General features: G+C 39.2%; 2 protein-coding genes across 10 annotated transcripts; one reads left to right on the forward strand and one right to left on the reverse strand.

The window, feature by feature from the left end:
• Positions 1-225: 225 nt before the first annotated feature.
• ARMC8 (armadillo repeat containing 8) lies at positions 226-60,894 on the reverse strand. Of its 7 annotated transcripts, XM_060768059.2 has the most exons (23): positions 60,637-60,894; positions 54,518-54,594; positions 44,310-44,381; positions 32,514-32,656; positions 32,330-32,427; positions 28,695-28,787; positions 25,033-25,092; positions 20,873-20,953; positions 16,071-16,146; positions 15,891-15,981; positions 15,055-15,115; positions 13,464-13,664; positions 12,715-12,810; positions 12,218-12,300; positions 11,084-11,165; positions 8,996-9,082; positions 7,345-7,437; positions 6,809-6,958; positions 6,087-6,182; positions 5,303-5,398; positions 4,824-4,896; positions 4,156-4,249; positions 226-2,250 (listed from the first exon to the last, which is right to left on the reverse strand). In XM_060768059.2, exons 1-23 carry the CDS (start codon positions 60,679-60,681, stop codon positions 2,217-2,219), a joined length of 2,082 nt encoding a protein of 693 aa, XP_060624042.2. In that variant the 5' UTR covers positions 60,682-60,894; the 3' UTR covers positions 226-2,216. The 7 variants fall into 7 exon arrangements, with proteins under 7 accessions (XP_060624042.2, XP_060624044.2, XP_060624043.2 ...); XM_060768061.2 differs by lacking the exon at positions 44,310-44,381; XM_060768060.2 differs by lacking the exon at positions 25,033-25,092.
• Positions 60,895-70,763: 9,869 nt separating this feature from the next.
• On the forward strand, positions 70,764-114,988 carry PPP2R3A (protein phosphatase 2 regulatory subunit B''alpha). Of its 3 annotated transcripts, none has more exons than XM_060768057.2 (14): positions 70,764-70,935; positions 85,390-87,856; positions 92,835-93,095; positions 96,412-96,515; positions 98,264-98,366; positions 98,836-98,910; positions 102,715-102,801; positions 104,487-104,643; positions 106,139-106,187; positions 107,656-107,745; positions 108,049-108,224; positions 108,635-108,753; positions 111,986-112,092; positions 114,503-114,988. In XM_060768057.2, exons 2-14 carry the CDS (start codon positions 85,910-85,912, stop codon positions 114,597-114,599), a joined length of 3,372 nt encoding a protein of 1,123 aa, XP_060624040.2. In that variant the 5' UTR covers positions 70,764-70,935; positions 85,390-85,909; the 3' UTR covers positions 114,600-114,988. The 3 variants fall into 3 exon arrangements, with proteins under 3 accessions (XP_060624040.2, XP_067322009.1, XP_060624041.2); XM_067465908.1 differs by lacking the exon at positions 70,764-70,935 and adding an exon at positions 85,079-85,217; XM_060768058.2 differs by lacking the exons at positions 70,764-70,935; positions 85,390-87,856 and adding an exon at positions 90,673-91,151.
• Positions 114,989-142,799: the final 27,811 nt, after the last annotated feature.

Raw genomic sequence — 142,799 nt, forward strand, 5'->3', positions numbered from 1 at the left:
CAGATTTTGGCAACTCCAAGAGTTTTACAACTGCAATCATCAGAGCATTAAGACATCACAGGAGATAAAGCTAGTCTTCTTTAGAATAAGATGTTGTCTGAGACTATCAAGATATAATCCACAGATCTGAATAATATATTGCCTTCCCAAAACTTCTGAATAGTTATGGTGCAATCACAAAGAAAAAAGTGGAATAAAATATCAATGTGGTCAAGCCGTTTTAAATATGTTCTCCAGTAAAAGGTCTTTTTTATTTACAGTGTTTTCTATTTGTACATATTTATAGCAACATCAAAAAAGTATTCACAATGCTTCACTGAGTGCAAAATGCCACTTCATTATCACCTACCATCCTAATATTTTCCCCAACATTACCCAGATTGTCTTAGCATAGTTAATATCCTTCTTTAACACATAGGGCCACTTTCCTGAAAAGCAACCATTTAAGTGTGAAGGTGAAAATTTGCACATCTCAGCTGTATTTGACACAGTTTTAGGCATATCTATATTTTTAAGAAAATGGATATGCATATGGTTGATGGAGACACGACAACATTGGAAGTGCATGTGTTGAAAAAATCCAGAGTGCAAAAGCAGCAACCAGGCCAAGAAAGCCCTCCCCTCAACCCACCCCTTCTTCTGGGAGCGGATTTGGACAAATCTGACAAGGAAGTGATTTTTCTCAGTATTATTAAGGCTACAATCACTTTGACGACTTGACTAAGGCTTTATTTCTGAGGTACTAAAGTTAGCAGGTGGGCACAGTGTGCAGACCCGCAGAAGCCCAACCCCAAAAGCTTGTAGCAATGACACTGAGAAATGACACCACTTACTACTATCCCTGAATCACTATTACTTGCCTTTCAGAGTAAAACAATACATTAAAACTTTATATAAAATCTCTGGTTTTATTTTGCCGTCTCCCTCCAGCTCACAAACAGTTCCAGCCAAAGGCTCTAACTTTTGCTTTGATGCAATCAATGTAATATGCCTAGGCATGTGAATATCCATTCATTCATTATAAATAAAAGTTTGGGATGAGCTAAAGCTGGTGAGTGAAATGAGACAGTCAACCTCTGACAGGCACCCATCCTTCAATGCAAACATTTATAGAGTCAATCCACAGACAACCTGACTGGTTTAACAACGTTTTGCAGAATTAAAACCACATATTAATCTTGCTCTCTTCTGCTCCAAAGAGATGTTTAGTCCCACTACCATGCACTTCTTAAATTATCTTTTGTTTTCCGAGATAGAATCCGGGGTCTCATTTGCACCCAGACCTTTGATTGGGCGCTCTTCTGACAATTACTCCTACGTGGCTCCTAACAGCAGTGGCCTTTAAAAAAAAACTTCGAACAATCCATCAAAGATTCAAGTCATGTAAGAACAATGCAGAGTTTGAAAGCATGCAGTTTCTCTGAGGCAGCAGTGGCACTGGAACTATACTTCTCTTGCTGGATAAGCACAGCAAGTATGATTCCCACAAGTTCAACCTTGGTATCATATAAAAGTCAATGTAAGAAGGCTCTGCTCCATCTTCGTTCAGCTTCTCCGTCCCAAATCCAGGGAGCTGGCACTAGTAACACGTGGCAGTAGGAGGCCAGCTGAGTCACATCACATGTGCTACCAGTCATATAGGTATCATTTTGTTTCCAAAGAAGTACATGTACATTAAGCTGAGGTTTAACAAATGCATATTCTTTACTGAAAAACATTCATCTGATCAAAATAAATTCCATGGGACAAAACTGTTTTTAAATAACATTTTCAATTCAAATCGTATATAATTCTTTAAAGTTTCCATACAGCAAAGAATGGTTAATCCTTGAAAATCTGTAGAAAAAACACAAAGAAAACAAAAGCTCTGAGGTATCACACCAACCCAGACGCACAGCCTTACACTGGCTGCGGTAGAAGCAGAAAATTGTAGGCCCAAAGGAAAAAGATCACTGATTGTTCTAGTAAAGTTCAGGTAGCTCAGGAAAAACATTATCCCAGAACAGTCCTCTGAGTAACGGAACTACCTCAATAAAGTCCTCAAGTGCATTGGAGACCTGATCGCTTAAACTGCTCCTGCCAAGCAGCTCCCTGCACCTGAGAGAATGCAGCCCAAGGTGCCTTGTGCAAAAGATAAGGAATTAGGTGCGGCTATTTCCTGTTATTCCTTATTATATAGCTTTGAGAGTTGTACGAAAAGTCCAACTTGTCTTTGATCATGCAAGATACTGCTGGAGTGCTGTCTTTGCCCTGTAACAACAACAAAATAATAATAATTGTCAACTACTAAGAAGACATAAGCCAGTGACAGGATACAGACAGAAGACTGAAGTAGTGAAAGCTAAGTATGCAAGCTCTCACATAAAGTTAGGTAACATTTGTCCTAATTTCCCTAACAGACTGTCTGAAAAACTAAATCAGTTGACAGTTTCTACACAAGTCTTATTTTTGAAATAAAAGTCAGGAATAACTGAAGAACCAGCATATTTCCATTTAATTAGTTCTTTCACATTCCTTACTAATTCAAGCAAGGATATACACACAGCTCTAGAATCAGGTTCAGACTTAGGTATAACAGTCTGTGAAAAGCATATGAACATTTAAGTTCAGTATTATCCAGTTGGAATATAACTACGTATACTTGTGTAAAAGCCAACCTCATGTATAAGTCGAGGCCATATTTTGAGGGGGCCCAATTACATTACGTAACAAATTTTGAAATAAAAAATCTGTTCCTGGTTTGAAATTGTTATTTCTTGTTTAATTGTGTGGTGCTTACTTTGAAAGTAGTTATGCCCCAGAAACTTTGTTTTTGTGGCTGCCATTGACTATGCAGAATTGGTTGAGACTCAATGAAATATTCATTGAAAAACTATAGCAAAATGAGCTGCAGGATGTCCGGCAAAAACAAAGTTTTTCCAGTTTAAAAAACATTTTCCATATTTTTATGACAGAACCCATTAGGAAATGACATTTATAACCCAAGAACAAAACATGTGTTACATAATGTTATGGATTTCGGTATGAGCCATGGATAAATTGAGGAAAAGTTTGGGGCTGAGGACAAGGATCCTTGGGTCTCTTCCTCAATGAGATGAAAACATTTGCAACGCTGCTGCCATTTCCCCACCCAGGCATTCAAAAAGACTTTTCATCACTCTATTCAGAGAAGGTGATAGTTCCTTTTTTAATACAAGCTTAGTATTAAGTAAAGGTAAAGGTTTTCCCCTGACATTAAGTCCAGTCGTGTCCGACTCTGGGGGTTGGTGCTCATCTCCATTTCTAAGCCGAAGAGCCAATGGTGTCCGTAGACACCTTCAAGGTCATGTGGCCAGCATGACTGCATGGAGTGCTGTTACCTTCCCGTCGGAGCGGTACCTATTGATCTACTCACATTTGCATGTTTTCTAACTACTAGGTTGGCAGAAGCTGTGGCTGACAGCGGAAGCTCACGCTGCTCCCTGGATTCAAATCTGCGACCTTTTGATCATCAAGTTTAGCAGGTCAGTGGTTTAACCCACTGTGCCACTGGAGGCTCCTTGGGATTATAAGCTTAGTATTATCTCTTATAAAAAGGGAACTATCCCCTTCTCTGACTAGAGTGACAAAAGGGTTTCCACTCTCTTCACCACAACATTGCTTCTGGCATTTTTGAAGGCAGAAATAGAGGGGTGGCTCCTCTTTGGTGGTACCCTACTTTGGCAAGGAGAACAAAGGGTGTTAGTGCCTTTTTTCCAGTAATCTACCCACAAAGACTGGGGATAATTTCAAAATTTTCAGGGAAATTAAAGATATTCATAGTATCAATATATTATACAGCCTAAATCAGTGGTTCTCCAGGTGCTTTGGCCTACAACTCCCAGAAGTCTCAGCCAGTTTACCAGTTGTTAGGATTTCTGGGAGCTGAAGGCCGTAACATCCGAGGACCCACAGGTTGAGAACCACTGGCCAAAATCCAATTTTTAGTCCCAATTAGAGTAGATCCACTAAATCAACAGTACTGACTTACTACATTCCTACTGCTGTTTCAATGGACTTACAATATCAACTAGATCTGGGCCAGTGTTATCCATCTTGAAGCACTACATTCAATGTGCACAGTTCAAAACAGTCCAAGATCATTCAAAATTGATTTTAAAGTCCTTTCATACTTACTTATCACAAAGATTTGGATCTGATGACTGACTTAATTTGTGTAGAATATCTACTATTCCAATATCTCTGAGTTTATCTTGACGATCTTGGGAACCTAGAAGAAGAAAACTGCATATTATAAGTAAGATATTTAATGTAAATTAAGAAGAGTAGCAAAATAACTGAGAGAAATGTGATATAAGACAAGAGACTTTCAACAACCAGACCTCCACAGAGTTAGCACTGCAGTCACACACCCACTTCCTGTGAGGGTGGATTTGTATGCCTTCAAATACCACGGAGCTGCTAGACTCCTGGCTTGTCATGCATTAATAGTATATCACCAAGAACTGATGGAAGACTGATTAGCACAGAAGTAGAACAAAGGTCTTTTCTATGGTGATTGCTTTCTCATGGAATTCTCTATCACTACACTATATGCCCATACCACTGTACCACTTCTTTACCCTATGATCCTTGCCTTCTCTGCCTGGCAAGAGAAGATAACCCAATGAAGGATGTTTCCTTCCTCACATATACAGAATGCACCCCATGTAATAGTCAACAGCCCAACAGGATTTCATTTTACATAGGATTCTTGAGGAGGTTTTGCCACCTTTGAAAATTAAGAATCTCACAAAAACCTCCCTCTAGAAGAGATACTGCATCCAGGTATTTTATCTTCTTACCTTCTTCTTCATTCCATATAAGATTAGATACACAAAACATGGCAGCCAGCTGAAGTTTAGCATTCGAATGACTCTGTATGTGAACAGAAAATCATGTAGAAATATATTTTAAAATATTTTTTTCTTGGCCACTGTATCACAATCCTCCAAGTAATGAGAGGCAAACACCACTGGATAAAGAGACTCCCCTTTCCCCTCAACAAGAGGAAAGATTGGTAGAATTAAGGGAATGAGTGTACTTTGGAAAATTATGTGACAACTGTATATAAAAAAGCAACATTTCCCTCTGTTTTTTAAAGTTTTCTACCCATGGAAGAAAATCCTTCTTTTAAGTGAGCAAATGAGGATACAGACCTACCCCCTCAAACTAGCAAACAGCTAATGAATATGAAACAGTTTTTGTACAATGCTAAGTAATTCATGTGATCCGCCAAGGAGTTACAGGCCCTCCTCAAAAACCCATACATGAAATTACATACCATGTAGTACTTTATTTTTTGCAAGATGTCATCATTTGTCATAATGAGTTCTTTTGCTGTTGTTCCATCTGCTATGTTGGCAAGTATACATAAAGTCTGAGGGTGGAAAAAAGATAACCATATACTACATAGGAAAAAATACTGAAGCTTTATCTGACCCTTTAAGTCTTTAGCTATTATAAGGCCTTGCCTTAAATCTGAGAGGATGAATATTAGACTGAGCCTAGATGAGCCTGAGCCAGAGTCAAGGCCACCCCCTGTTCACACGCATCTCAACTATTTGCCTTTACTCCTAAAACGATGGCAGGGACTTTTGCTAAGATAAAGATAGGAAAGAAATATGTTTCTTCAGTGATCTAACCACCCCAGCTGAGGACTTACATGTCCCCATTCTTTGCTTAGAAGTTTCTTGGAAACTTGAGGGCAACACACACACAGAACCTCAAGCACTTGGGGGATTCTTTGTCCTTTTGGATTTTTGTTTCACTCCTTTTGTAAGTCACTGCTGTAAAGCATCATCGTTCCGGGAGATAAATTCCACAACACTGGAATTCTTTGGTCCTTTTGTGTTGCTGAACTGCAACTCCCAGCAGTATAGACAGTACAACTAATTGTGGCAAATGTTGAGAGTTCCAGCCTAGCAATATCTAGAAGGCCATGTGATTTCCACTCTTTCTAGATAAAGAATATGCATCTGATTAATAAGTTATTTTGCTTTTTCTTTAAAAGCACCACATATACCGTTCGTATAGTCATGTATATATAATATAACACAGCACAATACCTGTTCTTTTACTTCTACATTATGCTCTCCTTCCAGGATGAGCGTCACGGCTTGCATTATTTGTTTCCCATGCGTACTTATTATCTGATCTATATGCTGCAAAAAACACAAACAAACAGTAAACATAAAATAGCAAAGAATCCCTTTAAATATACTATTTCCCAAAGCATAATGAATGCTGTGAAGCCCAAGAAGAGCATAAAATACTGCTATAAATGTGTGTTTATTCACAGAATAGTCACACAAAAAACTTAAGGTTAAAACCAATGTTCAAAATGAGAAAACTGCAGATAATCTGCCACTACGTTTTTATTCAAAATGAAGACATATCCCTTCAACTACTCAAATACCAAATATAATAAGCAAGAAATGACAAGAAAAACGAAGCTGCCTCTCTATGGGTCTCAACTTATTAGGCAAGGCACATAAAAGGATACTGAGAATACTGCAAAGAAAGACGGATCACCGGCCTTTCTTTACATTTGTACAGTACATTCTACAAAAAGCATCTCAAGCAGTGCTGATGAGTGCTGTCGCATTACTCCAGCATCAGAAGCCTTGTATAATCATATAAACTGCAGCAGCTTATAAAAGCTGTCTAATAAAACTAATTTGAACATGCCTACCGAAAAACAGAAGAGAAAATTTATCACTTGGCTACAGAAAATATGAAGTCTAAAAATAAGTTCTACATGTCAAAACTGATTCATTAATATACTTACAGGACGAGTTGATAAAAGGTTTCTAAGTAGTCCCAAAGTCTTCATTAACACATTTACATCAGAATCAGAGAGCAACTGGAACAACTGTTCTGTACTCAAACCTCGTAAAATGTCTGCTTTGATCTTCTGTTCTGCTTGAAATGCCATATTCTAAAGAGATACAAATAATTAATCTCATACTTGCAGTCACTCGAATATTTTTTTAAAACTGACAAAGTTTCATTACCCAAACTGTAATCACCAAGCAACGAAGAAAATAACTTTATTTACATCCCAGCTTCCCTATCCCTCACAAACCAGGGTTCAAGGTAACTATATATACACAGATTTTATATACCATAACTGTAGGATACATGGAATATTTATTTAAGAATTTTATTTTACATCCCTTAAAAACAACTTTGGGCTCCAAACATTTTCAGTCTTTAATTGTACCTTGCAATCTTCATATTTTCAATACTACCATAGGGGCAGCTTAGGAAAAAGGGATAATGCATACAAACACAAAATATGAATTGCACTACATTAATTCTTACCATTAAAGCCCAAACTCCATTCACTCGCAAGGCAAGATTGTCACTCTGGGTTAAACTGCAGAGAAGTTCTATGGCTCCGGATTCTAAAATAGGCTAAAAGGACAAAAATGCCATCAGTTTAGAAATCTGAATAATAGATTGACTAATGTGCACAGCATACACATACATGAATAACAGAATTTAGTTAGATACGTAAGAAGTAACCCTTCGTTTCCATATCCTTTGCTTCTTTGTTGGTTCTGTATCTTTCACAAACTGTAGAGAGCTACTATTTCAGAGCAAAAATACTTGGAAATGATCCAAGATGATCCCATATCTCTATGGGCAAAATATCTATTGACTCAAGAGTCACTCTTAACTTTTCCATCCAATTCAAGTGTAATAGACCACTCTTGAATACTGGATATTTATTGGAATCTTGGATTCTAATAAAAAAGCCCTGCAACTACAATTTGTTCCTGTTACTATTATGTGACTTCAGGACATATGGCTACCCTATCAAGAACTTTCTTGTCAAGATTTTTTCAAAACTGCCATTGTTCCCAGGCTGTGACTTGTCCAATACCCTTGCAGCACAGACATGAGTTGTCTTGCCACTTACTGACTATAATTCTTATTCCAAATGGTGAACAGCCAGCCGAATCTAGATTTCCTTCACTTTAAGACTCATTTCAGTCTATTGGGGATAATGGATCATGACCCGTTAGGATCACTGACCATCACGGTATAGATCATGAACTGTTAGGATCACAATCTAATTGGTTAGCAGAATTTATTTGGTAATAGATGATTGCTGGGCATGCAGATATTTTGTTTTTCTTTAATGCTTTCAACAGACAATGATACAAGCAGGCTTCTTTTAAAGATACCAAGTTTTGTTTGCTAATAACTTCATGTATTTAAAGATACAGGCGCATTTCTTGTCAAGGGTTAAAAATTTCAGTAATGTTTCAGAGGGTTTGTATCTTGAGCTTATAATATTTAACAGTTTCTTCATATACAGCTCTCTCTAATGAGAGTTTACTTTTAAATAAAACACAAGCCTCAACAGTTTCCAACTTCCTAACATGAGCGTCTGCACTCTGACAGACTTCAAGCTCATTCAAGGCATAACACATTTTTCTAAGTCATTCCTCAACCGATATTCCCTGTCATCCTGTTTTAAACCTGAACATTCTAAACTGTCACTGAGTCAATCACGTGACCTGCAGCCCCTCCCATTGTTTTAAGTATATAGAGATAAGGAAATTGCAAATCAAATAAGACATTTACTTCAGGTTACAAAACAACACATTAAAAAAACAGGCAAAGATAATGTAGAGGAGGCTTGAGAAGGTTGGTTCCTCTAACAGAGTTAGAGATCATGGTTTATTTTCTGAGAAAGATGTTTAACTGTGTAGCAAGGCCACCAGAAGCAGGTTGTGAATATTCCCCAGAATGCAAATAAATAGCTGCTGCTGTCACAAAATCTGAGCTGGAAACATGATTTATTGTGTGAATGTGTGCTGCTATTTCCGTTGTGAAATCTTGGGGTTAGGAGGGAAAGGGCTTTCTCTGCATCAGACTGGTACATATTAACTCACACAATAAACATTTCATATTTCAAAATGAGTCATATACATACTTTTCTGTTTAAAAAAGCTCTACCAACCTCTTTGCTTGGAGAAAATTCTAAGAGGAGATTGCATAGAGTGGAAGATGCTACCACTAAGATTTCATCTGGAGCATTCTGTAATACCTAGAAAGAAGAAGAAGAGAATCCTATTGGATTAGAATAATAAAGAAATCTTTACACTGCGTAATGCTGCTGGAGCATAACAGTCAGCCACAGCTGCACAGGGGGACTATAGGAGGGAGGACCATGAAGCCTTCTCAGTGCCCTTGCAAAAACATGACCATTTGAGCTGTGGGGGACAAGGCTGCACCTGGTGTAGTCCAGCTGCCAATGTACAGCCCAAGAAAACCTGTCTTGCTGTCTAATCCAGACCGCACCTGGATGGTTCTTCAAAATTTAAATGGTCAGCATTTGAATGTTGGGAAGGGGCTGTATTTGCCTCCAGTGAATTCCACAGGCATTACACTTCCCAAGAGAAGAAACAGACATCCAGATGTCATCCCTATCTTAGCAAAGCTCAGGAGCGAGAAACAGGAAACAAGCCTCCTCTCCAGCTGCTAAACGAGAGGCCCTCATTCTATGCTAGGAGAAAGCATCTAACCTGGATAGAAGACACAGCCATTGTCACTGTAATGACTCCCTGTAACTATTAGCGAAGGAACATCTGATAAGTTGCTTTCCACAACTTAAAAGGGGAAAACAATTACATGATTCTTCAACTCATTATAGCAAAATTTAAAAATCAAATTAGTAGCAAATTCAACAGTTATGAACAAATAAAATATTATCCCTTGGAACATCTTTCACAGGGCAGAATATGTATATAGTGAGATAGTAAAAAAAAAAACCTTTTTTTATTCAGGAAGGCTTTTAAAGAAAAGGGTTAAGATCAAGCCAGGAGCTGCTGTGGTTTTAGTTTTGAATATGTTTTTATTGATTTTAATTGAATTTTTAAAAATACAAATGATATTGAATTTTGTTTCAATGTTTGTATATTTGTAGATTTTAAACTGTATTGAAATGCTTTTAATGTACCGTATTTATCTGAGTATAAGCCAACCCAAATATAAGCCAAGGCACCTAATTTTACCACAAAAAAATGGGAAAGCTTATTAAGTATAAGCCAAAGGTGGGAAATGCAGCAGTTACTGGTAAATTTCAGTCAACTTGCTAAAGTTGCACAAGACCCTTTGTCTGTATTTACATAAAGCAAAAAAGCATAGTTCTACCACAAATAGGTGACCATATCTTTAGCAAATTGACAAAAAGATAAAGAGTAATGGAGAGAATCCTCAGCTCAGAGATCCTTCTTGTTTAACTACTGACAATTAGAAACATTGCCTGAAGGGGAAGAAACTGAAAGCCATGGGTATCAAAGCTGTGAGGAGCAACATGACTAATGCCCATAAAACCTTATGCAGTTGGAAAATGTTGTTGCTTTTGAGCAGAACTCAGAGGTTTTCTCCCTTTCAGTTTGAGAATAGGCCACCTGCCTACTGTCACCACAAGATGAATAATTTTCATTGATAATTAAGTTACTTTTTTCCTTGTATTGTCGAAGGCTTTCATGGCCGGAATCACTGGTTTGTTGTAGGTTTTTTTGGGCTGTATGGCCATGGTCTAGAGGCATTCTCTCCTGACATTTCGCCTGCACTTTGGCAAGCATCCTCAGAAGTAGTGAGGTCTGTTGGAACTAGGCAAAACCTTTTGCCTAGTCCCAACAGACCTCACTACCTCTGAGGATGCTTGCCAAAGTGCAGGCGAAACGTCAGGAGAGAATGCCTCTAGACCATACTTTTTTCCTTGTTTATTCAGAAGTCATGGGAGGCAAAAGGCTGCTAAAATTGGCTTCAGCATAGAGGGTCTTTGAAAATCTGACTAAGGTATTGTTTTGCTAAGGTGGAAAAGGAAATGATGGGCTGAGACTGTTGGCAGGAAAAAGAGAGGAAGAGAGGAGTTAATGATTGATCCACTCCCATTGAAGCTGCTAAAATAAGCTTCGGCCTCTTAAAGTGGCAGAGGGGCTTTGAAAATATGGCTGAAACATTGTTTTGAGCATAGAGCAAACTGCAGTTTACACTACAATAATTCATCTTAAAGTATATTATATATAAACTTGTTTACCTTCATTAAAGGTTTCCATACAGCATGGTCTTGGAAACTTGTTCGGAGTTGTTGCACAGATCTTGACAAACTATGCAAACACCTGCAAGGAAAAATAAAACATGAGCCAAAAGGTCCTTTCTTGCATTGTCAGAAATATTTTTGAGAAAGCAATATTTACAAATGATATTAAACTAATAATTAAATTACAAAATAAAAACATGAAATTATCATATTTCTAATACACAGAACTAAATCCAACTGCTTGTTGTTACTAGAACAGGCTGCTGAATTTATTGTTGAATGGTACATCATTATGTATGCAAATCTTACTGATTCAAGATGCCTGTCCTTCTTGAGCTTAGCAACTGGATTAAGGTCATAAATATGAAATCAAAATTAAAGAAGGCCAAAAATATTGTAGAATATCTTTTATGTATTATTCCAAAAAATATAAGAAGCACATTCCACTTTTTCGCTTGCTGTTATAAGTCTATTTCTTTATAATAGGAACAGTCCAAATCCACCACTACAAGTAGAGAATGAAGAACACACAGAGAACTTCTAGCAGCGGTAAACAAATTAATATCTAGATCCTACATGTATAGATAGTACTTTAGATAATTCACAAGAATCCACAATGGATCCATACTTTAAAAAAAAATCTATTATAATATCACATTTTGGGAGAAAGGCAGGATATAAATAAATAAAGTAAAAAATAAAGTAAAAGTTCAGTATAATTTAAAGCTAGTACCATAAACATGCATATAATCAGCACTATAATCTCTGCTTCCTACATTCACCTGTTAGTCCTAACAATGAATCACTAGAATTGGCTTATCCTTGATGGGAGCCCCCGGTGGCACAATGGGTTAAACCATTGTGCTGGCAGGACTGCTGACTAAAAGGTCAGCGGTTCAAATCTGAGGAGTGGAATGAGCTCCCGTCTGTCAGCCTCAGTTTAACATGTGGGGACATGAGAGAAGCCTTTTTACCACAGGATGGTAAAACATCTGGGTGTCCTTTGGTCAACATCCTTGCAGACAGCCAGTTCTCTGACACCAGAAGCAACTTGCAGTTTTTCGAATTGCTCCTGACATAAAAAAGCCCTTATCTTTGATATAATGCTGTTCACATTATGTATATTCATACCTGACTGCTGCTAAGCGCACCTTGATGCTAGATTCAGACAAACCATTCACAATCCGATCCATCATATTTTCAGTTTCAATTATCTGAAAGGAAAAGTGTGATGAAATCAAGTAAAGTGTTGGAAGTGTTGTATTTGTACAATAATTCAATGACTATGTGATTTAGCACAATTTGTTCAATAACCTACACTCTACATAAATTATCTAAAAATGTTAACTAGAAAAGTGTCACACTTGTACAAAACACACAAAAAAATCATATAGCTGTGCGATGAATTCAAACAAGGCAGAAAAGAGGAAAATGACTAATTAGTCCTTCGGAGCCCTAAGGCTCTTGGCAAAGATGCACAATTGTGTTTGAGACAATGGGAGAACATTTCCTACTCATTGTACTGCCTCAAGGGGATAGAGTAAGTTCTTATCATAACATATTCCAGAAAGATTTCCCTCTCTCACTGAGGGCTATTGGTACTGGCAAGCACCCCATCACAAACTCACCTTTTTTCGTATATCTTCATCATTTGCTCCAAGTGCAGCATAGAGCTTGAATGCAGCCTGACGGAGTTCATGCGCATGCTTCAAGTCATGATCAAGCTATTTAAAAATACCAAAAGCCAAAAACAATTTTAGTATTTACACCGCGAACTAAGTAATGTAAGAAAGTTAAATCACCTAAGTGGTATATAGAGCATTTAGAGTTTCAGACAAGGCTTTGTTTTTTTTAAATATCCACTTCATTCATATTTTTACTAACAATGACTAATTGAGCATAGTGTTAAAAAAGAAAGAGAAAGATAGGAAAGCATAGTGGATGATCATTTCTTCAACACTAAGATTTGATTATGCCTTGAAAAGTGAACATAGCTCCATATCTGCAGCATAAGAAACCAATCAGAGTTTTCAGCTAACCAGTTTCCCATTTAGTCTAAACTGAGAAATTAGAATTAACAGCTTGAAAGCAAGCAGCCTGTTAAGCCAACTTCAAACCATAGCTTCGCATCCTGGTTTGTTCCAAAGCCATTTCTTCACTTCAGAAAAAAATGGGAAACCTCAGGTGTATGTCTAAAAGACTCATTTATTATCCCAGCCTCGGCTGAAAGTAATCAAAGCTTCTATCTGTTTGCCCAGGTAACAAACAAGGAACTATATACAGTACAGATAGTGGTCTGAGTAATTATATAACACAGATATATACTAGAGTTGCTTTTCAAGGCTTTTAGAAAATTTGGAATTTATTGTGAACTTACTCTTTTTATGTCAGTGATGGCACTCACTGAACTGGGATACTTGAAGTAGTCTGCAAGCATTGCAATAAGGTGGTCAGTAATACTGGCAATTCTTTGCAGCTCAATATCTGCTTCAATCAAATAGGCAAGGGTTTCTGCTCCATCTACTCTCTCTTCCAACAGTCTCTCTTTACTACACATTCTTGCCAAACATGGCAGTGTCTGGAGGGCACAAAAATGACAGATTGTCAAAACTTACATATATGCATCTTGGAATACGTTTCTGTTTGTTTCATTAGTTAGTAATTTGTGTTACTCATTCTTTATAAGAAACTTTGAGTCATTAACCTCAGCCATAACCTCCAGAGTGACTATAACTCTTTACTATATCCATTATTACTAAGGGGCTGGTCTGGCGCTGCATCATGAACCATTCATTGCAGTACTCCCTTCTCTTCCTTTTTTCTTCAACTTCATTTTATAAGCTAGCTGGCACCCCCCCCCCCTCCCATTTAGATGTGCAATGGGAAGTTGCTGCCAATTGCGAGAGAAATAAGGCTGAACACTGAAAGCCACTCTCTGTATGACTATCAGCCTCCTCCCAGCAGACTTAAACCAAGGAAAAGTTTCATGAGAGCCACCACTCTTCTAAATGTTCCTCCAACAACAGCAAGAACATCTCTGTGGGCAGCAAAATCAGGCAATTCCAACTGGATGGCCCTCCATGAGGGACTTCCCTCAGGGGCAAACCAAGAATAGGCAACTTGGAAGTGTCTGAACAGACTCAGAAGTAGAGTTGGCAGATCAAAAGACAACCTGGCAAAATGGCACTATCTAGAAGAATCCTCAACATTGTGTGATTGTGGAGAAGAACAAACAACTCAGCACCTGTATGCTTGCCCACAATGCCCTGCCTTATGCACAGAGGGAAAAACTGTTCAAAGCTACAGACAATGCAGTCGCTGTTGCCCATTTTTGGTCTAAAATTATTTAACTGTTTGTGCTCCCTTTATTTTCTCGGTTTTATACTTATTTATAAAACCAATGCTTTTGACATGAAATATTTTTTAAAAACTCATTTTATATTTTAAAATCAAACTCCAAGACTTGTGGGATCCATGCCTAAATACTGAAAGATTACACGAGCCCCCAAACCCTATTGAAAACATTCATGATGTAATGTCTCTTAGGTTGTTTTAGTATTATAACTCAAAGGCATTCCAGAGCTATAGTGCAATAGGATGTCATACAGAAATTTGTCACTAGCACTTCCCATAGGTTTCAGGAATACTTGCAGCCTTTTAGAAGACAGCCTTGTATCTCATCATAGGGTATTACCTGCTTCCACAATGACCCAATTCCTGCCTTACTCATTTCCAGAATGAGAGTAATCACATACACAAAACAACTCCATAGTGAAACTATTCAAGCCTCATCACTATCACTAGCAAGCGAACAATATTTCTTTCTGATCAATATATTGAGTCAATGTACTCACACGGGGCACCAACCACAAAGTCTAATCCATTTCAAAGGACTGATATTGCTGAAGCCTACACCTTTAACAAAGTCAGGCAAATTTGCATTTGGCTATAAAGTAGGTTCAACTTACCTTTAATATAATACAGGTATCATCAGTGTGGATTGCTCCAGCTCTGCACATATAAGTAAGGCTACAATGAAATATCAGAAAGCTAATTTACTGTCAAGCAAAATGTATTTAGATAATGACAAAATATTGGCAGGATCTCCACGACCCAAAAGATAATTGCCAAAATGAGTATGTCTAAACCATGTGTGATTATATTTGTTATGAATATCCGTATGACACTTACAGGTACATAAACTATATCACAGACTAGCTTTTCATTCGCTATTTAAATACAGCTTTTTAGAACAGTATGAAAAAGAATCTCTTCAACCTGAAAATGTGTAAAACTCAAATTATTTTGTCATGACAACAGGTAAGATTTCACGACGGAGACTGAGAAGGCCATACAACCTAGCCTCTTTTAATAAACTGAACTACAGGTCAATTATCTCTAGCCAATATGGTACTAAGTTGAAGGAAGGCTGGTATTTTTGTTGGTGGAGGAGAACAGCTGAACCCAAGGATAATGTAACAGCTACCTTGCACCAGGTAGCACCGGGGAGACAATTCTCCCTCTCTTGTCTATACTAACTATTAATATTTCTCCAGGGTATGGAATACTTTTAACTGGGGTGTCAAAAGCTGAACCACTGAATTTGAATCATTTCACACAGTGAACACTGGAGCCCATATAAAAGTATTATTTAAGCTAAACATAAGCATCACAACTCTATTTTCAGATTTGGGGGATGTTATTATATGGAATGGTGTATAGTATTTCTCACATATGATATAATGTAATAAGATAATATATAATATGAACAAGGAAATATCTTTTAGATACTAGAGAAGATTACCATTTGGCTGATGTGAGCTGCATTTCAATAGGTTTGTCTCGTTGTAACATCTTCACAAATATTTGTGGTAATAATTCTCCATCAACCATCACTGAAAACAGGAGAAAATATGTTTCAGGAAATAAATAAGTTGAGATTTTCTGTGAATTTGCAGAATGACCACCAATACTTTCTACTTACCATTTACAAGAGTCATAGATACTTGAGGGTTTTCAAAGGCTAAAACTGCAAAGCACTTCAGTGCTTGCATCTGAACCTGTGAAAACAGAGTATTTACATTTATCAAATTCAATTAAAGCTATCATTTGATAAAAAGATCTGGTAGAAATCCAGTGAAAATGAATGTAAACACACATAGGAAGTCCTTAAAAACAATAAGACTGTCACCATTCTGAGAAGGACTAGATAGGAAAACTGAGGTATTTGGGCTTGCTCTGGAGAAGATGGATCATAGGAAGACTGCAGGGGAAACTGTGGGATCAGATTTCCAGAAAGGCATGAATTAAAAAATCACACAATCTTGTAAATCTGTTTGAAACTTGGTTTTGTGCACTTGGGCTTCTGCTTCTGTTCCAGTAAATACCATTGGAGTTTACGTCTGTGTTCTATACTGAATTCCCTCCCATTTAATAATGTGCAGGGTCCTATCCTCACTGCTGACTTTTTCTCCTCATCTTGGCAATATACAGTTGCTTCTTACTTTCTCTGCCCTTAATTTGGGTAACTGCTACTTCAACTCCTTTATCTATTCTAAGAACCATTAGACTAAAGAATAACAGGTTGCTTACTTGTAAATGTGGCTCTTCAAGTGGTCATCTGTGCCTTACACAACTGGGTTTGCACCTGTGCAGACCCACCATTTAGAATATTCCTATCCCACAAGCCTATCTTATTCTCACCTTTCAACCTTTCACGTTTGGTAGTCTGCCATATAACCACAGGGACCAGACTGTGGGGATAAGTGGGCACATTTGTGTGTTGTCAGAGGTGACTGCTTGGTAAGCAATCTGTTTTTCTTTGTGTTTTCTATGGCCCACACAATTGGGTGACTGCATACCATACCTTAGGATGGTGCAATTAATCACTGAAGTGAAGAAAGCACAGCTCATTCAAAGAATACATAATCTCTTGCTTTCACTCCAATCTATAATATTGTACAAAAGCAGGTGATTGTGATCAAATCACATATTTACATACATTTAATATAGAAACTCCTCTCAGTAAAGCCATTGACAAAACCATCCTTTTCACTTTAATACTCTGGCACACACACACATGCTCAAAGGACCGGGCTAAAGTGGACTTATGGTATGGCGAGGGGCTACAGCCAAAGATATCAGCTCTAGAATATTCTGAATGATAACTTTACACAGGCCCAGGCCCAATTGTGTGAAATATAGAGACCATGGAGAAGAATATGACCTTCACATACTGGTATTGAGCTAAAAGCATGAGAAAATTAGGCTCTACGCTGTTGGTTAGTAAAAGGCCAAGTACAAAGCCAACAGGAAACTCCATTGTCAGAGTCAAGGTGTGTTCCAGACAGAGTAAATCTGTGATTAAAATTACAGGAATTTCCACTACTTAGAATGCTATTCAAACAACAACATTTGGAACATTTACAGCATTTCTGTCCAATAAATTATGTAGAAAACATTAACTATGCAAGCTAAAGTAATACATTATAGCAAGTACTCCCTAATGCTTATTTAATTTACAAACAAAATCACAGTTGTTAATGAAGTTTGTATGATCCAGATTTGTCAGATTGAAAAACAGTGATAGGAAGCAAACTTATGTCCCCGTAAGAGTCATCATTGGGGATTCAAAGAGGAGAGCCTACCCATGTCACTCACATCAAATATACAGCTTCTTAATCCTCATGTTTTTTGTTTATTTATCAACAATGAGTGACTGCATCAAGTATCCCTTTTAATGCCCTTCTCTAGGCTAATCCCCTCTCAACTCTTTTGGATTTAAGCTATGGCCTCCTTAACATTCCCTTATCTGTGTGGTTTGGGTGAACTTGTTTAAAATACTCTAGTCTGTTGTCTATGTTAATAGGCCTTAGCTTTCCTTTCCTCTGAGACTGTTGCATAGGTTTCTGCACCTCATTTTCCCATGTTTGATATGGATTCCAGAGCCTTTTTTTCTTTGTTTCCCTGAGAAAGTTACCATCACTAACATTAACCAAGCCGCTCTGCTTTGATCTTTATGTAAGTATAATCATAAAGATCACACATCTCAGTTATGTACCATAAGTAACTAACTGCTGCAGATTCAAAAGAGTTTCTGTGTTGCTCTAATGAAATCATAACATATAGTAACCCTGATCCTGAGGCCCCATTCAGACTATTTGCCTATTCATACCAGTAGAATCATAGAGTTGGAAGAGACCTCGTGGGCCATCCAGTCTAACCCCCTGCCAAGAAGCAGGAAAATTGCATTCAAAGCACCTCAGTATTCTACAACAGCTCTTTTTGGGACTCAGGTAGGTAACTTTTGCCACACCTGATACCCAAAACAATTAGGTCCTACTGGAAGCCACTTGATCCCACATATCTCATCTCTTATTGGGTACATTATCAGGCAGACACCAGGGCGTACAACCATCCATCACAAGCGTCTGATCTGGAATCACTCCAGGCAGCATGGATGGATTTCCAAATATCTAGTACATATTTAAATAATTGTAACTCATGTTCCATAGATTAATAATAGATATGGCTTAAGCGAGATTATAAGTTCAAAACCATACAAGGTCTTATTTGTACTTGCTAAATGATGTCCTGATTGGCAAAAAGAGGTTAATAGCAACACAATTATCACACAAAAAGAAAACTTAAGTTACTTCACACATAAAATTTTAAAAATAAAATTTGGACTTATGAGGTGGCTGCACATGGGAAATATTTTGTGTTGTAAAATCCTCTTGCATATGTAATGGAAAAACTCTAAACCCTTCACCAACTAGTTCATTTGCTAATTAAGATGTGCTGTGCTATTTTTTAAAATGACTACAGGTCACAAATTATTCTTTTAAACATCTGCATTACCTTGATTATATTTATATTAATTATAATTATCCTTGTCCTATATATTTAGTTGATTTATTAAACTTAAATTTCTTCATATAACTTTATATAATTTATATCCATCCCTTCTAGAAAGCATTTTTTCAAAATGAACAACATTCAAACCACAATTATTAACAATTATGTAACAAAATTTAAATGTATATGAAAATAGGTCCACAGCAGCACAGTATTTTAAATACTAAAATCCAATAAACAGAACTTAATGTAATCAAAATTGCATTAGGACTCATACCCATAATCAAATTACATTGAGATAGTTACATCAAGAGTTTGACCCACTTCTTAATTATATGGAAGCACAGCTACAACTAATTATAGTCCACAGGTGATGTCTCATTTCCTTTCCAGTGATACCGTATTTTTTTAATTCTATGATGCCATCAATTGTAAGATGCACACTAATTTCAGTATCACCAACAGAAAAAGCTTTATTTATATCTATTAAAAAGTACTTGTGATTCTAAGGCTCAGTTTTTAGAGATGTTTATATAGAGAAATGTGCATCTTAGAACAGAAAAAAATGTAGAACATTCCAAACTTTGTAATGTGTTCATCAGTTCTCCTTGGTAGTTCCCCTTTGGATATATTCACCACGGGAACTAGAAAGGGTTCTTTACAAAAGAAGTTCTCTTCTCCTACACTTCTCATCTTTTCGTATGAGAGCATGCTGAAACTAGCTATTCTCTGCTACTTCTGTTCACAAAGGTGAGGCATTAAAAGGGGCCTAAAGTGGGGTAGAGTGATTCAATACTTTCTTTCTGCATGGTGTATTAAGAAGTGACAGACTACATCGGTTTCATGCAATCTTTCTAGACACAGTGGTCAGTTAATGCTTTCAGTTTACCAAAATACTGAGCACAAATACTTATTTGCAGATTGCATTAATGTGTTTTTATGCTGTGGTATCAAATACTAACTTTTAGAGCTACAAGTGCTTGCCAATAACAAATATTACATTATGGAAGTGAAGCTGTCTTGAAAGTTACCACTACCTGAGATTTTGTTCTTCCCTTTCTACAACCTACCCTATCTCCTCACCCACTTTTTTCCTGTTTCATCACTGAACACCAGAAAAATCCTTTAAAGCATTAAGTGGAGACCCCGGGGTCCTTTCAATCCCTGCTCTATAGAAAACATTGTTTGAGAAGTTCCTCACATTTGTGTGTGGGTGCACAGTTAACAGTGAAAAATATTTGCAGTCCTTTTCTCATCAAAACAAAAATACCGTATATACTTGAGTATAATCTGAACTGAATATAAGCCAAGACACCTAATTTTACCACAAAAACTGGGAAAACTTATTGACTCCAGTATAAGTTGAGGGTGGGAAATACAGCAGCTACTGGCTTGTTTCAAAATAAAAATAGATACCACTAAAATTACGTTAATTGAGGCATCAGTAGGCTAAACGTTTTTCAATATTTACATAAAACTGTAACGTAAGACTGTGGAACTCTGATTAAATCATTATTCTAACCTTCAATGCAAATGTGCTTACATATCCCTCCGATAATAATTAAATAGAATAAAATAATAAATGTTATAATAATAGAGTAAAATAATGGAAATATAATGATAAATAGGGTAAAATAATAAATGTAATAATAATAGAGTAAAATAAATATAATAACAATAATAAACAATAAAAGTAATAATAATAGAGTAAAATAATAAATGTAAAAATAATAACAGAGTAAAATAATAAATAACCTTGACTTAAGTATAAACCAAGGGGGCTTTTTCAACCTTAAAAAAGGGCTGAAAAACTCAGTTTATACTCGAGTATATATGGTAGTTAATACAACACTTTTACTCCACCCATGATGCTATTTCAAAGAAGTGGAAATATAAGTTATTTTACAGAGGATTATTTTAATGACTTACTTTATAAGATGGAGAAGTTAATAGATGAGCAATATTCTGTACTGCTCCATGGTTAAACAGGACTGTCTGGTGGTCTGGACCCTATTTTAAAAAGATAAGCCAGGGTATTAATATACTGACAAGAGAGAAGAAAGATATTATTTATTGTCTCTTCACACTTAAGTTCAGCATGACTAATTTTTGAAGTTTAAATTCACTGACTTGGAATCAAGATTAAAACTGTCTTTTAACTCTAACTTTATTGGTGTTTGGGAGTAATCCTAAAAGGAAGGTGACATTTCACAAAGTAAGAGTGAAATTATATGTTATATTAAGTACTGTGTTGCATATCTGCTCCTTTAAAACAGTACCCATGAGAGCAGAGAGGTGTAGAGCAAGACAAGTTAATGTTTAGCTTTACCCTAACAAATTTCATTTTCATGAATCAAAATTACAGCTTCTCACACCAACAAAATGTAAATGAAACTTTTATCAGGCACTACAAGTGATTCTCAACAGCATTCCACTTAATATAGATATTACAAAAGAGAAAATAGGAAAAATGTACACACCATAACTTACATGGTATTATATACTAAATTATGATTATTAAGAAATTCTGAGCTTAAAATGTGATATTGCAATTAAAAGAAACTCTGAGCTTCTGTATTATAGAAGACATCAATAGCCTTGAAAGTACAGCTAAAGTGAAGTTAAGGTACTGAGAGCTTAAAGCAGATCCAAAAACAGGGTTCCTTTTACAACATGAAAGCTCCCCATTTGAGCCCCAACTTTGTCCGGAGATGGATCAGGCTCGGCACAGCAAGAGCCAAGAGAAGCCCTTGCTGAGACCAAGACAGCTGTTTGTAGGGAGTGGTTCTGGGTATCCTTTTCTCAGCTGGCATGACTGAGGCTTATGGAGATCAACATCTATGCACTACCTACATCTTCGCTCACTGGGAAATGGGCCCAAGCTCAGCTCTAAATGCTGCAAAACTTTGCACTGAATGTCTGGAAAAACATCCATACTCCTTCTCTCCCCTGGAGCATTCTGCTATTGTCAGCCTCAAAGTATAAGGGGTGTGTGTGTGTGTTCACATCAGCAGCACACAGAGTCCTAGACAATCAAATATATCCTAAGACACACACCAATGTTTTTGGTCCAAATCCATCTGCCTATCTTTACTACCATCTTGAGCATCCATTCTACAGGCCACTCAAATTTGTCATTTGCTGTGATAATCTGAATTTGCTTCTAGAGAGCTCTAATGTGCTTTTCTAAACTGGAGCAGAAAATTCCAAGCAACTCACTGTACTAAAAAAAACAGCAGGATTTTGTAGACTGGAGACAGCATCATTAAAGCAGTATGAAATTTAAATCATTAGAAATCAAAACCATGTGTTGATTTCGTTTCTTTGCATAACACTAAGGTTGCAGAATGGCATTACCAAGTTTTGACCTGAATAGAATTTATCAGTAACTTTGGATCTTCAAGTGGTTATCTGCGAACCTTTTTTTTTTATCTGTATAGAGTCCCATTCAGAACTTTCTAGAGCTGAGTAGCTTTTTGTTATGAATCCTGCCCTCTCTCCCTATAATGCACAGTCCTGTGTACCAAGCTACGCTCCTTCGTTCAGGTGTTGACACATGGAAAATACCTGGCAGATAATATATTAGAGGGAAGGAGAAAGGGTTGTGTGAGTTCACAGATAATCACTCAAAGAACCATAGTCACAGGTAAACAACTTATTCCTCTTCTTTGTGGCCTCTGTGACTCACACAAAATAGAAGACTAGCTAGCTGTTTGTCAGGAACATAGATAGTAATGGGAACACAGCCTGAAAGAGACACCAAAACACTGGTGGATATAATGGCAGGTGTGGAGGTTACTGTGATAGTAATAAGGACAGAATCATATCTCCTGCAGAAGATGTAAATTGCTGACAGGTGCCCAGACAAAGTAGGAGGTGGCTGCAATTGTTTGAAAGAACATGCAGATATCATAGTCAGTGGGACGAGTAGAATGGGCTAACTGCAGATCCTATGAAGGAGAATGTTTCAGAGGTCAGGAGGAGGTTGGAACCCTTTCTTCTCTATTATAGGGATGAGACTATGGATATCAAGACTGGTGTCAGCAATATTACCCATGATAGCTCAGGTAAGAAAAGTATTCATGGTAGTACATATTGAGCAAACTGATGCTGATATAGGTAGGATGCACATGAACAACAGCTTGGAGAGCAGAAGTCCCTACCATAGTTGGAGGGCCACTTCCAACAGTGATCTCTATAGGAGGGAGATTGTGATCTGGATCTCTGAGCACAAAAAGAGCCACCCAGTCACAGTGTTGAGAAAGTCTCAGTAATTGGAAACCCTCCTATTTCACAAATCCAAAGTTATTATGTCCAGAGGGTCTGGAACAAGCTGGGTACTGATCAAAGATCTAAACCTCCAAGCACCATTCTAAACAAAGGACTTCTTCACAGAAAATATGTGTTACAGTTGCAGCCAATCCCATTATGATCAGAACTGGAGGGCAATGAGAGCTTTCCTCAGGAATACGAAGGATAGTAAAGAGGACATGCCTTTTGTGGTGGAGTTGAATCAAACAAGAGGAGGATATGCTGAAACAACTTGTGTTGCAAACAGATTGCCCCTGGAGCTGGAGGCTTACATTGTTTTTCCATTCTTTTGCCCTTCTTAATTCTTCTTCTTAGGCTCTGCCACATCCTCAGCCATACAGTGCTTCATTGAGTTCTTGGAGGAAGAGGGAGGCATGAAGACCAACCACCCTAAAGTCAAAGGAGGACTATAAGAGTGATGGTAGTGAGAGTAATTCCAAGGTAAAGCAAACAATATACTCAGTATTGAAGTTATCTCAAGACAATTTAAGTCAGTGGCCCAAAAGAGAAGCTGGTACCAAAAGAGTTGTCAAACAGACTGCCCAGACATATAAAGACCATATACAAAGAAGGAGTCTAACAAATAGAATAAGAAGTAGCTAGCAAGTGATTCGATATTGCTTGGTTTTCAATCTTCGATAAAGATTTGCATGCATGGAACCGCAGACAAGAAATCCAACTGCAGAATGTCTGCTTCATAAAATCTCTACAAATAGAATAGGCCCGGATCTTGGAAACTTCACAGAAGCAAAAAGGCACAGCTTGTGTCTATCTGGACAATGTTGCCACCACAAGAAATTTGTCTTCTGAATTAAGGCCTCAGCGGCCATACCAAAAAAAAAAAAAATCAGCATAAAAATAGTAAAAGAAGAAAATGAAACAATCACAGTTAAATCATGTAAGCAAAAATAAGATCAAATATAATCAATGAAATAGGACTGTTTGATATACTGATTGATGAAGCAAAAATCCGCAATACTGTTGCTTGCATGATGGATTTAGAACAAACTAAGAAGGATATCTTTACACACAGGGATGTGTTCGATAAAGGACAGGAGTTGAGTTACCATCAAAAAGCTACTCCACTATAGTAGATGCTGAAGAAGACTCTGCACAGGCTTAAAACCCGTTTATGGGAATGACAGAGAATACAAAGAAGCCTCAGAATTATGATAAAAATATCTAAATAGCAATAAAAATGTCAAAAAGTTACTGTTGCCGTTGTTTTGCTTTGTGTATATTTGGAATAGGGGAAGTGTTTCCCCTTAACTAGTTACTGAGTTTCCGCCAAACACACTTCACTTTTAATGCACAATAATCATCAGTAGGAACTTACAAAGGTAGCGAAAAAAACTTTATACTTTTTATCATACATAAAAATCTGATAAACTCTATATATACATAGAGTTGGCAGCTGGATGCTCTTGGACTGGGACTTTTTACCTTTATGATTTTGGACTTATCTGGTGTTTTGATTGTCAAATATATACTACAATAAGAAAGCAAGCCCATCCCATTCCCCACTCAATAATGCTGGTTTTACCATAAATCTGGCAGCTTCAAATCAGAGCAACAGAACATCTATTTTTAAAATGACTGATTTGCTGAATATAATATACATACATCTGAACTCAGTTGTAAATCTGACATTATACTGTGAGCAACCAATATAACAACATCTGACAGGAATTCAGACTTTTAAAAGAGGCTTCAGCTACTATTACTGACAACTTTAAAGTTGAAAATGCAATTAATCATTTTGTAGAAAAAAAACTTACATTGGCACATAGAAGTGGCTGAGGCGAAGATTTAAAGCCGCAGCTATGCCAGTGTCGGAGCTGAAGAACAGACATTAAAAGATAGAATATTAAAGTCAAGCATAATTTTGTATCTTCTTTTAAAATGCTACATTTTTTCATGGGCACTGTGGTATCCATCCCTCTCCATAAGTATTTTCAAATATGATACATTGACTTATAGATGGGAGTTTGAACCCTGTGTATAGGGCCTCCTCGTGCACAGCATGTATTCATTCAATACTGAAAACAATACCACATTCCAATTGAAATATGGTACATACATTTCAAAAAATGCAATGACTTGAAGCTAGCATATTAACTACAACACTGATCTAGGAAACATAAAGCTCTTAATTCAAACCTAACTTCTACCATGAACCCCTTAAGCAAGGCTTGGACAAAATAGATAAACATCAATGGTATTATCTCTGAGGAATCTGTAGTAGTTCACTAAGGATCTCTGACATGACTTGTAAGAACTGTTTTTCTTTCAGTGTCCTTCACTGGTAAAACTGCAAAATAACTGGTTGCCTTTGACAAGATCATGGCTCAACCCTGCTGGCCAGTTTCAGAAATATGTTAGAATTCTTGAATTGCAAGAACTCTCGTGTAGATTCAGGCTTAAACAGAAAACAGTCCAGCTTTAAGAATCAGCATGTCACATCAGCTCTAATTTTGGGTTCAACTCTGCTTCAAGTGACCATTTTTGTACTTGGTTCTCATTAGTGTAGCACACATTTAATAAGAAAAACAAATGGCATGCCTTAGTGGTTCCCAACCTGTGGGTCCTCGGGTATTTTGGCCTGTGATTCCCAGAAATTACAGCCAGTTTACCAGCTGTTAGCATTTCTGGGAGTCAAAGGCCAAAACATCTGGGGACCCACAGGTTGAGAACTACTGCTTTAGCACATCATCTGCAATGTAGATAACATTTACTTATCTACCCTAAATTGTCCTGTTAAGCTTTATTGAGATCAATAACTATGAATTACTTTGAAAATTCTGTCTATACCTTCAAGTTTCCTGTCATCTTATGATGACCTCATGAGTTTCATAGGATTTTCTGAGACAATGAATACTCAGAGGTGGTTTTATTAGTTCCTTCCTCTGAAATACAGCCTACAGAATCTGGTATTCATTGGCAGTCTGCCATCCAAATGCTAACCAAAATTGACTCTGCTGAACCACTAAAGTGCCAGAGGTCAGTGTTAAATAAAGTCAAAGTATACAGTACAATAGCATTTTACTATAAGATACTCTGGCAGCTGCCAGCTGCTTGATCATCTGCCTTCGTGCAATTATTTCCGAAACTGTTCAAGGCAGATTTTTTTAAAAGGAAGGGACAAAATAAGCAGATCTGTTTTAATTGGTTGAACTGTAAAAATGTCTTTCTTCACTTTAGGAATGTTTCAAAAGTCTGTAATCTTTTTAGTTTTTTTATTGTTATAGCGTTTGTTCACTTTTTTGGATTTGTGCTGATGCAGTCTGTATGTTAAAAATAGGAAAGGGTTTGAAATGTAATGTTTAATCATTCTGATTCCCACAGGGTTCAAAATCCTCCACATTCCTGCATGAAATGTTCTGGTTTTTCAATAATTCATTAAAAGAAATATTCATATAAGTATTTTCTGTTCAGTTAATACTGAAGAACATAAACATACAAAGGTTATATTGTAAGATATTCCTGGAAATGACCTTCAGTAAACTGGCAGACAGCATGTGAAAACTATGATCCTCATTCACTGAGGATTAACAACTCAAAAAGGTACATTTCTAAAATGACATCAATTTTGTGACAAAATTATCACATACTACACGTTCAGGTCCAACATCAGCTGCTACAGTTATTTCTGCTCTAGAACATTTTGCATCTGTCTGAGCTATAAATTGTACAAGAATCTGACTGATGGAACATTTTGTATCTGTCAAGGGGGGAGGGCGATACACACATGCAAAATTGCATGCCATAGTAATACCACTTCAGATTGCAGCTGTGAGGTCATTGTGAGGGTTCTGCTTAATTGCCTGCCTTTAAAAAAATAATAGGCTTAAGATTGATTCTTCCAAAGTCATCCTGCTTTTGATGAAAAGGAAACTGTTTTACATTCTGGGATATTTCAATAGTTTATTCCATCTCAACCTCACTGCATTAATACTTATCTTCTCACTGAAGTGAGAAGTTCAAAATAAAAGAAGAAACTTTCAGTCATTTTATATAGGTACCTTGGCAACAATGCTGTTTATTTGCCATATACAGGTAACCAAATACTGGTTATTAGATAAGGTACCATAATGTACTGCAAGAGACTTGCATGCATGTGCTTGGAAGTTGCCTATCTACATACTTATGTAAATGACATCAATAACATAGGATTTTCAATGGTAAGGAATACCCAGAGGTGGTTTACCAATTCCTTCCTCTAAAATGTTATCTACAGCTCCTGGTGGCATCTCATCCAGATATTAATCAGGACTGACCTTGCCTAACTTACAAGATCAGACAGGATCTGGTGCCTTTAGTGCAGTGTTTCTCAACTTGTGTGTCCCCAGATGTGTTGGCCTTTAACTCCCAGAAATCTTAACAGCTGGTAAACTGGTTGGGATTTCTGGGAGTTGTAGGCCAAAACACCTGGGGACCCACAGGTTGAGAACCACTGTGTATTTAGCCCCTGCAAGAAACTGCTTGAGTAGAAATCAATCCAGATGCACTTCTTGTTGTTGATACTGGATTCCAAACTATGGGAATGGACAAGTCAATGGACCATTTACTCAAACACCTTACATGCACACACACATACAAGCAGCTTTGAGCAGCAAAGCAAAACCCGTGTATAAGTGTACACACAAGTATGCACATATTATTTAAAGCCCTAACTACAATGTCATATTTTCCCATCCAAGTTGCCCATAGTGATATTAAAAAGGAAGATCATCTTGCTTTGCAGAATTAAAAAAAAATGGTTCATGTTGCTCTGATTTGAGAGCATCAAATACTTTGACACTTGTCATCCTCTGACAGTCTAACTATCTACATATAGCGTACCACACAGACTCAACTGCAGATTCTGGGGCCAAAATTATGGATTTTTGATATGACCAATGAAAAAGCCAAGGACCATTCGGTAGTGTGGGGAAAGCACAATTTCTGCCTCAGAAGGGCAACCGCCTCTGCAGCTATGTTATTTCTCTGCCCAGACATTCAAAAAGGCCAGAAGCAGTGCCACAATAGAGTCCATATGAGCTTGGTGTTTCTATGAGGTTCACCTGAGATAGACTAATCTCTCACCTTTTGCCATTCTACTCAGAGAAGCTAGTGGTTCACTTTCTAATAACAGGTAATGTACAGTACCAACACTGACCCATGGATAAGTTGACCCACTTTTTAATTGATTTTTTTTTTACTAAAACGTCTAGACTTATACATGAGTATATATGATAATTCCCATTCTTTTATTCTATTGCAGTAAAAACAACACTTCAAAAGGCCTCTAAGTAGAAAGAGCAACTCTACTATATATTTAGCCCTGTACTTCATCTCGAAATAACAAACACTTTAATGAAATAGTATTTTGAAAGCCAAAAGAAAACAGATACTTGGTTTTTAAAGACTCCCAGTAGAGAATATTAATGCTCCTTCTTACTTTGCAGCAATGTGAGAAGATCTGACATATGTATTCTTGAGTATATCGAGACCTACTGAGCAGTGCCATGAGGTGCGGAATAACTGTAGCATCCTAGAAAATCAGGAAAGAAAACTGAACATTAAAACTAAAAAATTAAACACCAGCAAGCAGTTATTGGCTACATCCCAATAGCTCTTTTCTCTTTTCTTCAGGCTTTAGGGAAACAAAAACCTTAACGCCTCACAATTTATACATAACTGCAAAATTATAACCAGAAGATTCTGACACCTATAGAGTTGTAGTTGGTAGGAGAGAATGTACTGACATTCTCATAATATTGGTTATTTCAACTTTGCTTATAAAGGATTTATATATAACCTTCAGCATTTATAAGAATTATTTGGAAACAAGTGACTTGAATCTGCTAGAAGTGTAGATGCTAGCAGAAGCTTGAAAGAGCTTAAAATATTTCTTACAGTGAAAACATATCTACCAAATGGAATTCACTTTTATTGCCTGCACATTCTTGAATTTCCATTTAATATCAATGCTCTTATTTATTATTTATATCTTACTGTCGATATGAAGAATGTTTTACAGATAAACATCATCATAAGACAGCTTCCTGCTTGGAGAAAAAAAATCTCAACATGATTTGATAGTCCAATACTCTATTAGACCTCTCACCCTGTCCCCTCCATGACCTTCTTTAGGTCTGCTAGACTAGGTCAATCATTCAAAAAGAAAGAAAGAAAGACCCAGTTACACATACCAAAGCATGAGAAACCCCCAATGTTTGCTTATTCCCTGGAAATGCCTGATCATGGGGATTGAATGTGCTTAGTATTTAGCTTACTAGGTTAAAAGCTAGACTGGTATGAGCAATTAAAATAAATTACATAACAAGGGAGTCCTCTAACTTTCCTATCTGCAAATTATCCTCACAGTTGGAATGGAAAGAACTTCACAGACACCAAATCCTTAGAACTGAAAGCAGAATTACTTGAAGATTTTTTTCTTCCTTCTTATTTTCAAGACCCCAAAAACAGAGCAGAACAGGTTCCAAATGCAATCAAGAGGCAAGAAACCAGAAATCGTCAGTCACATCAATTGTTCTTATGCTCAAGTTGCTATTTTCAATTCTTTCATGGCTAACAAAGAACACACACAGGACCAGTGCTGGCGATAGTATCAGTGGCTTGCCTATGCCCACCACATCACTGCCTCCTCATTATTTACTTGAGCCTGCGAGAAAAAATGAGGAGGGACATTAGCATTGTATTCTTCTTTGGACATTTGTGGATAGAGACCGTGGTGTGAAGAGGAGGTAATCTTAGTAAGACCACTAATATGGTTCTCCACCTTTTTCTGCACAGCACCCTCAGTAAAGATAATATGCTAACAAACTGAACAAAACCTAGCACAATTTGTTGTGGGAGGACTGGTAACGCCTTAATTTATTTCAGTGTTCATAAAAGCTGCATAAACCTTGGAGGGCCCTGGTGCAGTGGTTCTTAGCCTGTGGGTCCCCAGATATTTTGACCTTCAACTCCCAGAAATCCGAACAGCTGGTAAATTGGCTGGGATTTCTGGGAGTTGTAGGTCAAAATACCTGGGGCCCCAAGGTTGAGAACCACTGCCTAGTGGAGCAAAAGACAATAAATAAATATCTTAAATAAATAGATGGACTTTTCAAATAAGAAGTATTGATTAAAAGGAATGTTAAAATTAAAAGTAGGTTAATTAACCAGGAGATGCCTTGCATTCCTCTTTGGGGAACAGGAAAAATGTAAAATAATTATGCTAATCTGCAGCTGCTGTTATAAAACTCTCTAGAAGAGACAAACACCAGCCTATATCTTATCCAAAGTTTCCACAAAGTGTATATGTTTTCTGCAAAGTGTATATAAAAAACACAAAACGTACTACTTGAATACATAATGGAAGAGATTGGGAACTGATAAATGATGTATGTATAGCATATACTCAAGCTCACTGACTGGGGAAGGAACAATAGCAACTAACACATGGAGCTTCACTAAGAGCACATCTGGTGCTGGTTATGACAGTGAATGGTGCACATGCATATATGCATTCATAAATTGGAGGTGGGGGGGGGGGTCTTAATTTAATCTCGCTTCCCAAGATCCTAAGTAATATCTTTGTGCTGGCTGAGGAGACTAAAGAAATGTGTTTCTAAGACCACACCATCACCCACTATTTTTACAAACAGTTTAAACATACTTCTAACCATTATGATACTTTCCATCATTATGTTCCCTACCCTGGGACCAAAAGTTGACATTATTACCAAATAGCTTCAGTAATTTTTCTGCATCCTTGTTCACACAATTGAATTCTATTAAACTACAATTATACTCATTAAAAGTCAGCTTCTTCATCACTACATTTCTCTAGCTAATGCTAGCATCTCTACGTCCAGACTCAAAGATATGCAATACAACTACTTTTGTCTCCAGGACCAGCAGAAAAATGAGGTGAATACCACTGCTGCTAAAAGTAGAAACAGCAGACATTTTAGAGACTGATGACGCATCTCATATTTGTAAAAATGGATTCTCATACTAAGCAGAAACACATGAAAGTCACGAATTTCTTCAGTTCAGACATTATTTTTTGTTTAAATAAATTACATTAATAAAGGGGCCTAAACTCAAATTGGTTTGTGTGCTTTGTGAACAAATACCAAGCCACCATTGTGACAGGTTGTCCTTAGGATTGCCTTAAGTTGGGAATGACTTTGAAGGCACACAATTATAAATAAATATATATGTGTGTGGGTAGGTGTTGTTGTTGTGTGCCTTCAAAAATTGTTTCCAACTTAGGGTGACCCTAAAGAGGACTTATCATTGTTTTTTCTTGGCAAGATTTATTCAGAGTGGGTTTCCCTTCATCTTCTTTCCGAGGCTGAGAGAATGTGAATTTCCCAAGATCACCCAATGGGTTTTAAGATTAAGCAGGGATTCAAACTCTGGTCTCCAGAATCATAGCCCTGTGCTCAAATTACTACACCACACCGCCTCACTGAATTTTTTTTCTAGTTAATGTAAGAGAGCAGTTAATGTAAGCATATGGTTACAAAATAATCATATATCAAAACTGAATAAAGAAGAAAACCACAAATAGGTTGAAACCACCCTAAAATGTATTTAGCAAAAAATGGATTTCTCATAAAACATCAAGTTTTTATTGATTTCCAGTTTTATTCATTTGTATAGCTGTCATGATTGCTACTCAATATTCCTAATAAGGGAACCAGAGAAAGTCTTACTTTCATGTGTCTCAGCCAACGTCTCAGCAGTATTAGCTTCTGCTTCTTATTACAATACATAATAGTATCCTGAAAGGAAATAGTCCCTGAAGGTGTGTGGTGTGAGTCCACAATAAGCAACAAAGCTTTAGAAATTGCCTTATCACTTCTCATTCCTATGCCCTTAGCATGCAACTTATGTTGTCATATGTATTATTTTAGTGACTATGAATGAGTTATTAAACCTACTAGAATTGCAACATTTCAAAGACTTGTTTCAACAGGTGAAAATTATCTGAGTAATACATACTAAACAAAAGGTACAGTACATGAACTGATTTAGCAGAAGAAAAAATGTATTCACCTGCTGCCTAAAACTTACCGTGTACAATAGTTCTTCAGGAGTTACAGGGCTGGTGAAAATGGTGCGAAGACACCTGAGGCAAGCTTCAATAAATTTAAGATCTGGTGACAGTAACCCTGTAATCAAATATGGAGAATTTTGGGGGGCAGTTCTTACATATTAAGCAGTCAAGAAACAAAAAGAGCAATGAGTATGAGGGTACCCTGTAGTAAGGCTGGTATGATATGGCAGTCCAGTAGAGATTTAACGTTGTTTTCTGTACCCATTGCAAGGCTTCCTAGCACCACTGCACACTCGGTTTTCAGCTCAGTGCTGGAGGTCTCTTGCTGAAGCAAATAGAGCAACCTACACATGGAAAACACAGAGGATCAATTTCATTTAAAGGCATATAATCTGAACAGATAACTTTTATACATAAAATGCAGGATCTACTAACATGCAAGGCATCTAATCAATGCCCCAAGTAGTCCTTTCTTGAACTAAGAATATAGTAAAGGCATGATTCTTCCTTTAACAATCTACATTACATGGACAGATCAAAAAAAAGTGAAGCAGTATCAGGGATGGATATTGAAGAAAATGGTTCTGAGAGCCAAATGAAACCAGGAATATGACCATGCTCAAAAAGGTTAAGAATAAGCATTAAGGAGCACAAAGTGATACTCTTAGGAAAGGGGGAGGAGAAAGACAATCCCTAAGAGATGGGGTGGGGGGTACTTATCCTAAGACACAAGGCAGCATAACAGAAGGCACAGAAAGAAGTCAGTGACTGGAGACAATGGGAAAAAAGAAAGGGAATGGCATTGAGCTAAAAAAAAACTTCAAATATGAACAGAAAAATCTTGAAAGCAGTTTTCATAACTTGGCCAAAATAGAGTAAAACAAGCATATCAAGTTCTAGATTTCCAATAGCAGTAAATGAAGCAACAACAGTGATTTGCAACTTCTTAAATTTTAAAATAGGGACTTGAAAATAAATCAAGAGAAGCTAAGTAAGGAGTGTATGATCTAAGTATCTAATGCAGAGGACAAGACAGAACTAGACAACACAGATACAAAAAATAACAATAACAATAACATGATCGGTGAAAATCACTAAACCATTAGGGATAACTGGGTAGGGTTGGTGATCAGGAAAATACCAAGCAAGCAAACTGGACTTCAACTTATGGTAGAAACAGCATGGACTGTTAGCCTGTCAGAAAGGTAATTTCACACTGTGACCATCACAAAAGATAAAGTGCTGCTCCGTGACAATACTACAACAAAAATCTCTCATGAATCAACTAAACATTAAACAGGGTGCAGAAACCAATCTGCTTCCACATATAACTTAGTTCTAAGATGTTTAGGGCCTTATAAGTTAGGAGAAACAATCTGAAGCTGGGTCAACAGGTCTCATTCTGCCTCTCTCTCAAAAGAGAGCACAGAAAAACTCAAGGAAAAAATCAAGATACATTATTACTGAGTGTAAGAATATCCAGCTCAGTACCAAAGTATGTAATCTGGGTTGTTGTAGGTTTTTCGGGCTGTATGGCCATGTTCTAGAACATGGCCATACAGCCCGAAAAACCTACAACAACCCAATGATTCCAGCCATGAAAGCCTTTGACAGTACAAAGTATGTAATCCTTTTAATCAAAAATGTGACAGTGCTTTGAAACAGAGAAAACATTTTGTGATAATCAGCCATTTCAATTACTCACATAATAGGTAACACATAACAGGTAACTATGTACACTGTTAAGACATGACAATTAATTCATATTTCTACCTATGACACATAAGTGTATCATCAACTGCTTAGCTGATAAATAGAGAGCTAGCCTATGGGATTACTGCCCATTTTTGTAGATTTCCTAGTTCTTATGTTTAAAACAAGTTTGTTCAAGTTCTAGGCTGCCCCCAATAGATAATAAACAAAGGAAGATAATTTCAGAATGACCAGAGATTTCCAGGCAATACTTCAACAGTCATAAGGGAAGGCAGCTTTTGCTTTTTCAGAGAACATCATCACTTCACAACAGGGTTTGAAAAAGGATGAATGAGTTAGTTTGAAGAAAAAAAATAGTTTCCTCCTATCTCCATTATAGTGAGATGGAATACGTGCTGATAAAAATGGTTATAAAATTTAAAAACTATTTGAAAATGTAAATTAGATGTAAATTTTAAACATTATGTATTAGGATCTTAGCAAGACCTTACAAGACAATTTTTGAAGTCTCAATTCTAATATTTTAACTCACAAATTCATAGATAAAAATTAATGCTTGGCATAGTGCACAACAGCCGTTTCAGAAAAGATGCTTTTACTCTCAAAGTGTGCGATCAAACCACAATCATCTCATTTTAGTGCTTCATTTTAAAAATAGCAGCTGGGGAAAGTTACTCTCACCTTAAAACGGTGGCTGATGCAGTGTCACAAATTTTCAGTATTTGAAATGTTATGCTACTATAGAGTAACTCTGTTGGGTTTTGTCCTGATTCAACTCAATTCCATATTAGTATACATGTAGACTGAAACATCTGTACTACATTGTACAGGAAATCCATTTGCCTGCAGGCAGTTATTTTTGTACAGAAAAATAATATGTAAAGGAGCTCTTTAGCAATTGTTTCTATTTGTAAAATGCAAGAAGTATTATTACGTTTTGTTATATTAGTGTTAGTAACAGGAGTAGATTTCTAATTTGTCTCCAGCAATGCACTGAAATGTTGAGCAGAGGACCACAAGAATGATGGCATCCTAATGCTGAATCTAAGTGTATCTTCTATGCGAGATAAATTTGCCTTCCTGAATGCTGATGTTATAGACTTTAGGGAATCAGAATGAGGAAGAGAATATCTTTAAAATGTGGACATCTTTTTCTTGTCCTGCATACACAATGTACTGTGAGATATCTTCAGAGGTAACGTTAGGCAAATTGTCTGCTCATGGCCATTCCTGTCCATGGTTGTGATCTACAAAGCCAAAAGCTGCCTCCACTACTCCTACTTTTTCAGCCTTCTCCAACTCACTTTCACAGCTCACCTGTGGGTAATGTCAGTTGTGGCACTTCTCAATAATTAGAATTATGGTTTCTTCATCATTTCTTGCTTCCAATTCCCTTTATCTTACGTTTCAAACAGTTTTATTTGTGCACAAGCACATACAGACACGTTATCTGATCAGTTATGGCTCCATTTTATCCTCAGCACAATGCCTTTTTCTCAGGAAGGGACACTTGGTGTTGACTTTTCTTCAACAAGGTATTTGAAAAAAAGTAGCATCTTAAAACTGAAAGAAATAATGTACCTACATGCCAAGTGCTATTACAGTCTATGGAACTTGATATTATGAATGTATTCTGTAAGTATTTTAAATCCTGATTTTGACTATGTTTTAATAGACTTGTTTTGAATATTTTTATTGTTAGATAAGCATTCCTAACTGCATAGAATATTTCACTGATCACAGGCAGAATATCATCACTCAATTAACTAGTGGCTCAAACTCATATATATTCAAGGCATTCTTACTTTTTTCAGCTTCCATATGCAATTCCAATTAGGGTCAGTAGTTAAACTTTTGAATACTTCTACTGATTATATAAACAACCCTCTTATTTTACATTCCTAGCAAAGACTGCAGAAAAGAACTTTCCTTAATAGGATCATGAGATTCTACTTATTAATCTTCTTTAGCGTTAAGTCTCAGAGATGCATTCCATATACAGTATTTTCTTTAACATCATATCTACAAAACAATGTGCAAATAATAAATTCCCTTTTCTAAAATATATTGCCAGATCTCTTACTGAATTAAATGAAGTAAAGCTCTCTTAATAATATGTAATCTTTATCTTTAAAGTAATAAAAAAGAATATGTGGTTGAAAACATGCAATGCAAATTAGCCTTACAATAACCAAAACACACCTTGATGCTCAATAGGAACTACCAATTCATAGCTCTTATATGAATCAACCTGTATGAGGCTTGCTTGTCACATTTTATATTATTGTACCCTATATATCAGTCTCTCTCAACCTTTATCCTTGTAGAAGACTTGGAATAATTTTCAGGGCTCAAGGACCCCCTAATAAAAAACATAAGTTCACACTGCATTAGCCTGAACTGTAGATTAATAATCTAATAATATTTGTCATCAGAGCCTCTGGTGGCACAGCAGGTAAACCACTGAGCTGCTGAACTTGCTGACTGAAAGGTTGGTGGTTCAAATCCAGGGAGCGGGGCCCAGCTAGGCCCAACTTCTGACAACCTAGCAGTTCAAAAACATACAATTATATCGCTTTGATGGGAAGGTAATGGCACTCCATGCAGTCATGCTGGCCACATGACCTTGGAGGTGTCTATGGATAATGGCGGCTCTTCGGTTTAGAAATGGAGATGAGCACCAACCCCCAGAATCGGACACGACTAGACTTAATGGCAAGGGGAAACCTTTACCTTTACTAATATTTGTCAATGCTTCTTTGAATAGGGATGTGTTTTCAGAAAGTAATGTATGAGGAGGAATAAAAACCCAGGGAAGACTGAAATGATTCCTGGCCATGAAATGCTAATAAAAGTAAAAAATGGATCAGAGGAGGGGCGGAACCAAACATTGCTGATGAAACCTGCTGACATGAACACTGAACAGAAACATTTCACACTGCAACACTTTTGCAGATTCTACTTGTTTCTGCTTCTCCAGCTGCAATGTGCATAAACCTTGCTTCAACATGATATATTTTTAGAACGTTCTATTCCTTTTTTGGCATACAATTAAAGGTTTTCTGTTAATTAACCATGGTTTCCCATTATATGCAATCCAAGAATTGATGCTCCAAAGCAGATCTGAAACTATAATTAATCAGATTAATCAATTCATGTTCCATAATAATTTCCCCTAACAAAGCTTAACAAAGGAATAAGTGTACATATAAGAATATATGTTTGCCATGTTCTTTATTTTTAGCATCATCAATTTCAATAGTTCTGCTTTAGCCTTCTTCTTTGATTCCTTTTCAGTCTATTCTACAATATTTCCAGAAGATTAGTTTTTCACCCTCCCGTTTCGTCTCCTGTTCCTCGCTCTATTAATTCTTCGCACCCACATTTCCTTCCATGGTTTGTCACTAAATTTTGAAAGGGGCATTATCTGTGGCAACACCCCTAGAGCTTAGGAAATTCACCCGGTTCCTCTCCTGATGTCCCTTTTGAAGACATATTTATTCTGAAGGGGTGTGAATACGATTAGTTTCAGTGTGACTTGCTGTTGCTACTTTTATCTGCTGTTCCAGTCTCTTGCATCCATCAAGAGATTGCTCAGGCCTGGCTGCTTGCCATTAGAAATGTTTATCTGCTGTTCTCTTTTTAACCAATACATCTGTTATTAGAGTTTATTTTAGCTATGCTGTTCTGTGGGGTAAAGGCATTTTATAAACAAACGTATTCTTGCTCTGTGCTTCATCACTCAAAAGTTTATCAAGCAATTTTCTCAATCTGTCTTTTAGGGCACCCTCCCAAAGTGGTCTACAAGATTACAAGGCGTAATACAGTAACAGTTTCAACATAGGCACACATTTTATGTGTCCCCAATATATAGATATATAAATAGGTATAAAATCAAACATGTTCTAATAATAAAGCAGCATTCACAAAGCATGCTAAAAAGTCTTATTTCCCTTTTATGAAGTACAGCTGAAGTATTTTCAGCAGAGTCCACTGTAAATATTGCACATTGTTGCTATTAGACTCATGTAACTAAAACAGCCATTAGGTGGTATTCAGAAACCTTTCACTGTTGCCAACTATTTCACAATCTCACACTGAACTAAGGGGGCCCCATTGGGGATCAGGACCCACAGTTTAAGAAGCAATGATCTTGAGTACAGGAACATTGCTGAGAAAGCAACCTAGGCCACATTCATAATTAACTAAATAAGTAGGGCAAAACAGAGACTCCAATGCAGATTTTAAGTCTTGGGCAGGCTTACAGAGATGAATGCAATTCTAGATGGAGTGATCTCTGCCACTACCATGATCTCAGGGGGAAGCAGAGGAGGAGCTGGCCTTTGCATGCTACTGCACTTTTCCATTCAGATCTTAGATCCCTTGCTTCTTTCTGCATTCCTTGATTTCTGCTTTGGCCAGGCAAAGGAAGTGAGGTACTGGCAGAAAGAGAAATATGCAGTACTCAGGAAGAGGAGGAATCTCCCCCCCCCCCCCAACCCCCACAATGTCATTTACCCTGTTGATCCGGCTCCTTTTCCTCTTCATGCACTCTTTCCCCTAGTACTTCCTTTGCCCAGGTAAAACAGACAATTGCAGCATACAGGAAGATTGCTGCACCCACTTCCTAAACAGTCACACACACCCCCTCCCACAATTACCTCCGGGGAACTGAGCTGCTGTGTGAATGTTTTTCTTCAGAGTCCTGATGAAAGAAAGAAAAAAGAAGAAAGCAGGAGAACTCCATTTACACAAGGCCCCTGTAAAAAGCAGATGTCTTAGATAAGTGGTTCTCAACCTGTGGGTCCCCAGATGATTTGACCTTCAACTCTCAGAAATCCTAACAGCTGGAAAACTGACTGGGATTTCTGGGAGTTGTAGGCCAAAACATCTAAGGACACACAAGTAGAGAACCACTGTCTTAGATGTTTCTATACTTGTTTTTCACCCAGCCAATAGTGACTTAAACACCCTAGAAATGGCCACAGTGACCGCCATCTGCAACAAGCACAAGTACTTCGCTAAAAACAGTAGTTCTCAACCTGTGTGTTTCCAGGTGTTTTGCCCTACAACTGCCAGAAATTCCAGCCAGTTTACTAACTGTTAGGATTTCTGGGAGTTGAAGGCCAAAACATCTGGGGACCCTCAGGTTGAAAACCACTGGCTAAAAAGGTAGAAAGAGTGGTGATAGGGAAACATCTGAGATGCCTGCTTTTTACAGGGGGCTTGAGAAGAGACATGGTAGCCATGTTTAAATATTTTAAAGGAGGGAGAAGGCATGTTTTTTGCTGCCCTGGAGACTCAATGGAGCAACGGGTTCAAATTACAGGAAAGGAGATTCCACCTGAACATTAGGAAGAACTGTAAGAGCTGTTCCAGAAGTGGAGCTCTCTGATGTCAAGTGCGGTGGAGACTCTTTCTTTTAGAGGTTTTAAAACATGGGCTGGATGGCCATCTGTTGGGGGTGCTTTGATTGTGCTTTTCCTGCATGCCAGGGGGTTAGACAGGATGATCCCTGCCCTGCGGTCTCTTCCAACTCTGTGATTCTATGATTCTGTAAGCAGAATCTTTTCCCCCTCCCCTCTCATTTCTTTCGCCTTTCAGGGTTCCTTGAGAAAAAAATTCATCAGGTTCTGGTTATGTGAATAGCCCTCTTTTTTCCCATTCCTTCATTCACTAAGTATATGCAAATACATTTATTCCAAAATTTGAAAAAAAAAATGAAAAATTCATGAAACAACTGGTTCCAAGCATTTCAGATAAGAGAGACCCAATCTATATTTATTGCTGCTTTCCTCCTAAGATCTCAGTTTCTGTAATTTTTGCTCCATCAGCTTCAGTTGTTTGATGGTATACTGTTCTCCAAAATAACTTTTCCCATGTTCTCTTGCAGCTGCTTCGACCTGGAACTACCTCCAAGATTATCTTCATATGCTCACCTGTCTGATCTCTATTAGGTCCCTCCCCCAAACTCACATTCTCCAGGAAGCTACTTAAATAAACTCCTGGTCCTGATATTTTAATGTAATTAAAGTAAGCTAAAATGCATGCTATTGAAGTAATTCTATTTTGTCTCCTTCCCTCCTCCTACTATTGTTGATTTATTTGAGATTGCTACCCTTTCAGAAGGGACAGTATGGTAAAGTGCTATGAGTGATGAACAAGGACTCAGACAAGGGTTCAGGTAACTGCTCAGCCATGGATATCTGCAGGATGGCCTTGGACAAGCCACTCTTGGCCTTCGACAAACTTCCTCTAAAGAAATCTTGCCAAGAAAACCTTAGGATAAGTTGGAGTCTACATGAGAGCGCAAAACAAAGTTCTCCCATCTCATATTACAGCATATTTATACAATAAATCTTCTATTTCCTTTCATTACAATACATAAATATTCTATACTTTCTGTCTCCAAATCTACCACTGAGCTAATCTGAACTGATTTCACTTGGTTTTCTTATCTTTTTCCCCCTCCCTTCCGGTACCTTCTTTTGTCAAGCTTCCCAGTATCCAACTGTGTACACAGAAAGTCCTATTCTCAGAGCAAGTGTCAACCATGACTTTCTGCCATAGACACAGAGTCGAATTTTGATCACTTATAATGCTATTTTCTTGGCCGATATAGTGTATGGCAACATTCTTCAAATCAAATTAGCTTAGTCAATGGATATCACAAGCTTTTCCTTCATCAAAAAAATCTATTATGGATCTGCAATCTGTATTTTAAAGGTCCACAAGAGAACTCTAAAAACAGACCCATTTAGAACAACTGTTTTTACAGAGAGCTGACACCCTCCTAACGCATAAATCACATTCAAACGCTCTGGCTCAGGTAAATATGATATGCAAAGCATTACTCTCAAACTCATAATACTGCACAAAAATATATTACCAGAAATAAAAGATTGAACTCAGTGCTTCCTCCTTGAAACAGAATATTTATCCTTTTAAAAATAATCTTACTACCTGCTACAGGTTCAAACAGATCCAAACATTAAAAACAAGCTTAACCAGATATGCTTAATGGAACGCATTCTTAATTTATCACTATGATCATAGTTTCTCATGCTTAGTGTATCAAGTAGAGTCTTGCATACATTGTTTTAACAGCATTATAGGTTGTGGTCATTGTCATAGGCAGTTAAATGTCCTTAAGACAAAGAATATCACAGCTAAAAACTACCTCCACATCTCTCATTGGATTATTTATTTATGCTGAATCCACAGGTACTCCAATGCTCAGCTCATTTTCATTAGCGTCGTTTCATTTAAGTGTCTGGAGACAGATAACCAGCACTGCAGGATTTCTTCCCCTTACTAATTAAATCAGTGTATTGGGTGGCTAAGGAATATGTAAACAAATCGTATCAGGGAAACAGAATTAGGGATGGACAATTACAACTGACAGGTGACTGATCTCATATTTTGTGCCCTTTCCTTATTTGTCCTTGTCTTTTCTTTTGAATGGCATATAATATGCCAGGAATATGAGGCAGAGTTTTAAGAGGCTATTAGCCTTTGCAATGACTAATACAACATCTTTTTAATAGCAGTCCATGCATATTCTCCAAAATAACTCTCTTCTTCTGCTAGGAAAGTGAGCAGTATCAACATCAACTTCTTCTCTCCCTCAAATTCAGTTTATGAGATGGAGGTGAAACTGCAGGTACAATTTCTATGGTAATAGGTGTCACTGTAATTGCTGACCTAACCAGTCTTTTTTTCTTACACCACATTTTGATACTAATTATCTCATGTTTCCATTTAATGGAAATCATTAACTATTTTAAACACTGTAAATGAATTCGACATTCACTTCTACTTAATATGCAGTCCTCATTCTTTTAAGTGTCCACATAGCAGAACCATCATGTTTAGCAGTATCTTATAATCTAAAGCAAGGTGTCAATAACATATGTTACTGCATATTACTAATATCTATCCATTTTTTCTTGTACATTTAAAGTAGTCAAGCAAGTGCAAGATGACACAGCTAAACACGCCCTGATTCAACAGTATACTTCTGATTAAACCGTTTCTGTCAGCAGAACAGGAAACAACTCAAAACATACCTCTAAATTTGACATTTCTTTTTTGTACGTTTGAGGAATGGTTTCTAAAGTCATGGTAGCTCCTCTAGCCCATCCAAAAACAACATGTTATAAGACATTGTATTTTCTGAGTTGTACAGGGATCCATTAATAAATTGACCCGGACTTGGATTTTAATTGGTGTGTTTTTAACAACTGTTTATTTAATGTCCTGTTTTTAATGAATTTGTTTATTGTTTTTATGACTGTGATGGCACCGAATGGTGCTTACTGTGAGGCCGCCCTGAGTCCCCCCTCGGGGGTGAGAAGGGCAGGGTACAAATAGAGGAAACAAACAAACAAATAAATAATTATGTGGGGAAAGGTCTACTAGTTGTCCATTACAGTTAGCCACCCACATTCATGATTCTTCTTACATCAATTTCAATACAGGCAATCCCCAAGTTATTAAAAAGATAGGTTCTGTAAGTTTGTTCTTAAGCTGAATTTTTATGTAAGTCAGAACAGGTACATTTTTAAGTGTAACTCCAGCCATATACATACACACACATACACACTTTGGATAGCATAGGGAAGAATTCACTGTGGTGGTTTTTTTTTTTTTTGCTGTCTGTGCCAAAGTGTAAAAGACTTATCCTCACTTTCTGTCCCTGTGATAATTGGATTTTGGCATGTGTGGAAACAAGGACTGGTGAGAAAGCTTCAATGGAGACACCTTCCTCCCATGACAACTCTTTCAGGAGAGAATTTCCCTTCCTAGGGGCAGGTTTTTCTCACATCCTGTTGTCTCACCCCAGTTCTTAACTATGAGTTGCTTGTAAGTCAGACGCTTGTAACTCAGGGAGTGTCTGTATTTGAAAATATGTAGCTCCTGCTTAACCAGCTCAATTTCTTCAACACATTCCTTCTGTTGTTTCTCCACTTGTCCTATTGTGCATTCCTTCATTTCATTTCCCACTTTCCCACCATGAAGAGTCAATCAGATATTAAACCCCTTTCCTGCTGATTCACTTTTTCACTCTGCCCCTCTACTGCTAGATTTTAAACCACTTTCCTGTCACTCCACCTCCTTGACTCACTTCTTTTTCTGATAGCAGAAGTAAAGTGAGGAGGTGGATCAACAAGAAAGGGGTTTAAAATCTGAGCCTTCATAGTGGGAAGGTGGTGACTGGCATGAGGGATTCATGGTGCTGTTTGCAAAACATAGAAGGGCAGGCAGGGGCGGCAGCAGGAAGGAGGCAAGGAAATGGACCAATGGAAAAGGGGATTAAAATCTGGCAGCAGAAAGTGAAGCAAGCAGCGGATCTGTAAGAAAGGGATTTCCAATCTGGTAATGGAAGGAATGAGTCAAGGAGGTAAATATGGCAGGAAAGACATTTACACTGCCTGAGTCTTCATGGTCAGAAAGCGGCAAAAGGAGTGAGAGCTGGTGCTCTTGGCAGGACATGGAAAGACAGGTGGAAGAGATAGAGGAAGGAGATAGATCAGCTGGAAAGGGATTTAAAATCTGTCTGAGGTTTCATTGTTGGAAGGTAGGAAAGGAAGTGAATGGCTGGGATTGCTGATGAGAAAGAAGTCTGTAACATGCATGGTAAGGGTGTGCTTAAAACCTAATCTCCATGAATGTGAGGAGCCAGGTGTATATCTACAATTGTCCAAACTAGGACGGAATGAAACACAATTATTTTGATCTGCTGCTACTAAACAATGATCTAAGGTAAATAATTATAATAATATGCAGCACAACAGGACATTTAACTCTCACAAACGGCAAAAAGCATACAAAATAGCGCTAGCAATTCGCAAGCCCCAGAGTTCAGTGTTATAAAAGCCTTGATGTCACTTAAAGAAGATGTCACCCCAAAAGAAAAAAAGAAAATAATTGGTTTTTTTGTTTGACTTTACTCTTTTTCCTACAGCCCCGAAATTATTGCATGCAATCCACAAGCAAACAGGGAGCTGAAAGCTGTTTTAAGCATTTTTCTTCCAGGCTTTGCTAACTTACTATGCTGTGGGAAGAGTTTTAAGAACACTGAAAGCAGTACAAATCAGAGCTTTCAGGAGACATCTACACACCATTGTTTCATAACATGAACTGAATATACAGTACTAACCTCAGTAACTGGGAATACAGGACAGTCATCAACAGTCAGACAAATTAAAGTGCCAGAATCTTAATAGGTGAACTTGAGATCTGCTGTGAAATCAGTGAAAATCAGAGTAGCAGAGGACATACCTTGGAACCGCTCCCAAAACAATCAAGTTGGCTTTTTGTTTGTTGTTTCCAATTACAGCATTTTTCATATCTCTGTAAATCCAGAAAGAGAAAAACCCTAGTAAATTATGCTGAGGTACTAAGGGCTCAGTTTTGCAGAATTTCGTTCCACTGAGATCAAACAGATGTTATATCTGAGAACTAAATAGGAGACAAGTAACAGATCCCACAACTTCCAAAAATTCAAATCTCTGGCATTTTTCTATCCCCAGCCATTCAAGTAGCAAAGAGAATCACTTGGTCATTCATAACAGAGACTTCTGACATATATTTCAGATATCAGGATCATATTGTCAAAAGCTGGTAAGAAAATAAGGATGTATACATTGTACTACCGTGAGAGTGGGTGCAAGAAACATGCAATAAATATAAAAATCCCAATTTTGCTATTGTTTGTTTTCTATATTTGCATTATTATGCTCCATGGAAATTACAATCTAACCAAGTTTCCATGCTGGTTTTCCTCTAAACAGTCTTAAGATAGCCACAAAACTATCCCGCTCAACCCCATTCTAGTTTAAGAGAGCCAATACAGACTCAATTTTTTCCTAATAGCATTAGCATAGCTTTTCTGGGAGAACCAATGTGGTATAGGTTTTTTGAGTATCGGACGAAGATACTGGGAGATGAGAGTTCAATTCCCTGCTCTGCCATTGAAATCCAGTGGATGATCTTGGGCAAATCACACCTTCTCTGTCTCAGAGGAAACAAAGGGAAACCACCTCTGAACAAAGACATGACAAGGTTGCCTTAGGATCACCATAAATAATTTTAAAGTACACAAAAAAGTCTTTCTAGATCAGATCCAGATTTAGCCACACTGAGAAGCAAACCCAATAAAATCAACTAGTTGTGATCATGCTCCCCTGATTCCAATGAGCCTTGTCAAAGTATGACTACATCTGAATGTAAATTCATGATTAAAAGCAGAGAAAGCATTTGGCAACATGAAAATAATTGTCTAATTTTAGTACTAGGGATAACAACAAGAAATTTAAATTCTGAGTAGTAATACTTTATTACTCCCAACAGCCAAATTAATCAGTGATGGCAACCAAGATTTGGTGAGACCATGACACAGCTGGCCTATACAATTAACAGATTGTTTCGAACAGTATGAAAAACCTTCAATTGACACCCCCTTCAAGTATTTGGGTCAAGTTCAAAGCCGAAACTTAAATTTATCTCCTTCATCAAGAGTTATATATTTAGTTATGACACTATCTGACATTGCTTTTTAGATGCTATCCAAGTGCATCCAGGGGGAAAAAACACCAGGTAATAGTCAACATTGCCCTAAGTCATAATGTGAAACAGTTATATCACAAAGTAGAACAGACTAGGGCCCCTAATCATGCCTATTCAGAAGTGGAAGGAATTTTAACTTTAAAACAAAGCTTTGTAAAAAGTTTGAGAAAAGCAATTTTGAAACACTTCATCAATAGTCTGAAACACTTCATCAATAGTAGATGCATAAAAATGCAATTTATTTAGAGCATCTTCTGAATACAGGATTGAATTAATGCACATAAGGTTTCAAAGATATTCATATTATTTAATTTTAAATTGCCTGGAATTGAATTTTGAAAGAAAGGCAGGATATAAACTGATTGGAATTTCAACTTGTGAAAGAACGTGGCAATACTAACGTTTTCATTCATTTCTGTTGGCAAAAGGAATGGGATGGAAAAAATCAATTCTGATTTCTCCTCTTTACAACATGGATTACAGATTAGCTGGCTAGCATTCTGTTGGGAGTTTACAGTGCCAGAAACTAATTTACAATTGTGCAGTTCAGAACTGCCACATTGTGCAACCATCATATTCCCAGAGACAGAATGCTATTATAGCTATGCCTTTTGGGACCACAGCACAAGCAGAGCAAATAATGCAGCCAGGAAGCAATAGTTGTGATGCACCACAATAGGCCGTTATGTGGAATAGGCTGCCCTTGAACTGTAACAGTGCAAGTAGAGAGAGGACAACAGTACCCAAAAGAGTAGTGGTGGACTGATAATCTAAAACAGAAGTCAGTTGAAAGTTATGAAAATACCCTGTGTCAGGCCAGAAAAATATTCACTGTTTAGTAGTACACCATTGTGCAATAAGAGCTACTGTTGAAGTACAGGAAATACTGAACACTGCCCAGCTATGCAGTGGGAGCACGTATAGTCCACTGGGACATTTTACACAGTGCCCCATTGCTCATCACCACAACCTTTTAATATGGTTGCACATCTTGTCACCAACACAGAAAAGTTACACATCACAGTCAATACTTGCAGTACCTTTCAAATACGACTGCTTAGGTAAAACATAAGCAGTAACATATTGCGCATTAAGTCCAGTAACCAAGGTTACAAATTATTTAGGACTTAACACTTTATTAAACTGTTCATCCATTTATAAAATATTCTACTGGCATAGAGTGATCAAAATAACAGAATAAATACATTAACATACTGAAATAAATGATAGAACTGGAGGAACCTCAGTTCTATCCGAATGCCTACCTATCCGAACGCATCTCTTCCTACGAACCCTCCAGGAAGTTAAGATCATCTGAGGAGGCTCTGCTCTCGATCCCGTCTGTTTCGCAAGAACGCTTGGCAGGGACGAGGGACAGGGCCTTCTCTGTGGTGGCCCCTCGGCTGCGGAACTCCCTGCCTAGGGATATTAGATCAGCCCCCTCCCTCCTGACTTTTCGGAAGAGAGTGAAAACCTGGCTCTTCGAGCAAGCATTCGGAACCCTGGAATAGATAGTCAAGCTTGAGATGGAGAATGACCCAGGAACGGTCAAGACGATGAAACGGACGAGGATTGGAATGAGAGGATATAGCTCTTTTTAAATTGTTATTGCACTTTTTTTGTTTAAATGCACTTAATTGTCTTTGCTTTTGAATGTATGTATTGATGGCATCAAATTGTGCCAATATGTAGACTGCCCTGAGTCGCCTGCGGGCTAATATGGGCTGGATATAAATGATGTAAATAATAATAATAATAATAATAATAATAATAATAATAAAAAATAGTGTTTCAGTTTTTGTTTAATATCAGTGGCTAGCCAATACCCAGAAAATACTTTCTGGTTGCCTATGGCTCTAGCATTTGTGAAGCCTTTGCCTTGTGGGTGATTTTTAGTTATATAGTGCTATTGTGCTACATATCACATTTATTTACAATATATTTTCTGTCTACTGCAAAGAATGTATATTCTCTAGTTTTAGGTTAGATATTAAAATATCCTTCCCTAAAACTTGATAAAATGGGAGTGACCAGTTTCATTTTATTTTAGATACACTCAGATGCAGTAAGCATATGTCTTACTGGGTTGCTACGAGTTTTCCAGGCTGTATGGCCATGTTCCAGAAGCATTCTCTCTTGCCATTTCTCCCACATCTATGGCAGGGATCCTCAGAGGTTGTGAGGTCTGAAAGCCTTCAACAACACATTTGTCTTACTGCTCCTGAATGTCATCAGAAGTTTTCAAGCTGCCTGTCACGACCCCATGAATTCTATCAGCCATAATTTTTCCACAATTCAAGGGAGAAGTGGAACGCCTAGAAGCTATACATAACATGGCCAAACCAAATGAAAATTTAGTCTGGCCTTGGTAAAAGGAAAAATTAAAAAAATGTGTACAAGCATACTAAATATAGGAAGCTGTTTTTTCATAATATGTGGTGAACAGAAGCTGGTTGTTCTTGCATCCAAAGTGCAATATGTGGAATCACCAAAACAATTCCATACTTTCAGTCCTCTTCCATACCACAAGCACAACTAAATGTACATATAGCTGGACAACTTCACCTTCAGCAAAATCACTGACCCTGAACAATATTCTGAACCTAATAAGACATTCTCAAATAAAAAAGTTTGTCTCTCTTGGGACAAACTAAGCTCTTACGTTCACCACTTGACAAAGGCCTATTCTATACTGTCATATAAAATCCAGATTATGTTCTCTGAACAGATCATATGGGAGTAGAGACTCATATAATCCAGTTCAAAGCAAATAACGTGGATTATCTGCTTCGATAATCTGAATTATATGGCAGTGTAGAAGGGACCTCAGAGAAGAGGATGGTTCCTTTTCTTTATAGGAGTTAAAAATACAGTAATTGATACATGGATACATCAACCCAGGTTTTGGGGTGGATTTTTAAACTAAAATTTCTAAACTTATATTTGAATACATACAATAGTCAGAAGGCTATAGCCTCACACCTGGGGGGGGGGGGGGGGCAGGGTGTGTTTGGAAGCATGGATACAGCTTCTGAGTTGCATCCAGGAACTGCAACTGGATGCTTATGTATGAAAGCTCTAGAGCAAACATTTTTCAAGCACTAGTTTGATAACAGTTTAAATGTTTATTTCTGAAATATAAGTATCCAAAACAAAGGGAAATTATTTCAGTGTCAAATATAACTGTAAGCAAAAGCCATACAAGCAAAACCATTCTAATTAGTCTCAAAAGGTAAAGATGCTATAGTCAAATCAAAAGAAAATACTGCAATGAAAAAAGATGACCCCCAATTTCTCACTGCCATAAAATTAAACATATTGGAAAATGTGCGTATTGCTTTGCTATACTATATTATATACAGACGCAATTAAAATAAAGCCCAAATAATTACTTTCAAGTGACTGCAATTCCAAAGCTAAAAGTGTAATAATCTCTACTTTTTCACACTGATATGTTTTCTTCTACTTCTTTAGTTTCCTCAACAATTAAATACAAATTCCTACTCAAATGCAATTCCAGTAGTAAACACAAGTATTTATTAAAATACATGACATCCATCCATTTATACCTCATTCTAATACCAAAAAAATAGAATAGGAAACACAGAAATTTCTTTTGAGTCTTTCTCCTTAATCTAAATGTGGAAGTAGTGTAATGGTTCTTAAGATATGTCAAATGCAGAATGTTCACAAAGAAAGAACACTTATTCCATAGCAGAAGGGCTCAAACCATCCAGTTTTCCAAATGTTAAGACCACAAATCCTATCAGCTCACGTCAGCACTGGACACTTCAGTTAAACAACACCTGGAAAGGTACACAAATTCTACCCCTAACACAGCAGTCACTGGATTCCTAGATTAAAGGGGGGAAAGTCTTCTAAAAATGCTCCTTCTCAGAAAAAAGTACCATACATATTTTAAAATCTCTCTTTTTGCTTGTGGATATCTATAGTCAGTGCTGACAGAAGTAATCATGCACAAAACTACAGTGCATGGGAAACTACAGGGAAGCTAAAAATGAATAAATAATCCTTCTTGCATCCATAGTAAGAAATTCACTTTCAAAAAATAAACTGCACTACGTTGGAAAGAGCACTACCAAAACCTCCTGAATCACAGCTTCAATGTGGCCAAAGAGGTTATCTCACAAATCCCACAACAACAAACCAGGGATGATCTTGCAGCACTGCCTAGTTTGGAAGAAGTAAGCAATGCCATCAGCCAACAAAAAATAACAAACCCAGCTGACCTGATGGGATCCCTGCTGAAATCTTTAAATAGGGTGGACCTGAGCTGACACAACTTCACCAGCTCATTGAGAAGTGTGGTTGACTGAGAAAATCCCAGCAGACTTCAAGGATGCCACCATCATCACCCTCTTCAAAAAGACGGAAAGAACAGACTGCGAAAACTATCAAGTTATCTCCCTTCTAACCTCCACTGGGAAAATCCTTGCAAGAATCCTTGCAAACCGCCTTCTACCTGTTTCAGAAGGCCCCATCCCAGAATCCCAGAATAGCTTGTACCCCTCCAGAGGAACAGTGGACATGATCTTCATTGCCCGACAGTTCCAAGAAAAATGCAGGAAACAAAATCAACCTCTGCACATAGCATTCATTGAACTTGCAAATGCATTAGACACAGTGAATCTCAGTGCTCTCTGGACCATCCTCCAAAAAAGTGGGTGCCCTGACAAATTTGTGAACATACTGTGGCTCCTCCACAATGACAACAGTCTTGGACAGCAATGGTTCCCAAAGTGACCCATTTAAGGTGGAATCAGGTGTCAAACAGGGATGTGTTATTGCCAACCTTATTTTTCATCTTCATTGCTATGATACTTCATCTTGTTGATGGGAAGCTTCCTATCGGAGTGGAAATAATCCATTGGACAGATGGCAAACTGTTTAGCCTCAGCAGACTAAAGGCAAAGCCAAGGTCACAACATCTGTTATAGAACTCCAATATGCTGATGATAATATAGTCTGTGCACATTCAAAAGAAGACCTACAAGCCACTCTAAACACCTTTACTAAAGCATACGAGAAGCTCAGCCTCTCACTCTACTGGCTGGTGTCTACTGCTGGTGGTAGTCACCAGCCAATCCCTCTGCAATGCCAGAAATACAGCTTGATGGTGTAACATTAGAAAATGTTGACCATTCCCGCTACCTTGGTAGCCACTTCCCCACAAAAGTCAACACTGACACTGAAATACAATACAGCCTGAGCTCTGCTAGTGCAGCATTTTTCTGAATGAAGCAGAGAGTGTTTGAGGACCGGGACATTCATAGGGATACCAAGGTGCTTGTTTATAAATATATTGTCCTCCCAACCCTGCTATATACCTGCGAAACGTGGACTGTCTACAGACGTCACACTCAACTCCTGGAAGGATTCCATCAGTGTTGCCTCCGAAAAATCCTGCAAATCTCTTGGGAAGACAGGTGGACAAATGTCAACACACTGAAAGAAGCAAACACCACCAGCACTGAAGTGATGCTCCTACGCCATCAACTCTACTGGACTGGTCACATTGTCCAAATGCGCGATCATCATCTCCCAAAGCAGTTACTATACTCCTAACTCAAGAACCGGAATCGTAACGTTGGTGGACAGAAAGAGAGACTTAAAGATAAGCTTAAAGCCAACCTTAAAAATGGTGCCATAGACACAGAGAACTGGGAAGCCCTGGTCCTTGAGTGCTCTAACTGGAGGTCAGCTGTGACCAGCAGTGTTGCAGAATTTGAAGAGGCACAAATGGAGGCCGAAAGGGAGAAACAGGCCAAGAGGAAGGCGCGTCAAGCCAACCCTGATCATGACCACCTTTAACCTGGAAACCGATGTTCTCACTGCAGGAAAACATGCGGATCAAGAATCAGGCTCCACAGCCACCTGGACCCACCTCCAAAACACCACACTTGGACGACCATCATCCTCAGGCTACAAGAGATTGCCTAAATAAGTAAGAAATTCACTTTAACCTTGATCTCATCATTACCAAGAATGAGTTTCTGCAACAGCACTACTAGTTCCACTGTTTACCTGAACTATGTGTTTTGTATCTCTACAGAAACTTTAATAATTATTTACTATGATCTGTATTGTCAGACATCATTAATTGCCTTTAATAAAGGGATACTTATGAATATCTTAACCAGCAAGTTTGGAGTCATTTTGACAGTTGCACAGAGTGCTGGAGAATGGTCAGAATGCTTGAAGAACATTATTCATTTGACAGTTATGTGTCAAGTTGCTTGGGGGATTTAGTATCCTTGGTCACATGTATCACTAGCCCTCCTTATTCAGAGCAATGATCCTGGCAGGGATCAGGATCACATTTCATGTAAGAGAACAGAGAAAACAACCCTGATTTCTTCCCTTCAAGTAATTTTCCTAATTTGGGAAAAATCTTTAGGTGGAAATCTAAAAGAGGAAAAAGACAGTTGCCTGGAAAGTTATGGAGAACAGCTAACTCAGGATGTAATCAATTAAATGTATTACAAATTAACTGCAGATACTGAACATGATGTAATGTTCAAGAAGACTCTATATATGTTTTATTAACTTATCTTTGATAAAATAATTAAAAAATAGAATTAGCAAGTCTCGATAGTTTAATGGAAAGCAGTTGAAACAATTTAGTAATTTCTATCATAGATTGAATTCAAAACAGGGATCAGTTTCAGAACACTTGTTTCTGTGTGCATACTAACTGATTTGCAACCAAGAAAAACATTTATACTGAATAAACATAATCCAAATCCTTGGGCCATGTAGTTTATAGGACTTGCAACTTTACAGTTGTTTTAATTTCTTTTTCTACTCATACAAGGTTATTAAATAAGATCGCTTTATTGAAAATTAAGTGCCTACATCTTTGCAGAAACAATCACTGATGGTTGCTAGCCAGGGCAGGTTTTTGTTTGAGATAATTGTTTAATTAATTTTAAAAGCCCATGTTATGACAAACTATAATTCAACTTCCACACAGCAGGCTAGAGAAGGTCTTAGCACAAGTCATTCAAAGTCGAAAAGCAAATATTTTCCAATGTGTGCAATATATCAATGTCTCACCTCTAGTACTTAATTTCAAAACTCAGATTTCCTACTACCACTTATTTTTCAAACATTAGACTATTTTTTCAACTTGCTGGCTTCATAAGGACTGGGCTGTGGCACAGCTAGTTAGTAGCCAGCTGCATTAAATCACTATTGACTGAGTGGTCATGAGTTGCCTCTGTGTCTGTCTGTATATGCTGTATGTCTAAATATTTGCCATATTTATACCCCACCTTTCTCTACCCCAGCAGGGGAAACTTAAGGCGGCTTACAATGGCACATACACAGTGCCTAAAACAACAAATTCACCTAAAATAGTTTAAAATTACAACATATTTAAAATGGTTAAAATACATTCAAAGTTAAAAACACACCATCCAGAGTACAAGGTCTAAGGTCAATCCAAGGTCAAATTGCACATAATTCTAAATTCAGAATACTGTATTGTCCTAATTTTCAAAAGCCTGCTCTCAGAGCGAGGTTTTGACTCTCTTCCTGAAGACTAGTAGGGAGGGGGCTGATCTGATGTCGCTAGGGAGGGAGTTGCACGACCGAGGGGCCACCCTGTCTCTTTTCCCCACCAGCCTTACTTGTGAGGCAGGCAGGACTGAGAGCAGAGCCACCCCAGATGATCTTAGTCTCCGAGCTGGTTCGTAGGGAAAGATATGTTCAGACAGGTAGCCTGGGCCAGAACTGTTTAGGGCTTTATAGGCTAACGGCCATGTATATGTGCATTGTAATTTGCCCTGAGTCCCCTGCAGGGTGAGAAGAGCAGAATATAAATACTGTAAACAAATAAATAAATGTGGCTGTGACAGTAAAGCACAGTATTACAAAAATGAATCTATATAAGCCTAGAGAATATAAGGTCCAGCCTTTACTACAAGAAGAGGCTAAGAAACTTTCATTCCCATTTTAAGTTAACCTCAATTTGCTCTAGATATTATGTACAATTAGAATGCTAGCTGGTACATCATACACACATTATATAAAATCAAATTTAAAGGAATAGCATGGCTGTAAATAGGTTTCCAGTCTGAATTCAAGGCATTGGAAATAGCATTTAAACCTCTAAATCAGTGGTTCTTAACCTGGGGTCCCCAGATGTTTTGGCCTTCAACTCCCAGAAATCCTAACAGCTGGTAAACTGGCTGGGATTTCTGGGAGTTGTAGGCCAAAGACATCTGGGGACCCCAGGTTGAGAACCACTGCTCTAAATGGCTTAGGATCTCAAAGTTTATAATCCACATGGGAGCCCTCTTCTATGTCCCCATGAGTCAAGGCAATGGAAGGCCTTCTTTACTGTGGCACTCCCCAGTTATGTATCACTTTCCCCTTGGATGCATTAGTGTTGCTACTATTTTAATACTGAGTGAAAACAAGAATCCTCACTAAAGCTTTTGGGATTTACTTGGTTTTACTATACTTAAAATTGTGCTACAATTAATGTTCAAAAATTATTTTAAAATCAAGCTTAGCTTTTTGGATTTGTTTTGATGGTGGAAGGAATATTTTCAAGCCATGAACATTTGAATCCATGGATATAGAGAGCTGCTGTACTCGTATGAGTTAAGAAAGGAAATAAAAATCTATCTGGCTTTAAAAACAAAACAGTAGGCATTGTCTAGGAAATATTTCAGAGACATTCAAGCTATCAGAAGGATACTTAAGTATTAAAAAGGCTGTTATCTAACATTACATATTACTGAAAGATAGAATGTAAATTCCATGTCCCAGTACTTCCTCAGAAAAGAACAAGTGCTGGGCAGTTGGACACGTTCATTGCAAAAAGCAAAATATGACAAACATTTACCCAGAGAACCCAAGAACACCATAGGAAAAATATTTCTATTACTTACATGACACCCTGGAGGACTTTCTGGGGATCAGGATCAAATAATCTGTCAACATAATGGCGACTACTAGCTGTGACTTCCTGTAAAGAAAGACATCACAATCTGTTAATCTAACGCTACAAAAATTAAATACTCAAGAATGTAAAAATTCAGAATAAACCCCCAAAGTTTCTGCAATTGTTGGCCTGGAGAAGAAAAGGTTAGGAGGAAACATGATAACCATGTAGAAAATTTTCAAAAGATGTCATATAGAGGAAGGAACACGCTTGGTCTTTTTGTTTGTTCGTTTTACTGCTCCACCTGCTCCAGAGACTGATGTTATATCTACACTGTAGAATTAATGCAGTTTAGCAGAACTGTAATTGCCATGACTCAATGCTGTAGAATCCTGGGAGTTGTAGTTTTACAAGGTCATTACCCTTCTCTATCAAAGAATTCCTAGGGTTTCATAGTATTGAGTTAAAATGGTGTTAAACTACCAGTACATTAATTCTACAGTGCAGTTGCAGCCTAGAACACAGAGCAATGGATTCAAAGTAAAGGAAAAGTTTTCATTTGACAGTGAAATCTCTTTGATATGAAACTGGAGAAGCATGCTTCAACATAGTCAATGTAATTTTGGGGAACTTGGGTCTAAATCAAGTGTTCTCATCGTCATTTAAAAAAATACTAAGATTTGATTTATTTACAGAAGATACCTTTTCATACAAAGGCAGCTTCTGTATGAAAAAATACAGGCAGTCCTCAAGTTACAAACAAGATAGGTTCTGTAGGTTTGTTCTTAAGTTGAATTTGTATGTAAGTCAAAACAAGTATATTTTTACATTGTAATTCCAACCAAAAAAACCATATATTTTTAGCTTTAGATAGAATAGGGAAGGGTTAACATCCCTGCAGCGTTTGATTCACTCTTCGCCTATTCAGAAGATTTCACTTCACTTTCTGTCCCTGTGAACATTGGATTTTGAAAAAATAATGGCTTCTTGTGAAACAAAGATTCAAAATAAAGCTTCAGTGAAGACACCTTTTCCCCATGGAAACTCTTTCAGGAGTGAATTTTCCTTTCAGGTGGTAGATTTCTCTCACTTTCTGTTGTCTCACCCCCATGAAACAACCTATGAGTTGTAAGTTGGATGTTTGTAACTTAGGGACTGACTGTTTATGGAACTTCCCAATTTTCAGCAATTCCACATATACAGCCTATTCTAGTCACTGTAGTCTCCCATCTATTTATGTAGCATTTCAGGGAGTTGAAGAAACTACTTTAGTCCTCCCTCCACATTTTCAGGTTTCATGTTCTTGTAGTTGATTAATTGTGGATTATTTGCCCTGTCTCAGTTACTGCCGTACACCATCTTTACCACTTCTATAAACTAGTATCTCTGGGAGAAAAACTGGCAGAGTGACTGGGCTGTGCATGAATTCCCTTTATAGTACAGTTACTCAGGTGGGGAAAAGGGGGATGGGATGAGGAGACTATGTGAAGGGAGCATGCTTGTGAATGATCAGTCCAATCCTCTGCTGTGTAAGAGATGGGTGAGCCCACCAGCTTCAGCTTTTAATTTAGGGAACACTAGAACCAGAGCAGGGTCTTGAAAGCCCTTATGATCATACATTCCAAAGGCAAAAGCAGGTGGCTGGTGTTAAACATCAAGATATCGGGGGGGGGGGGGGTAACAAATATTGATTTTTCCATTTTTTCAGCAATCCTGCAGTCCTAAATATGTGGGTGGCTGACAGCATGAGGACAAATAGACAAAGAAGTCCACTTGCACAATGTCTCATATACATGCCAAGACCTGGATCCAGTGCATAGATTTACATTAAGTTTAATTACATAAATTTATTGAATTTAAGATACTGCTGGATCCTTAACTACGGAATCTGTTCCATCTTTGCTCCAGCAGTAGTCCTGTGCAACATACCCTAGAGTACACCCCAGAACAGAATGACTGAGTAAACATGTGTAACATTGCACTATTAGGCAGATAAGATCACTTCCTCTCAGACTGTTTGCTTTCAAGGAATTTGGTGTTTGCTGGAAGATTCTGAGTAATTTCCAGAGTGCGAATTGTATTTACATGGGACACTGGCTAACTACACTGGACATTACACCTGCACTATACAAATTGAAAGCATCATCGGTCATCCAACATCCTTCTTAGAGCTGCATATTGCAAGGGAGTAACAGCACTGGTTCACAAGTTGTTTGTCAAGAAGCCTGTATGTTATTATTGACCCTTTCATTCGGTGAGCCTGATAAATGCCTGAGTGTTTCCCTGGAACAAAATAAAAGCACAACTCTTTGTACACAGATCATATCTCAGATTCATTCAAGACAAACTCACAGTTCACTGTGAGTGGCTGGCCAAAAATTATTTTCTCGAAGAACTGGAACTCTTTGCCAAGGAATTAATGATGTAAGACAAGGTAACTTTTTTCTTTTCTAGTAAAGTAACAAACACATGCCTTCTCAAGACTGATGGTCAACAGAGCTAGCATTTGATATCGTCTGATGCTGCTTCTAGGGATCTCATGTAGTATTCTACAATTGTGTTGTTTAAATGAACCCATTCCCTTCTAGACATGCTCCCTTCTTGAATAGTAGGTAATGTACTGTTTATAATTCAAACTAAACTTTTTTTTATCTGCAACCAACAGGTACCTGTAAGAATAATTATATGAAATCATGCATGCTGCTATTTAACAACTTGTTAGGGCTTTTATCCGATTGTTCAAGATAGCACATTCAAAACAATATTTTCAAAAACCTTGAACAAAGAAGAAAAAGCAAGTGGCAAGATTGCTACATCTGACAAAAAAAGCTAATAGGTAAGGCAGAAAGTGGCAAGAGAAATGCTTTGAAGCAACAAGGTGTGTAGTATCTTAAGAGACTAATTGATTCGTCATGATTTACACCATGGAGACTACACTAACCAGTATTTTCTTGCAAGATGAAATAACTATGGGAAGCTCTTTAAGATGCCCAGCGAGTAAGTAAAAGGGCAGGTCCTCTTAAAGGATACAGATTTATCCAAAGCTAGGAGATTATCCTTCTGCGACACTGAGAGACACCAAATCCATGTCATTATTTTAAATATATATTTCTTAAGTGATTAAATCTGTGGCAAATGAAATTGCCAAGTTTGCAGCTGATATCAAAAACATTACAGATGCTCATTTCCTATGAGCCTAGATGAACAGCAACTGAACAGGGAGATCAGATGTTGCCCTCATAGACACATGGAACTGATCAGCTAAGGCTACAGAATAAAAATGTCCTGCAAGTAAATCATATACATACTTTCCTGTGAATAAACACTATTGAAATTAATGGACCTACTTGGGAATAAGAATGCATGGACAGAATCATAGAGTGAGAAGGAGATCTAAGGGCCATCAGGTCCAAGGCAGGATTGCACTATTAAGATTATTATTTATATGGCACTGTTAATATTCATGGCACTATACAAAACAAATATGGCCTCATAAAGGCATACAACCTAATATACATATATATGATACAGAGAGATCATACTGGAAAGCATTGCATTATCTGGCTAAAGCTAGAAAAGAGAATTGCAGTGCAGGGCTTGTACTTGTTTCCCGCCCAATTGTCAAAAACAAAAGACTGGTATCTAGTCACTTCCATTATACTGCAGATACTTTTTAATTACTTTTAAGGTATTAAACATAAAAATGTGTGTAATTAACTATGCCTCATAGTTTATATTTAACCCCATGAAGAAAATGAAGACATGTTACAAAATTTGCTTTCCATTTTGTAAAGAATTTTTAAAAAAGTAAAATACTGTCTAAAAACTCAAACACAGCTGGACAGTTTGCTGAAAAATTAAAAATTATCTTCATCAAAACCAGGGTCAACAAAATGATGGATTACTGCCACCATTCAAACTGCAGGAAAAGAGATTCCACCTAAATATTAGAAAGTTGTTCAGCAGTGGAATATGGTGCCTGGGGGTGTAGTAGAGTCTCCTTCTCTGGAGGTTTTTAAGCAGAGGCTGGATAGTCATCTTTCAGGGTGCTTTGGTTGTGTGTTCCTTCATGGCAGGGAGTTGATACGGCTGTCCTTTGTGTTTTTTTCAAATGCTATGATTCTCTCTTATTCTAAACCAGAGCTTTCCAAACTGTGTGTTAGTTGCAGTGTAGATGTGTCACACAGAAGTAATGAGAAACCGCAAGTCAATGTGAAATAAGCAGTAAATCAAAAAAATTGAAAATATAAATGAGATACGCTGTGTCCATATACATTTCATCATTAGAATTTATGTAGTGCCCATATCTCTTGTAAGGGTTAGTTTAACCTATGGTTTGCTAGTAAAACTTAATAACTGTGTCACAAAAAAGATGCAAGTCTTAAATGTGACACCAACATTTAATGTTTGGAAAGCTCTAGTCTGAACCGTCCACAATTACCACACACAATTTATTCCCATTCAGAAAGTTACCAAGTTTGCATTTCTACTTTCTAGAGAAAGAAATAAAAAATGAGCAATCCTAAAATGTATATATAAAGCTAGATAGTGTGCTGAAAAACAAAAAAAAATCTTATCTCACTAAGACCACCAGATCAATGAAATGAAGAGTTACGGGCACCATTCTTTGTGACAGCTGAACACATGTTAAACACAGAAACACACAAACAAATTACTCCAAAACAAAGGAGCTGTAGGAAATAGGGGTCTAATGTGCATGATAGACATATAATGGAAGGGTACTTTCTGACAGTACCAGTAACTGCTTTTCAACCATATAATATGCTGTCTCAGAGTTTGGCAGAGTCTCCTTCTTTGGGAAGTTTTAAGCAGAGATTGGATGGCCATCTGTCAGGAGTGCTTTGATTGTATGTTCCTGCATGGCAAAAAGGGGTTGAACTGAGTGGCCCTTGTGGTCTCTTCCAACTCTATGATACTATTCCCTGTGATAGCTGAACACAAGTTACAAAGAGAAGCATACATTCTTTTCGACAGAATTCACTCAAAAAGGAAGGAGCTGTGAGGAAGACAGGGCAAGCATGGTTTCATATAATTATTCTTACAGATATGATGGTTTCAGGAAAAAGACAGCTTTAGTTTGAATTTTAAAAGTAAATTACAGTATAAATGTTCACATTACAAAGTTTGCTTTTTCTTTTTTTAGACAAATAAAAATAATCTGTCTGAAACACATACAAAGCTAGATAATGCGCCTAAAAACAAAACAAAAAATCTTCTCTCATACACATTGGTGTGTATATGGACACACCAAGAAGTAAGGGTCAGTAAGAGTAAGGCTGCTGCCACAATGCCCTGTGACAGCTGAACATGGTGATATACAGAAACACACGCACATATCTACATAAATCATGCAAAAAAGGTGGGCAGGAGCTGTGGGGAGTATTTCCATGCATAGGTTCATATAAACTATTCCTACTGAGGATGTTGATGATAATAACGATGATTATTAGTCACCCACCTCTCATGGCTCAAGAAATACATATATAAGAGACTAGCCATCCCCTGCCATGCATTCCTGTGGCCGAGTCTGTGTATATGCGTCTTGTATGTGTATATATGTGTGCATGTATTTCCGTATAGGTGTATAAATGTGGTTATGCACATGTGCTGTAATGTTTGTTTGTTTGTTTTTGGCTTTTTAAGTTTTTTCCACTGTGTTTTCCAGTGTTTTTAATAAGTGATGGTCACTTGTTGGCCTGATACGTGTATCGTATCCAAATTTGGTGTCAATTCGCCCAATGGTTGAGTTATGTTAATCTCACAAATGAGCATTACATTTTTATTTATATAGATTAAACTTGGAGCATGGCTTAAGCGGCTGAGGGGGGAAAGGAAGGGGCCTGAGGCTGTTAGGAATGGTGGGAGCTGAAGTCCAAAACGCCTGGAGGGAGGGCCGAAGTCTGCCCATGCCTGCCCTAGAGTGCACTGCTTACTACTGAAGGCGGGAGCCTCTCTGGGAGCGAATGACAGGCGCTGGGAGAAAGGAGGGAGAGAGGGAGCCGGCCAGGGGCAGCTCAGCCTCCTTCTGAGGCGCTCAGAGCCACAACTGAGGCCGCCCTACCCGGCCCCGCTTCCCTCCTTCCTTCCCGCCGGGGACTGACTCACCGACAGGACGCTCATGCGGAGCGGCGCCTCCAGCACACACGCCATCTTGGCGCGCCCCACTCGCGGCCCGGCGCTCAACCTCGCGCGAGGGACCCCGGGGTCACGACCGACGCCGCGCGCGACCACATCGCCGGCAAGAGGAGAAGAGGGAGGAGGGGGGAAAAGGAGGGAAGGAAGGCTCTCCTCCGTCTCGAATCAGCGAACGAGGAAAAACAGCTTTCGCCGCTCGCGAGGCAGTGCGCATGCGCCCTCAGCCGCTATTGGTGGGAAGGCGGGGTGATTGCCGGAAGTGGCATGAGAGTGACGCGCCTGCTCTACTTTTAGATCGCGGGGCGTTGCGCCCAACGGTGCTTAGTTGACGTCCCGCCCCAGGCGCATGCGCAGAAGAGGCGGCACCTGTCCAATGCCGTCCTTGGTAGTGAAGGAGGGGAGTGAAGGCAGGCTAGGGCGTATGTGTGGTCCTGTTGCGCCACCTACTGGCGAGCTGGGAAGTAACACTGGAAAAGTCTACTTTTAACTTCCAAGGCCCCTTGCACACACTCAGAGCCCTCTTAACTCATCATTGTTATTACTCAGCATGGTATTGTTTTTCTGATGTTATGTTTTATTGTGATACTAGCTGTCCCCTGCAACGCGTTCCTGTGGTCCAGTCTGTGTATATGTGTTTTGTGTGTGTGTATATGCATATATGTGTGTATACCCACAGACATCAGATCGGCTCCCTCATTAATGGCATTTCGGAAAAAAGTGAAAACCTGGTTATTTGAACAGGCGTTTGAATAGGCAGTGCAATGAATTACAATGAATTATAGGAAATCGGAACAACGGATGACGAGCTTGGATTATGATTTTAGTTATGAGACGCTAGTGAGTTGTTTATTGATGGTTATTGATGGTTATTGATGTTAATTGCTTAGTGTATTATTGCGTTAATTGTTTTTTAAATGGCTGTATGATGTTTGCATTGAATTTTTGCCGCTGCTTGTTGTTAACTGCTCTGAGTCGCCTAATGGCTGAGAAGAGTGGTATACAAATAAAGTAAATAAATAAATAAATATATTTGTGTATATGTTTATATATTGTGTTTGTGGATATATGTGGTTTTGCGCATGCGTTGTAATGTATTTTTTGGGGGGGTTGACTTTTTAAGTTTCTTCTGCTATGTTTTTCAGTGTTTTTATGAGTGATGGTCACTTGTTGGCCTGATAGGTGTATTGTGTCCAAATTTGGTGTCAATTTGTCCAGTGATTTCTGCGTTATGTTAATCCTACAAACAAACATTACATTTTTATTTATATAGATCAGTGGTTCTCAACCTGGGGTCCCCAGATGTTTTTGGCCTACAACTCCCAGAAATCCCAGCCTGTTTACCAGCTGTTAGAATTTCTGGGAGTTGAATGCCAAAAACATCTGGGGACCCCAGGTTGAGAACCACTGATATAGATGTTCTCCCACCCTGGATATCCCACAGACATATAAACCCAATTTTCCCAGTTTCCAACAGACCTCATAAGCTCTGAGGATGCCTGCCATCAATGCAGGTGAACTGTCAGGAGAGATTGCTTCTAGTGAAGGAGACAATGAGTGATTTTTGCAATAACTAAGCTTTGGCAACAAAACATAAGAAAGATATATCTCCCTGCAGGGAAAGAGCAACATGTCAGCAAGAGGGAGGATGTTCTTAAAAGAGAAGAAGTTTTGCAACCCCCCTGAGTGAGGTGACATATATGGTACATGCTTATGCTTGAGTTAAGTGGCTAAAATATTAAGTTGCTAACCTACTCAGCTTACATAGGAAATGGGTTTGTGGTGAAGCGCAAAATCTGCATAAAGAGAACAAATTGTTGTTTTGACAACCAGACATTCAGGCCAGGTGCAAGAAGGCACAGTTCATCAAAAGGTTAATGGGAGGGGGACTGGAAAGAGTAAAAGTACGTTCCATGACCAAAATATCTTTGTTTACCTTGTTGTATAAAAGTTTGAAGAAGCCGAAGAGTGGTACGGCAGTCACTTGCAAGTGTTGGTGCCTGCACGCACTTAACACGGCTGTCCGACTTCCTCGTGGCCATTATGAAAATAAAATGTTGTTTTTGATATTCTCCTGGGACTGCCTTCTTCCTTACGTGCTCCTGTGACCTGGACCTAAGTATTAGACCCGATTTAGGGTCTCTAACACTAGAACATGGCCATATAGCCCAAAAAACCTGCTACAATCCACTGTTCTTATTTTGTTTTGTTTTGATTTTATCTTATTGTGTTATGTTTTAACTTTGTTCTCTTTGAGCTTGTCCCTTTGAAGCTGCCCTGAGTCCTTTTGGGGAGATGGAGGCAGGGTATAAAAATAAAATTATTATTATTATTCCACACAGCTGCATAAAATCCACATTGACTGCATTATTTGACAGTGTGGACCCAGGTGTGGCACCTCAGTAGGGGTTCACCTTGCTCATAGCACTCACCAGGAAAGCAGACGTGGGAGTAAAGAGACTATTGATAAAACACATATAAGAAAGGGCCAATAGGGTAAAAATCCCATTGTTACTATAGAAGGCAAGTCCCATAGGCAATAGGTAAATCCAAAAACAAGAGTTACAACTTGAACATTAGAACAAGGAACAAAACAAGAGCATGAATCAGTACGTAAATCCTTAAAACAAGAAGCAAAACTTGACTAGGAATCTTGTGCCTTGAGCTTACAGAGCATGAACCAGGAACAAAACAGGAGTTTCCCACTCCAGTAGCGATGTTGCTTGATCTGGAATCCTAACAGCTCTCTCTCTCTCTCTCTCTCTCTCTCATTTAAAGGCTGCAAAATATGAATGCATTCCTTTGACCTTGAGAGGCCTGCTTCTGCCTCTCCTTCCCATGGCTTCGCTTGCACCTAAATTTATTCCCCTGCAGGAGCAGCCTGGTATCTCTGTCTAAGCCAACTGCTTCTTCGGATGAGCTCATGTTATCCTTCCTTCCCTGCCTGTCAGCTTCCAAAGTAGATTAATTCCCAGACTCAGAAACAACATCTTGCTCCAAAACCCCCTCCGTTCTCCCAACTGGAGAACCATCTTGCTCCAACACGCCCTCTGTCTGGGCACCACAGAACCATCAGGCCCTACACCCCCAAACCTCTCAAACACCAGGCCCCTTCCACAAAGCTGAATAAAACCCCACATTATCTGCATTGAACTAGAATCTATGGCAGTGTGGACTCAGATAACCCAGGGTCCTTCCACACAGCCATATAATGCAGAATATCAGGGCAGAAAATCCCACAATACCTGCTTTTAACAGAGTTATCTGAGTCCACACTGCTTCCAGTTCAAAGCAGATAATGGGTTTTATTCCACTCTGTGGAAGGGGCCATGAGTCTACACTGCCATATAATCCAGTTCATGAAGATAATCCAGATTTTATATGGCAGTGCAGAAGGGGCCTTATTTTCATTGAGGACCACATCAGCTTGAGGGTTGCCTTCATGCTGTGGAATCCATGGATGGAGAATCCATGGATACAGAGGGCCAACTATATTTTTTTCATATAGTGGTCAGTGCTGCTTAGTTTTTACCCAATTTGGGTCTCCAAGTGTTACTGAACAACAACTCGCATCACTTTTGATTATCTGCTATGAAGACTGGGGATAATGGTAGTTGTAACCCATATCCACAAGCCCTGGATCTCAATTTAAACTCTCCTGACTAAACAGAACAAACTACAGCCTTTCAGATATATCCCAATTCCCATTCACTGTAATCATTATTATTAATAACAATAATAATAATAACTTTATTTGTACCCTGCCTTTATCTCCCCAAAGGAACTCGGGGCAGCTGACATGGGGCCAAGCCCAAGCAATTACAATAAAGCAAAATAAAATACATACAAGACACACAATAACATCAAATAAATGTGCTTATACAATAACATAATAAGCCAATAAAGTAGTAACAATAGCATAATAAAACAGAATATAAAAACAGTACAAGAATTTAAATGAGGGCAAGCCGGGCCAAGTGCGAGAAGTAAAAATTGTAAAACCCGTGGGTGAGATAGATAAAGTGCTGTATTAAATGAGAGACCCGTCTGGGATAAACAATGAGGTTATTCTCAACTGAGGAATGAGACAAAGTGCATCAGAAAGACAATTGACACTGAGACAGGACTTGACATGGGAATTAGTTACTCGTTCTTCAAAAGTGCACCAGAAAAGCCAAGTTTTTAAGCTTTTCCTAAAAGCTGCCAGAGTGGGTGCTTGCCTAATCTCTCTGGGGAGCGAGTTCCAAAGCTGAGGGATCACCACAGAGAAGGCCCTCTCCTTCGTTTCCACAAGCCACGCTTGTGACACAGGTGGGAGCGAGAGGAGGGCCTCCTCTGAAGATGAAAGCATCGTGCAGGTTCATAAGGGGAAATGCGGTCACGAAAGTAGATGGATCCTGAACTGTTCAGGGCTTTGTAGGTGATAACCTGCACCTTGAACTGGGACTGGAAAATGAATAGCAGCCAATGACGTCGAATGATGAGGAATACGTGAGTTGTAATCCAGCATCTAGAGGGCCACATGAAATGACACAGATGGCCAGATTTGGCCCACAGACCTTACATTTGACACATGTGATCTACAGTGTATAATGAATGAACCTTGGCGCCACTTTAGCTGCCATGGCACAATGCTACGGAATTCTGGGATCTGCAGTTTGCAGAGACCCAGGTGCTACAGAGACATGAATATGTCTCTTGAGGAGAAGACTACTGTTCAACTGACAGCCACAATTTCAAAAGCAGGCAGGGGTTGCACACTTATTAATAATTAAAACTGCAAACATAATAATTTGTGTCTTGGACTCAATTGACAACAGTGCCAAAGGCACTGGACTCACTCAGATTGCCATATTTGTCACAATAAAAGTTTCCTGGGGACCAGTTAGGTTCCATTGTCTGTCCCATGCTGGTACCACTTAATCCCATCAAGAGCTATTTCAGCACCCTTTGTTCTGTGGACAGCCGGCCCCACTTCCTTCATTGGAGAGAAGAAATCTACATTGAGAGCAGGGAACACTCTCCCATTGGCTGGCGCAGGAAAGCCTCTTCAGTGTCATCAAGGTTTGGACAATCATGGTAGAGCCAGCTCTAGTTGGGGCGGTAGCAGGAAATACGAAGGAATTTACTATTTGAAATTACTCTTTTGCACTGTACTGTGATATTTTGAGGACCAATAAATTTTTTGAGGTGTTAACTAAGAACTCTAATATACAATATCTTAATCAGTTCTGTTTAAGTGCTGCAAAGAGCAAGGTTTGCATTGCAAAATTATTGGGTAAATTTTGTGCAAGCCAGGCAAGACTATATTTGGGGTATTAACAATAATAATCCTAGCTCACCAGCACACTCCCTCAGCATGTTACTAAAAAGAGAATAGAGCTATACATTTGGCCACCAAAATCGATGTCATAAGGAAAGTGAAGGCTGTGAAAGAAATTGTTTTGCTAAAGCCTTTGTGTGTGTGCATGCGCTTTCGATTATTATGTGTATTATTCCATTTGTTAAGAAAACTATTCATATATATCTTCTTTCTTCCTCCATTTGACAACAGCTTCTACATACTGAACATGTTAGAGCAAGAAAACCCATCAACATACAAGTTTGTCAACACTGATTTTAAAGAATAAAGGAATAATTATTTATATGATTTTTGCTTTGTATAATTTTTGTCTTATATTTTATGTTAAATGTGCTTTGATTTATATTGTATTATGTTCTGAGTCACTTTGGGTCCTGTTAAGGAGAAAAGTGGGATATAAATAAAGATTATTATTATTATTTAACTGCTATGACTCAGTGCTAAGAGAGGGCCCTTCCACACAGTCATATAACACACAATATCTGCTTTGAACTGGAATAGCTGAGTCCACATTGCCATATAGCATAGACAAAGGTTTCCCATTGACATTAAGTCTAGTCGTGTCTGATTCTGGGGGTGGTGCTCATTTCTAAGCCAAATAGCCAGCATTGTCCATAGACACCTCCAAGGTCATGTGGCCAGAATGACTGCATGGAGTGTCGTTACTGCTATGCAGAAGTGGTACCTACTGATCTACTCACATCTTCATGTTTTCTAACTGCTAGGTTGGCAGACGCTGGGCCTAACAGTGGGAGCTCACCCCGTTCTCCGGATTTGAACCACCAACCTTTTGGCTAGCAAGTTCAGCAGCTCAGCAGTTTAACCTGCTGTGCCATATATCCCAGTTCAAAGCAGATAAAATGTGGAATTTTATTCAGCTGTGTGGAAGGATCCAGAGTTGTAGGCAGTAATTTACTAAGTAATTTGCCCTCTTTCCCAAAGAGTGCTAGTGCTGCGCCTAGAGGCAGTCAAAGCAGTGTCAAGCTGCATTAATTCAGCAGCATAGAGCAGTCATGGACTTCAACTTCCACCATTCCTAACAGCCTATAGCTTAAGCCAGTGTTTCTCAACCTGAGGGTTCAGACCCCTGGAGGGCCCAAGGCCTGCTGTAGAAGGAATGCAGCCTGACCCCACACAATCTATATAAATAAAAATGTAATGTTCATTTGTGAGATTAACATAAATCAGAAACCACTGGATGAATTGACACCAAATTTGGATACAATATACCTATCAGGTCAACGAGTGACCATCACTCATAAAAACACTGGAAAACACAGCAGAAGAGACTTTAAAAGCCAAAAAAAAATACATTACAATGCATGCATAAAATCACATATATTCACACATACACAGAACACATACACAGACTGGGCCATAGCAACACATGGGAGGGGATGGCTAATCTAGCTATATAAATAAAAATGTAATGTTCATTTGTGGGATTAACATAACTCAAAAACCACTGTACGAATTGCCGCCAAATTTGACCACAAGACACCTACTAACCCAAGGAGAGACCATCACTCAAAAAAATTGATTTTGTCATTTGGGAGTTGTAGTTACTGGGATTTATAGTTTCCTTACAATCATAGAGCATTCTGAACTCCACCAATGATGGAATTGAACCAAACGTGGCACACAGGACTCCCACGACCAACAGAAAACACTACAAGGGTTTGGTGGGCATTGACCTTAAGTTTGGGAGTTGTAGTTCACCTATATCCAGAGAGCATTGTGGACTCAAACAATGATGGATCTGGACCAAACTTTGCACGAATATTCCATATGCCCAACTATGAACACAGATGGCGTTTGGAGGAAATAGACCTTGATGTTTGGGAGTTGTAGTTACTGGGATTAATAGTTCACCTACAATCAAAGAGCATGCTGAACCCCACCAACGACAGAACTGGGGCAAACTTCCCACACAGAAACCCCATACTTAGGCCATCCAGTCCAACTCCCTTCACCAGGGCAAGAAAACATAATCAAAGCCCTCTTGACAAAGAGCCATCCAGCTATATGATTCACAGAGAGAGAGAGAGAGAGAGAGAGAGAGATAATATCATAGATTTGAAAGGGATCCCTAAAGAAGGACAATTATGTGTTTCATGTTCCAGAGTGGGCAAACCAGACAATCTCCACGCCAACACTGACAAAGAAACAACATGAAATACTGTTTTCCCCAAAACTTGAATACAAAACACCTATCAGGCCAAGGAGTAACCATCACTCATAAAAACACACACACACACAAAAACAACAACACAGCAACAAGGACTTAAAAACCTAAAAAACCTAAAAGACATTACAGTGCATGTACAAAAACAACTCCCCTGGCCCTCCTGTGTGAGGGGGGAGGGGGGAAACGACTGCAGGGTCACTTCTGGTGTGAGAGAATTGGCCATCTCCAAGGATGTTCCCCAGGGTGTGCCCAGATATTTTACCATCCTGCGGGAGGCTTCTCTTTATAGATCTGTGAAAGGTCCAGGGTGGGAGAAATAACTCTTTTCTACTTGACCCAAGTGTGAATGTTGTAATTGCCCACCTTGAGTACCATTGAATAGCCTTGCAGCTTCAAACTCTGGCTTCTTCCTGCTTGCGGGAAACCTTTGTTGGGAGGTGTTACCTGGTCTAGACTGTTTTATGTCTGGAATTCCTGTTTTCTGAGGGGCCACAGCAACGCGCGGCTGGCTACAGCTAGTGCTCTATAGAATAGTTTGGTGAGGCACCAGCAGCACTCTCTGCTACACAAGTCCTTGAAGAAACTTGTGAAGGATGTGGATTCCTCTCCGAGAGTTGTCTTTCTGGCAAACTACAACAGCTTGTGAGTCTGGGAAGTTTAAAGCGGTGTCAAGTTGCAATTTCATTCCACAGTGTGGATGCGCGACCCCTCTCCCCCTCCCCAATCCTGAGTTCATCTCCGCCTCTGAGGGACTTCGGGAATCAAGGCAGCAGCAAGCAAGCAAGCAAGGCGGTGCTGCTTGGGCGAGATTCAGGCTGTTCTTTCTTTCTTTTCTTTCTTGGTGGGCGTTGGAGACAAAAGGGGCCCACGCCCTCGGCGGAGAAGCAATGCGCGGGGTTTTTTATTTTCCCCTTGCAAAAGGGAAGTCTGGAGAGTTGGAAGGGACTTTTATTTGTTTTTGTTTTTAAACACTCCTCGTTTACACCACACGGGCTGAGAGCTTCGTCTTGGCACCTCTGGTGTGCCAACGACGGTTTCCTGGCTTTTTTGGCTCCCAGGCATTGACTTCATCGTTGTTCCAGCCGCACCCAGTTTGGGCCCCCCTTGTTTCTCCCACTCGTTGAGGCTGAACCTGCCCTTGGAATCACAGCCTTGGCTCTGAGGAGCTCTCCGGCTTGGAGAAAGAAGCCCTGCGCCAAGCAGGATGAAGCGACTGAGGGGGAAAGGAAGGGGCCTGAGGCTGTTAGGAATGGTGGGAGTTGGAGTCCAAAACACATGGAGGGGCCAAGTTTGCCCAGGCCTGATCTACAGTGTGGCTTAAGCAGCTGAGGGGGGAAAGGAAAGGGCCTGAGGCTGTTAGGAATGGTGGGAGTTGGGGTCCAAATCACCTGGAGGGCCCAAGTTGGCCCAGGCCTGTTCTAAACGATTGAGGGGGGAAAGGAAAGGACTTGAGGCTGTTAGGAATGATGGGAGTTGGAGTCCAAAACACCTGGAGGGTCCAAGTTTGCCCAAGCATGATCTACAGTGTAGCTTAAGTGGCTGGGGAGGGGGAGGAAAGGGCCTGAGGCTGTTAGGAATGGTGGGAGTTGGGGTCCAAAACACTTGGAGGGCCCAGACTTGCCCAGGCCTGATCTACAGTGTAGCTTAAGTGGCTGAGGGGGGAAAGGAAAGGGCCTGAGGTTGTTAGGAATGGTGGGAGTTGGAGTCCAAAACACCTGGAGGGCCCAAGTTTGCCCAGGCCTGATCGATAGTGTAGCTTAAGTGGCTGAGGGGGGAAAGGAAAGGGCCTGAGGTTCTTAGGAATGGTGGGAATTGGAGTCCTAAACACCTGGAGGACCCCAGTTGGCCCAGGTCTGTTCTAAACGATTGAGGGGGGCGCAAAGGACAGGAATGGTGGGAATTGGAGTCCAAAACACCTGGAGGACCCCAGTTGGCCCAGGTCTGTTCTAAACGATTGAGGGGGGCGCAAAGGAAAGGAATGGTGGGAGTTGGAGTCCAAAACACCTGGAGGACCCCAGTTGGCCCAGGTCTGTTCTAAACGATTGGGGGGGGGGCGCAAAGGAAAGGGCCTGAGGTTGTTAGGAATGGTGGGAGTTGGAGTCCAAAACACCTGGAGGACCTCAGTTGGCCCAAGTCTGTTCTAAACGATTGGGGTGGGAGCAAAGGAAAGGACTTGAGGCTGTTAGGAATGGCGGGAGTTGGGTCCAAAACATCTGGAAGGAGGGCCCAAGTTTGCCCAGGCCTGATCTACAGTGTAGCTCTACAGTGTATTATATTACTACAGATATATTGGTACATAACAACACAGCACACATGCATATTAGGTCCAAGTGTCTAGGATCCGCCTCTGAATATCGGGCTCTTCCCAAGGGAATTGGGTATTAGAGGTATTTTCGCAGAATGTGCACAGTTAGTTCCCAGAAGTGTTGCCTGCATGTCAAGTCAAGCATGTGGGTTGAGGTTCCGTCCTGGGTCTGGATGTGCGAGGGGCCAGGCTCTGGAGAGCTTTGCCTGCTCTTCCCGCCTCTCTCTTGGCAGCCTCCGCCTGGCTCTCCTCCTCCTCCCTTTTCTGTTCCTCCCTTTTCTTCGGGCGGAAAGAGGCAGAGCCTCTCTCGGTGGGTCAGAGGCTGGAGGAAAGAGGAGGAGGAGGAGGAGGAGGAGGAGGGTCGCCTCCCCAACGCGCAACTCGGGATGGGAGACGGAGGAGCCTCGGAGGCAGCGGGTAAGCGCCCCCCAAACGCGCCTCGGGAGGAGAAAGCGTCCCGCAAAGTCCTTCCTTCCTTCCCTCCTTCATTCCTTCCCTCCCTCCCTTCCTTGTGGTCTAGTTATGGGGGGAGGTCTCGGGGAGGGGATCCGTGGCGCCTCGGAGCCGCTGCTTGGGGACAGCTGGGGCTTCCCGTGTCCCGAGTGACAGCCCGGGCGCAGGAATGGAACAACAACAACCGGAGCCGCTTTTAACTAACTCCCCGGGAAGCGTTGCAGATTTGAGAGAGAGAGACAGATTGAGAGAGAGAGAGAGGAGTCTGTTTATTTCTGGGTCCAGCTGCCCAAGCTGACCCTCGCCTGCATTTTCCCTGTTTCAAAGCAGGACAGATAACTCACAGAAGATGGGGACAAATCCCCTAAATCAGGCATGGGGAAACTTGGGCCCTCCAGGTGTTTTGGACTTCAACTCCCACCATTCCTTAACAGCCTACCGGTAGGCTGTTAGGAATGGTGGGAGTTGAAGTCCAAAACACCTGGAGGGCCCAAGTTTCCCCATGCCTGACCTATGTACTCATGAATAAGTCCCCCCCCCACCTACTTGTGACCCCATTCCACTCCTCAAATCTAATGCTGGAGTCAATCTAATGCATCTCAAGCTCTGAGGATGACCTGGCGTTGCAGCACACCCAAATACTTGGGAGTTCCCCTGGACCATGCTCCAAAAAATACTGCTTAAATGTCAAGCAAAAAGTGGGCACTAGAAACAATATCATACGAAAGCTGACTGGCACAACCTGGGGTTCACAACCAGACACAGTGAAGACATCTGCCCTTGCGTTTTGCTACTGTGCTGCTGAGTACGCATGCCCTGTATGGAATACATCTCACGTTAAAGCAGTGGATGTGGCTCTTAATGAGACGTGCCGCAATATCATAGATGTCTATGCCCCACACCACTGGAGAAATTATACTGTTTAGCCGGTACTGCACCTCCTGACATTTGCTGGGAAGTAGCAGCCAATAATGAAAGGACCAAGCACTGAGATATCTAGTCCACCATCTGTTCAGATATCAGCCAGCACAGCAACGCCTTAAATTAAGAAATAGTATACTAAGATCTACAGAGATACTCACAGGAACATCTCAGCAAGCAAGAGTCCAAAAGTGGCAGGCTCAAACCCGGAACTTCAAGCCCTGGCTGATACTGAATGGGTGACTCCCTCCTGGGCACACAGAAGAGTTGGCAACTTTAAAGGTGCTGAACAGACTGCCCTCTGGCACCATGAGATGTAGAGCCAACCTTAAGAAATGGGGCCACAAAGTGGAGTCCACAACATGTGAGTGTGGAAAAGAGCAAGCCACAGACCACCTACTACAATGCAACCTGAGCCCTGCCACATGCACAATGGAGGACCTTCTTATAGCAACACCAGAGGCACTCCAAGTAGCCAGCAACTGGTCAAAAGACATTTAGTATAATGTCAAGTTTTTAAACTTTGTGTTTTTAAATACATTACAACTGTACCCTCAATTTGCTTCTGACATGATAAATAAAAATCTAATGCTCACCTTTTTTGGGCTGAATAACAATGCTAAAATTGGGGTGCACATTAGATTTGTGTGATACCACTGTAATCTTAGTGCTGTGCCAAAGTCAAAAGGGAAGCTGCTTCAAGAGTTCCTCTTTGAGGGACCTCATCTCTAATTTAATGGCCATGGCTCAATGCTATGCAATGCTGGGATTTGTAGTTAGGTGGGGCATCAGCATTCTTTGGCAGAGCAGGCTCAAGGCCATGTCAACCTGCAGCTCCCATGACTCCATACCATTGAACCAACGCAGTTAAAGTGGATTCATTCTACAACAGATATACACCCCAAAGTTTTCTTTTCCGTCGCTGGAAACTTTGTTTTTAAAGAAGGAATTCTAAGCAGGCAGCAACTGTAATGGCTAAATTACAAAAAGTGCACGAAGTTACATTTGCCGGCAACTACTCTTTCTTTGTTTTGTTTTGGGGATTTGAAAATTGACAGCACATTGGGCTCGGGTAAATATGGTAGATATAAATTGTAAACACTTTCTGATACTACGTCAGCACTTGCAAAGCTTCCTCTTTGTAGAGTACAGCTGAAGTATTTTCTGCAGAGGCCACTGTAAACATTTGCAACCTTGTTGCTAACAGATGTGTGTAAATAAATGGGTGGCCTTCAGAAATCTTGGATTTGCCATTTTTTTGTGGCTCTGGTAGTGGTTCCCAACCTTTGGCTCTTCAGGAGTTTTGGACTTCAACTCCCATAATTCCTAACAGCTGGTAAGCTGTCTGGGATTTCAGGGAGTTGAAGTCCAAAATAACTAGAGGACCTTAAATTGTGGGTCCTGACTCCAAATTTGGTCCCCTTCATTCAATGTTGGGTCGCACAAAATTTGGTAACAGTAGAAGGTTTCTGAACACTACCCATTTATACACATCTGTTACCAACAGTATGCAGTGTTTATGGTGCTGAGGGGAGAGATGCAAAAATGTTTGCCAGAGACACAGCTGAATTTCCCTTGGAGTCGTGGGATATGGAGGCTACAATAATCTTTTGTAGTTTTGGGCTTTTGGTGCTGCTAGAGTAATGGTGTATCTACACTGTTGAATTAAAGCAGTTCAGCACCACTTTAACTGATATGACTAATGCTATGAAATCCTGGGAGTTGTAGTTTGAAGAAGGACCAGCACTCTTTGGTGGAGAAAGCTAAAGACCTTGTAAAAGTACAGCTTTCATGATTCCATAGCATTGAGTCATGGCAGTTAAAGTTGAGACAAACTGTATGAATTCTATGGTGTAGTTGCACTCATTGGCTGCATATATCATTGTGTGCAACTTGAATTGACAGATTAATTCCTCAATAGGGAGGTGGGAGTGGAGAGTTGAGTTTTCCTTAGGAATCATGGGGATAAGGAGGCCACAGTATTGTATTGCTTTTCAGGCTTTGGGAGCTAGTACTGTAAGGCAGGAAAAAGTGATTTTGTCCAGGAGGTAGAAACTAGATGAGTTTGCAAAGGGCATGGAAACTATCATTTGTCCATGCCTTGCTGCACAAAGGAATCACCAGAAATCTCAGTCTCAGCTTGCCCTTTCTATACTGTAGAATGAATGCAGTTTGACACCACTTTAACTGCCATGGCTCAATGTTGTCAAATCACAGGAGTTGGATTTTACAAGGTCTTTGGCTTTCTCTGCCAAAGAGACCCAGTGGTTCACTAAACTACAGCTCCCGTGATTCCATAACATCGAGCTCTGACAATTGTCAAACTGCATTCATTCTACAGAGTTTAGATGCACCCTGAGTTGCCCGGAGGGTAGAGTTGGGCCCCGGTGCCATTTAGAAAGTGCAAGCAGCCACTCACATCTTCCCTCTTTTGGGTAGGGCTACAAAAACAGTTAATAATCGTGGAAGAAGCTACCTCATCCTATTACCTTTTCACCTGTGCACACACTTACTCTCTGAATGGTGTCGTGTTGCAGACTGGGCCTTCCAAAATCATCATCCTCCCTGCCCTAATGATAGAGAGTATGTGCGAGCAAGTAATTCTCCCTGGAGGAGAAGCAGCTACCTCTATACAACCAGTCTGGGTTTCTTTGTATTTCCAGCAAGGATTGGGAAACAATTATATCAAATGCCTCTGATAGTGTATCTGGCATCTCTTTCTGGTAGGGCACATCCTCATGCATCCTCTTTTTTAGGAAGGGCCTACCTGTGCCTTTACTTTTATCTTGAATTGTGTAGCGTGAGGGATAAGACCCAGCAATGTCATTTAAAGGGAGCAACCATTCATCTTCTCTCAAAGGGAAATATGATTGGGGGTCAGGGGATGGGGGGTGAGTGTAACTTGGCCCTGTCCCTATATTTACAGTGCCTGCAAGAAGTCTAAGCATGTAAGCAAGAGGAGGAACGGGTGGACGCATTATCCATGCATCCACAAGTGAATCTTGATTGTTTCACTGTCCTGTAAAAAAGGGTGAGTGGGTGAGCCAAGAAAGTGGGTGATACATTTAATCTACCATATATTCTCATGTATGTTGACATCATATATAAGTCAAATACAGGTTTGAGGGCCAAAAGTATGGATTTTGAAATGACTTGAGGTTCATAAGTCAAGAGTCATTCTGTGAAGAGAGGAAAGCATCAATGCAATAGTCATGTTGGTCCATGGATAAGTTGGCCCAGTTTTTTGAGGGTGATGTTTTGAGTAAAACTTATACTTATATATGGGTATATAGGGTAGCCACGAGCACTACCTACTATTTATTTGTTTGTTTATCATGTCAGAAGTGAGTTGAGGGTAACAGTTACAATGTATTTAAAAACACAAAGTTAAAACTTGGTAATATACCAAATGTCTTTTGACCAGAAGCCGGCCACTTGAAGTGCCTCTGGTGTTGCTGTGAGGCGGTCCTCCATTGTGCATGGCTCAGGTTGCATTGTAATAGGTGGTCTGCGGTTTGCTCTTCTCCACACTCACATGTCGTGGACTCCACTTTGTGGCTCCATTTCTGAAGGTTGGCTCTGCATCTCGTGGTGCCAGAACGCAGTCTGTTCAGCGCCTTCCAAGTTGCCTAGTGCTCTGTGTGCCCAGGAGGGAGTCTCTCATCTGGTATCAGCCACTGATTGAGGTTCCAGGTTTTCTCTTGCCACTTTTGGACTCTCGCTTACTGAGGTATTCCTGAGAGTATCTCTGTAGATCTTTAAAAGCCATTTATTGATTTAAGGTGTTGGCTTAAATCATATCTACTATGATGCCCACTGAGATGGAGTGAGCAAGAGAGGGTGGTGCTGCCTGCTCTATTTGCTACCAACTTTCTATAAAGTTAAACTTTCTATAAACTTTCTATAAAGTTAAAATATTATAGAAAAATAATTAAAGAATTAGAGGAAAATTGGGATTAAAGTTATTCTTTATCCTATCTATTATTTCCTTACATTAAACTTTAGTTCTTTCTTCTCAGCTCAGTAAATTATAATAATCTAAATTGAATCACAAGTCCAAAACCTAGCGCAGGCCTACTAAATCAGGGGGTTTATCTATATGTTGATTTGCCATCCAGCAATTAATTCAGCAAGATTTAGGCCCACAGATGTCATCCCCCATTCCCAGGTTTTTGAATATATGCATCATTCAGTTGCAACTGAAAGAAAAACTTTCTTGTTCCGGAGTACAGTAAGTAGTTTGTGCTGTTTTGTACATTGTGGAAATGGGAAGACATGGAAAATTATGTAAGGAGTATAATAATGTAAGGAGTGACATCTAAGTTCAAGCTAAGAAGAAGTGATCTTTTCTTTTACTGAACTGGGAAAGAAGTATTTGAATCAGACTTGGAAAATCAGAAATGGTGTCATAGCTAAAAAGCACAATAGTTTTCAAACTTGGAAGCTTATTGGGGGAGGGGGTGTCCTCAATTAGAAGGCTGAGAAGCTACCTAAAAAGTAGCTCGACCTCTATTGCCAGTGTTTATTTTGCAGTATGTAGCTGCCCAATGGAAAACATCTTCTTTTTCAAGGAAGAGATAATCCATATATCCTAAAAAGGATGTCTACATTCCTCCCTATAGCCTTAGAACAGAGTGGTTTTTTCAAAAGGGATTTTTAGATTTCTAGTTCTGTGGAGTAGTCATTCTTTCATGCTTTCATGTTATGTTACCAGAATTCAAGAGCCAGCTCTATTGAATAAATAATGTAGCACTGGTATCTCAACAGGAAAATGAAGCTTTGCATTCACACTGATATGAATGCATTTCTATACATCATTCCTCCCTGCTGTTCCTCTGTAAAGAAATAAAAAGATACTCTTGAAATATAATGTAAAGGTGATCCTTGCATATCACTATCCAAAGGTCTTTAGATATAAAGCAGAGCATAAATAATTTAATTAATAGATGTTTAAATGATTACATTGAAGGTTGCAGAAGATGTATACATTTCTCCATTACTCTTCTGCCAATCTGCTTGACTTCCAAGATGACTATGGGAGAAGGAAAAGCCATCCCTCATGTTGTCTTTTACCTGCCAGCTTTTACCTGCAAATATACCTGTTTGTCTTATGTGTTTGTCTTTTACCTGCGAATATAAATTTTAAATATTTTATATTCTACAAAAATTCTAATATATTGTAATTCTGTGCTAATTACAGGGGAGGAGTCTTTTGTCGTTGAGCAGTCTAGTGAGCAAAATTATAATCTAGGAACTTTTGTTGTCTTATTTATAAAGCTGATATATTCTTGGTTGCTGTGAGTTTTCCAGGCTGTATGGCCATATTCCAGAAGCATTCTCTCCTAACGTTTCACCCACATATATGGTAGGCATCCTCAGTGGTTGAGATGTTCTCACAACCTCTGAGGATGCCCGCCATTGATGTGGGTGAAACGTGAGGAGAGAATGCTTCTGTGACATGGCCACACAGCCCGGAAAACTCACAGCAACCCAATTACTGATTTCATTTATAATTAAGAAGATGGATTGTTTTCACTGTGGATTTCTATTAGTCTGACTTTGTAAAAATGGAGCCCCCAGTGGCACAATGGGTTAAACCCCTTGTGCCAACAGGTCAGAGACTGCTGTCCAAAAGGTCAGTTCAAATCCAGGGATCAGGGTGAGCTCTGATCTGTCAGCTCCAGCTTCTGACCCCTCAACCACTGAGGATGCCTGCCATAGATGTGGACTAAATGTCAGCAGAGAATGCTTCTGGAATATGGGCATACAGCCTGGGAAACTCACAGCAACCTAGTGATTCTGGCCATGAAAGCCTTCGACAACACACTGATATATTCTGTTGTTGCTTGTGCAATTGCTGTGAATTTGCCTAATTTGTTACCAGCATTTTCCATTTAGAATAAAATACATAATACTGTTAAATTCCTAATTTCTTAAAATCTTACAAAAGAGACATTTCAGGAAACTCTTGAGTTAGTATGTGCCTAATTTTTTCTTTAAAAAAAAACAACAATTTTTACCAAGTCATACTGGAAAAATGAAGCAATAGCTTTTGATGGTTTCAGTGACTAGACTAGCCTACCTCCTAGGTATGAAGGAAAAAGTCCAGCTCAGAACTTAGGGGAAAACAGTAGTAAATAGAATTAGAAAAGATGTTATATTAAGTGAATGTAGAATCAAATGTTGGACATGTTAGCAAGCAACATGATTCCTTCCTTTATGCAGTCCTCCACATCCCTTCCCAAGGTTTCAAGGTTCTTGGTGGTACTGAATGTGCTCTGCTCTTTACTAATTTTGGGATACAGGCATACCTCAGTTGCTGTCCCTAGACTCCCTTGCTGAACATGCATGAACAACAAAACACAGAGAAAGTGTGAAATGAGCAGATAAGCCTGCCTCAGGCCCCTTCCACACAGCCCTATATCCCAGAATATCAAGGCAGGAAATCCCACAATATCTGCTTTGAACTGGGTTATCTGAGTCCAAATCCAGCCCTCCTTGTCATTTCATGTGGACCTCCAGATGCTGGACTACAACTCCTATATTCCTCATGATTAGACATCATGACTAGAGTGGATGGGAGTTGGAATACATCTGAAAGGCTATAGTTTGTTCTGTTTGGTAAGGAGAGTGGGGTTTGGTAAGGCTTGTGGATATGATGTCCGACTTTAAAATATCCTTTAACAGTTCCCTGATTGAAGACCACAAGTGTGTTTGGGTTACAGCTCCCATTATCCCCAGCCTGCATGGCAGGTAGTCAAAAGTAGGTGTTGTTCAATAACACCCAGAGACCCAAACTGGGTAAAAACTAAAGAGCACTAACCACTTTATAAAAAAATTATAGTTGGTCCTCTGTATCTATAGATTCTCTGTGGTCCTTGATTAAATAAGATCCCTTCTACACTGCCACATAAAATCCAGATTATCTGCTTTGAACTGCTTTCTGTACAATGGTAGTGTAGATTCATGGTCCCTTCCACACAGCTGAATAAAACCCACATTATCTGTTTTGAACAGGAATCTATGGCAGTGTGGACTCAAATAACCCAGTTCAAAGAAGATATTGTGGGATTTCCTGCCTTGATATTCTGGGTTATATGGCTGTATGGAAGGGCCCTCAGGCTGGATCTACACTGCTCTATAGCCCAGAATTTGATCCCAGATTATCTGCTTATCCCATACTATCTGGCAGTGTAGATTCAGGGTCCTTTCATACAGCCCTATATCCCAGAATATCAAGGCAGAAAATTCCACAATATCTGCTTTGAACTGAGTTATCTGAGTCCACACACAGATAATGTGGGATTTTCTGCCTTGATATAGGTCTGTGTGGAAGGGCCCTCATACAATCCAGTTCAAAGTAGATAATCAGTGGGATCAGATCTTGGGATATAGGACAGTGTAGATCTAGCCTCAGTAACTATTGCCCAGGAATGGAAAAAAGTGTATATTTGTTGGTTGGAATGGAAACCATAAGAAACATGAAGGCTGATAAAAGAAAGAAAAATAATTCCCAAATGTATTTTGAAAGAAAGCTTCAGATGGTTTCTAGTAGGTTCAATATGTTTTGCTTAATTTATGCAAGGATATCCTGCCTAGTGATTTCATTTCCAAAGTGTATCTTGTTAGTTTTGAATGAAAATATTATTGAAACGGATCTTCCCTTTTCTTTCTGGTGTAGAAACTTATCCCTCTTCTTGTCATATTATTTGTGCCACTGATAACAAATTTTCTGTTAAAGAAGGAATGTACAGGAACCCACCTCCTTCATTAAGGTAAACGCAAAGGTTTCCCCTTGACATTAAGTCTAGTCATGTCTGACTTTGGGTGTGGTGCTCATTTTCATTTCTAAGCCAAACAGCTGGTGTTGTCCACAGACAACTCCAAGGTCATGTGGCCAGCATGACTGCATGGAGTGCCACTCATGTTTGCATGTTTTTGCACTGCTAAGTTGGCAGTAGCTGGGGCTAATAGCGGGAGCTCACTCTGCTCCCTGGATTTGAAACGCCAGCCTTTCGGTCAGCAAGTTCAGCAGCTCAGTGGTTTAACCTGCTGCACCACCAGGGGACCCATTAACGCCTTCATTAATTGATATACAAATGTTTACCATAAATTGTAAATGACGCGTCTACCAAAGCAACATGGACTGGATGAAATAATGGAAGAGTTTTGAGGAGTTGCAAGAAAGAGCTTAATAGCTAGTTTAAAATTTGTTTTGTATTTATTAGGTAAACATGGAATTTAGTCAAACCAAGTTGTGGGTGATTGTAATTATACAAACATCTCAAACCAGTAATTTTTCAATTACTTTGCTTTGTAGTACAGCCATTGGTGGATGAAGCTCATTGTACTGAAAGCCATTCATATAATTACTGTTGTAACAAATTTCGGGGTTTTTTTTGAGGGGGGGTGATTAATGTTTTCCGACACATAAAAATGAAGAATTATAGAGTAATTGTATAAAACAACTCCATTGATTTACAGCTTATTCTCTCGAAGAAATGAAATGCCTTCGAGGTTTGTGTTTGTTGCATGACAACAGTTAAAACAAAGCCCATATAAAGTACGTGCATAATACTCATGTTCCTGGAAGCTCAGCTGGAAAGCTGTCAAAGGGTTACAGAAATGAAATAAGTTTTCCTCTTCAGAGTCTTCTAGTTCTGTTCATAACTGTGGTATATCTAATTGTAAGAAAAGGGCTCTTCAAAGTTAGTTTCAACTTGAGTACCATGTCTGCTTTTTGAAGGAGGAACATCGCTATGCATTTGAAAATGAAACAGAATGTTTAGAATGACATTTTGAGTTTTTGCAGGGAGATGTATCACCATCTCCACACACAAAGTAGTTAATAAATGGATTTCCAAACTGTTCTTTTATCCAGGTGGAGGCCAAATGGGGGCATAGACAGAGAAGGATAGGCAATTTTACAGTGGGGAGTGGGGTTGAAGGAGTTAAACCATTTCCCCTTGTTTTTCTGTTATTCCCTCCACCCATGTTGCCATCGTTGGAAGAACCATCATTTATGGCATTTATTTAATTTGTATCAAAAGCATTGCATAAATAAGTATAAAACTAATAAAAACAGAGGGAACACAAGCAGCTAAATAATTTTTGACCAAAAACGGGAAACAGCGACCACATTGTCTGTAGCTTTAAAAAAGTCTTCGTCTGCACATAAGGCAGAGTGCGGAGTTGTTTGTTTTGCTCCACAGCCACGCAAGATGGAAGATTCTTCCAAGTAGTGCCATTTAGCTAGGTTGTCTTTTGATTTGCCCACTCCACTTCTAAGTCTGTTCAGGGACTTCCAAGTTGCCCATTCTTGGTTTGGCCCTGGAGGTAGACCCTCGTGGGAGAGTGGGGGCATCCAGTTGGAATTTCCTAGCTGCCCAGAGGGATACTCATGCTGTTGCTTGGGGAACATCAAAAGGAGCGGTGGTTCTCATGAAGCTTTTCCTTGATTTGAGTCTACTCGGAGGAGGCTATTAGCCATACAGTGGGTGGCTTTCACAGTTTTCAACTTTATTTCTCTCACAGTTAGCAGCAACTTCCCATCGCACATCTGGGGGAGGGGGGAATGCCAGCTAGCTTATACAATTTATCAACAGGTGTAGGTTTGAGACATCCTGCAATTATTCTGCATGTTTTGTTCAGCTATGTTCACCTGCTTCGAATGGATAGACTTGTGCCAATCAGGGCAGGCATACTCAGCAGTTGGATAAGACAAGGCCAGGGCTGATGTTATTAATTTTGGGTTTCCACCCCATGCACTGCCAGTAAGTTTCCACAGGATGTTATTGTGTGCAGCTACTTTGTGCTTTGTGTGCATACAGTGTCTCCTAAATGTTAGTGTTCAATCTAAGGTGACACTGAGATATTTAGGATGCAAACAGTGTTCGAGCTCTTGGCCTTCCCAGGTAACTTTCAATTTCCTGTTGGCTTCACGGTTTCTTAGGTGGAAAGCACACACGGAGAATATCTCAGGCATGGTGCTACTAAGAAAATATTTTTAAAAAGAGAGAAAAAGAATCTGTCTGGAAAAAAGAATTGCTTCTGTTTGGGGTTATCTCATGAGTCTACTGCCCACCACTGAAGAAGATGCTAACATACTACTTTTAAAAATGTATAGTAATGAATCAAATTCTTTTAAACATTATTTCTCACTTTTTACAGATAGAAACAACTCTAGCTGCAATCTTATGGCCATTTTCTGGTTAGGCTCAGTGGGACGTACTTCTGTTAAACATTTATAGCACTGAGCTAATGAGTAATGACATTATAATTTAAAACAGAACCAAAGTATAGATGAGTGAAGTGAATATTTATATTCAGTGTGAACATATTTAAAATACAAATGACTGTTGATGAGAGGATATACCTGGCTGATAATAACTGAGATCTTAGGAAACAAAATGGAGGAGTCTAATCTTCCCACCTCTATTGTCATGGACCAACTGAATTAAAGGCAGAATTATAAATCATCCTTCAAGTAAATCACACTAATTCAGTGACTACTCCGATTGGGATTAGCAACCAGATTTAGGCAAGTGATTCACTGCCATTAGTTAGTGGCAGCTGACCCTGTGATCTGCTGAGATCAAACATAGTTCTGTTACTACTGCTGCTTGTCCCCAAATCTCAGGGGATTTTTTTTCAGCACTTGCAAAGTTATTTTCCAAAAATAATTACTATTAATTGTGTTTAAATTGCAAGTTGCTGCTGGTGTGAGAGAATTGGTCGTCTGCAAGGATGTTACCCAGGGGACGCCCGGATGTTTGATGGTTTACCATCCTTGTGGGAGGCTTCTCTCAGTTTCTCAAGTTGCTCATGACACACACAAAAAACTGTTTAAAAATTAGCCCATTCCTGTTATTCATTACAATGGTAAAAAAAATTAACATATTACGTTATTTGTTGTGCTGCTTCTGGCTTTTCCATTACCTTATTTTACTTTTAGGAGGGAGGAAACCTCAGTCAGAAAAGCCTTGAAAGCTTTCTTTCAGAAAATATCTTACCTGATTTGTGGAGTCGGTAAGCCAAACTTTAAACTCTGACTCCTCTATTGTTCTACCATCTGACGCTGACTCCTTCATAAATGGAAAATATATATTAAGTGGTAATAACAAGTTTACTGTAATATATGGTAGCACAAAGCATTTCATTGCCATCATGTGAATCATTTGGCTTTTTAGACTTATAGAACATAAATATATTTATTTAGTTAAAATTTCTGAACAAGAAATGTTGTTAAATGCCTATGAAATGAAATCTGCAACAAGCTAGGCATTCAATTATTTTAAGCTGGAGTTGATACATTTCTACTGCATCCCATTGCAACCAAAATTGCTTTTGAGTTTGACGCCAACTTCATGACTCATGACTCCAACCACACAGCCATTACACTAATAAAGTAACATTGATCTGAGGCTGCTTTTAAAGGTAACTTTGATACAATATTCAATAAAGTAACATTGGTCTTATTTGTTATGCTGCTTTTTAAATGTAACTTTGATATGTTGTTCTTACTCAAAAATAAGGAGTGAAAAGTAATAACATTATACTGCTCATCTACATTTTTAAAATTCAGTCCATTTCACAAATTCGTTGACACAAATATTTCACTATTTACATAAATATACATACAGGAACACCAGGTTCCACATCATCCCAGTCCCAGAGAAGAAATTACCTATATTGTATCTTATTGCTGGCATGCAGGCAAGTGTAAAGGAGATTCAAGATCACTGTGTTCATTCAAATTACTAGAATGTGTAATCATTAGACATCAGCATTAAAACCTGGAGTAAATATTGCTTCTAAGGTTTTTAAACTGTGTATTTATTTATTTATTTATTTATTTATTTATTTATTGTGTCACAAGCGAATTTAGAATACAGTTATAATGCATAGAAAAACTACAAAGTTAAAAACTTGGCATTATACTAAATTTCCTTTGATCAGAAGCTGGCCACTTCGAGTGCCTCTGGTGTCGCTGTAAGAAGGTCCTCCATTGTGCACGTGGCAGAGCACAGACCGCTTTGTAGTAAGTGGTCTGTGGTTTGCTCTTCTCCACACTCACATGTTGTGGATTCTACTTTGTAGTTCCATATCTTAAGGTTGGCTCTGCATCTCATGGTACCAGAGCGCAGCCTGTTCAACACCTTCCAGGTCGCCCAGTCTTCATGGGCCAGAAGGGAGTCTCTCATTTGGTCTCAGCCACTGGTTGAGGTTCCGGGTTTTAGCCTGCCACTTTTGGACTCTTGCTTGCGGAGGTGTTTCTGTGGGTATCTCTGTAGATCTAAGGAAGCTATTTCTTGATGTTGACATGCTAGCTAATATCTGAACAGAAGATGGGTCAGAAATGTCAATGCCTTGGTCCTTTCATTACTGGCTGCTACGTCCTGATGGATATCAGGTGAGACAATACCAGCTAAACAGTATAATTTCACTAACAGTGTAGGGCATAGACATCCTGTGATAATGCAGCATTTCTCATTAAGAGCCACATGCACTGTTTTAACATGGTGAGATTTATTCTATGCAGGCATGTAGCCGGGGGGAGGGGGGCTTGAGGGGCCAAATTCTCATGGTGGTTCACAAAAAGGCCTTACTGGTGCATTATTTAAACTTTTATGTTTATTCATATCATGATCTGATCACCATACTCAATATATCCCATATGCATGGGGGTATTGGGGTAATGATACAAAAGGTTTGCTAGGGTAGACCCTCTTTCACTCAGACTCAGCCCCCCCCCCCCCGAATCGAAATCCTAGCTACGGGCCTGATTCTGTGTAAAGTGTCTTAGATGTGATTGTATCTTTCCAAATGAGCAGGTGCATAGTTTGGGAGATTTCCTGGATCCATCTTTGTTCAGAGGGGTTGGGGTCAGCTTTGAGCGATATGCCAGCTGGAGCTTTTCCTGAACAAGGATAATGCAGTTACAAGAATTCATACCCTGATTAGACTACTATAATGTATATAGTCTATATGGGGTACTATCTTGTACTATCTTGGATGTACTATCTTACTCGTACTATCTTAGATGCTTTGACTAGTGCAAAATGCAACAGCTGGACAAGTTCCACTTAGACATCATGTTACACTGATGTCAAAGGAATAACATTGGCTGCCAATGTGCTTCTTCTCTGAAGTTTTTTGTTTCGTGTCAGGAGCGACTTGAGAAACTGCAAGTCACTTCTGGTGTGAGAGAATTGGCCAACTGCAAGGATGTTTCCCTGAATTCAAAATGCTTGCTGGTGACACTCAGAGGCATAAATGGTTTGAACTTCAATACTTGAAGCATCCACATGTACTGTATACAGTTGGTAAATTAAGATTTATGTAAATTTCATTGATTTTGCCTTGTTTGTGAATAACAAAATACTGTAATGTACTGTACTACTGAACTGTATTATTCTTTCTTTAAGAGATAAAGTAAAAACTGAAGTTAGAGATGGAGCAGTACTTCATATTTACTAATAGTATTTGTAATTGCAGGTATTTCCCTCATTGACAAAGTACTTGGATCATTTGACCATACAACCTGCCGTTTGCATCTCCACTATATCTGAAAGTCAAGCAGCAAATTGGACAAAATATTTAAGAGAAAACCATTCCTTCCTTTTTCTTCAAGTGGATTGGGCCTCTGCAATTTTACCTCGAAGATTCATTAAAATTGGAGGACGAGAGCAATCTAGAAACATGACAGTACTTTCAAAATCAACTACAGCCCTTCACGATCTAAGTAAATAAAGAAATGTAGCCAATAAAGATAAAATTAGGATTGGGTATTACGCTTTTCCAATTACACAACCGCCCTGAGTCCCCTCGGGGAGATAGGTGCAGGATATAAATAAAGTTATTATTATTATTACTTTTCCAGCATTGTAAAATAATTTTTAGGAGAATCACCTTAGACTCTTATTGTTCATGCACAGTATGTGTGTGACTTGAAGAGAGGCAATGTGATTGCTTTTTAAAATTCAGTTCATTGTGTAACTAGTTAAAAATTCACATTATGGCAGCAACCTATAGGCGTGTAGTAACAACAGTGAACTGCTACAGCAGCGTTGTGATAGATCGTCGGCTTCAGCATGCGGTGCATCACTGCACTGGGGCATGTCATGTATTCAAGCAAGGAGTGATGTGCATCGTGGCTCACCACAGTGTTTGTGCTGAGCTGATGAAGGCCCCTCCACCCAGGACTCGGAGTCCAGAAGTGACCCACAGGCTCTCAGTGCCTGAAAATTCCCTTGCTTTTACTGGGGATGAAGATTATCACCAAATCCTTCCTAGTAACCCAAGACTCAAAAAGGGGTCTACTGTTCAAAGCACTGGAAGTCTGAAAGATATCACCGGAGAAGCCATAAACCTTGCTAGTGGAAAAATAAAAGAGTTTTCATTTGAAAAACTCAAAAACTCTCCCAATCAAGTGAGCTATAGAAAAGGAAGAAAAGTAAAGTCAGACCCATTCAATAGAAGATCATTAGATTTTGACTTGATCTATGGACATTTTGGCAATGATGAAAATTCCCCCCCTCTCTTTGGCCTGTCACATAAGTCCTCTCCTGATGAGAAATGGCGGGTCAGGAGCCACTCGGTAGAAGAAACTGTGAATTCTCCAGTTGCCTCGCCTTTGCTGACTTTCTCTGAAGATAGTTTTATTACACAGATTTTGGAGAAGCACAGATTAGATGGTTCTTCCAGTGGGGACATTAAGATGTGCTTGGACATCCTGCTGAAATGCTCAGAGGACTTGAAGAAGTGTACTGATATAATAAAGCAGTGTATCAGGAAGAAATCTTCAGGTAGTGGCAGTGGAGGAAATGGTAATGATTCAGTGGCCAATACTGAAGTAATCTATATGAACTTAATGACAAGGTTTTCATCTTACCTTAAAAAATTGCCTTTTGAATTTAGGCAGCCTGGGCTCACGGAGGCTGGTGACATGGTAGAAATGATTAACAGTTTGTCTGCCTTGCAGCAGTCTCATTTTCCCCCAGTGTTTGGTGGTGAACAGCCACCTAGATATGAAGACGTAGTATCTTCCCCAACCTCTATGACAAGGCAGTCTCTCACTACAGATTTACAAGAAAATCAGATTAGCAGAAATGCAAATTCATCAGGCAAACCTACCCAACCCCCCAGTACAGATTTGTCCTCAAAGATTTCGTATGTCAGCAATCAAAATGACAATTTAGGATCTAGAAATGATCCTTGTGTACATTCTCAATTATTTGTAAATCCACTAGATTGCATTTCTCCTACAGAAACTTTGTACATTATGGAAGAATCAGATAGAGAAAATATATTAGGCAGTGTAACAAGTGCTAAGGGTAGAGGAATGCAGGTGAAATCAGCCTCCAGACCACAGAAATCTGAAAAGGCAGACCCTGCTGAAGATCCTAATACGGCATCACCTGCTGCAGCACAAACCTCCGTCCTAACAACCTCGACCAGCCTTGAACAGACCATTCAGGTTTCAAAAGGAGAACACAGACAAAGTAATCAAGAAGAGATAGATAAACTTTTGTTGGATTTGGAACACTTTTCACAGAAAATGGAGGCTACTCTGAAAGAGACTACTGCTAAACAGAGTGATCCTGCCTGTTTGAAAGATAGTAATCTATCCCCGACTCTGGACAATAAAGGCAAAGCCTGTTCTCCTGCAGACAAAAGTGCTTCCGCTTCTTTATCCAAGCTCATAGAAACCAATGGACATAAAATGGAAGACGATGATAAAACCCTTTTGTTACGCATCCTTGAAAGTATAGAAGACTTTGCCCAGGAGCTAGTTGAATTCCGAATGGGGAAAGGAAGCTTGTCGAAAGAGAAGGAAGTTATGCACATTCTTCAGGAAACATTGGCCACTCCGTCCATCACAGCTGTCCAGCAGAGCTACTCGGGTACAACTCCCAAGGAAGCCATCCCAGCACTAATTCAACAGAAGCCAGAGGTCATCAAGGTAAGACTGCCGTTCTGTTTATATAACTGTTCATCCGTATATAATTAATCTTCTACCTGAAATTCCAATAGTTTGCATAAATTTGCATAGAAAACCAAATACTGTGTGCATGCCTGTGTTTTTACTCCATACCATGTACTGTGGAAAACAGTAACCTATCTCCCACTGAATGGCAAAATATAGTAGAGTCTCACTTATCCAACATAAACGGGCCAGCAGAATGTTGGATAAGCGAAAATGTTGGATAATGAGGGATTAAGGAAAAGCCTATTAAACGTCAAATTATGTTATGATTTTACAAATTAAGCACCAAAACATCATGTTTTACAACAAATCGACAGAAAAAGCAGTTCAGTATACAGTAACGTTATGTAGTAATTACTGTATTTACGAATTTAGCACCAAAATATCACAATGTATTAAAACAGCTGTGGATCTGCGTTGGATAATACAGAACGTTGGATGAGAGAAAGGTTGGATAAGCGAGACTCTACTATAGTTCTACATTTGTTTGTTATATCAGAAAGAGTACAAAAAGGTCTATTGCTAAACATTTTTTAAGATCCCTAAGTTAGTACTGTAGGACTATCCATTCCCCTAAGGTAGACATTCATTTTTTTATGTTCTGCCAAATTGTAGCAAAACCAGTTTTGCAGTGCCCCAAGTCATATTATGGCAAACATGAAATAGTGCCAAAAGGGTGATCCACACTGTTGCAACTGTGTTCAGTTTGGTATAATTTCAGCTGTCTGTTCTTTTTCCCAAGTACTCATGACACTTTGGTAATTCTTTTTGAAATTGGTTTAAATTACTTTAAAAGGGCAGATGCATACTCACCCATGGCCACAAATCTTTACAATGGATAAATACATTTTCCAATTTTTTTAAAAACCGAGTAGAAGTTGTCACTGTGGTCAATTTTACATCTTCTTTGAATGGTATGAGACTGGAGGAAGTGGTTAGAGTTAGAAATAAATCAGTTAACACGCTTTTTCCATGGAAAGACTTCCTCCATACTTTGTTCCTGCCTTGTGATTATGTAGTTGTCAAACTGAATGGGCTGAAGTGCCTCATAACATGATGAGGAAATTTGCTTCCATAGTTTGAGCTAAATAATTGCTGGTATTCAATCATAGGTTTCTATATATTTTATGTGAAATCAGATTTTGGAAATACAGCATTCAAAACTGTATTATCATGAAATAGGAAAAAACCAAAGAGTACAATTTTGACCTTAAAATAGCTTTAATTGGATAGCTTAATATAACACTATGTTTGCACCCTCTTCTTGATGAGGTCCTTGCTAGTGGCAATAATATCTGATTTGGCTATAGATTCCCGTTCTGTGATTTTAACAGAAAAGGAAACAATATCCTGTTGGCAAAGATATTTAAGATTTCCAGAAATAAAAGTTTGCCTGAGAGCTGAGAAAGGTGGTATACAAATATAGCAAATAAATAAATAAATAAATTTTGTGTGAACAAAAATCCTTCTTTGAATATGAACATTTGACATGTGAACCACCACATGTTTTAATTAAACTACTCAGTTGTAGATCTCATCGTGGAACAGGAGGCTTGTCAACAAATGTTCAGTACCTTGTGGAACAGTAAAGTAATAAACATGTGAGACTGGACATGCCGCCTTCTCCCAGATCTGGGTTGCCAGTATGATCAACTTTCTCTCTCTCTCTCTCTCTCTCTCTCTCTCTCTCTCTCTCATTTCCTCAGTTGCGCTCTCTCTCTCTTTCTCTCTCTTTCTCTCTCTCTCTCTGGGGTGGACGGGTTCAGGAGCAAACTGCAATTTTTACAGGCAGTCACATTCCTTGTGAATTATGCAACAGAAGGAATATGTACGGGAGTGCCGATAGCTATTAATCTGTGGGGCTTTCCCAAGGCTTCTTTATTTACATCCATGCCTAGTATCTACAATTAAAAGTTTGGGTTGTTGTAAGTTTTTCAGGCTATATGGCCATGTTCCAGAAGCATTCTCTCCTGACATTTCACCTCCATCAATGGCAGGCATCCTCAGAGGTTGTGAGGATGCCTACCATAAATGCAGGCGAAATGTCAGGAGAGAATGCTTCTGCAACGGCCATACAACCTGAAAAACGTACAACAACCCAGTGATTCTGGCCACGAAAGCCTTCAACAATAAATCAAAAGTTTCTAAAGTGTTTCACCTTGGGGATTCTGATAACCCAGTGTTGATTTGTTGATATTATACAGGAGGCAGCAAGGTTTTTTTAACACTTCTGTGAGTTTTTCAAACAGCAGTCTCATTAACATTTGCTTTGAAATGAATTTCATTTTAAAAAACAACAACAATAAAGCAGATGCTTTGAAAATTGTTTATCAAATTGTTTTATTATGTTTGAATTTGTTATCAAACACCAGCTGAAAGTTATATAGAACACAAACTACAGCATGTTTATTAAGAAATAAGTCTCATTGAAATCAGAACCTGTTCCCTGAAAAAGTATGTGTAAACTTTTCAATGTGGAAGGAACATCCAGTGTTATCCTCTTCCTCTGGATCTAAGTAAACAGCTAATTAAAAGGGTCCTAAGCTCATAGTTCAAATTAGAACAATATATGCTGCGATGATGGGCCTCCATAACACACATTTTCACACCACTATAGCATATGTTTTTACTTCCAGCTGATGGCTGCTCCTTTGCACCTCAGATTTCACCCCTGAAGCTCATAAAACAAGAACTATCTGGGAAGGCGATATATTTAGCTACTTCTGCAGTATGTCTAACTTTAGCACTACTGGTAGTGATGTTGGGTGCTTCACTTCCCACAATACCTCTGCTCTGTTGCAAGCCAAGGACAGATTCTCTGACTGCTATGTAGCCAGCAGGGACATAGATTCGGGTGTAGATCATGCCTCTTGATAAAGAATTGCGGAGAGGCACCCAGAGATATCCATGATCAGGGATCCTTTTAATGCCAGAAAAAAGGTTCTCTGGCCATAGGGTGGGATATAGTGGCCGAACAACTTTCACTGTGAACCAGAAGGCAAGTTATGCTTCAGTTAGAACTTCTTGGCCATAAAAGAAGTCAACCAAGAAAGTAGCTCATTGGGGTTGACGTACTCCCCAAGAAGGACTCTTTACCTCTGTTGGAAAGACAAAAAACAGTCCTCAGGAACTAACCAAAATGATGATCAAGGAAGCATCTCTGCGAAGGGACCCAGATTTACGAGGAGAGTTAGCTTTCCTCGCAAAAGGCTGTGATTTTGTTCTTCCATCCCGATTCAAGAAGAGGTTGAAGTCATTCCAGCAGGCCCAGGTTTGAATGTGCTTTTCTTTTTTTCCTCCCCTTCCTCTTTGTATCTTTTTTATTAGATCATGGGCTGGAACTGTGTGTCTCTCTCTTAGCCTTTTCTATTTTCAGAAGGTTATTTGCACCAGATACCCGTAGGTTTAAAAATAGGCCTTCTGAGCTTAGGGCACAAATGCCCTATTGGTAAACAAGAGGAAAGACCCCAAAGGTATTTTCCTCTTGGGATGGGAATATTAACATTGGCAACGGTTATTAATTAATTATATATTCCCTGCTGTTTGCTGAAGAAAGGAAGTGTTCATGTGTGTTTGTGTATTGCATGTCTCTCATGCTACATTCCTCATTCTAAATGTCAACTGCACTAGGGAAGCTTTGTTCTGCTCCACTGCTGAAAATATGCTTTACAGCTTTTTTTAATGGTCTGAGAAAAGGGCATGTTTGATTGTGCTTCACTATTTTATATATTCTATACATTATTCCTAGCAGCTGAAATACACACACACACACACTAATATATAATATATCTATAATACTAATATTGTGCTGCGCTAATAATATAATGTAATACAATACTAATACAATATAGTAATTATATATATATATATATATATATTACATGTAATATTACTAATAATATTACAGTATAGTGGCATAGTACAATATAGTAATATACTAATATTGTGCTGTGCTAATAATATAATATATTCTATACACATATAATATTGATAATATTATAATGTAATACAATATAATAATAATAATAATAATAATACTATAAAATAATTATTTATTTCATATTACATATAATACTCATAATATTACAGTATAGTGGTATAGTACAATATGGTAATATATAATACTAATATTGTACTATGCTAATAATATATGTTGTATGTACATATAACTTGTAAGCCACTCTGAGTCCCCTTCGGGGTGAGAAGGGCGGCATATAAATGTCATAAATAAATAATGAATAAATACATATTGAAAGTAAAAGAGAAAATATTTTAATGTTTATTAATTTCATATTCAGCTGTGGAACTGTAGATAACTTTAATTTATACTCCCCCAAAGCATTAGCAAACAACCAATTTGTAGGTTTTGATCTTGATGTTTCTCTAGTCCTTTGCAAGGTGTTTCCATTTTTCTTTTTAATTACAGTTTTAAATAAATTGAGATATGTATGGATGCAGAGATGTGTTGCTACAATACTGTTCAAATCTAGCATTAAATAGGAATAGCTAATTCCCAGAAGAATCAAGCGTGTCTGAGAAATGTGGAAAACTGCCTGAAGTATGAGAGGTGTGGTGAAATGTTTTGATCAATGAGATAAAAAAGTGAAATTAAGCATGTGAAGCACGCTTGAGTGGGCACTCCTTTTAATGTTTTCTGTTCTACAATGCAGTAAAAAAAAACAGGGTTGTTGTAAGGATAGACTGAACGTTTACCTAATTCACCAGTTTCCCTACTCCAGAAAAATCTGTATCAAACAGTAAAGAGAGGAAAAGTTCTTAATGTACTAAAGGCAAAGATGCATATGCCATCTGAATAAACATAAGCACAACTTATTTTTGATACCATACTTGCAGACTGTGCTGTGTTCATGTAATAGATTAATATTTCTTAAATTTCTTTTTTAATCCTACATTTCTTATAGTTATTTCATAATCCTATATATCACCTTTCTAGGTCCAAAACAAGCAAGAGAAAAAACCTGTGACTCCATCTCCAGTCCCCGCGAATTCAGCAGTCAACCCACAGTCGCTTCTGCCAACCACTAAAGTAACTGTCGTTGCCCCCTTGTCCATAAACATTCCACGCTTCTACTTCCCCAGTGGACTCCCCAATGTTTGCAACAATCATGAGGAGACCATTGTAAAGGTTGAGGCAGCCTTTTCAGAATTTGAAGATGAGCGAGCCCCCCTTAATGAAATGGGGAAAATTGCCAAGGTAAGCATCATTATTTTCATCATTCTGGGTTTGCAAGACTGTCCAAAACTAAAACAACAGAACATTTAACAACAATTTCAGCGTAACAGATTAATTATGGCATTATGGGTTTTTTCTATGTGCATGAAAGGTTATGCCATAATAAATACATTGGTCTAAAATAGTTGTTTTTGATCAATGACTTCTATCAGCCCTAGACAGTGTTGCTAAAAGTAGCAGATCTGCAGTCCAAAAAGAGGTCACCATTCTACAAGATGCCACACCATTCTTCATTGTTTTGTTCCAAAAGACTAATACAGCAATCCCTCAGGAATTTCTTCAAAGCTTGATTGTTTACAAAGAAAAAATATATTTTCTGAAGAAGCAGCTAACAAATGCGGTGGCACAGCAAGTTAAACGGCTGATCCACAGAACTTGCTGACTGGAAGGTTGGTGGTTCAAATCCACGGGACAGGGTGAGTTCCCATTGTTAGCCCCAGCTTCTGCCAACCTAGCAGTTTGAAAACATGCAAATGTAAGTAGATCAATAGGTACCACTTCGGCGGGAATGTACCCGTGCTCCATGCAGTCATGCCGGCCACATGATGTAGAAGGTGGACAACACCAACTCTTCAGCTTAGAAATAGAGATGAGCACCATCTCGCAGAGTTGGATTTGACGAGACTTAATGTCAAAGGGAAACCTTTACCTTAGTTAACAAATAGATGAAATTATTAACAAATGCCTAAGCAACATAAAAGCAACCCTGTGTAGCACTATCCAAGGTGCTATAGTAGAAGCATCTCCGAGTGACCATTGAGATGTATTCTTGTGAGGCTTGCATTTTTTATTGGTCAGCTTTCTTTCTTGGAAGGATACTTGTCTACTGATAAGATCATTAAGGAACCACTGAATCTGCTGCGCTCTGCTCAGTAGGAGGCAGCAAGGTACGAAGCAGTGAAAGTCTCTTGGATGAGTTTGCCTTCTCCTCAGCACTTTAACTAGTCTTGTGGAAAAGTAAAGTGTGATCAGAGTTCAAGCAGCCGGCCTTTGTACCTTTATGCAACAAAATTGAAATCTTTCTAGTTATCATACGTGGTTTCTTTTTCTTTTTCTTTTATATTCATTGGTTTTGGGGATTGTTTTGGTATGCTTTTTAGTATTTTACCATTAATAGTAATAATAATAAAATTAATTAATTGTAGTAGTGAACTAGTCTGAGTTTAATTAGGTTTTTATAGTAGGAACAAAATCCCACCAAAATATTGTTTTTGTGTCATCATAGCACAGGCTGCATTTTGCCTTTCTGATAAAATCAGATGCAACAAAACAGATGCTTCTACGTTTCTTTGTTGGTCTAAAGCAGATGATGACAAAGTTTTTCTCCCCACCAAATTCTGTCAATTTGACTTTCATAATTTTTTTTTAAAAAAAATATTAAAAGCTTTCCAGCATTGGGGTCTACATGATCCTTAAAATATGCCTCAGAACCAAGGATATGGAGAAAGACAAGAGACAGAAAAGACACAGTGTGTTTTCAGGCAAGGCTTTTTATGGTGCAGTCATCCTCCCTTAAGCATGGAATTTTATGTGAGGTCTAGATGACATCATATTTCAGTTGTAACCTTTCCAAGTTTTCCCATCATTGCTTCCATGCTCTTGTTTCCACACAAAAAAAAAAGCCATTAAGGAGGGAATAGCAGGACAGCTGTGCATTGCCTCTTCACTGGTACTGCTAGGAGCTGTGTGTCTTGAAGTGACCACAATCACTTAAGTAGTACTTTCCAACCGCATGATCATAGATATGCATCGTTGCCTTTAGTACTTTTATTCCTCCGTGGGACAGGCATCTGTTTGTGTGGTGTGAAACTTCGGCATAGTCAAAAGAAGTAGCATGCAATGCTTTTAGCTGAGCTGTTTACTTTTTTGTTTTGCTGAACTTGCATTAGCCCTTTCCATGACCCTTCACATGGTGGGATACTTGTAGCAGTGATCAATAAGAGACTTCCTTATGTGGAGAAAGTAAAGTATGAAACAGACAAAAAAAAGACCAATATCTGAGAATTTTATGGATGGAGGACTTTGCTGATAGGTAACATATGCATTCTTGCAATAGAGTTCCTTGGGGTTTACTGATTATCATCACCTCTGCCTCCACACTTCATATTCTTTCAAGTGTTGCTCTCTACTAGGATTGGTCCTAATATTATTTTTTTAAATACTGGAGCATGGATTGCTGAGCTGGTCCTATGGTCTGAAGGGAAAATTTTCTGTTCTCACTACTAAAAAACAGTCTTATAGTGTTGTAGTGCATAAGTGCTATATCACAGATTAGTTATAACACTAGTATGCTTTTTTAAAGAAAAATTTTAAAAACAGAGAAGAGAATGATATTCTTTTGGTCCAATATGTCTGTTGTTGGGAAAATAATAATAATAATAATAATAACGCACTTTATTTATATTCCGCTTTATTTCCCTGGAGGGATTCAGAACGGTTACAACATACATATGAGGCAAACATTCAATGCCTTTTAAACACAGTGAACAATGACATACAACACAGACAAAGGCCTTTCCCTTTTTCCATCTCTGGTGCCTGGAGGTGATCCTCAACTCCGGCCAGGAGCAGGTGCTCTTGTTCAATTTTTCCATGCCGAGAAAAGCCTGTTGTCCATAGACAACTCTGATGTTTGCATATCTGCATGGGGTGCCCTTTTACCTTCCCACCGAGGTAGTAACTACTGATCTACTAGCACTGCTTTCAAATTGCTAGGTAGGCAGAAGCTAGGGCTGACAGCCAGGAGCTCACCCCCACTCGTGCCTTCGAACTGCCAACCTTCTGGTCAGCAGCTTTCTTGAAGCTAGCGGTTTAACCCGCTGTGCTACCACAGTCCCTGCAGCTGTACTGCATGTTGCAACTGGTGCTACGAATTGGCAGAAAATAATCCAGGAAAATAGAACCTTCATTTGGATATTCAGAAAAGTCCAAGAACTGTGCTACAGCATACCATAACATGTCAAATGATTTGCTCTTTCTGGATGAGCACAAAAGCCTTATGTATGGCAATTGCATTTAAAGTGCCATTTTGAATGCTTACATATAAATAGAATCAAATAATACTTAATAAATAATACTTACCTCAGAGTAAACAAAGAATTAGAATGTAAGTCTATTTAGACTAAACTAAAAATACAGCTTCTTTGGGAGCTTCTTTCATAAACACTATCCTGCACTTCATTTTCTATTTTTAATTTTATCTTCTCATCCTCAAAAAGAACAAATGTACTTTCCCCAGTACATTAGCTAAGTACTTTATATCCTACCCTGTTTATAGATATGCTGCTGCCCCCTATATTGGAAAGCGCCCATGTTCAATGCATCAGGAGGAGAGCGAACAGGATTTGTATCTGTACATTCATTTGTGGCCATGTGGAGAAAGTGAGTATGTTACACAAAGAAAGCTTCTTGGAGAAGCAGCTGTCTGGCATGTCTGTCTTTTCAGTGTTTGTTTTCTGTGTTTTAGCTATATATCTTAAGCCCAGTTTTAAAAATACTATCACCATTTTCCTCTGTAATACAACCCTTTATTTAAATACATCTGCCAGTTCAACTGATAAATCTTATATTTATCCAGGTTTGCTTGCACATGCTCTTTTTGTCATTTTGCATTCTCCACCCCCTTAGCATATACAGGCAATCCCCAAGTAACAAACATACGACTTACAAACAATTCTTAGTTAAGAACAGAGGTGAGACAACTGGAAGTGAAAAATTACCTTCTGAAAAGGTTATCATGGGAAAATGGTATCTCCACTTAAACTTTCTCACTAATCCTTGTTTCCACAACAAGCCAAATTTTTCAAAATCCAATAATCACAGGGATAGAAAGTGAAGTGGCATCTTCTGAACAGGGGCACAGACAGCAAAAGAAACACCACATGGGTGCTAACCCTTATTTATACTCCACAAAGTATACATTTTTAAGTGCAACTCCAGCCACACACACACACACACACACACACACACACACACATGGCTGGAGTTTATGTTTTTATTTATTTATTTATTTACTTCATTTATGTGCCACTTTTCTCCCCAAGGAGGACTCAAAGTCCAACAAGTTCACGGCAAAAATTCAATGTCTTCCAACAAACCTAGTATAAAACAATGGTAACATATGACTATAAATTAAAATAAACCAAATTAAACAGTGAAACAACATCTAGACATTTAAACATGGAATTAAAACATATTAATATAAAACATTAAAATCACATAATCCAGAAGCCAGAGTGTGAGGCCTTTCCAAAAGTCAATTGCGCATAATCCCATATGTTTTTTGCCTTGCTACTGCCCAAAGGCCTGGTCCCACATCTATGTCTTTACTTTCTTTCTGAAGACCAAAAGGGAGGGCGCTGATCTAATTTCAGTAGAGAGGGAGTTCCATAGGCGAGGGTCCACCACTGAGAAGGCCCTGTCTCCCATCCCCATCAGTCATACTTGTGAAGCAGGTGGGACCAAGAGCAGGGCCTCCCTGTACAATCTTAACCTCCGTGATGGTTCATAGAGGGAGATACGATAAGACAGGTAAGCTGGGCCAGAATTGTTTAAGAGCTTTATAGGCTAAAGCCAACCCTTTGAATTGTGCTCAGTAGCAGACTGCCAGCCAGCGGAGGTGGCGTGACAGAGGAGTTGTATGTTCCAGTAAACAACCTGGCTGCTGCCCATTGGACCAATTGGAGCTTCCAAACAGTCTTCAAAGGCAACCCCATGTAGAGCACACTGCAGTAGTCTATTCGGGATGTAACCAGAGCATCGACCACTGTGGCCACTAAAAAATGTATCTGTTCTGACTTACATACAAATTCAACTTAAGAACAAACCTACAGAACCTATGTTGTTTGTAACTTGGGGACTGCCTGTAGATGGAAAATTTCAGAATGAGTTTATATTTTGATACCAGTACATGCATTAATACACATTCCTTAGTAACACCTCATGAGTTATTCCAGCAGCGTATGTTTTCTGGGACTAGCGCAACTATAATAACAGATGATAACCTTGCTGCTGCTTTGATTACTTTTCCAGAGTAACATTTCAGTCTCTGGAAAACAGCATGCTTTTGTTCCTTTGGGAACTAAAAATGCTAGGAATACTTTTACAGTCTTGTTTTTTTTCATTTGCAGGATATTACATAACTGTCACGATGATGCATCAAAATTCATTTGCCTTTTAGCCAAACCCAACTATAACTATCTGGAACAAGAAGATTTCATACCATTACTACAGGTACATGTAACCTTCAGACAGCTGTGATATTGCAGAAAACACATGTGGCTTTAGGTAGGAGGAGAATATGGTTGACTGTCTGGTCTAGAGAATTACAATATGGAAGAATTTGTGATAAGAGGTGGATTTGCCACTCTGTTACTCCTTGGATTGTCCTGCAAATAAGATAACATGACATTTAAAATTCTATATACTAGACCAGGCATGGGCAAAGTTGGGCCCTCCAGGTGTTTTGGACTTCAACTCCCACCATTCCTAATAGCCTCAGGCCCTTTCCTTTTCCCCCTCAGCCGCTTAAGCGGCTGAGGGGGGAAAGGAAGGGGCCTGAGGCTATTAGGAATGGTGGGAGTTGAAGTCCAAAACACCTGGAGGGCCCAGGTTTGCCCATGCCTGGTCTAGACTGTACTTAACTTACATTTTATTAACTTTCTTAACTTTTCTGCATTCAACAAACTTGTATATATTTTAGGATATAGTTGAAACTCACCCTGGACTGACATTTTTGAAGGATGCTCCCGAATTCCATTCCCGCTACATTACTACTGTAAGTTGGCTGCATGTTCACTATGTCTGTAAGCAAGGTTTTATTATATGTTTTGAGGCCAGAGTTACAAGGAAAGCAAAGCAAGGTGATGGCATTATAATATTTTGCTTCAATCACTTCCTTTTCATTTGAATCCTATTTGCTTTTCCACAGCCATTGCTATGTTATTTGCAATGATAGTAAGTAATCCCAACTTATATAATGTTACACCATACAATTGAATACACCTTATATAATGTTACACCATAGCTTTGCCTACAATCGAAGCATGCTTTTGAAGATGAGTAACTGTTTTTGGCCCCAAATGGAGCTGCTAGTTTAATAACTGGGAGTGGTTTTTGGGAAGGCTTTCAGAAGCTTAAACAGCTGGCTCCTCTCCTGGTCTTACTTCCAAGTACAAATGCCTAACTTTAGATCCCCGACTTCCAAGGGATGTACTACTCCTACACCATCGAATTGGACACGGAGAGCATCTTTAGAAGTCTTCTCAGGTGAAGTCGGAGGCAACGGAAGAGTGTGCCTGTTTAGTTATGATCCTGCTTCAGGATTTTCTTGCTAGGGATGTTTACCTGCTACTTGCCATTACAGCTTCCGTGTGCAAAGTGGACCTTTCTTGATTTCTTCGCCTTTGAGGGGTAATTGGACGAGTCTTAGGCTCCTTACACACAGCTGAATAAAATCCCACATTATCTGCTTTGAACTGGAATATATGGCAGTGTGAACTCAGATAACCCAGGGCACTTCCAGGCAGCAATAAATTATGGGTTTTAAACAGGGGCAAAAAAAAATCCCAGGACTTCAGAAGAGGTACATATACAGCCCTATTGGTTTCAGGATTCCTGCCTCCATTGTCCAGACTTGATGCTTTGTTGTGAGATCGCCAACGCGAGACTTCCACTGGAAACTTCAGCCTTTTTTCTATTAAAAACCCTTCAAAATGCAGATATGCGGAGAATCACTGCAGCGAATCACTGCAAACGTTCAATTCTCTGTCTTGGCCAGAGAAACTGTGCCCTCCACATGTTTCATGAATTATCTGCCACACAAACAAAATTTATGGTGTAGGACCTCTTTTGCCTAAGTCAGCACTACACAATCAAACAGGAACACGCACTTTCAAGCCAGGAACAAAACTTTGTCATTATTGAAACTTTTTAGAGCCTGGCTGCCTGATCATCTATCCAGACAGATTTGATTGTGTACTTCTGCCCTCACACAACAGGGTGCTGTTCCTGCGTTATACACAGCTCTTCCTGATTGTTCTTCTTGTGCAAAGATGCACAACATTAACTAGGGGGCCACAACCTTGTCCTTGTCAGAGAAAATGTGCCCTCCACATGTTTCCTGAAGTTTTTGGCACACAAACAAAGTTTTTGCCTTCTACTCAAATGTCACCTTCTTTTTAGGAACCAATCAATCAGGAACAAACATCTAAAACCCAGGAACAAACCCAGATAAAAAATCCCGTGATTTCTGATCACAGGGACATGCAGACATGCGAAGATCCGCATATTTAGTTCAAAACCATGATATTCCTGCAAGTAGAAATCTCATGTTTTTTGCCTTTTGTAGCAATTGCTTCCACATTTACAGGGAATGGCATCTGGTCACCCTCCTGTTTTCTGCGGAAGCTCTTGGGATTAAGGTACTGTCTGGACAGGCCCTCAGTTCAAAGCAGATATTGTGGGATTTTCTGCCTTGATATTCTGTGTTGTATGGCTGTGTTGAAGGGCCCTTAAAGTATTATTTCTTCTGGTGTTCTATTGATTATGGCTCAGTTACATATTTCTTTTATATTTCTTTTTTATTTGACTCACCCTAAAATATTTACTAAATGTGGTATATGCATTCACCAATGGTTTTCGTATTCCACCATGCTCGGGTTGTTTGGGATAACTCCCACCTTCCCAACAGCAAAACATTTAAGCTATTTATAGATTATGGAAGTTATAGTCCACAATGATAGTTGGGATCATCTGCGGTATGAACTGCCCTTTCCATACATCCTTGCTTAACTACGTATTATGATCTGTCCCAGCTCACCCACCGGTACAGTGGATATTTACATAGGGCTAAATGAGGCACCCATGCTGTTGGACTGCAAGTCTTAAGAGCCTTCTTCACAATGAGAAATGCTGGGTACTGTAATCCAACTACATCTTGGAAGCCTATATGGTTGCTAAACCTGGGCTGAATCAAAAATGAGTCCTACCTATAGCCAACTCACTGAAATTAATGGAACTTGAATTAGTTTTGACTAACTGTGATACTGAGAGACCAGGGTTTGAATCCCAGCTCAGTAATGGATGCCCATGGGTAGGTCATGTTCTTCCAGTCTCAGAGGAAAGCAATGGCAAGCTCCCTCTGAACAAATCTTGCCAAGAAAATAGGGTTGCCTTAAGGTCACTATAGGTAGGAAACTATTTGAAGGCACACAACATTTATTTCAATGGGTCTGTTTAAGGCAGGCTGGCACAACCTGCAGTCCTCCAGTTGTCTTAGCCTCCAACTCCCAGAATTCCTGGCCATTGGATAGGCTGGCTAGTGCTTCTGGGGCTTGGACGCCAAAACAATTGGAGGGCCACAGGTTATGCAAGCCTGATCTAAAGACAGCATCCATGACGTAGTGGTTTAAGTACTGAACTACAACTTGAGACCAGGGTTCAAATTCCTGCTTGGCCACTTGGGAAAGCCACACTTTCTCAGCCTCAGAGAGAGAGAGTTGAAGGCAAACCACTCCTGAATAAAGTTTGACAAGAAAACCCTATGATAGGGTTACCACAGTTTGGTAATAACTTGAAGGAGTATGACAAGAACTGTATCTAAGGATAAGAGTACATAGTCTGCTCAGCAGTTTCATCAATAGCTACACTCTGTGAAGGTGGAAGGAGGATACCCTACTTAAATGTTCCAGTTGGGTCTTTCCACACCTCAGCATATTGTCCCCTGGAGCCCTTCCTAGGGAGGGCCATTTTGCTTCATCTTTTCCTGGCTTTCGGATATTAAGCAAAAACACTTCTCCCTCCTATCTCCCCCCCCCCCCAAAGTGGGAGGTTTTCCAATTTTGGAATTATTTTCTTTTCTTGTTTTGTTAGTTGCGTTGATCTTAGGAGCATTACTTGTATTTCTGAATACAATTTTAAAATGTATTATGGTTTTAGGAGTTTTTGTTAGGGCATATAAGAGATCAGTTGGTATGTGTGTGTTAACTGTAAAATAGGATGCACAAAGCTGATTGGTTAGGTCACACTCAGGGAGCTAGCTGAGCCTGGGAGTTTTGGTTACTGTTACATTTTCAGGCTTGAGCTGTGCAGGTACTTGCAGACACAGAGAGACAGTTTAGAGTGTGCTCTTGCTTCATGGGCTACTGGAAGGAGTTTCTCCACATAGACATCGAAAGATCATTTTAAATCTCTCTAAAAGGATATTATGTGAGTTGATGCAACTGATCACATGATTGTATATATTGTTGTTCTGTATTACGAAGAGTAAACTACTTGTTGATCATCTGCATGGCATGTTTTCTTTCTCTGGCAAGACAGTGTGTGGAGTGATCAAATGTGAACTACATGTGACTTTACATTATGCCATAGTGTTGTTAATCTGTCTTGTCAAATTGTAATTTAAAAATTAAAATATAAATGTTTTAATGCATGAATCTGTTTGTTTCCTAAGTACATAAATTAGATAATTTAGATATCATTAAGAATGCATGAACAACAACAACAACAATAAATCCACAGTAGCTATAAGTCAACTTCTGAATTGAAAATTATTTTGAGACTTGCATTTCCTTTTCTCTAGGTTATCCAAAGAATATTTTACACTGTGAATAGATCCTGGTCTGGAAAAATATCTCTAACAGAATTGAGGAAAAGTAACTTTTTGCAAGTATGTAAACTATCTGGATTCATATGGGTAGCAAGAATTTCTAAAACAGTCATTGTTCCTTTAACCTCTTTGAAAGATTCCGTTTTGTACTTGGATTAAGTTGTAAAAGTACAGTGCAGTCTGAATAACTTGGCAAGTTTCTAATTTGGCATAAGTACTAGTGTTGACAAAATCAGATCAGATATTCAGAGCATTGCTTTGTCTTGGCCAGCAAAGCCAAGAAATCTTGTACTCCAGTTACACCAGAGATGGGGGAGATACACCATTACTATGCTGGTGGAACAGTCAATGTCCCTACACACATAAAGTTCAGGAGGAAAGGGAAAAACACACAACCAATAAACAAAAACAGCATTAAAAGATATTCCCTCTATTGACTCTGGCAACAGTGAGTCTGGGATTGTGCTGGTAATTGCAACCACATGTTGGTTGCTTCCATACAAACAGAGACAATAAACAGACACATAGTTCAACTACACACCTCTTCAGTACTATACACACCATGCAGAACACTACTTCTCTGATGACCCACATTCCTGCAAATCCCCAGGCAATGGTTTGGGTCTTCTTATACTTGCGAACACAACACACAAAGGGTGGAAGGAGAACCCATACTACAGAGGAACCTTTAAAAAGCACATACAGCCTTCCTAGGACATGTTTGAAACACTACCAAGGAGGTAGGAGAAAGGAGTTTAAGGCCCACAAGGAAAAATGCATGTATAAAAGGGGAAATGAGTCATATCTGAGGCTGGAGCACAAACATGATGACTATGATCTATTTCTGCCACTGCTGATACTCCACTTCTTATGCTCAACATTCAGTCGTAGATGCTAGGAGTACAACGGTTACAGGAGGAATTCTGTCCTGGTGGAACATTTATATTTTCCTTGCAGACGCTCCTAAATCCTCACTCAAAATCGAGCGCCACGCTAGAAATGAATGGGGAGCCAGAGACAAGCCTCTCTCTCTCTTTCTCACACACAAACACACACACATATATACATACATACATTTATATTTATATATATATATATATTCAGGCACACAGAAGTCATTCAAGAAGAATGCTACACGGACCAAGAAGTCAGTCACTGTATGGAGTAGCTAAACCTTTAGTCGTGTACCCAGCAACCTATTAGCAAATGGGTTCCTAAATACTTTCTTATGGTAAGCAGATTAGGGAGCACAACCATATCATTTTTTCCAGTTTGGGTTCTCCTTAAAAGGAATGTAAATCCTTTCTTTGTTTACAATGAACATAAACAATAGATGGAGTCAACACAGTATATCAGAATGTAGTCATATATGGGTGTTCCAAAATATGACACACATTTTTAAAGCAACTTTGGTATGTTTTATTGATGTGTATATTTAGGTTTCTGTATAATTATTTTCTTGCTTAAAGTGAATTGTTAATGATAATGAAGATTGAGACATAGAGCAGCTTTCTAGTCAGAGACTCTGGGCCCTTCCATACAGCCATATAACCCAGAATATCAAGGCAGATAAATCTACAATATCTGCCATATATTCCAGTTCAAAGCAGATAATGTGGGATTTTCTGCATTGACATTCTGGTTTATATGGCTGTGTGGAAGGGCCCTCTGATACTTCTTGGTCAAAGTGTGTGGTTTTTGTTAAGCACCTTCTGTTAGCATCAACCCATTCTCATTTTTTTCAGACCCTAGCCCTCTTGGAGGAAGAGGAAGACATTAATCAAATAACTGATTATTTTTCTTATGAGCACTTCTATGTCATATACTGTAAATTCTGGGAATTGGACACCGACCATGACCTCTACATCAGCCAGAAGGATTTGGCTAGATACAATGATCAAGGTAAGAGATTGTATTCAAGAGAAACATATGCATGAAATTAGTATTCTCACATATAATGCTTTATAGGCTTCACAGATTAGCAAATGTGACATCTCTTCTTCCCAAAGTGCCTTATTTCAAAGACACTTAAGGGGTGGTGACAAGGGATATGGCCTTTTAGGGTATGGTCCAAAATTATTCTCTGAAAGATCCCTTCTCCCCTCCCCTTTCCCTTCCTCTTCTCCAGATTCAATATGATCATCCTTCCTATGCCAGGTTAAGTTGTTTCTTTACTCCTAGACTTTTCATGGGATCTGTTTCAAATATTGGCATACCGATGGTTTTATTCCTGTTGTTTGTTGTTTTGGTTCTATAGTCATTGTTTTCTTGCTTTTGTATACTTCTGTATACAAGAAAAAAGATGCCAATGAATTAATTTTAATTAATCATCATTACAACCTGTAAGGATTGCAATGGAATCAATTTAAGCTTTCTTTAGGTTGATGAGTATTAGACATGTGCATTCAGGGAAAACCTTGTCCCATTTAATGTCCCGGCTTTCGTTAGGGCCCCTGATCCATTTTTGTAAGTCTCTCGAAATTGGGAGGGTTGTTTTTGGTTCTTTTGATTCAGGGCCCGAAAATCAGATCATTATGGGGGCAGGGGCTTCCCATCCACTGGCTTTCCTTCCTGGCATGCATTCTTCTTACCTGGCACCTGTTGTTTCTACTATAGAGTAAGAGGCGTTCAGCTGTAGACACTGGCAGCCATGCACTCACTCTTAGAAAGAGTGTGCATGTGTGGCAGGGCATACAGGCAGGCCCAGAAAGCATGCATGCCTGCCAGTGCCTGCAGCTGAACACCTCTTACTCTAGAGTAAGAGGTGCTCAGCTGCATGTATGCTCCAGGCCTGCCTGCACGCCCCACCACACATGCCCTGCCACACAGTCTGAGAGTGCATGTGTGGCGGGGCATGCAGGCAGGCCGGGACCGTGCCCGCAGCCAAGCTCTGGGCCTCCCTGCACGCCCCGCCACACATGCACTCACTTACCAAGGCAAGGAGGCAAGTTCCGATTCACATGAAAACAGGATGTAGGGTGGCTTTTGTGTGGGGAGGGGGCTTCCAGTTTCATGCTTCCAAATACACAGAAGACACGAAAGAAATGGTAGAAACTGTAGGAATGAATTTTGCACACATGTCTAATGAATATAAATGGGGGTTGATTTTTCTGAACAAATCATACTGCTTTACATTGTTTAACAGCGGGAGAGGGCTGCTAGAAGTTTTTTTTATAGATCTTACATATTAAAGTCATGGGAATGTGTGGACGAGGAAACAACAACAAGTATAAAGAAGTATTATTAAATGGTGTGATATAAGCTGGCACAAAGTGTGGTGATTTTTCTGCAAAGATACCACTTTTACGTAGAAGAAATAGCGGCAGTATTTTGACTTACAGGAAAAAATCTTCTCAAGAATTTAAACTATTCCTAACCCCTGTATTTTCATCTGCAGCTCTCTCAAGCAGGATTATAGAAAGAATATTCAGTGGAGCTGTACTAAGGTAAGAACACAGCCCACAAGCTTATATTACATTTCTTTTAGTTCAGTTTCTAAGGCTAATATTTTTATCAGTAGTGGTCAAAATATAAAACAAACAGTTCAGATGCATTTTGCAACTGCCCTTCTCCCTAAACAGCTTGCCTTCGGAAGTCTCAGGCAGTGATTCTGACTTCAGTATCAAGAAAACAAAGCAAAAACAACAAAAATCAGTTTGAGATATCACAGCTTGAGTGGGTGACATGCGCTTTATTGCTCTAGCCATCAGCAATAATCTTATCCTTATCAGTATATTAGCTATATTTACAATAATATTTTATCATTCAAAGATTATAATGGGTCATTATCTGGAGACATTTGTTCAGTATATAAATGTACCATATATTCGCATATAAGTCAACCTCATCTATAAGTCAAGGGTAGGTTTTGGGGCCAAAATTATGGATTTTGATATGACCTATGGATAAATTGAAGCCAATTATGTGGAAAGGCTCCCTTCATTTCAAAGAGATAATATTGGCGAAATTAGGAAGATATTTCTGATCTTTACTTCAAATTGTTCTTTCAAATTAAAGTGCGTTGATTTTCAGAGAATCAGGAATGGGTAAACACTAGCTTGAATGCATTTCCAGGAACTGAATCTTTGAAGTATTTTCAAACATCTAACAGATGTGCCTCAAAAAATTATTTATTTGGCCATTTCTATATTGCCTTTCTCCAAGGACTCAAGGTGATTTACAACAATAGATAAAACAACAATATAAAGTAAAAGTTTTACGCTGGCATTAAGTCCAGTTATGCCCAACTCTGGGGGTTGGTGCTCATCTCCATTTCTAAGCTGGTGTTGTCTGTAGACAATTCCAAGGTCATGTGGCCGGCATGACTACATAGAGTGCCGTTACCTTCCTGCTGGTGGCGGTACCTATTGACCTACCGTATATTCCGGCATATAAGACGACTGGACGTATAAGACGACCCCCAACTTTTCCAGTTAAAATATAGAGTTAAGATGACTCCCATGCATAAGACTACACCCGCATATAAGACGACCCCTGACTTTTGAGAAGATTTTCTTGGGTTAAAAAGTAGTCTTATATGCCAGAATATACTGTACTCACATTTGCATGTTTTCGAACTGCTAGTTTGGCAGAAGCTGGGGCTAACATCAGAAGGTCACGATGCTCCCCAGATTCGAACCTGCAACTTTTTGGTTAGCAAGTTCAGCAGTTCAGTGGTTTAATCCACTGTGTCACCAGGTGCTCTATAACAATATAGATAACCCATTAAAATAATCCCAAGTCAGTCCTTGTCAGACATAAAATTATCAAAAACAATTAAAAGCACTCTATAATGCCGATGAAGGTAAAATATAATTATAATGTGCAGGCATGTGGCTTTTTGAAATTCATCTATAATTGTATTTATTTGCATGATCATTTGATATTTCACTATATATTCTTTATGTATTTCAGAGGACTTCAAGTACAGAAGGAGAACCAGATGAGCTATGCAGACTTTGTGTGGCTCCTGATTTCTGAGGAAGACAAAAGAAGCCCAACTAGGTAAGACAAGCCATAAAATATAAAAAAGTATGAGCACTAAAGTGTATACCAGTATATATTTATAAGTAGCTGGAATAAATAAGATATGTTTTCAGGAACAAAGAGCAGCTTGGGTGTATTTTTTGTCTGAACTCAAATTCTAAATATCATTTTCCAGTGGAAGACACTATATGAGGAAAGAGTCCTGACAAAGCTTCACTGTGTGCATGAAAGCCAATTCAATAAGGTTCTTTGTTTAAAAATACAGTTTGTTCCAACAGTACGAAGAAAAAAATAAGACTCGTTTCTTTTTCCTCCCTCTAGTATTGAATACTGGTTCCGATGCATGGATTTGGATGGGGATGGCATGCTGTCTATGTATGAACTGGAGTATTTTTATGAGGAACAATGTGAGAGGATGGAATCCATGGGCATCGAGCCATTGCCATTCCATGATTTACTGTGTCAAATACTCGATCTAGTAAAGCCAGATTTTGAGGGTAAGAGCAGTTTATGTAATAAAGCTTCTCTGTACTGCTGGTGAGTTTGAATAAAATCTTGTAAACAATAATAATAACAACAACAACAACAACTTTATTTATCTTCTGACCTATATTACTGAAAGTTCAAAGCAGATATTGTGGGATTTTCTGCTTTGATATTCTGGATTATATGACTGTGTGGAAGAGCCCTGAGTCAACAAGACAAAGCAACCTGTTCCCCCTTCTAAAAAGTTCCCCCTTCTAAAAAGATGCATGAATGTGTCTGAAAGGATATGTGAACCAGTCCCTCTTGTACAGATTTTTAAATATTAGTTGTCTTTTTACCCGAGAGCCACAGGCCTTGTGGTCCCACCCTTCACAGAGGATTTCTGCACTGCTGCTGAAATAAATGTATGCTACTCTTGCAGGACGGGTAACTCTGCGAGACTTGAAGAGATGCAGAATGGCTCATGTATTTTATAACACGTTCTTCAATCTGGAAAAGTACCTGGATAATGAACAACGGGATCCCTTTGCTGTGCAAAAGGTATAAGGCAGCTCTATTTCAAAACATAGTTTCTATAAAATAATATTCTTGAACAAGTGTCTCTTTTCTGAGTTTAGATGTCCATAATTTCTAGACATATCTGAGATGGTGTTGGGAACTAAAGGAAGCAAAGATCATCCACACTACATAGTTATAACACTATATATCCATGGTCACATCCAGTGGAATCCATGGTGAGGCACTGGTGCGCTTTCACTAAAAATTCTTAGCACTCATACCTAAATTGCAAATGCCACAATGCTATGAACCATCACAGAACTTAAGATCATCAGGAGAGGCCCTGCTCTCGATCCCACCACTTTCGCAAATGAGGTTGGTGGGGACGAGAGACAGGGCCTTCTCGGCAGTGGCCCCCCCGCCTGTGGAACTCTCTTCCTAAGGACATCAGGTTGGCCACTTCCCTTCTGTCCTTTAGAAGACAACTGAAGACTTGGCTTTGGGACCAGGCGTTCGACTAGAGGTTAGTGGCAACTTGGATAGGAAATTTTTGAACATTGCGACATTGGATTTACCTGGCTGGATCTTGGTTTTAGCATGTTAATTAATTTGTTAATGTATTGTAGAATGTTGTAAATTGAGTTTTACGGTTTTAACTGAAATCTTTATTGTATATGTTGATAGCATCATTGATGCTTATGTGAAGCCACCCTGAGTCCCCTTTGTGGGAAGAAGGGCGGGGTAGAAATGAAATGAAATGAAATAAATACGATATTATCTATTTATTTATTTATTTATTTACTTACCTACTTACTTTATTTATATCTCACCTTTCTCTACCTTGAAGGAGACTCAAGGTGGCTTACATATGGCAGTTATTCAATGCCTTAAAACACATATAAAATATTAAGCTTTAAAAATAAATGTGATTTAAAATTAATCCATTTAAAACATTACATTCAATATTAAAATCATGCCATCCAAAAATCGTAGTCTAAGGCTGTTCCATCATCATTGTGCATATTCCAAGTCTATTGCACTGCGTTATTCTCCGAAAGCTTGATCCCTGAGCCAGGTTTTTACTTTCCTTCTGAAGGCTAAAAGGAAGGGGGCTGATCTAATTTCCATGACACTAAAGTATCATCATAGGGCTATAATTGTGCTATGAAAGAGCCCTAAAACTGCACTAATTTTTTTAGTTAAGGTAATGTGGGATATTTATGATCCCCCAAATGTTATTGGATTGTAACTCATGCGATCCTCCTTCATTCTCATAGTCTACGCATACTGGAAGTTTCAGTTCAACATGTTCTAAAGAGTCATGATGACCAATCTTGCTTTAAGGCAATACCTGTATTGTTACTCAACTGCTTTAAAAAGATCAAGTGATGGCGGCTTTGTGGTTTCTTTTCACTATTCAAAGTTTTAAATGTAAAAAGAACAGAGCAGTACCTCTAATGCATATTGTTCAGACTGAACACACCTTCACCCCAGGGCAGTCATCTCTTCCAATGCAGAAGTACCAGTGTATGCTTTATGTCAACAGATGAATCATAGAATCATAGAGTTGGAAGAGACTTCATGGACCATCCAGTCCAACCACCTGCCAAGAGCCAGTGGATATTCCCTCACATCTTTGATTGACTGAATGAGGCTCTCTGTGTAAACAAATAATGTCTGTATTTGAATGAACAAGTTTGGGTGTAAACACAAGACATGGAATATGAAGAGTGATTTGTTTTCTGTTTCTATGATCTTTTGTGTCTATGTATTATTATTACTCATGTATAAATTGACCTCAAGTAGGGCAGGTTTGGGTGCCAACATTGTGGATTTTAATATGCCCCATGGATAAATCAAAGGTCAATTAAGATCAAGTCAGGGGGTACTGTGATTTTTAATTCTGAATATGTTTTAATGCTTTTTAACTGGGGATTTTTGATATTGTTTATATTTAATCCCATTTTAATGTTTGCATATCCGTATATTTTAAATTGTATGCTGAAATGTTGTTGAAGGGTTTCATGGTCAGAATCACTGGGTTGCTGTGACCTCAACCTCTGAGGATGCCTGCCATAGATGTGGGCGAAATATCAGGAGAGAATTTATTTACTTTACTTTATTTATATACCACTTTTCTCAGCCCTCAGGCGACTCAAAGCAGTGAACAACATCAATACAAAACATCACAGGACAAGTATAGGACAATTAAAAATAATTGTAACATAAATCATTAAACATCCGTATAACAATCATTAGCGGCTCAACAGTAAAATCAGAATCCAGTCTCATCATCCGTTATTCTGTATTCCTATGTTCAATTACACTGTTTAATCAAATATTAAACAGTGTATATGCTTCTTGAACATGGCCATACAACTCACAGCAACCCTGCATGTGGATGCTTTTATGTTAAACCACTTTGAGTCTCCTGGAGGAAAGCTAAAGTGGTGTATAATAATAATAATAATAATAATAATAATAATAATAATAATAATAATAATAGGAGGAGGAGGAGGAGGAGGAGGAGGAGGAGAAAGCACCAATGCTGCCTTAGGGGGCCAACTATCCCTGGCCTCCACTGCCATTTCCCTACCCAGACATTCAAAAAGGCCAGCAAGACCATGGTGAAGAAAGTAGAGAGAATCAGTGCTTCTTTTAGGTTCTCTTGGGATGGACTAATTCTTGCCTTTTGCCATTTTACTCAGAGAAGAGGATGGTTCCTTTATTTTTTTGTAAGAGTTTAAAGTACAGAATAAATACTGACCCATGGATAAGTTGATACAGATTTTTTGGAGTGTGTTTTCTGCCTAAACTTGTTAGACTTACACATGGGTATATAGAGTAACTTTAGATACTTACTACTTTCCTTCCCGAAGAACTAAAATTAAAGAAATTTAGTATATAACATGAAAGTCAACTCACTGTGATATTTGGGGAATAGTTCAGGTAGAGATTTATGATAATTTATCTGATTCTATGTTTAAATATTAACTCTATTAAATATTTGATAGACTGCTTCCTCTGATACATCTGAGGAAGTAGGCTTAGTTTAAGAAAGCTTAGGCTGTCAGTGTTGTTCTTTCAATTAGCCTCTAAGATGCTACAATATCTATTTGCATAATGATATTTCAAACTAAATATTTGCTTAGTTTTAAAACTGAAGGCATTGTAGCATTGCAAATATTATACATATTTAAAATCATACTTGACATAATGTTGATATAAAAGTGGATTTGTTTAATTTTTTGGCATTTCTCATCCCTTTTTATAGGATGTTGAAAATGATGGTCCTGAACCCTCTGACTGGGACAGATATGCTGCTGAGGAATATGAAATTCTTGTTGCTGAAGAGTCTGGTAATGAACCATTACAAGAAGGGTGAGTGTTGATAATTACAAAACTAGGTTATAATTGCTACTCAAAACAAATATATTTGAAACTCAAAAACATTAGTTTCAAAGAAAATTGTGAAAATAAAGCTTACAAAATAAGGAAATTAAAAACATCTTATAAGAAGGATCTCTAATGAGTAATGCAGTAATCACTTTTGGAATATCAGCACATGTACATCAGTCCAAAATATGAAATAGCCAGTGACTATGGTTATAACAAAGTGACACATTACCTAATCCTGAACCAAATAAACCCAAATGTCAGTACTTGTTTGGTGGCTTTGTAATTGATTTGACCGTACAAAATATCAAATCTGTTAACCAATGGTTCCCTAAACTAAATAGGGAGGCATGTTACTATCACCATATAAATCGGGGTAGGAATCATACATACTTTGAGATGATTTTGAATGGCATCTTTCAGCATTTTGCATTATTGGCTGTGCTGGCTGGGACTGCTGGTTTGCCCTGTATGCGTCCCATCTCTGGTGTAGATTACAATTTCTGTTTACATTGCCCTCGGAGCACTCAGTTGTGACCAATAATAGAGTCTTGCCTTTGTTTTCATTTGTAATACACTGTCAGATTTTGATAGTATTATAGATCAAAATGTTTATATGCAAATTAATTTTGGCAGGAAAAAATGAACGAAGATGGATAATATTTTTACAATATTGTGAAAACACTCTTAACTGTGAGAAATCTCTTTTTATGCTTCAGGACCAAACTTTGGAAGGGTTTGTGCACTCTGTTCTGTCCTTAAAGTTTATAATTGCATTTGAATGGCCTTCTCTCCACCACCATCATTTCCAGCAACAATTGGTGCATACACTTGCCTGTGTGTGTATGTGCATCCATTCAAGCCATCTGTACACTTATCACAACTCCATAGATTTCTTGGGGTTATTTTAGGAATACTTGGAGGTGGTTTTGCCAGTTTCTTCCTCTGAAATAAAACCTATAGCACATGGTATGCATTGTTGGTCCCCCACCCAAGTACAAACTAGAGCTGAGCCTGCTTTTTCCCCAAGGTCAGATGTGATATGGTGCCTTTAGGAGATGTAGGTTGTTTCTCAATTATCCATCACTACACTACTGAAAACATCCCCAGCAGAACAGGATATAAGCATTACCATCTGAGGAGGTTGAAGATGAGATTTGTTGTGTTGTCTAATCACAGATAAGCCAACACAATTCAGCTCTGAGGAAGCACATGATTTCCTATGTTGTTTCTCACTCCAGTGTTTTGCCTTGAGGCAGATCTTTCCCTTATAGAATTACTGTCCCTTACAGAAAAGCTTCTGTGTGCTATTTCAGCCAGAGTGCTTCCTAACTGAGTGATCTGAACACTATCAATAAAAAGGCAATGTGCAGATATTCTATCTGTATCCCTTACATGTTAGAGAAAAGATGGGGAAAGCAGTGGAAAAATTTACAAACTGTACACATCAAAGCCTATAAAACTGTATGAAGAGTCTGGGAAATGGGCAATACATATGTCATAGAATCATTGAGTTGGAAGAGACCTCATGGGCCATCCAGTCCAACCCCTTGCCAAGAAGCAGGAAAATTGCATTCAAAGTACCCCTGACAGATGGCCATCCAGCCTCTGTTTAAAAGCCTCCAAAGAAAGAGCCTCCACCACACTCCAGAGCAGAGAGTTCTGAACAGCTCTCACAATTAGGAAGTTCTTTCTGATGTTCAAGTGGAATCTCCTTTCCTATAGTTTGAAGCCATTGTTTTGTGTCCTAGTCTCCAGGGCAGCAGAAAACAAGCTTGTTTCCTCCTCCCTATGACTTCCCCTCACATATTTATATATGGCCATTATGTCTCCTCTCAGCCTTCTCTTCTGCAGGCCAAACGTGCCCAGCTCTTTAAGCCGCTCCTCATAGGGCTTGTCCTCACTTAGAAGTAACCAAAGTCCAGCCACAAAATGGTGAGATCTCCCCTCCCAATTGCCCTGAAATGCAGTGGCTGGAGAGTGATATTTTAATATTCTGTGGATATGCAGATAATGTATAGGCAGAAATACATTATACAGCCACATCATAAGTATATAGAAAAAATGGAAATTGAAAACTGTGGTGCCAAGGAAAAACATTTACATTTTATACTTTAGGATTAATCCAAATCATTATAGCTTTTGTTAATTGAGCTTCATTTAAGCCTACTATTTACATTTCCCTCTATATTTTATAACTGGCAATTGAAATAATAATAAGTCAAACATACTACAAAAATGGGTTGCCTTTAGGTTACAAGAATCCATTGTATTCCTGTAATTGTTTATCTTCACCAGTTGTAAGATCAGTGCACTATAATTGAGAACCTTATGATATTTGTAATTATACATACCGGCAATCTGTATTCTTAACATCTTTGTTCTTTTCTTATAGATCCTTTGAAGATGACTATGAATCAGATGAACTGTTATCTCTCCCTGAAATTGGAGAAAAGTCAGACAAATTAGTTATTTCAGATCTTTCACCATAAAAATATTGCAGATGGGTCGTTAAGGTCTGTCAGTATTAAATGGAAGAGTCTTCACTTCCTTTTTTTTTCTTCAAATAAGTGATTTTCATATTAAAGAAGCAACCAGTTACTGAAACACAGATTCTTAAAAATATCTATCTCCTGCAATATGGTAACTTCCAAAAATATGACATTGTCTTTGGAAAATATATTTGTGCAGGCATACGTAGAAACTGTGTATGCCATGGAAGTTGCTGTCTAGCAGACCTGGAAGGTACTACATTTGTGGGGGGGAAAACAAGAAAAGATATCCCCCACACACATACACAAACACAAAATGTTGAAAAAACAATCTATCTTTGCAGATACTTTCAAACTTGTTCAATAAAATATTTGCCTTCATATTGAAATTATTTCCCCTCTTATTTATATTTAGAAACTATACTTCACCATGATTATGTACTGTACATAATTGTGGAGTAACTCTCATAACATTCTGATCCATTCAAAAACCACAGTCATTTCTCCCAAGAAAAAGTTTCCAGATTACTTGGGTACTCTATAATTTAAGTATCGTAGAATAAGAACCACTTGGATGATGAGCGATCAATATTGGGTTCCCAATAGCTCATTTAAATCAATGATCAATAGTAGGATTGTAAATAAAATTATTGTAGTAAAACAAAAAAAACTATTTAATATTCATTGCTGTTTTTCCACATGAGAAAAATCCTTCCTAGGTATCTATCTAAGGAGTGCTATTTGTGACTGGGGCAGAGGAAGTATGTGAGAGAGTAGGACTGAATGCTAAATCTACATTATCTAGATCACTGCTTCTTAAACTGTGGGTCCCAACCACAAATGAACTCCTTTTAGCTCAATGTTGGGGGTCCTGAAACATTTGGCAACAGTAAGCGTTTTCTGAACATCACCTAGTGGCTGTTTCAGACGTTTACACAAATCTCTTGTGCACTGTTTACAGAAGATGCTTCAACCGTAAAAACCTGCCTATTTATCAAGCCTTGCAAATGCTTATTTGTTATCAGTAAGTGTTTGGTTTTTATACTTATTTTGTATTCCTACATACCTTCTGGGGTCAAAAGCACTCACAAGTGGAAAAGTTTTAGAAGCCCAGATCTAGTTGAAGGAATATCATCCAAAAGATTGAGAGAGAGTACAGTATTTTCCTGATCATTTCATAGTGGAGTCCCCGGTGGCGCAGCAGGTTAAACCGCTGGGCTGCTGAACTTGCTGACTAAAAGGTCGGTGGTTCAAATCCACGGAGCAAAGTGAAATCTCACTGTTAGGCCCAGCTTCTGCCAACCTAGCAATTTGAAAGCATGCAAATGTGAGTAGATAAATAGGTACTGCTTCTGCGGGAAGGTAACAGTGCTCCAGGCAGTCATGTGGCCACATGACCTTGGAAGTGTCTATGGACAACTCTGGCTCTTCAGCTTAGAAATGGAGATGAGCACCACCCCCCAGAGTCGGACACGACTAGACTTAATGTCAAGGAGAAACCCTACTTTTAGTTTCTCATCTTTCTGCTCTTCCTGATAAGATTTACTCTAATGTGGGTATCAGGAACATTTAGCTTTAGCCACACATATGGTAAAACCGGAGTGATAGACAAAAACATGTTATGGGATGTTGCTTCCATGATCTCTCACATTTGGCTATGCTGACTGTGGATGATGGAACGTATAGTCCAACATTAGCTGAAGGTCAAATATCCACTCCAGGTTCCACTGACTGAGGGACATGGGGTTATTGTTCCAAAAATCAAAATAATCTAATTGAAGTATGAAACACAAATATCTTTATACATGTATTTTTTTAATTGTGTCAGAAGCGAATTGAGAAACTGCAAGTCATCTCTGGTGTGAGAGAATTGGCTGTCTGCAGAGATGTTGCCCAGGGGATGCTCAGATGTGTTATCATCCTGTGGGAGGCTTATCTCATGTCCCCGCCTGAGAAGCTGGAGCAGACAGATGGGAGTTCACCCCATCTCGTGGATTGAACCTCTGACCTTCAGGTCAGCAGTTCAGCCCACACAAGGGTTTAACCCATTGCACCATTCCATATATATAGATGACTATATTTAGATTCTCCTCCCATCTACCTTTTCCAGTCTTCCTTCTGGTTCCTGCTTTTTAAAAGGAAAAGCAAAGTTAAATGAGACTGCTTCTGTACAGATTGAGAAAAATTGGCAATATTTTAATGTGTATTCAAATGACATAGGGGAAGGGAGAGGTGTTACTACAAATAGTGCTTGCCAGATCATGATGCACAGGTGCACTTCGCATGATCCATGTAGTCTTATTCCAGGGATGAAGCACATTTTCCTGATGATGAAATAGTGCACTAAGAACATATGGTATCTCTGCAATGGGCATGCAGTACTGACAAAAGTTGTGAAGATTCTCTATATCAATCAATCAAAACATTGCATTTTTATTATTTTAAAAAATGATGATGTGGAAAGGAGTTTATATGTTGTGTTGAAGAATACTGCTCCTTGATTGATAGCATTTACAAAAGCACCCGGCTCCCCACCACCAGTGAGCATTTGTAAGCATACACCTTCCCTAAATACTGTAATAAAACCTTGAAGTGCTGTGCTACAGGTAGCTTTTGTGTTGTTCTGAGGTTGGCAACTGTTGGCAAACTTCTCCCTACTTCATCCCGTGTCTTGGACCAGTATGTTGGTTCAAGTCTTTTAATGTAAACATAGCTTTTCCTGACCAGACAAAGTAAAAGTTGTACTCTTACGTTCTTACACAAATAAATTGCATCTAAAAATATCAGCTCTATTTGAATGCCAAAAAGAAATATGTTAAAATGATGTTAATAAACATCATTGAATACACTAAATAATATATTAATCTCACTGTTACTAACGGAATGATAGCATGCTAATTTTTCTTTATCGTGTCAGAAGCAACCCCCAAATACAATGCAAGCCGCTTCTGGTGTGAGAGAGCTGCATTGGCTGTCTCACTCAGGGGACGCCCGGATGTGTTACCATCCTGTGGGAAGCTTCTGTCATGTCCCCTCATGGTCAGCTGGGGCTGACAGACAGGAGCTCACCCCATCTCGGTAATTTGAACCTCTGACCTTCGGGTCAGCAGTTCAGCTGGCATCCCCTGGGCAACATCCTTGCAGACAGCCAATTCTCTCACACCAGAAGCAGCTAATTTTAATGGACTTTGCTGTAAAGTGAAATGCATAATAAAATGCAGCTCTTAATCTCAGGTTTCAGCCAGAGTGTGTAATGTAACCACCAGAATAGGGAACCTCTGAGCATCCTATGTGGTTGTTTTTAAAGAAATTAATAATCCTTCACAGAGCTTGCCTGATCTGGAAGAATGATTGTGCCATCTCTTATGTTACAATCAATGGTCCATCCCCATGTTGAGAAAAAGTTATAGCACAGGGATCCTCAAACTTTTTATGCCGAGGGCCGGTTCAAAGTCCCTCAGATTGTTGGGAGGCTGGACTATCGTTTGAAAATAACATGAACAAATTCTTATGCACACTGCACATATCTTTATTGTTATTGTTATATGTTGTGAACCGTCCTTGGGGAGAGGAGTGGAATAGAAATAAAGTTTTATTATAATAATATTGTTATCTAATTTGTAGTGCAAAACAAAAAAACCCATGAAAGAACAATATTTAAAATGAAGAACCATTTTAACGAACATCAACTTACCAGTATTTCAATAGGACATGTAGGTCTGGTTTTGGCTGATGAGAGAGTAAAGTTAATTAGGACTGTTGTTGTGTGCCTTCAAGTCGTTTCAGACTTAGGACGACCTTAGGTCTAAAGTTTAGGACTGGGCCCAGATCAATGACCCGGGGGGGGGGGGGGCATCCGACCCACAGGCCTTTGTTTGAGGATCCCTGTTATAGCACAACAAGACAGCAAATGCTTTGTCTACTATTGATTCTAGGTTCAGTCTTCTAGGAATGGCAAAGACATCCTTCTGGAACCCTGAAAAACTACAGTCTCACATTTTTTAACAAATTGAGCTGGCATAAGGCAGATTAGTATGCATAGGGACTTTTCTGAGTTACTGGATAACTTTAGCAAAGTCCTTTATATGTGGAATTGAGTGGGGGGAGCTTTCAGGGCAGTGTGTGTCCTTCAGATAAGAAACAACACCTCCCAGTTCAGAAAATAAATACTATCCTTTTGCTGTGCCCATTGTAATATTAGGTAATTTACATTTTTATGTTCCTGAATGTGATTTATAAATTATTCTTCCTTGAGGCACTACAACAAAACAAACCTGAGACAATTATAAACCTATACCCTTACACTGCAAAGACTACTTTCTTTGTATGGATTAGGTATCTTTTACCTGAAGAGGCCCCCTTTTACCTAAGGAGCCCCTGGTGGTGCAATAGGTTAAATCCTTGTGCAGACAGGACTGAAGACCAAGAGGTCGGAGGTTCGAATCTGGGGAGAGCGCAGATGAGCTCCCTCTGTCAGCTTCGGCTCCTCATGCGGGAATATGAGAGAAGCCTCCCACAAGGATGGTAAAACATCAAAAATCCAGGCGTCCCCCGGGCCTTTGCAGACGGCCAATTCTCTCACACCAGAAGCGACTTGCAGTTCCTCAAGTCGCTCCTGACATTTAAAAAAAAATCCAAAAAGTCATACATTTGTGGGTTGGGAACTACCAAAACTGTAGTAGACCCAGTCCTAAAGTTGTTAAGGAATATTCCGTTCTCTGCTCATTTTCCTATTGAAGTTTTATCACAGAGCATATGAACTAGTTTTACAGTTCACTACTAATGTCTGATAAAAAAATAATTAGTACCACTGATTCAATAAAATTCTTCATTAATGCAGCAGTTTTTGGTATATTATATTGCAAATACTAAATAAGCAGTTTGAAAGAATATAACCCAATCTTGGTTTGGTTTTTTTTTTAAAAAAAAAATGAATATTATATTTATGTGCCATTTTTTAAATAACCCATTGTGTTGATTTGAACTACCTGATCTCAGCTGGAGTCATTATCAAATGACCTACCTGTCTGCGGTCATGTAGCAGTTCTATGTCATGAGCTGGGATTTGAAGGTGATTGCCCTGCTTCTTGGCAGGGGGTTGGACTGGATGTCCCAATTCTATGATTCTATTATTAAAAATTATAGTTCAGCTCTGGCTGGGGTCTGCTCTTAGATACTTTTTAACTGTTACCATTATGGCCGGGGAATTATAGTTTTGCAAAATCTTCCTCATCATGCATTTTCTGGACAGTCCAAAAATAGTACCGTAAATAGACAGGTTTTGATTAAAGCAGTGGTTCTCAAGCTGTGGGTCCCCAGGTGTTTTGGCCTTCAACTCCCAGAAATCCCAGCCAGTTTACCATCTGTTAGGATTTCTGGGTGTTGAAGGCCAAAACACCTGGGGCCCCACAGCTTGAGAACCACTGGATTAAAGCATTTCCCTCCTTTGGGGTTGTTGAAGTGCTATCTATGCAATTCTTAACTCAAAGGCTTTTGTTTTACTACACAAACACAATCTTTTTATAATTCAGAAAACTCCTTTAGCCAACATAAACACAAAGGTGTACTTAATGTCAACAGAGATAGGTAATGATTAACCAAGCCACCTTATCATATATACTTTAAATATATTGCAGGCCATAATGATAATCATTTCCCTTGAAACCAATTGTGCAGATATGCACATAATTTCAGTGGATAACTGTGTATATGGCAATACATCCGTTATCATTTATATTAGCACTGCTTTTCTTTAGAAGTACTGTATTGGGAGACATTTTCAATATATTCATATTCAAAAATACAGAAAACAATGCTGGGCTCCTTGCATTGTAAAATTGCTCTTTTGGGGAGTATTTTCGCCAGAATGGAGCACAACCAAGCACTAGACTTGCTACCTTTTACTCTAAATTCTGCAACACACCTGCTATGCAATACTAACACAGCTTGTTGAGCTTGTGTGTGAGTGTGCATGTACACAAACCGCCTTGTATAATTTGGGGTGATTGCTAGAGAGATTTTTCAAGCCAAATGTTTGAACTTTTAATATTATCTCTTCTTGATGCTGTATATCAGTTTTCTTATCTGAAGAGTGGAAATCATAACACCTACCTCATATGAAAGAGATTAAGATATTTCAGTTTGCTCTGTTGTAGAAATTCCTTTCAATAAAGGGCTCAAGCAATAAATACTTGACTGGTGATGGATGTCCTGCGATACCTATTGAGGCAAACTCTGTCTTCCACTCACTGGAGTGGGGTGAAAGAGAGCCGGGGGTTGGTATGTGAAAAGTATAATACCATTGTATTGTGTTTTTGCCATGTGTTTGTTTTTTCAAAGTTGTAGTCTGCTGGTTTGTAACTGATATTTTATGCTTTCTTTGAGCTACCACAAAGAGGCAGCATTGTGCAAAAGACACACAGTTGAGACAAATTCCAATTATCATCAGATTTATTGATAGAGTTGGTTTTGGTGATTTTTTTTTTATAGGATCTCACATCACTGACTTTCCCAAACAAGAGCTATTCCAAGAGAATCCCAACAGCACCTTGTGCTTAGCTTTTTATATATAGTTTTAGAAGACCAAAATGACTATCAGTATGCACAATGCAAAAATAAGCAATTTTACAAATACCTTGAAAATTCACAGTATGTTTAATCTATGCAAAAAAAAATTGAGAAAAAGCACAGTCGGTATAAAAATTAGACAGTTGGAAATAACCTTGTAATTAATGTTTATTCATGTATCTTTACGTGCTTTGTTACTATGTGTTAACGGTTTGCTGAAACTTGGAGATGTACAAAAAATTGTGAAATGTGGTTAAAGCAATTGTTCAAACTTTGCTTGTCCTGGGCATGGGTTTGCCTTAGCTATTTTACTTTGTATTTTTTTTCCCTTTTTGCAATTAAAAATATTTTTAAAAATAGTGGTCCTCATCAATTATCCCCCTTCCTCATTAAATATGAATTAATATGTTGCAAGTAATAAAAACTCTTACACTTTGTGTATTGTTGCCACTTTAGAACAGCAGTTGCAAGCAGTCAAATTTGAGATGCTCTTTCATACTGCTGCTAACCTTTCCTTCGGAAAATCCAACTGATATACAATATGAAGAGTTTCTCCAGAATTCTTTTTGTTTGGTTAAAATTAGTCCTGTGATTCTGAACACTTGCCAGACAAAGAAAACTCATTAAACATAATAGGTTTGATCCAGATTTCATACTTACACTTAACTCACTGAAGCAAATTAGCTGTGATAAAAGTCTCATTGATTTTGAAGTTATATTCTTAAGCCTCGGTGGAGCCTACTAGATAGCTGTGATAAAAGTCCTGTGATTTATAAGAAACTAGCTGTGCCCTGCCACGCGTTGCTGTGGCCTATAGTAAAACTTATCAAAGTTGAGGTAGATATCTGGACTATTATGAAAGAGAGGTACCTACCTATTCCTTCCCCCTTTCTCTCCTTTCTTCCTTCTCTACCTCTTTCTTTCTTTCCTTCTTTCACTACTTGGTTTCATCCTTCTCTCTTTCCTTCATTCCCTCCCCCTTTCTTCCTTTGCCTTTCTTCCCTCCCTGTTTGCTTCCTTCTTTCGCTTTTTATTTCCTTTTATTTCACCACCATCATAACAATAACAATAATGCAATGCATTGCCTCTGGGACCTGACACCTCTCCCATTCCCCCTAAAAGGGTCTCATAGGAATAATAGCATCATAATAATAATAGAAATAACAACCTTTACCCGCCACGCATTGCTGTGACCAACCTTCCCTCTTTCTCTCCTTCTTTCCCTCCTTCCTTCCTTCCCTCCCATCTTTCCTTCTCCTCTTCCTTCTCTATCTCCTTCCTTCCCCCTTTTTCTTTCTCTTCTGGCCTCTTTCCTTCCTTCTCTCTTTCCTTCTTTCCTTCCCTCCCTCTTTCTCTACATCTTCCCCCTTCCTTCACTCCCTCTTTCCTTCCTTCATTCCCTTTTTTCTTTCCTTCTCTCCTTCCTTCCTTCCCCCTTTTTCTTTCTCTTCTGGTCTCTTTTCTTCCTTCTCTCTTTCCTTCTTTCCTTCCCTCCCTCTTTCTCTACATCTTCCCCCTTCCTTCACTCCCTCTTTCCTTCTTTCATTCCCTTTTTTCTTTCCTTCTCTCCTTCCTTCCTTCCCCTTTTTCTTTCCCTCCCTCTGTCTCTCATTTCTTCCTTCTCTACCTCTTTCCTTCCTTCCCCCTTTTTCTTTCTCTTCTGCTGTCTCTCTTTTCTTTCCTTCCATCTTTCCTTTTCTTTCCTTTTCTTCTTCCTTCTTTCTCTAACTTTCCTTCCTTCCCCCTTTTCTTTATCTCCCTTTCTCTTTCTTCCTTCTTTCCTTCCTTCCTGTCTTTCCTGGATTTTGACAGGGCGGGAAGGGGTGCGGTGGGGTTTGGAGGTGGCGTGAAGTAAAAGGAGGTAAGATTGGGGCAGGCGAGTGATGGAGCGTGAGGTTGTGTGTGTGTGTGCGGCAGCGGGGGGAGTGATGGAGCGTGTGTGTGTGCGGCAGCGGGGGGGAGTGGGGTTGCGCGTGTGTGTGTGGCGGTGGGGGAGTGATAGAGCGTGGGGTTGCGTGTGTGTGTGTGGCAGGGGGAGTGATGGAGCGTGGGGTTGTGTGTGTGCGTGCGGCGGGGGGTGTGTGTGCGGGAAGCGGTGCGGCGGGGCTTGGAGTGGGCATGGCTTCCGCAGAGGGAACTGTGTGCGCGTGCCAGGGAACTTGCGGCTGGGCACCAATGCGCATGCTCAGTTGTTTTGCCGTTTTGTGAGTGTGTTGTTGTGTTGTTTTTCATTTTGAGTAGATATGTTTGTACCTTATGGGTTGTGTTATGGGCATGGGAATTTTGGTTAAGTTTCGTTGGGGGGTTTGTGAGTTTTGTTGATTTGCCGTTTTGTGAGTGTGTTGTTGTGTTGTTTTTCATTTTGAGTAGATATGTTTGTACCTTGTGGGTTGTGTTATGGGCATGGCAATTTTGGTTAAGTTTCGTTGGTTTTTTTTTGAGTTTTGTTGTTTTGCCGTTTTGTGAGTGTGTTGTTGTGTTGTTTTTCATTTTGAGTAGATATGTTTGTACCTTGTGGGTTGTGTTATGGGCATGGCAATTTTGGTTAAGTTTCGTTGGGGTTTTTTGAGTTTTGTTGTTTTGCCGTTTTGTGAGTGTGTTGTTGTGTTGTTTTTCATTTTGAGTAGATATGTTTGTACCTTGTGGGTTGTGTTATGGGCATGGCAATTTTGGTTAAGTTTCGTTGGTTTTTTTTAGTTTTGTTGTTTTGCCGTTTTGTGAGTGTGTTGTTGTGTTGTTTTTCATTTTGAGTAGATATGTTTGTACCTTGTGGGTTGTGTTATAGGCATGGCAATTTTGGTTAAGTTTCGTTGGGGTTTTTTGAGTTTTGTTGTTTTGCCGTTTTGTGAGTGTGTTGTTGTGTTGTTTTTCATTTTGAGTAGATATGTTTGTACCTTGTGGGTTGTGTTATGGGCATGGCAATTTTGGTACAGTTTCGTTGGGGGGTTTTTGAGTTTTGTTTCCTCGTTGGATGCCCCTAACAAATTTATATATATAGATGAATATATTCAATGCAGCCTAATACTATGAATTTTCAACACAAAGAGAAAAACTATAGGGATCTGATTAAAACCGCATTAGAAGCTCTGTGCATGACAAAATGTTATAATTGTTCTGTCACCAGCCCTGCTGCCACCATCCCAGAAATGTATGTTGACATTTTACATGTGTTCTGTCTTGCTACTAATCCCCACAACAACTCCAACAAAGTAGGTTTGCTCAAAGGTCATAAGAACCAAGCAGGGATTTGAACCAAAAGGTCACTCTTCCAAGTACGGCACATCACCTCAAATATACTATCTCAAAATAACTATTAAAAATAGTACCAAGTCTAAAAGATAGCATTAATTTGAGTGGTTAATTAATATTCTCTTATTTCAATAGGCTCTGTCTAAATGTTTCCTTGAACTTGTTCAATATCAATTTTCTTTTTAAAACTCGATGCTTCTAAACTAGGCATGGGCAAACTTCAGTCCTCCAGATGTTTTGGACTTCAACTCCCACAATTCCTAACAGGATCCGAGGCTGTTAGGAATTGTGGGAGTTGAAGTCCAAAACACCTGGAGGACCGAAGTTTGCCCATGCCTGTTCTAACCCCTTTGTAGCCATGCTGTATGTGTGTGTGTGTGAGAGAGAGAGAGAGAGAGAGAGGGAACATGCAAGTTTAAGGCCCACTCAGATTCTGCTGCATAGCACTAAACTACTTTTAACATTATACGTGAAATGGACCATAATGTATCTTGGGCCTTCACGTGGTTTGAGGCCACAATAAAAAATCAGTGGCATTGTTCAACAGTGATTGTTCCTAGCCCCATCCCAAAAAAATGTAATTGAACAACTATTACTACACAACGTATCTCCTCCTTTGAACTATCTAGGAGTTTAAGATCATCTGGGGAGACCCTGCTCTCGATCCCACCCGGCTCGCAAGTGCAATTGGCAGAAACGAAGGACAGGGCCTTCTCAGTGGTGTTTCCCCAGCTATGGAACTCCCTCCCCAAGGATGTTAGATCAGCCCCCTCCCTCCTGACTTTCCGGAAAAAAAGTAAAGACCGGGCTCTTTGAGCAAGCTTTTGAAAATGCAGCAGAATAGATAACACAGAACTATGAATGATGAACATGGAACAGCCAGACAATGTTGCTGGATAACGTTTTTAACAAGATGACACTGATGATTATATGCTTTAACAGTTTTTATTTATGTTTTATATTGTAATGTTGATTGTTTTTAATGGCACTTTTTTGAATGCCTGACATCGAATTGTGCCAATCTGTAACCCGCCTTGAGTCGCCGTATGGCTGAGAAAGGCGGGCTATAAATATTTTAAATAAATAAATAAATGGGGGTTTCCTTATTTTTGAGACTGCTGTTTACATAGTACTGTTTGATGGAACTATTCATTAGCCTGACATCATCCAGCTCTATTTTTAGGTAAAGGTTGTCCCCTGACATTAAGTCCAGTCATGTCTGACTCTGGGGTGTGGTGCTCATCTCCATTTCTAAGCCGAAGAGCCAGCGTTGTCCGTAGACACCTCCAAGGTCATGTGGCCGGCATGATTGCATGGAGTGCTGTTACCTTCCCGCCGGAGCGGTACCTACTGATCTACTCACATTTGCATGTTTTCGAACTGCTAGGTTTGTAGAAGCTAGGGCTGACAGCGGAAGCTCACGCCGCTCCCCGGAATCGAACCTGCGACCTTTCGATCAACAAACTCAGCAGCTCAGTGCTTTAACCCACTGCGCCACTGGGGGTTCATGCTCTATTTTTAATTTCCATCAAATCAAAGAGAAATTATTGTTTCCCTGAATCAGTGTTATGATATTGTTGAGATGAACAAGTGTGAACAGTCTGACACAGTATCTAGACCAGTGGTTCTCAACCTATGGGACAACTCCCAGAAATCCCAGACAGTTTACCAGCTGTTAGGATTTCTGGGAGATGAAGGCCAAAACATCTGGGGACCCACAGGTTGAGAAGCACTGATCTAGGCAAACCCAAGATGGACTTGGTGTATACTTTTCACACTTTCTTAGGAGGAAAAAGATTTGTGGAATGTAGTAGCTTCTGGGTTTAATATGTGATGCTAGCATTTGCTTGGCTTTGCAACCAATCAGAAAGAGATATACAAGCAAAACTACATAGGTTCACACATTATCAAGTACTAGCATAACCCCAATTAACTGCTATGTGAAGAATTAGATGAAACCAATAAAGATTTGATCAAAATATATTTATGTAACATTTCTAATAATGATTAGCTTTCCCATAATGGAGGCCATGAAGGGATCCAATCCTCCAAAACATCTATATATACCTCTGTCACCATAACTAACAATGCTGTTTCATCCCTAGATGAAGTCGACTTGCAGCTGCCCATGTTTGTCCGCACACATAGTCTAGTTGAGAGCTTCGGAAACATCTGATGAGAGAGAGCATTTTTTTCCAAATGAGCCTGGAACTGACTCCATATCTCTGGTTACTAAATACAACTACTGTATTTCTTCAATTGCAAGACCCACTTTTCCCCTAGTGTTTCATTAGGAAGACGGAGAATTTACTCACCCCCATTACACTGGATTGCCTCCTTATCCATTTTAAAAATACCAGCACACATTTTAAAACAGGCACATTTTTGATACACCACTTTCCATGGGTTTGTTCCCCTGAAATCCCGACACCACTTTCCATAAGACCATTCCCCTTTAAACCCCTACCCATTTTTAGGTGTTTCTATGAACAGGGAGAGGAGCGAAGCTGATTTCTTCCCATCTTTATCCTCCTGCTTCGACACACTGCAGAAATGGAGTCCCATGAGCAACCACCAGAAGCAGTCCTACATTGTTTCATGGGCTTCATGGGAGACTATCTTTGTAAAAAGTGAGGAAAACTTCCATATGATGAGGTCCATAGAATTGGAGGCATATTTTAGAGGGGGAGGGGTTGGTGGTGGCGGTTGCACTTAAAGTAGAGTACTGGTACTGGTCTGTGAAACACCAACTAGCATGGGTCTATCTCATGTCATGAAGATACAACTCAGACCTGGACATGCTCTTTGGTAATATGAAGACAAACACTTCGCTCTGGGCCAGAGTGAGGGGGGGGGGGCAGGGACAGTTCCATCTTGTCTCCTGCATATGTCATCAGTTGGGGACCCCTCCCCCCAGCACCAGATGTCACCCTGGGCCAGAGTGAAGGGGAGGAGGCCAGGGGACAGTTCCATCTTGTTTCCTGCATATGTCATCAGTTGGGGACCCCTCCCCCCAGCACCAACTGCTGCTCTGGGCCAGAGTGTAGAGAAAGGGGGCCAAGGGACAGTTCCATCTTATCTCCTGCATATGTCATCATTTGGGGGCCCCCTCCTCCCAGCACCAACTGCTGCTCTTGGCCACAGTGAAGAGAGGGGGGGCCAGGGGACAGTTCCACCTTGTCTCCTGTGCTATGCTAATAATATAATATAATGTAATGTAATATAATATGGTATTCCCTGTATTCCCTGTATTCCATTGTATTCCCTGTAGTAACCTATGGATGTGAGAGCTGGACCTTAGGGAAGGCTGAGCGAAGGAAGATAGATGCTTTTGAACTGTGGTGTTGGAGGAAAGTTCTGAGAATGCCTTGGACTGTGAGAAGATCCAACCAGTCCACCCTCCAGGAAATAAAGCCCGACTGCTCAGTGGAGGGAAGGATACTACAGACAAAGTTGAACTACTTTGGCCACATCATAAGGAGACAGCAAAGCCTAGAGAAGACAATTATGCTGGGGAAAGTGGAAGGTAAAAGGAAGAGGGGCCGACCAAGGGCAAGATGGATGGATGGCATCCTTGAAGTGACTGGACTTACCTTGAAGGAGCTGGTGGTAGTGACGGCTGACAGGAAGCTCTGGCATGGGCTGGTCTATGAGGTCACGAAGAGTCGAAGACGACTGAACAAATGAACAACAACAATATAATATATTGTATATACACAATTTTTTATAATATTATAATGTGATGCAATATAATACTTATAATAATATATTATAATTATATATTTTATATTACATGTAATATTACTAATAATATTGCAATATAATGGTATAGTACAATATAGTAATATATAATACTGATATTGTACTATGCTAATATAATATATTGTATGTGTGTGTGTGTGTATATATATATATATACACACACACACACACACACACACACACACACACACACCTTGTAAGCTGCTCTGTGTCCCCTTTGGGATGAGAAGGGCGGCATATAAATGTCGTAAATAAATAAATAAATGGGATGTAATTCTTGATCAGCTTTTCCTCTTGAAAAATGTATTTCCCTAGCTTCACAATACTTACAATAAAGAGAGTGACTGTCAATAAAGAGAACACAAATTGCTGTCTTCAAGCCATATGTTATCAAGAATTGACTTATGTGCCACCTGAGAATGGTCCTGTGCAGCATCTGCAATTGAAAGCTTTGTTTCTCTTCCCTGATTATCTTGTTCTCAAGGGCCTCAGCAATGAGATCTCACTGTTGCATAGATTTTGGTTGCTGGATACTTAAAGAAAACAACTTTATTCAATGAAGGTAACAGGAAACGTGTGATTCGTTGATTTGATTTTGATTGATCTTGATGCTGTCTAGGACAAACTAACAACAGTATGGATAAGATAACCTCAATTGTAAGATCACAAAGAAAATCAGAGTTGAATTACCCATAAAACTGAAATTATATTGCAAATAAATGAAAAAACAGAGATTAAAAACCATGGGCTAAGTTATGCCAGTGAAGAGAAGAAGCTGAGCTACTAGACACAGACTAGAAACACCTACATATTGCAAATAAATTGTTAATTAAATCTTTGTGAATCCCATTTGTAAGCTAAGTTATTAATTTTAAGATGGCCTTTTCCTTTGGCAGAATTGGTTAAATTGGAAAGCTTAAGATGAACAAATAAATAGGATTGGAGAAAATGATCGTGTGGTTCTGTTGCTAAGCAGCAGAATGCAACAGCTAGGAAGAAATTGAACAACTAGGATTGGGGAGCAATGGAGAGAGAGAAAGCAATGACTTCGCTCTCCCTTATCATGGTCCAGTGTATCACATACTCTGAAGGATATGATTAGTGCTATTTGATTGGTGCCAAAAGATTCGTTTTCAAAAAAATCCACTTTTCCCTATATCTATGGAGTTCCTTTGTTATTCTACAGTATATTTCTTACTTCACACAAAGTAATGCAGAAAGTTTTCTTCACATCCCACCTATGTCTGAGCACATAGAGAGAGCATTTGCATTTAGTTTAATAAAATGTGTGGCTCCAAAACAGTCATTTAAACTATTGAAGTTTAATAGTCATTTAAACTATTAAAGGACCAGGCTGTGGTGCAGCTAGTTGCATTAAATCACTACTGACCGAGAGGTCATGAGTTTGAAGCCAGCCCAGGTTGGAGTGATCTTCCAACCATTAATAGTCTAGCTTGCTGTTGACTTATGCAGCTCGAAAGACAGTTGCATCTGTCAAGTACACCCTCATGAAGCCAGAAAGCTGGAATGTTAAATTGCCTCTGTCTGTCTATATATGTATGTTATAATAGATTGGAGATTTATTTGGAACCAAAATCCCACAATCTGACACCAATTATAAAAAATAGATGCTTATTTGGGGGGATAATCCCACCACCTGTACACCACTGGCTTCAGTGTTTAAAAACCCAAAATCAAAAGCTGTAAATAAGCTGGAACATTCTTCTGGCTGGAAAACCTTTTGAAAGAGCTCTGGCACCCACCAAACTTAAAAGGAAAATTAAGCCCTTGGCTTACTTGAAGTATCTTAGGCAAGAGTGTGCTGGATTAGTACTCAGACTTGTGTTCTGAGGTAACACTGAAAAGATTACACTTTTAAAATGTACGCTGCCACCATTAGTCTTTTGATTGCTGCAGGAAACTGCTTTTAAAACTTCATCCACAGAGGCACACGTGAGGCAGATGTTGTGAACAATAAAACAATGATGTTTATTTAAGAGAACTTGAACAAAACAGGCAATAAGCTTAGCTGTTCAGAAGTATTGACTTAAAAGTGTGTGGTTTCTTTAAGCAGTTCAGACTTAGTTGCAAGTTACACTCCTCTCTTGCTTCAGAAATTACTGACAGGATTTCTTTTCTGAAAGTAATTCTAAACTCCACTACAGAGAGTCCTTTCCTGGATCTATCTCTACACTCTTCCCTAATAGTTGTAAAGTCTTCTCACTAGCTATCTCTGCTAGCTAACTGACCAACTTCAGTCCTCTCTCACTATTCTCTTCTCCCCTCCATACTCCTAACTCTTTCTCCTTTGACACCCAGACTCAATCTGAGCTGACAGGGTTTTAAAACGTGCCCTTAAAGCCAATTTTTTCCTTTTCCAAGTTAGGATCCACTCACTCTCTCCCCTCATTTCCCTCCAAGCTATTTCTAAACACGCCCCTTCAGGAAATGAGTATCTAAAATGGATTCCCCCGACACTCTTTCTAAAATGGCTGCTGAACTTCCTGGGTCTACTTTCCTAGGCTTTTCCTAGCCTAATAGGGAATTCATCACATGTGTCTAAATGGCATTGAATGTTTGCCATGTATATTTGCATTGTAATCCACCCTGAGTCCCCTGCGGGGTGAGAAGAGCTGAATATAAATACTGTAAATAAATAAATAGACCTCATCAAAACTGTCTTCTCTTGGCTTGTCTTCCTCCTTTTTCCCATTTGGCTTTTTATCCATCCCCTTCTTTGGAGGATCGAACATTTTGTGGGGTTTGATTAAAAAGCTAGAACTTGGAGCTAAAAGATTCAGCTAATTCAGTTCACACCCTCTCCATCCCTAAGATAAATAGCTTTCTTTAGAAAACAAAAAGAAGAAACATATAAAAAATGGAACATCTGTTTCTTTTTTTTTAAAAAAAATTCTGATCATGAATAAGTATTTTTTTTCTGAATTAAATAAGGCATGATGTTTACAGGAAGAATAATCACTGAATTGGAAGAGATCACAAGGGCCATCCAGTCCAACCCCCTGCCAGGCAGGATATACAATCATAGCACTCCTGACAGATGGCTAGCAGCACTCTAGAGAAAGAGACTCCGCCAAACTCCTAGGCATCTTATTACACAGTTGAACAGCGCTTACTCTCAGGAAGCTTTTTCTAATGTTTAGGTAAAAATTATTTACCTGTAGTTTGAAATAATTACTCCATGGAACAGCGGAAAACAAGCCCGCTCTCTTTTCAATATGACATCTTTTTAATAATATTTCAACAATGCTTATCAAGTCATCTCTTAACTTTCTCCAGGCAAAATATACCCAACTCCTTAATCTGCTCCTCATAGGGCTTTGCTTCCAGATCTTTTCCTATTTTGGTCACCCTTCTCTGGACACATTCTAGCACATGCCCTGCCTTCCTGAGTTCAAGTGCTGAGGCAGAGGACCTGTGGCTAGTCTCCATTCCGCTCAGACAATCAGCCTTATCTCAAAAAATACAAGCTCAATAGAATAGTATAACCCTAACAAGCAAGTTAGGGTTAACAAGCAAGTTGGAGTCTCTGGTGGCTCAGTGGGTTGAACCACTGAGCTGCTGAACTTGCTGACCAAAAGGTTGCCGGTTTGACTCCGGGAAGCAGGGTGAGCTCCCATTGTTAGCCCCAGCTTCTGACAACCTAGCAGTTCAAAAACATGCAAATGTGAGTACTCAATAAGTACCTCTCCGGCAGGAAGGTAACGGCACTGCATGCTGGACACATAACCTTGGAGGTGTCTATGGACAACACCGACTCTTTGACTTAGAAATTGAGATGAGCACCAACTCCCAGAGTCGGATACAACTGGACTTAATGTCAGGGGAAATCCTTTACCTTTACCTAACAAGCAAGCATCCATTCAGATCACACAAGCAAACAGCATGATCACAACAGACATAACCAACACATTATCTCAAGTGACTCTCTGGGACTGTGGAGATTTAACCCAACAGATACAAGCTCTCCTTATGTTGTTTCTTCCACCACATCCACACAAAATAAATCTGTTGGTCTCACCTGTTAGCCGAGCTCCTGTATGTCAAATTCTAGGGATTGGGGCCGCAGCTATATTGGGTGTTCACATTTCTTGATGGAGGGTGTAAATCTAATTCAGGTGTGGAAAATTATCTGCATACATTCAGAGGCAATACAAAACATTTCTGATCAAAAGTTCATCCTTGATTTACTGACTGATCTTTGTGGCCAGTCATTTATTGTTGGATTTCCAGTGGATTGATGTCCTCTAGCTGAAATTAACACAATATTCTTTACTGTACTCTAACACAAGTGAGACCAACACAATCCTCCAAATATGGATAGACTACAACTCCTGGAAGCTCTAGTCAATCTAGCCAATGGTGGGAGTAATGCTGGACATTGGAGTTCAGCAACATTTGTGGTGTTAAACACATTTTCTACCCCTTATTCCCCAGTAATAAACAAGTAGGTGGAAAGATAGTGTTCATGCTATCAGAGACAGACAGGACAAAAAAATGAGATATACAAATCAAGGAGGAAAAACTGTACAACTTGCAAGATGAATTCACATTTTTTTTCCAATTGAAGACCCATCATTAGGGCTTTGAAATCCATCTAGGGAAGTTCCAGAAAACAAGAACCTGAAAACTATTTAAAATGTCAATAGCAAAATGCTCCACTTAAAGAGTCCACTGTAAACACTGCACATTGTTGCTAGATTTATGTAAATAGGTGGTGCTTAGAAACCTTTAACTGTTATCAATTTTTTCATGACCCTAACATTGAGCTAAGACCCCATTTGGGATCAGAACACTCAGTTTAAGAAGCAGTGGTCCAAACTTCTGGAAAAAAAATAAGTGATTGAAAATAATTTTTGTTTTTAAGATATTTAGCAAGGAAAGGAATATAAGGAAAGGTTGTTTGCCAGTAACTATATTTCTTTGCATGGTCATCTGTAAATTCACACAATTGGGTAATCTGTGCAGGCAGAGGGCACTGTTCAAAACCTTCTAGAATCACTAGGCAAAAAACGTTTGGGAGGTAACCCCGCCTACCATCCTGAGACTATATAAGACCAGGTTGCTGCCGAAACCCCTCAGTTCCCAAGCCACATCTGGAGCCCATATTGAGATCTAAGGTGGAATTCACCATGAGACCGAGATCTTGCAGAAGGCAAAGTGTAAAGTAAATGTTCTTCTAGAAACATATCAAAGACCAAGAAAATAGGAACCAATTTGATGTTTTGTATACATTTCTATAGTAAACGTTAAATATCTTTTGAATTTGTCTCTTATCTGTAATTATTTCTTCTTTGTTCCTTATCCTAACTCTTTCAACAGCTATGCTAACAGTTTCCCTGGTTTGTTTGCATTTTCAAAAAAATGTTTACTATACATAATTTTCTTTTCAATCTCACTTACCATTATCAGTTCATATTACTGTTGTAAGTTTTTACAATCCTGCTCTAATTTTTTATTTTCTGTCCCATTTTCCTCTAACGTTTTTTACTTTTTTCTATGATCTTAGTTAGCATTTCTAACTGTGCTTTATTTTTCCTTTATCGAAATAGAGTTTTGCTGAAACAGTAGCCCTCTTATTACAGCTTTTCCAGCATCCCAAGCAACCCTTCTAGGTAGACAGTTAAGTCAGAATGTGAGGGCAGTGCTAAACATATTAGAGTCTACAGAACAAGATTCAAGGGTAGACATAGCCTTATTATTCATAGATGCAGAGAAAGCTTTTGATAACGTATGCTGGAAATTTATGGAAAAGGTATTGGGTTATTATGGGGCTGTTCAACAATTAAAAAGAGCTCTGGGTGCACAAAAGGTTATTAGAAAAGAATACAGAATGAGATCCAGAAAATTTTAGAGATAAAGAATTCTTGGAGACCAGAAACATTTTTGTTAGGAATACACGAGATGAAAATAGAAAAAAACACAGATAAATTTCTATTTTTGATGACTACAGCAGTGAGGATATGTTACGCAAAAAAATCTAGAAAAAAGAAGAAACACATGAAGAAGATGAGTGGATGACAAAGATATTAGAGATCAGAAACATGCATAAACTTACTTTTCTCATGTCTAAGAATAAGGAGGTGAAAATGAAGGAACGGATTGGAGACAAGTAACCAAATACTTCAAGCAAAGAAATAAGATTTTGATCTGATAGAGAAGAAAATGGTTATATGAAAATGGAAAATTGAAGAAGGTGAAAATATGATAAAAAGAAGAATCTTCAATTGAGATTCAAAGACGGACTAGCCAGGGGTGTCCCTTGTTGCCTTCGTTAAAAATAAATAGGTATAATTTTTTTTTATAGAAGTTATATAACTCTAGTGACTTTAGCAAAAATTGATAAATCTCTTTGAGGGGAATGTTGGCAATGCAAGGACCAGAGAGTACACTTTTTGATGTTTAGTGGTTGTGTTTGATTGTATAAGAATTTTGGAAGAGTGGTGTTAATTAATAAATGAATAAATTGATCATTAATAAGGTTAAGAAAAATCCAAAATGTGCGTTTTGGAACTATTTAAGGAGGGAATTGACTTTTTTAGCTGTTTTCTTGGCCTTTTTTTCTGTCCTCCTCTGCTTCATAAGCCTTTCCTAATGTCAGGTATTTATCTGGAGAAGGAATGTCCTCCTTGGACTTCACCTTTTTCTAATGAGAAGCAGCCACTTCCTCTGCCAAATGTTTCTTGACAGCCTTCATCGAAGACATTGCAGGAGGAAGAGGTTTCCCCAAAAGTGGATAAAGGGGCTGATGTTGAGGAGCCCACATCCAACTGCTTTGACCAGACTAGAACTTCAAGGTCAAAGCTGAAGCTGAAGTGGAGGATGATGATAGGGCCTATTGGTACAGGGAGGAATGAACCCTCGCCTACTGATTCTTCCCTACTTAAGGCGTAAAGACTTGGCAATGAATGCATGAGTGGATGGAATGTCCTTTGTCTACGCAAAGAAGGCACTTTACATGAACACTGTTCACACCACTTGAAGCAAGTGAAATGACTTGAAAGCGGGAATCGTTGAAACACAAGTTTGGAACGGAGGAAGCTCTCGTCAAAGGATAAAGCAGTCCAAATCATAGAACAGGCAAAGTGTGAAGAACTAATGAGTTTGAATAACAAAGGTTTCTGAACCAGCTGCAGCGTAGACTAAAGGAACTGAGGGGTTTGGTGGCAACCAGGCCTTATATAGCCCCTGGATAGTGAACAGGGTTACCGCCAAAGCCTTCTTCCACCTAGTGATTCTAGAAGGTTCCTGCGCTTGCGCAGATTACCTAATTGTATAATTCAGAGACCATGAAGAAGAATCAACATAAGCAAGGAGTGTGCTGTTTTATGGATCACAGAATTAATGGGGGAAAGGTAAATGGGAAAATTAGTTTTCAACAAATCCTACAAATTGAGAACATAAATTATCAATACCAAGCACACACAGACATAACGTCAATTATTAAAAAATTAAATCATTATGCATTGCTGACTTTATGGGTAATTTTTATAATTATTATTTAATTATGTCCTTGTAGTAACATTCCAGAGACTAACGTGAGTTATGACAATTCCCCAAGTCTGGTGGGGATGCAGTCAAGTTTCAGAGTATAGACTTTATACTGACAGTTTGTTGTGAAAATTCACACTATGTTTATACCTAATCAAACTGTCTTTATACTGAAGAGACATTTGGCAGATGAGGTCAGATGGTCAGAAGATATCTTATGGTTTATAGTTTAACAAAATAAGCAAGTGATCTATTATTACACTTTACTTTGATGCCATCACCACGCTTGAGAAAGGGACAAAAAGATGGGTTGTTGTAGGTTTTTCCAGGCTATATGGCCATGTTCTGGAGGCAATTTTTCTCCTGACGTTTCGCCTGCATCTATGGCAAGCATCCTCAGAGGTAATGAGGTCTGTTGGAACTAGGAAAAATGGGTTTATATATCCTATATATTTTTCCTAGTTCCAACAGACCTCATTACCTCTGAGGATGCTTGCCATAGATGCAGGTGAAACGTCAGGAGAAAAATTGCCTCCAGAACATGGCCATATAGCCCGGAAAAACCTACAACAACCCATGGATTCTGGCCATGAAAGCCTTCGACAATACATTGGACAAAAAGATGTTAAGAATAGGCAACAGAAGTGGTTAATTTATCAAAAGTCTTAAATATGGGCTTATTTATTTATCGTGTCATCAGCAACCATTGTATTACAATTCTAACAGAGCAAAACAAACACAGAGATTAAAAAGAAAAAGAAAAAAGAAAAAAAAAGAAAAAAAAACCACACAGATTTTGTAAATTTGGTATTTGGTTAAATGTCCTTTGACCAGTATCTGGCCACTTGGAGTGCCTCTGGGGTTGCCGCAAGAAGGTCCTCCATCGTGCATGTGGCAGGGCTCAGGGTGCATTGCAGCAGGTGGTCAGTGGTTTGTTCTTCTCCGCACTCGCATGCTGAGGATTCCACCCTGTAGCCCCATTTCTTAAGATTGGCTCTGCATCTCGTGGTGCCAGAGCGCAATCTGTTCAGCGCCTTCCAAGTTGCCCAGTCTTCTGAGTGCCCAGGGGGGAGTCTCTCATCTGGTATCACCCATGAATTGAGGTGCTGGGTTTGGGCCTGCCACTTTTGGACTCTCGCTTGCTGGGGTGTTCCAGCAAGTGTCTCTGTAGATCTAAGAAAACTATGTCTTGATTTAAGTCGTTGACGTGCTGGCTGATACCCAAACAGGGGATGAGCTGGAGATGTCTCTGCTTTGGTCCTTTCACTATTGGCTGCTACTTCCCGGCGGATGTCAGGTGGTGCAATACCGGCTAAGCAGTGTAATTTCTCCAGTGGTGTGGGGCGCAGACACCCCGTGATAATGCGGCATGTCTCATTAAGAGCCACATCCACTGTTTTAGTGTGATGAGATGTGTTCCACACTGGGCATGCATACTCAGCAGCAGAGTAGCATAGCGCAAGGGCAGATGTCTTCACTGTGTCTGGTTGTGATCCCCAGGTTGTGCCAGTCAGCTTTCGTATGATGTTGTTTCTAGCGCCCACTTTTTGTTTGATGTTCAGGCAGTGCTTCTTGTAGGTCAGAGCACGGTCCAAAGTGACTCCCAGGTATTTGGGTGCGCTGCAATGCTCCAGTGGGATTCCTTCCCAGGTAATCCTCAGAGCTCGGGATGCTTGTCTGTTCTTAAGGTGAAAGGCGCATGTCTGTGTTTTAGATGGATTAGGGATCAGCTGGTTTTCCCTGTAATAGGCAGTAAGAGCACCTAGAGCTTCGGAGAGCTTCTGTTCTACCATCTCAAAGCTCCCTGCTTGAGCAGTAATGGCACGATCATCAGCATAGATGAAACTCTCTGTCCCTTCTGGCAGTGGCTGGTCATTTGTGTAGATGTTGAACATGGATGGAGCAAGCACGCTCCCCTGAGGCAGGCCGTTCTTCTGTTTCCGCCATCTGCTTCTCTGGCCCTGGAACTCAACAAAAAAGCTCCTGTTTTGTAGCAGGTTTCCTATGAGGCGGGTGAGGTGGTAGTCCTTTGTGATATTATACATTTTTCTCAGGAGGAGGCGGTGGTTCACAGTATCATAGGCTGCTGACAAGTCTATGAAGACAGCTCCTGTGATCTGCTGCCTTTCAAAGCCATCTTCTATGTGCTGGGTCAGGTTCAGCACTTGCGATGTGCAGCTTTTGCCTTTTCTGAAGCCAGCTTGCTGTGGGATCAGACAGGGGTCTATATTTTCCATAATTCTATGCAAAATAAGTCTCTCCAGAACTTTGTAGAGGTGGCACAACAGGGAGATTGGTCTGTAGCTTTTTGGGTCATTGCGGTCTTTGCCTGGCTTCAAGATGGCTTCAAATATGGGCTGACCTAAATGGGAGACAGCAATTCCAAAGACAAATAGAAAGATTCGGCTAAAACAGGTTATCTAGTTCATAAAGATGGGTGAAATTATATCAGAACAAGACATTTTACCATTTAGTAGGCAAAAAACCTACTGTGTGTGAAATGCTGAAGTATTTGTACCCTAGAATCCTGCACTAGGAGAAATGTGGTATATTAAATGAAGTAATAAATTAAACGAAGTCTCGTCATTGGCCCTTCATCTGCTCTGGCTCTTCTTAGAACATCAAAAATTTAGTTAAGACAAGTTTAAACAACATGCAAAGAGGAAAATAGAAACAGGGGTTTATTTTTTAAGATGGGAAGCAGTAACATCTTATCAGCTGTTAATGTCATTTGAGGGAATTAGCATATTGTGGTTACTGCAGCTTCAAATTAAATCATTTGCTATTACTATATGCAGAGCTTCAGGACAACCAAGAACCGTAATTTCAGTTGTACTGCATTAGAGCCATAAACACTAGAGGGCAGGAATCTAAAAGTTACAGAGAGACTGTAGGCAGTATTTTTGCAATCTAGTAAAAAAAAATTACATAATGAAAGCTGCAATTCTGTAGCCATTTATTAGGGGCATAACTTTCTGCTTTCTTATAAAAATCAAGAAGAGTGGGCTGAATACAGTTCAACATAACATTTCAGGTTGAGCGTCCAGTGGAAAATTTAAAACCAGCAACAGATTTCAGGTGACAAAATGATACATCATGTGTTCTGTCATCAGAAAACACCTTTTAGGAATCTTTTCTGATGAAGATAACAAGAAATGGGGGATTGATATGCTTGGTTTGAGTTCCTGAGCTAGGAAACTCAGTAGATGAGAAATTAATGCCATGTGACCCTCAGCCAAATTAATAGAATGTATCACTTTTTTGAAACACCATGACACTACTTCTCCATTGGTGATGGGATTGTGTGCTCCTTTGAGAGGCTATGTGAATATAGCATTACTGCTGGTAGTCTCCCATATGAAATAGGCTTTTGCTAAAGAGCCAGATAAATATGTCCAACAACTACCTGGCAGCAGCAATACTCTCTGTATGTGTGCAGAAGAGGTAAGTGACACTGGTGGAGATCTCTTAAGAGACCATGGCAGTGACATCATAGCTAACACTTGTTAGTACTGTGCAAAAGGAGGCACCTTTTGGAAGTCTTCTGCTACGAAAGCCCTATGATGAGACAATCTTAAATGAAACAAGAAACAGTGCCAGAAGATGGCATGCCATGAGCTACTGGGGAATAACAGAGGAAAACTATGTGTTGCACTGTGGCTAATGATGCAACTGGACTTAAACCAAAAGGGCATTCAGCTACAGAGATGGAATCTGCTTTAATTCTACCTAAATTCTATCAACAAATATGGAGAATAAAAACAATGGAAATATTTGTTACACATTTCAATCTCCAGCAAGAGACACCAAGGATTGCAGTCGCCAGGCAATCATAACATTAACTTTCTGTGCAAACAAGGTGATGCTCTACATTCTACAACAAAGACTTTTGCCGTATATGGAGAAAAGCCAAATTTCCAAGCTCTGTTCAGGAAAGGAAGATGCACTAAGGATCATAACACAAACATATGTTGGATGATGCAGGGCACGAAAGTATCGAAAAAGAACATCAGCTTGTGCTTTATAAATGATAGCAAAATCTTCCTGTAAATCATGAAAAATTATGGATCACTCTGAAAGAAATGGGTGTCCCATCGCATTTGATTTGAAAGGAAGCACGCTTGTATTCTGCTCCTATACATTCTAGGGCGTGGAAGAATGGAGTCATGCTGCAGAAAAAGATGCTACAGGAAAATAACTTCCTGATGGTAAGCGCTGATTGACAGTAGAATAGGCTGCTTTGGAGTGTGGTGGAATCTCTTTCTTTGGAGATTTTTAAACAAAGGCTGGATGGCCATCTGTTGAGAGAGCTTTGATTGCATGTTTCTATGTGGCAAGTTGGACTGAGTGACCCTTGTGCTGGCAGGACTGAAGACTGACAGGTCAGAAGTTTGAATCCGGGGAGAGTGCGGATGAGCTCCCTGTCAGCTACAGCTCCCCACACAGGGACATGAGAGAAGCCTCCCACAAGGATGGTAAAAACATCAAAAACATCTAGGCATCCTTTGGGCAACATCCTTGCAGACGGCCAATTCTCTCACACCAGAAGCGACTTGCAGTTTCTCAAGTCGCTCCTGACACACACAAAAAATCATTAGTTGTTCTGAGCTTTGCTATTTTCTGTTAATACTATGGCGTAATCTCCATAACATTGTTGAGACTCCTTCATACCTTTGTCCCGAGTCTTGTGAAATGCTCTGCATATAAATTTAAGTTAGTGTCAAAATGTAGCATTGTCAATTTACTGCCTGGAAAACCCTTTTGTTCCTCTGCCATTATTTCTCATGTTGAAGGATTTGCTATAACCTATAAAGTATAGGTCAATTTAATTCTAAACATCTTTGGCTTTTCCATTATCCAGTGCATGTTTACAATATGATCCATATTTTCTTTTCCTTTTCCTTCCTTGGATGTGGGAGCTTCTTCATATTGTAAAAGGCTTCAAACTTGTGCATTACTTTAATTGCATGTGGGAAAATACAATAGTCCAATGGTTACTACAACCATTGGTGTTCCCACTTCATTTTCTGCCTGTGGAGATTTTTTTCTGTTTTTTTTTATATATGTTGAAATTTTTTTGTTAGAATTTGAAGATTCCATGATTAGCTTGAAACAGCTGTATTGGTGTGTTCTTTGTGATCTATTTCTCCCAAGTGCTTTGAGAGTCTCTTACACTTCATTTTCTAAAATTGTGGATTCATCAAGATTCTTCCTTGAAGGAATTATCTTTTCATATAATTCTGTGTACTGCTTCCACCATCCTTTTATTTCATCCTGATCATAGAATGGGTTGCCCTGTTCATCATATAGCATATTTATCTGTACTAATAATTCCCTTTGTCTGACTGAACTATCAATAGTTGTGTTCAGGATTGCGACTTTTGTTTCCGCCACCTTTCATTTCTGTTTGTCCAAGTATTTGCGCACCGGGATTGTGGCGCAGCTGGCTGAGTGTCAGCTGCATTAAGATCACTCTGACCAAAAGGTCATGAGTTCGAAGTCAGCCCGGGTTGGAGTGGGTTTCCAACCATTGTGTAGCCCGTTGTCGACCTTTGCAACCCGAAAGACAGCTGCATCTGTCAAGTAGGAAAATAAGGTACCACCTTAAAAGGGAGGCTGAAATTAACTAATTTATGAGGCCATAAAGAAGCACTCCAGCGGGGAAGCATGCGAGGAATGCCGAGGTACTTAATCAGCATTGCAGATGGACGATGAAAGCAACAGCTCCCCTGGTGGCCAGAAAAAGTTAAATAGCCTCTGTGTAAGTCTGTATATGTCTGTACGTCAAAACTGGCATTGAATGTTTGCCATATATGTGTACACTGTAATCCGCCCTGAGTCCCCTGCGGGGTGAGAAGAGCAGAATATAAAAGCTGTAAATAAATAAATAATAAAATAAATAAATATTTATCTATCACTTCATTTATATCCCCCCTTTCTCCTAGGCTTATGTTCTCAAGTATTTGAAGTGTTTTACCTGTCATTCAATGAAGCTTCTTCTTTTTGGCTAGAGGCAGATTTTGCATTCATCTACAGTCTATTTGAGTTATGTTTTGACTATCGAGTTAAATTAACGTATTGCCCGAAAGGTGTGTGAGCAATGAACAAATGTATTGTCGAAGGCTTTCATGGCCGGAATCACTGGGTTGTTGTAGGTTTTTTCGGGCTATATGGCCATGTTCTAGAGGCATTCTCTCCTGTGCTTCGCCTGCACCTATGGCAAGCATCCTCAGAGGTAGTGAGGTCTATTGGAAGTAGGAAAGTGGGTTTATATATCTGTAGAATGACCAGGGTGGGGCAAAGAACACCTAGCTCCAACAGACAAGAGTTCTTTGCTCCACTCTGGTCATTCCAGATATATAAACCCACTTTCCTAGTTCCAATAGACCTCACTACCTCTGAGGATGCTTGCCATAGATGCAGGCAAAACATCAGGAGAAAATGCCTCTAGAACATGGCCATATAGCCCGAAAAAACCTACAACCCAATGAACAAATGGCCTCACAAAATTCTTTTAAGTTGCTCTCCTTCATAATTTCATGATCCTAACAGTTGTTCTTAATCTGTGGGCCATGGACCACCAGCAGGCCATGAGAATGAAAATCTGGTCTGTGAGCTTCCTTCCTCTTTTATTTTTTATTTCTGCTCCTTTCGCGCCACCTGCCACTCCTTCCATGTCATTGATCATGGTATATGTTCTGTATCAGATACTAGAGCTGATGTGGTCTATCCAATGCAATTTTCTGAATCAGCACCCCAATCTAAAGTGGACCAAAAACTGATTCGTAAGCCTTTCGATACTAATGTTGGAGAGTAGTCCCTAGTCAAAAAAAGGTTGGGAACCATGCCCTAGAACAAACTTTCTAACAACATTTGGTTCTGCTCTACTTGTTCTGCTCACTCCTATTCTTTAGTTCTTTTACAACTTACCTGTAAGCCTTCTGAACCATTTGCAACCACTGATGAAAATTTGCTGGAAGTGGTCTTTCCTGTCACTCTTCCCTCTGTGAGACGGGCTAATGAAGTCACCACTCTTCATTTGGATGCACTGTTTTTGGTTTTCCATAGTGACACAATGGTTTCACAACCAGACATCTTTTCTTCTGAAAGTTG

This window comes from Anolis sagrei, chromosome 3 (assembly GCF_037176765.1).
Source record: "Anolis sagrei isolate rAnoSag1 chromosome 3, rAnoSag1.mat, whole genome shotgun sequence".
In the NCBI taxonomy this organism is placed as follows: domain Eukaryota; kingdom Metazoa; phylum Chordata; class Lepidosauria; order Squamata; family Dactyloidae; genus Anolis; species Anolis sagrei.

Coding starts and splice junctions, on each gene's coding strand:
- PPP2R3A (XM_060768057.2), top strand. CDS start 85,910: ATGGCAGCAACCTATAGGCGTGTAGTAACAACAGTGAACTGCTACAGC. Junction 98,911..102,714: donor ATTCCCGCTACATTACTACT/GTAAGTTGGCTG, acceptor CCTTTTCTCTAG/GTTATCCAAAGAATATTTTA. Junction 106,188..107,655: donor TTCAGTGGAGCTGTACTAAG/GTAAGAACACAG, acceptor TATGTATTTCAG/AGGACTTCAAGTACAGAAGG.
- ARMC8 (XM_060768059.2), bottom strand. CDS start 60,681: ATGGCGTGTGTGCTGGAGGCGCCGCTCCGCATGAGCGTCCTGTCG. Junction 6,959..7,344: donor ATGGAGTTTGGGCTTTAATG/GTAAGAATTAAT, acceptor GTATCTCTTTAG/AATATGGCATTTCAAGCAGA. Junction 6,183..6,808: donor ACCTTTTATCAACTCGTCCT/GTAAGTATATTA, acceptor TGTTTTTTGCAG/CATATAGATCAGATAATAAG.